The sequence below is a fragment of the Triturus cristatus genome, chromosome 2_1 (assembly GCF_964204655.1).
Source record: "Triturus cristatus chromosome 2_1, aTriCri1.1, whole genome shotgun sequence".
Lineage (NCBI taxonomy): Eukaryota > Metazoa > Chordata > Amphibia > Caudata > Salamandridae > Triturus > Triturus cristatus.
Genome location: NC_140581.1, coordinates 618,687,873 through 618,832,051, shown reverse-complemented (window position 1 = coordinate 618,832,051; position 144,179 = coordinate 618,687,873).

Genomic DNA, 144,179 nt, shown 5'->3' with positions numbered 1-144,179 from the left:
AATACAGAAATATAGTCATGGACACAACAACAGCTCATAGTTTTCACTATTTCACTGCAGTTGACTGATATTCTGAGTGGTATGGGATGTAGTATCCGGGCTGTGCCCGTGTTTTAGAAGTTCTGAAACATTGTTATTGCTCAGAACTGTGCCACGATTGATATGTTTCTATATGGGCCTTTCAGGCCATGCTGTACTACCAATAAAATCTCAATAAAATTTGTTAAAAAAAACAAAAATTTTTGGGGCATTGGGAGGTTAAGTGATTTGCCCCGAATCACAGAATGTTGAGCTGATGTTGAGACTTGAACCTGGTTACCCAGTTCTAAAGTCGACAGGTCTGGCTGTAAATGTCAGAGCGTTAGAGCAGAGCAGAATGGTAGAGCATTTGGTGCCTGCCCTGCTGTTAGAGACCTGCCTTGATGCTTGAAGGAGAGCTGTACCATCTCCATGAACTCAGGACCACCAGACATGAGTCCAAGGGATAGTTGGCTGGCCTTCTTTGTGAGCTGCAGGTGCATAACAAGCTTCAGAAACCTTGAACTCTGCACCTCATTTTTGCTGAAGTGAGCCTTAACCCGCCCCCCCCCCCAAATGGTGCCTCCCAGGTCCTGCACTCTCGAAAGTGGTGTTAGAGGTGCTGCTCTTGCCTAACCCTAAAACATGGGACTTTGAAATAGTTTCACGGAATGTACCCAAAGAATTGGCAGAAAACAAGGGTCTATCTGACAGTTGATTTGCCTAAGGTCTGCCGCGGACGCTGCAGGTAAGAGCTGTGGTGAGGTGGGGCCGGCTGAGGGGGATTTCGAGAGACGACCACAAGGGAAAATTAATTATTTATTTAACTTCACCTCGTGGTCGTCTCTCGAAACCCCTCCCAGCCAGCCCCACCATCCCATCGCTCTTACCTGCAGCGGCCGTGGCTGCCCAACGTGCATTGCCATTTGGTCTGGCTTTGCAGTAGCTCCTGCTATGTTATTCTATGCAGCAGCAAATCCTGTTCACCAGGACATCTCAGTGACAGTTTCTGGCCTCATGGAGCCCTCTTCTGCTACAGCTTGTAACTCTGTCCCACTGGAGGTTCTTGACTTCCAAAAAGTTGTCTAAGTCTGAAGTTAAAAATCTTCACTGGGCTTGATGATGACCAGCTCCCCCTCGATGATGACAAACTCCTCAGCCTGGAAATCATGCTACTTCTGCTCAGAGCTTTTTCCTGCCATTGTCTATGGTTTCACCAAGACTTTGTCCAGCGCTCTCCGGCGATAACAACTCCTCTTTGGATGCAGCATGCCTTTTTCAAAATTTCATCTCAGTCTGAAGGTCAACCAAGACCAGGCCCAATCCACCTTGTGTAGATTTGTGCTCCATCATGGCAAAACGTAACTTTTGACCTTATCCGGGTCTTATGCAATCAGATACGCATGGTTGGCATTTTGGTCTTTTAGGTGTTAGATTTCACTGAAAACATAAAAAAATCTGTTTGTACTGATAGGATTTAATTTGTATTGGTGTTATTTTATTTATTATAATGTATCTTATTTTTCAAAATTGGGATGGTTTTTTCTTGTGTTATGTTTTCACTTTATTACTGTTTGCTGCATAGATTCTTTACACAGTGACTATAAGTTAAGCCAGAAATCTTTTGCGCCAAGCTACCAGAGGGCTAAGCACAGCTTAATTCAGTGACTTTTGTGGTTCACAGTGACAAGGATTGTGGTTGTGATTGAGTAGCATTTCATCCCCTCCACCAATAAGAGAGGATGTGGCCTTACAGCTAGAGCGGTCGACCGCGACACTGGGGAACCGGGTTTGAGTCTTTGCAGGGATGCTCAACATCCTGTGATTCTGGGCAAATCACTTAATCTCCCCATGCCTAACAAAACTGAATGTGTCCTCTGGTAACACAAGAGGTGCTCATGTAAAGCGCTCTGATACCTGAAACCTTCGGGTCAAGTTTGCGCTATATAAAATGCTAGGAAAAAAAATAACCATATTTCTTACAGTGCTGTAACTCAGTATTTTATACATTCTCCTGCTGCTTCTGAAGAAGCAGGTCGATGACCTGTCCATATTCTTACAATAAAATATGTTCATTACAGCTTGAAGACAACATGCTTCTTCCTTACTGTTAGAAATCGGGTTTCTGGTTGGCAGCGGTATGAACCGGTACAAGCAGGAACCACAGTCCCAGTTGGGGTAAGTGTAGTACACACTAAAAGTTTACCTGAGCTCACCCTCTGGTAGCTTGGCACAGAGCAGTCAGGCTAAACTAAAAAGACAATGTGTAAAGTATTTGTGCACATACTGACACACAGTAACACAGCGAATACACCACAAAAGAGCTCCACACCAGTTTACATAAATAGTGAATATAAAACAAGACCGAAACAACAGAAATTCAAGATTCACAAGTCAAGATATACATTTTTCAAGCTGAACTCAAAATGCAGTGCTTAAAAGTCAACAACTCCAACTGGGGCTATCTGGTCACGCTTGAACAGGGCAAATCCTAAAGTTCGGTTTGACCGGGATGAAGCGCAGACCAGAGAGAGGAGTCACATATACCCGCTGACAATCCTTGGATGCATCAATGCTTGGGGATGAAGTGGTGCACAACGGAGAGGATGCATCATGGGTGCAGGTGATGTGTCAGTTCCTGGAGGCGATGCCTGATCTTTGAGGCGTTGGTGCTTGGGGACGATGCGTTGTGCAAAGGAGGTGATGCGTCGGTTATGGAAGCAATGTTTTAGTTTCTGAAGGCGATGCAGCGTTGGTTATGTGTCAATGTCAAGAGCAAGGTGAGTCAATTTTCATGGTGTCATAGTTGAACCGCTGGGCTGAAGGCAATGCATCGGTCAAAAGCCACAAAGGGAAGAGATTGCGCCGAAGTCGGGACGGTGCACAATGGATGTCGGTGATGCGGTGTCCAAGACTCATGCAGCAGTTATTCTTCAGAGGTGCTGTGGAAAAATCAGGTCTTTGTTGAAAGTCAAGGTTGCTGCGTCATGAACTCGGTGAGCGGTGTCCATGGCTTCGGTGCAGGCAGTGGAAATGCACCAGTTTTCCGGGGATGCACAGGTTCCAAAATGACACTTTGGAGTCGATACGTTGGTTTCTTGATTGCAGCACAGAAACTCACTTCCAAGGGCCCAGGACTGGATTTGGCACCATTTGTCAGAGCCTGGTCCACAGCAGAGGGGCCCAGGCAGGGCTGTAGCCATGGGGGGGGGGGGTGCAAGCGGGGCCTGGCCAGGCCATAATGTGCTTTGGTCCCCCAACTGAAAGCCCACACCAATAGCCTGCCCGAGTGATCCCCCTCCACATGGAGAATGGCAAAGCAGTGCCAATAGTCATGTTTTCCCAATCGTGCCTCTAGATCGTTGTGGCTTTCTGTCCCATCAGCCCACGTGACACCTCAGTCTCAAGTAGTGTTAACTCCCACTCCATGTTCAGAAGCACCCTGCGCAGGGCCTTATGGACCCCCACCATATAGTGGCAATGTATTGCCCTCTGATGACCACCTTGTGGGCATCCCACTCCAGAGTTCTAGAGGGGGTGATGTTTGTGTTAAATACAAAATATTGGGTAATATGTGTTGATCTGGCCTCCCTGAAGGGGGGTTCTGTGGTGCCTCAGTGTGAACCGTCCAGGTCCGTAATGCCATCAGCAGTGGGTAGCGATCTGAGCGGGTATGTGCCAAGGACTCCATCATAGTTATCTGCGTGCCTATTAGTTCATTGCAGAGAAGAAGATCAAGCATGGTGTGGAGGTCATGGATCAGGCAATAAAACACAAAGTCACTGGTGGTTGGATGGTGCAAGCGCCACATATTGAACACGCTCTAGTTAACCATTCAGTCCTGAAAGTATTGTAAACCCTGACACACATAGCGCCGTTCAGCGGAGAGGTGGAGCACTCCCAGCCATTATCCAGAACACAATTAAAGTCATTGCCCGATATGCTGAGATTGTGTGGGTCCTGGAAAAGAGCTGGGATGAGGAGGCCTAAAAAAATCAGAGTGATTAGTGTTGGGTCTTAAACAACCACCAATGTGAGGGGGGCATCGTCCTTATGTCCTTCCACCACCACGTACCTACCCTCAGTGTCAACTCTGTGCATGTCTCTCACAAATGGGACCCCCCCCGGCAATCGTTATCATGACCCTTGTGAATTCGCCAATGTTGTAGTTCTGTGTCAAATGCTTCTCTCGCAAAAAAGCTATGTGTGTGCAGCTGCGATTAAGATATGTATGAACTCAGTATCTCTGTGTGGTAGTGGCCATACCCTTAATGTTCGATGTCAGCAAGTTATAGTGTGGTGTAGTGTGGCCCTGTAGGTGAGCCCATAGGGTATGGTGATACGTTTTGCAATTCTCATTCCCCACAACTCCAGTGTGCAGGTCCCCCACATGACCCATCGGCGTTCAAGAGAAGCAGTGCTGTACAAGACCATGACACATAATTATATGTTGGAAACTTCATCTGTGTGTGAAAAGAAAGCACAAGACATATAACCTCCCTCTCATGCCCAGCCATAACCATCCAATGAATGAACATCAGCCAAAGAGAAATGCGTAATAAAATACATGTCCTGTTTGGAGAGGTCAGGGGTCACAGACACAAAGGTCCTTTACAATGATCTGGGCGTTCAACCCTCTTTCATGAGGCCCCAAAGTGTCTTCAATAGTCACCGGTGAGTAGTCCACACCACTTATCACACATCAAAGAACAAACACCACCCCTCATAGCGGATCGTCTGCCAGCCATTGCGTCAACTCCGACCTCCGGGAGTCCTCCCCAGCAGCGGCCATGGAGCCATTAGTATCCGACTGTCAGAGGCACGGTAAGATCGCAATGCCTCAAAAGAGTTCTGACGATATTGCAGCACCACTTCCCCTGTCTGTGCAATGAAGGGGCGGCTCTGGGACCCCCCACTCCTCCTATGCCTCACCTGCGATATCAGCTATTTACCAGTGTTCCAGTCATCTCATGTGGGCTTCGCAATTTCCTTGGCTTGTAACCAGGTTTATGCATCTCCAGGAGTCAAGAAAGAATGGATTCACTCCTCATCCATCACCTTAAGTTTAGCAGGATAGAGAAGAGCATACTTCAGGCCTAGCTCCCGGCAGGGTTGTATTGGGATCAAAAATAGGCCCGTGAACACTAAAACAAAAGTGGGCCACATTTGCGGATTACCCTTTCCCAAAACACTTCTTCGGTGAAGTTTTATGAAAAGGATGGGGGAGTTCTCTGACAGAGGCATGTTTTGATAAATTCCCTTAGATAAAAAAAAAAGGTAAAGATTAGTTTACACCAGTGAACCACACCTGAATACAAGTGAGGCAACTTCAGCTCATGCCCCCTACCCCCGCTCAATCTGCATACACTAATGGGCCAGTCCAGCGAGAAAAAGGGAGTGACACCTCAGCCCGTTGGTAAAAAGGAGGTAATAGAGGCACATTTGCCTCCAGAACATTCACTCAAGCACCCACTGGGCCGCTGGAGGCATCCGAACAGCACGGATACTGCCCAAATCAGCCCCCAGGCTGTCCAAATAAGCGGCCCACATCTGGAACTCAAATACCGGCCCCTCGGCCATCGCCCCGGTGCCCGACTTCCCAATCCGACCCTTGCTCCCGGAGGCATTGCTTGACCAAGCTAAGCAGTGATGCTGCTGCCCTCTAAGTGCCACGGACCTTTCATCCAAAACAACTGCAGAATCAAGTCTCTGTCCCTATAATTAAGTAGTTCCTCAATTGCAGGACTCTGCTGGCCCCCCTCTGGCGGCGGCCTCCCAGGTAGACAATGTGCTCTCTCTGCAGAGTATAATTTGGATACATTACCTTTCGGAACTGTGGTCATCAACTACTGTTCGAGAAAGAGTTCCATACTCAGGCCCTCCAAACACTCAAGAAAGCCCAAGAAGTGGACACTATTACGCCTTGAACAGCCATCTGCGTCCTCCAATGTAGAGAGGTCACCTCTGCCCTCATGTGCTTCAGTTGATTTTGGAGTTCCTGCAATTGTGGGTCGCATTGTGTTTAATGTGGATTCTGCATTGTCCACACAGTTCACCAGTTTCCTGTGATCCGTCCAGAGCAGGTTCACATCCAAGAAGACTGTATCGATCTTGGATGCAATATCTTTTCAAACCGGACAGAGTGACTGTGGAGAGTGACCCAGAGTGCCAACTCCATTATCATGAGGGGCGGAAGGGCCCTCTGCATCCCCAGTGCCTGGGGTGGGGTTCTTAGCAGATTTGGGCTTCACCATCATGTCCACATTGGTATCAACCCAAAGTGGATGATCCAGCATGTTCTTGACAGTGCGCCATTGCCCAAACTCTCCACCAGGTTCAGGCTGCAGGTGACTGCAGTGCAGTGCTGGTGCTGCGTGTGGTGTCCGCCAGGCCTCCTCAAAGGAGCCCAATGTGAAAGCTTTTGGAATGTTATCAAAAATGTGAAAAAATACTATAAACTGCTATCAAATAAAAGGCAACTTTAGTTGATCAATGGCCAAAGGATAACCCATAAAATGAAGGGGATATGAGATATTATAGGAATGTGTGGGCCGTAATATTTGGTATCCCCGTAGTAAAAGATGTTGCAAAACAAAAAATATGGTGCTATTTGGCATAAAAATACCCTGTTCTCCCCGTCAACATAAGACTATGTCAAATTGAATCCTGGTAAGTTCAAACCGGAGAAACATAGGGGATACCAAATGTTATAACCCTTATGGTCCTTTATATTTGGTATCCCCCATAGAAACCGAATGTGAAAGCTAGTGGAATTAAATAAAATGGGAAAAGAGACTGCAATCTGGTGTCAAATAAAAGGCAACTCCAATTGGTCAATGGCAAAAAGGTAGCCCTTGAAAGGTAGGGGTTGCAAGATATTACAGCAACGCATGAGCCGTAATATGTGATATCCACATAGTAAAAGGTGGTGGAAAACTCAAGGAAGGTTCCAGTTGGCAGAAAAATACTGTGCTCACACAGCCAAAATAAGAGTATGCCAATTGAATCCTGGTAAGTTCTAACCTGAGAAACATAGGGGATACTAAATATTATAGCCCGTGTGGGCAATTATAGTTGCCATCCCCCAAAGGAACCAGATGCGAATGTTTGTGGAATGAAATCATAAATGCAGTAAGATTCTGTAATTGGCTATCAAATACAAAGCAATTTCAGTTGATCTGATAGACATCTAGCCACAGATTCCTTTTGATTGAACTTCCAGGCGTCAGGCAGGATCCAGAAGATTTTTCTTAGCAGTACCCCTGTGCGCAGGTAGGTGGTTTTGGTCGACTCCACGTGACATCACCGGCGTCATGTTCATCGTTGTAGTGACGTCCACGTCACCAATATATTCACCAGTCTGGCAGTTCTTTTCTCTCCGCACCAGCCAGCACCGATCCGTGCAGAGAGCTACCGCCTGCCATTTTTGACCGACTTTTTCAACTTTTTGTCGACTTCTTTTAGTGTGTAGGAAATCATGTCGAGTAAGAAGACGTCGTGGTTCAAGCCGTGTGGTACCTGTTACCGCACCATGTCGGTCACGGACCCCCACTTAGTGTGTTTCTGGGGCCTGGAGCAAGACCATGACCCGAAGTTGTGTTCCGACTGCCAGGCTATGGCACCAAAGGCTTTGAGGGAGCAGTCCCTAAAGCTGCTTGCTGTCCGGCGCTCGGCACCGCAGAAGTCACCTAGTCAGTCTCGATCCCAGTCCAAGTATCGGTCGAGAGGAAAGTCCGAGCACCGCTCTGAATTGAAGTCCTCTTCCTCAAAGTCAAGTAAGAGGCACCGCAAGAAACACAAGAAGTTAAAGAGTGCTTCGACATCACCCCGCCCATCTCACGGCGCAGCAGAGGAACCTTGGCATTGAAGGCCCCACTCAGCAGAGTGAATGCCTGAGTTGACTCCACGTTTCCCTGCCTTTCCGAGTCCGGGAGCCACCACTGCCTAGCTTAAGGAGTTTTATGACACCATGTGCGCCATATTCGGGCGGTCTGACCATGCCGGCGCACCTTCTGCCCCGCGGGCTCAGATAATGGAGTCCCATGGGTTCCACGTCTGCGGCTGCGCTGCCACAGCCTCCAATTGGACCCATTCCCGGGTCCGGACCAGTGCTGGTCACACCTCCACAGCGACAGCGCCGAGGTACTCTACGTCACAAGCGCCCACTGGCAGCACCTCCCCAATTCTTATACCCGACAACACGGAGCCAGTCAGGCGTCCTCCTACGCCGAGACCGGCGCTGACAGAGCCGTATTGTGCCATGTCATTCAACCTGCTCAATTCTGAAGTGTTAGGGATGGATGAAGAAGATTGGGAGGTTGAGCAGGATCCCTTAGAAATCTGGGTGATGCCAGTGGTTCAGATACCTCCCCAGACTCTGGCATGCTGTCTCCTCCTACCTTGGCTACGGAGGAGGGAGCATCATACGGTGGTGCATAGGGCTGCAGAGGTCCTGGACCTGCAGCTCCCTACGGTGGAAGTCAAGACTAAATTCTTGACAGAGGTCCTGCAGCATGGGGTCTCCAGCTCAGAACCCTTGCTGCCTTTTAATGAGGCTTTAACGGACATCCTTCTGGGCACCTAGTCCAAACCCAGCACAGAGGATCCTGTGAATAGGACGATTGCCCGCCACCATCACCCTGCACAGTGCGACCCACTTTTCCTCCACACCCACCCCTCCCCACACTTCCTGTGGCAGGTTCCCTTCCGCACCCTGAGCCAGAGAATCCAAGAGACTGGAGAATTATGGAAAGAAAATATTTTCCAGTCTTTTGGGACATTATTCCCATTTTATTTGGGACACGGTTGCACAAGTGCTGCCTAGAACCTCGGAGGAGGACCAAGCTCTGCTCCCCCAAGCTATTTCCGATGGGAGAGATGCAGCAAACTTCACCATCAGATGTGGGTTGAACACAACAGACTTGCTGGGCAGAGCGATTTCCAGAACGGTGACCGTCCATCGCCACGCCACGCCAGCCTGAGAACTTCTGGCTTTTCGGGAGATGTCCAAGCTAACCTCATAGACATGCCCTTTGATGGCTCCTGTCTCTTTGGAGACAAGGGAGATGCCGTCCTTGAGCGCTTCAAGGACTCTCAGGCCACGGCCAAGTCCTTGGCCCTCACCACAACTTCCTGGCTGGCATCTTCTTTTCACTCCTTTCCTGGCTACAGAAGGGGCTACCAACCGCACCAACCCTATTCCAGCCAGAGGGCCCCGCAAGCTCAGCAGCCTCTGTGGGGCAGTGGACACAGTTCACCCAGACCCCAGTCGGGGGGGCCAGAATTTGAGCCATGCCACAAACCCCTGCTCCACTGCAAAACTTTCCTAGTCCGATACCCCACAATCATTTACAGCCATTGGGTGGCAGAGTACGCCATTATCTCCACCACTGGCCGGACATCACGTCGGACAGGTCGGTGTTGCTAATAGTCTGAAGGGGTTATTCCCTTCCCTTCGAGGCTTACCCTCCATCCATGGCTCAAGTATATGATTGGTTGACGGAGGATCACCTCGCCCTACTCCACAAGGAAGTCAAGACTCTCTTGGCAAAGGGCGTGGATCGACCACAAATGCGATGGCTGCTTAGTCTCCGAGCTCCGGGATTGGACAGACCACGAACAGCGGTGGCGACATCTCTAATGCCACAGGGGTGCCACAAATGAGCTCCTGATGTGACAACCTGCCAGCGGACCCAAACATCGTCCATGCCGAGCAAGGGAATTATGTGAAAAGCATCCCCAGAGTGTGCCCTGAGATTGTAACCTACACCAAAGTTGATGACCACGGCTCAGGTCGGGCCCTACATCTGTCCAAATGCCCAGGGGAGTCGGGCGCCTGCTGCTGCCAGTGTCCTGAGGTGGGGCACAGTGCCCTGGCCTCCCAATCCACCCTCCTGACTTGACTTCTGTAGAGCTGTGCCTTGGGGGCCACCGGCTACACCCCTCCCTGCACAATCCTCCACGGGAGAGGAAATGCCCTCCAATGCGACAGAGGCCGCTGACACGGTGCTGGTGACCACGGTGCCTGGGTGACTCAGGGGAGGACACAGGAGCATGCAGCTGTGGCCTAACTGAGACGAACACAGGAGGCATCCTCGGAGGGATGGCCAAGGAGTCACATCCTCTACTTGGAGCAGATGCGGGGCAGGCGACGCAGCGGTGAGTGCCCCTCCCCAGTTGCGATTAATAACAGGGTACAGGGATCCAAACGAGGACCTTGGGCCTAATCTCCATCCTCTCCCCCTCCCACATCGTTTGCCTGCAAACTCAGAAGTGGGCCAAATACACCTACCATGCCAAGGTAGCACCCCAGGGAGCGAGGTGGGAGACAGGGGCCACCTACCACCACACTACATGGCCCAACCTGCAGATAACCCTACCCCTGGTTAACGGACACTCCTGGAGACGGTAATTACCAGGCCCCACTGGCAGAGGCCTAGTGCACAGCGCTGTCCACCTACTCTTCACCAGGGCAGACTTATCCTCATCTGGAATGCTGACCCATGATGCCTCATCTGGTGGTGGCGGCACCACCACGCTGTATCAGAAGGGGAGTGTCAGAGTAGCGCTACAACCCGTGTCCCGTTTACCCCCTTTTACACTGTGGAGGCACGGAACTTACCTCAGCATGGCCACAAGTTTAACTTAAGTTAGGATTTTGTCTTAAGACCAAAACTTAAGATAAAATCCAAACTTTACTACTCCTAAATGCCTTTTGTGAATACCGAAAGTCTTAAAGTTAGGATTTTGTCTCAGGTAACTTTTGTGAATCAGGCCCCTTGTCTCTATATTTTCCAACCAACCAGACCGCTATGAACACAGAACTGTACGATCTCCTCTAACCTACATGTACGTTGCGACTCAGACCATGTATGAGCTAGGGTAACTGCTTATGTGTGCACATTTTAAGACAGCGGGAACAGCGAGAAGGGGGGAATGCCGCATGCATCGCTCCAACACATGCATGTGGTAGCCTAAGCTCCTGCCCAGTTAGGTCATACCTGAGTAGGGTCCCAACTTGCTTGTGCCAATATGCTAGCATGTTACTACAAATACCCAAAGTGAGAAACCGTCTCATCCCTGGGATGAGCTGGGTGCATTTAATCTGCCTTCCATAAAAGACAGGTATTCTTGCCATTGCATGGGATTAATCTGTGGAGGGTTATGAGGTGCCTTCATTGCCTGCACCATATGTTCCACCACCAGCACCTTGCGGAGATCCAACAGACAAGTGCGTATGCTGGGAGCTGCACTCGACTTCCAGGACATAGCTATTCTCCGTTCTGCCAACGCCAAACCTAAATTCAGAAATTCATTAAGCTTTTCCGCGCAGCAGTACACTTGGTGATACCAAGTAAAAAGTGCAGGCCCTGCACAGGTATTGTGGTGGCATTTGCTTCCCTTGTGGCACCGCTATCCCAATATCCTCTTCACTTCCAGAGCTGAATATGCCCTCCAGCACCTTAAGAGAAGGCACTATGTACAGGGGAAAAAGGCTGGCCGCCGTCTGGTGGTGCAGCTATGGCAGAGGGAAGCAGCAATGGTCATTCCCGCCATACAATCCAAGACAGGGGAGATTCTTATCAGGCCCCAAGACATAGTCAATCAGTTTACGTCCTTTTGCATGCATCTGTACACACCAGAGGCACCAGCCCCAGTGTAGTGGATCTCAACGTACCTCGAGGGGATTGCCCTCCCCCTCCTATCTGACAAAGGCAGAGAACTCTTGGAGGGTGACATCAGCCATTGCCAATTTGCCCTATCATAAAGCCCCGGGTGAAGACAGCTTTCTGCTGAGTATTACAAGTGGACGGGGGAGGAAGCACTAGACACCCTACATGCGGCCCTACAGGTAGGCAACAGAACTCCTTTGTTGGGTCCTAACTCCAACAGGGCAGTTATCGCGGTCTTGTCGAAACCGGGGAGGGATCCTCTCCTTTGTGGCAGTTACCTCCCTATTTCACTTCTAAATGGAGACATTAAAATATTGATCAGTGTCGTCGCTGCATGCCTAAAGAAAGTCACCCCTTCTATCATCCTTTATGAGCAAGTTGGTTTTGTTCCAGGACGATCTTCTAAAAAGCATCTCCGCACACTTTCTCATACGCTATGGACAGCAAAAGATCTGCCGGAAGATGCAGTAGTCCTCTCCCTTGACGAGGAAAAGGCGTTCAACCGCATATATTGGAATTACCTTTTAGCCACTATGAAACGCTTCGAGCTCGGTGACAAATTCAGCTCCAAGGTCCACTTACTCTATGACTGCCTGAGGCCCAGGTCAACTGCGGAGGGTTTCTGTTGTTTACTTTTAGGATGCAGATAGGCACATGTCAGGGATGCCCACTCTCTCCCCTACTGTTTCTCCTGGTCATGGAATCCCTGGCCTCTGTCATACATCACTAGTCAAGAGTAACAGGTATCCCATGCCGGCTGGCCTCTCTAAAATATATCTGTACGCAGATGACATACTACTCACCCTCAGAGACCTACCACGCTCCCTCCCTGCACTAATGGAACTCATAGAAGACTTTGCAACCCTGTCAGGCTATAAGGTAAACTGGGATAAAAGCAAGGCCCTCCCGCTCTCCTCAGGAACCATCAAAGCCGCAATACAGGGATACCCTTTCCGGTGGAAGTCCTCTCGGCTTATATACCTCGGAGAGCTAGTTAACAGTGGCCTGGAGGGAATGGTCGTAGATAACCTCACACCCCTAATTGCACGAATAAAAATAGACTTTGATAAGTGGTCCCTACTAGGAGTCTCCATGTGGGGCAGGGTACAGGCTATGTGCATGGTCACGCTTCCATGCTTCACGTATGTCCGAATTATGGTGCCCATGGTGATACCTCTGTCAACTTTACATACTATCGATGCGAGAATACGGGCCTTTGTCTGGGGTACTACCTGCCCCCGTCTGGCTGCACCTAAGCTCATGGCCCGCTGCTCTTGTGGCAGCCTGGGCTTTCCATCAGTAGAGCACTACAGTTTGACCCTACATCTTTCCAAACTCGCCTACCTCCACCCGGCAACACCAGACCCCCTCCAATGGGTGAAAACGGAAAGATCACTTCTCAATCATGGCAAAGGATTGGGTCTCTTATATGGGGATACCATCATGCACAAACCAATTCCACACCTAGTGTTACAGGCCACACACAAGGCATAACACCGCGCACCCTCATAGGCACCAGCCACCATCTACACGCCAAGGCACCGATCAGGGGTAATGATAGCATTAGAATTGCGAAAAAGACACTCCATTGGCCTGTATGGAAAGCCCTGAACATACATTCCCACGATCAGGTGATCCTTAACGGTGATATAAAACCCTTCGCACTACTGCAAGAGGAATTCGGGTTACCCCCACAGCAGGCCTGGAGATACCTGCAGGTGCAACACCAACTACAAAGATGCCTTGGCCACCGACCTTGGGCCCTTCCATACTTGCCGGTGGTGGAATAGCTGTCAACCTGGGGCAGACACAAAGGTGTCATGTCAGGACTCTATGGTATCCTAATCAATCACTTGTTCTCACACACACCCTCCTACACAGTCTCCACGCCAATGGCAGGCACAGCTACAACACACAGTTGCAGCAGAAGATTGACAGATATAGTAGAAGACCTAGACAAGGGAACTCAAGGAGACAGATTAAAATGTTGTCTCTTTAAAACTTTACACGACTGGTATTGGACCCCAGTGAAACCGAACAGGGCCGGCTGCTACCACAATCCAAATGCTGGAGGTGCCCAGGCGTGCAATGTGATCTCCCCATATACTATGCAAGTGTCCCTCTGTCCAATCCTTTTAGTCCTTGGTAGGGACCACCCTGGGAGCGGTGATACCCCTCTGCCTACCTCTCCAACCCCCAGTTATCCTCCTGCATGACACCAGCACCACCCCGGACGTCACACGCCCGCAACGTCGCCTTCTTCATGCAGCACTGTTCACAGCTAAACTCTGCATCTTAAGGAAATGGAGATCGCCTGACCCTCCCTCCCAAGACGAATGGATGGCGGCGATGATCCAAACAGCATCATACGAATGTGTTATATACGGCCTCAGGACCAGACAGAGGTATATACACAGACGTGGGCCTCCATTCTCAGAAAGGCCACGGAAATAAGACCCTGCAGCCCCACCCAGCCCAACTCAATCGGTCAGATCGATAACCATAGCTAGAGGAAGCACCCATTCCCCCGCCATAAATGCCACCTTGCCCTATAGTAACTCACTTCCCTATGTCCTCTACCCTGCCTCTCCCCCTCCTCCTTCTCTTCCTCTCCTCTTGCTATCACTTCTGTTTTGCACACTTCCTTTCCCCCTCCCCCTTCCATAGCCCCTCTACCCCCAGACTTCTTGCTATGCCCTCAGCTACCATCTGGACACGTAGGCGGGCGCCACCTTCACCCCGTGTCCCCCTCCCATCTAGAGCTGATTACCACTATCCCATCCCAGCATGCTGGCATGCAACCATTACATGTGGGACTGCGGTCTACACTGCCCCCTCTTGGTTTTGGACCAACACCCTGCACACCCTGAGACTCAGACACAACCTATCCCCTGCATCCCCCTCCTGCACAACAATATGTGCCCACCCTCTTCTCTTTCCTACAAACGATCATTGTTGATCCCCCTATACCCGAATAGCACCAGGGGTTGCCTAACCTCGTCCACTTATCACCCTCACTCCTACCTGCCTCCAGTACCTGTTCCATAAAGATCATCAACCCCTCCCAACACGAGGATCCCTCTCCCCATTTTCCCTATTTTCTATGTCGTACATGCACCATTGTACCCGTACCACAGGCTCTATTGCATACTATATGCTGGCAAATGCTCCTGCAACATGTAGTCTCCACACCAGATACCTATAACCTACTGACAATCATGAGCCGCTGTATTGTTATTGTTGTTACCACTCTAATATAACCATTGAAGATACTATTGTGTGCACAAATTGACTTACCCCTATCTCCTGACCTCCCCCCACTGCCCCGCTATCCTTCCTTCTCCCTCAACAACTCCACTTATACCCCCTATTCTACAGTGTATAACCCTGTACGCAATGATGTACTCAGTTCTATAGATGATGTTGTATTAATGTGCCATGGTCTTATTGTCTTGTATTAATTACCCTTGTGATGCAAAATAAACAATTACGAAACAAAAAAAACCTCTCTTGGCCAAGGGAGCTATAGAGAGGGTTACCAGGCCAGAAGTAGGCTGTAGTTGTTATTCCTGCTATCGTCTGGTCCCAAAGAAGGACGGAGGCCTACATCCTATCTTGGACCTCAGAGCCCTCAACTACTTTCTCCAAAGGAGAAGTTCAAGATGCTCACCCTAGCTCAGTTCCTGTCTGCCTTGGACCCAGGAGACTGGATGGTAGCGTTGGACTTGCAGGATGCCTATTTTCATATCCCTGTCCTGCCTGCCCATCGTCGTTACCTGCAATTTAGGAGTGCTCCCCTTCAGCCACAACAGTGCCTCTCAGGTGCTCACAAAGGTGATGGCGTGGTTGCAGCCCATCTGCGGAGATCAGGGATTCCAGTCTTTCCCTATCTAGACAACTGGTTGTTGAAGGTGGGCTCATCCCAAACAGTCGTCTCCCACCTCCAGACTATGGCCGACCTCCTGCTATAATACTAATGTTTCAGCCTCTTTCTTGATTTCAGTGAGAATGGCTCGGAGGCTGTTGGGCCTCATGACCTCCTGAATCCTGCTGGTGAACCATGCACGGTAGCAAATGCGGGCTGTGCAGTAGGACCTGAATTCCAATGGGCCCAGCATTGAGGAAATCTCACCGACCTGGTTCAGATTTCGGAGGGCACTGTGAAAGAGCTGCAGAGGTGACTAGCAGACCATGATTGGATCGAGGGCAGACCCCTCTCCCTTCCCCACCCAGGCCTTACAATAGTGATGGATGTGTCTCTTTTGGGATGGCGTGGCCATCTGGAAGAGGTGGAGATCAGAGGACTCTGGTCACCATCAGAAGCAAAGCTCCATATCAATCTGTTGGACCTTCGGGTGATCCTACTGGCACTGAAAGCCTTTTTACGGTCCATAAAGGGAAGGCTGAAACGAGTGTTCACAGACAACACTACCGCCATGTGGTACTGTAACAAACAGGGCGGAGTAGAGTTGTGGATGCTTTGTCAAGAGGCCCTGCGTCTTTGGACTTGGCTAGAACAACAGTGCATTTCCCTGGTGGTTCAGCACCTGGCTGGTTCTCTGAACGCCAGGGCCACGGCACTCAGCCGAAGGTGCCTTGTGGATCACGAGTGGTGTCTCCATCCGGAGGTGGTACAGGGACTCTTTCAGCAGTGGTGAGAGCCTTGGTTAGATCTGTTCACCTCCGAAGAGAACACGCATTGTCAGCAGTTTTGCACTTTGGAATTTCCAAGGTGGTTCGCGCTCGGCGCCGCTTTTCGCCATGATTGGAGCTCAGGCCTCCTATACGCCTTTCCCCCATACCACTCCTGCCCAGAGTGCTCAAGAAGATTAGGAGAGACCAAGCACTAGTAATTCGTGTGGCTCCAGACTGGGCACGGGAAGTTTGGTATCCCGAGCTTCTAGACATGAGTATCGATCCTCCGATCAGGCTGTCCCTTCGGGAGGATCTTCTGTCGCAGTAGGGGAAGGTCCTTTACCTGAACCTATCTACTCTCCGCCTCCTTGTGTGGACACTGAGCGGCAAAAGTTGACAGCTTTTGACCTCCCTCCCGAAGTCTGTGAGGTTACTGTGACAGCCAGTCGTCCCTGAATAAAATTGGTATATGCCTGCCAATGGAACAAATTTTGAAAATATTATAGAAAGGTCCATTGACCCCTTGTCTTCCTCTCTGGCAGATATAATTTTTTTGTACTTTCCTTGGTCCAGCAGGGTCCTGCCTTGAGCACTGTGAAAGGCTATCTTTTGGCCCTCTCAGCTTTTCTTCGGCTACCAGATCAGCCTTCACTTTTAAGTCCTTTCTGCTAAAGAGGTTTTTGAAGGGGTTAACCCACTTGTTTCCCCATTCTCCCTTTCTTATGTCACAATGGGACCATAATTTGGTACTCACCTACTTGATGTACACATCATTGAGCCAATGCACAACTGTCCTCTACGGTTGCTCACAATAGTAACAGCTTTCTTGGTGGCAATTACCTCTGCCTGGAGGGTGAGCTAACTGAAAGCACTGTCATCACAGCCTCCTTACCTGACAGTTTTTCCGGAAAAAGTGGTACTGAGAAATAGGGCATCCTTTTTGCTCAAGGTTGTAACTCTCTTTCTTCTGGGACAGTCAGTTACCCTGCCCACTTTCTAAGCACCTCTGCATCCTTCCAAGGAAGAAGAGCGTCTCCAACTTCTGGACCCAAAAAGGGCATTATCATTTTATCTCGATCGTACTAAATAATTCTGGGTGGAAGACCAACTCTTTGTAGGATACATGGGGCAAAGAAGGGGCGTGTAGTTCAAAAGAGCACCATCTCCTGTTGGGTCATCCTCTGTATAAAAATCTGTTACACCTTGGCTAAGAAGTAGCCTCCTGAGGACCTTATGGCTCATTCCATCACAGCAAAGGCAGCCAACACAGAGCTTCAGAGTGGGGTTCCAATCGATGATATCTGTCAAGCTGCCATGGGGACGTCTCTGCAAACGTTTGCCTGACAGTCCTGCCTAGATTCTCAGGTTCACAGAGAAAGCTTGTTTGGGCACTCTGACCTGTAGGATTTTCTAGTCTAAAACTTTTCCGCAGTCCCTCCTCTGGGGAAGGTCTTGCTTAGATATCTGTTCAAAGGTAAGGAATCTGTGGCTAGATGTCTCTATCAGATGGGCAAGTTACTTACCTTCGGTAACACCTTATCTAGTAGAGACATAATCTAGCTGCAGATTCCTTACCGATCCACCCATCCTCCCCGCTCTGCGGAACTGTTTTTACTGTCAGGGTTTATCCCCTTCAGGGCCCTAGCTTCTTTTTAAACATACCAGGGTCAGTCACTTCATGGCTTCGTGCTTCTGGAGTGGAAAGTCGTGAAAAGTACTTACGTCAGCGCGCCAGAGTGGCTGTTAGATTTATGACGCATATGTGACGACAACTATGAACACGATGCTGACAACGTCACGCAGAGTTTACCGACGCCACCTACCGACGAGCAGGGGTACAGCTAAGAAAAATCTTTCGGATCCAGCCTGATGCCTGGAAGTTCAAGGTTAAGGAATCTGCAGCTAGATCTTGTCTCTACCAGATAAGGTGTTACCAAAGGTAAGTAACTTGTCCGTCAATAGCTAAAGGATAACCCATAAAAAGTTGGGGATGCGTGATATAACAGCCTTGCATAAACCACTATATTTGGTATCCCCATAGTAAGACTTGTTGGAAAACTCGAGCAAGGGTGCCAGTTGGCAGAAAAATACTGTGCTCATAAAGCCAACATCAGACCATGTCCAATTGAATCCTGGTAAGTTGTAACCCTAGAAACCTAGGGGATACCATAAAGTATGGTTCATAAGGCCACTATATTTTGTGTCCCCCAAAGGAACCAGATGTGAAATATTGTGGAATGAAATCAAAACTGCGAAAAGAAACTGCAATCTGGTATCAAATAAAAGGCAACTCCAGTTGGTCATTGGCTAAACGGTAACCCTTGAAAAGAAGGGGATACAAGATATAACAGCAACGTGTGAGCCATAATATATTGTATCCCCATAGTAAAAGGTGTTGGAAAACTCAAGGAAGGGTGTCAGTTGGCAGAACAATATTGTGCTCACCCATCCAACATTAGACAATGTCAAATTAAATTGACCAAATATTATAGTCGGTAGAGGGCATTATATTTGGTATCGCCTAAGGCAACCGGATGTAAACTCTTGTGGAATGATGTAAAAAATGTGTAAATATACTTTAGTATGCAATCAAATAAAAGGTAACTTCAACTGGTAAATGGCTAAATGGTAATACATGAAATGTAGGGGATACGAGATATTAGAGCAATGTGTAAGACATAATATTTAGTATCCACATAGTAAACCATGTTGGAAAGAAAAAGGAAGGGTGCTGTTTGGGATAGAAATATTGTGCTCACCCATCCAGCATAAGACCAAATCTAATTGAATCCTGGTAAGTTCTAATCCGAGAAACACAGGGTGTACCAAACATTATAGGTGGTAAAGGTCATTATATTTGGTATCCCCTAAGGCAACCGTATGTAAAACCTTTAGGAATTATGTAAAAAATATGAAAAGATACTGTAGTCTGCTATCATATAAAAGGCAACTTCAAGTGGTCAATGGCTAAAGGGGTAACCCTTGAAACAGAGGGGATACCAGATATCACAGCAATGCGTGAGCCATAATATCTGGTATCCCAATTGTAAACGATGCTGGAAAGCAGAATGGAGGGTGCTATTTGCCATATAAATACTGTGCTCATCTAGCCAACATAAGTCCATGTCAAATTGAATACTGCTATGTTCTAACCCCCGAAACACAAAGTATACCAAATATTATAGACGGTAAAGGCCATTATATTTGGTATCCACTAAGGGAAACGAATGTAGAATCTAGTGGAATCATGAAAAAATTCTGAAAAGATACTGTAGTTTCCTATAAAATAAAAGACAACTTCAAGTGGACAATGGCTAAGGGGTAACCCATGTAATGTAGGGGATACGAGTTATTACAGCAATGCGTGAGCCATAATATTTGGTATCCCCAGAGTAAACGAAATTGGAAAGCTAAAGGAAGACCGCTATTTGGCATACAAGTACTGTGCTCACCCATCCAACATAGGACTATGTCAAATTGAATCCTGGTAAGTTCTAACCCAAGAAACACAGGGGATACCAAATATTATAGGGGGTATAGGCCATTATATATGGTATCCCCTAAGGGAACTGGGCGTACAATCTTGTGGAATTATGTAAAAAATGTGAAAAGATACTGTAGTCTGCTGTAAAATAAAAGACAACTTAAAGTGGCCAATGGCTAAAGGGTAACCCCTGTAACGTAGGGGATACGAGCTATTACAGCAATGCATAAGCCATAATATTTGGTATCCCAATAGTAAACGAAATTGGAAAGCAAAAGGAAGACCGCTATTTGGCATACAAGTGCTGTGCTCATCCATCTAACATAAGACTATGTCAGATTGAATCCTGGTAAGTTCTAACCCAAGAAACACAGGGGATACCAAATATTATGGCCGGTATAGGCCATTATATATGGTATCCCCTACCGGACGTACAATTTTGTGGTATGATGAAAAAATGTGAAAGGTTACTGTAGTCTGCTATCAAGTAAAACACAACTTCAAGTGGTCAATGGCTAAAGGGTAACCCATGAAACGTACGGGATACGAGATATTACAGCAATGCGTAAACCATAATATTTGGTATCCCCATAGTAAACGATGATGGAAAGCAAAAGGAAGGGTTATATTCAGCATAGAAACACTGTGCTCACCCATCCAACATAAGACCATGTCAAATAGAATCCCGGTAAGTTCTAACCTAAGAAACACAGTGGATACCAATTATCAGAGCCGGTGTAGGCCATTATATATGGTATCCCCTAAGGGAACCGGACGTACAATCTTGTGGAATGATGAAAACATGTGAAAGTTTACTGTAGTCTGCTATCAAGTAAAAGGCAACTTCAAGTGGTCAATAGCTAAAGGGTAACCCATGAAATGTAGGGGATACAAGATATCACAGCAATGTGTGAGCCATAATATTTAGTATCCCCTAAGGGAACTGGATGTAAAATCTTGTGGAATGATGTAAAAAATCTGAAAAGATACTGTATTCTGCTATCAAATAAAAGACAACTTCAAGTGGTCAATGGCTAGAGCGCAACTCATGAAACGTAGGGGATAAGAGATATAACAGCAATGCGCGAGCCATAATATTTGGTATCTCCTTTGTAAGCGATGTTGGAAAGCAAAAGGAAGGGTGCTATTTGCCATGGGAATACTGTGCTCATCCATCCAACATAAAACTATGTGAAATTGAATACTGGTAAATTCTAACCCCAGAAACACAGGGGATACCATATATTATAGCCGGAATAGGCCATTATATATGGTATCCCTTAAGGGTACCGTATGTAAAATCTTGTGGCATTGATGTAAAAAATCTGAAAAGATACTGTAATCTCCTATGTAATAAAAGGTAACTTCAACTGGTGAATGGCTAAAGGGTAACCCATGTAACATAGGGGATACGAGATATTACAGCAATTCGTGAGCCATAATAGTTGGTATCCCCGTAGTAAATGAAATTGGAAAGCAAAAGGAAGACCGCTATTTGGCATACAAGTACTGTGCTCACCCATCCAACATAAGACTATGTCAAATTGAATCCTGTTAAGTTCTAACCCAAGAAGCACAGGGGATACCAAATATTATAGCCGGTATAGGCCATTATATATGGTAGCCCCTAACGGAACTGGACATACATTCTTGTGGAATGATGTAATAAATGTGACAAGATGCTGTAGTCTGCTGTCAAATAAAAGACAACTTCAAGTGGCCAATGGCTAAAGGGTAACCCATGTAACATAGGGGATACAAGATATTACAGCAATTCGTGAGCCATAATATTTGGTATCCCCATAGTAAACGATTATGGAAAGCAAAAGGAAGGCTGCTATTTGTCATAGAAACACTGTGCTCACCCATCCAACATAAGACCATGTCAAATTGAATCCCGATAAGTTCTAACCCAAGAAGCACAGGGGATACCAGATAGTATAGCCGGTATAGTCCATTATATATGGTATCCCCAATGGGAACTAGATGTAAAATCTTGTGGGAATGATGTAAAAAATTTGAAAAGATACTGTAATCTGCTATAAAATAAAAGACAACTTCAAGTGGCCAATAGCTAAAGGGTAACCCATGTAACATAGGGGATATGAGATATTACAGCAAAGCGTGAGCCATAATAGTTGGTATCCCCATAGTAAGCAAAATTGGAAAGCAAAAGGAAGACCGCTATTTGGCATACAAGTACTGTGCTCACCCATCCAACATAAGACTATGTCAAATTGAATCCTGCTAAGTTCTAACCCAAGAAACACAGTGGATACCAAATATCATAGCCGGTATAGGCCATTATATATGGTATCCCCTAAGGGAACTAGACGTTCAATATTGTGGAATGATGAAAAATGTGAAAGTTTACTGTAGTCTGCTATCAAGCAAAAGGCAACTTCAAGTGGTCAATTGCTAATGAGTAATCCATGAAATGTAGGGGATACAATATATCACAGCAATGCATGAGTCATAATATTTGGTATCCCCATAGTAAATGATGTTGGAAAGCAAAAGGAAGACTGCTATTTGGCATAGAAATACTGTGCTCACCCATCAAACATAAAACTGTGTCATTTTGAATACTGGTAAGTTCTAAGCCCAGAAACATGGGTGATACCAGATATTATAGCCGGAATAGGCCATTATATATCTTATCCCCAATGGGAACCAGATGCAAAATCTTGAGGAATTATGTAAAAAATGTGAAAAGTTACTGTAGTCTGCTATCAAGTAAAAGGCAATTTCAAGTGGTCAATAGCTAAAGGGTAACTCATGAAACGTGGAGGATACGAGATATTACAGCAATGCGTGAGTCATAATATTTGGTATCCCCATAGTAAACGATGTTCGAAAGCAAAAGGAAGGTTGCTTTTTTGCATGGAAATACTGTGCTCACCCATCCAACATAAGACCATGTCAAATTGATTCCTGGTAAGTTCCAACTGCAGAAACACGGGGGATACCAGATATTATAGCCAGTATAGTCCATTATATATGGTATTCCCCATGGGTTTCAGATGCAAAATCTTGAGGAATAATGTAAAAAATGTTAAAAGTTACTGTATTCTGCTATCAAGTAAAACACAACTTCAAGTGGTCAATGGCTAAAGGGTAAACCATGAAACGTAGGGGATACATGATATTACAGCAATGTGTGAGCCATAATATTTGGTATCCCCATTGTAAGCGATGTTGGAAAGCAAAAGGAAGGGTGCTATTTTCCATGGGAATACTGTGCTAATCCATTCAACATAAGACTATGTGAAATTGAATACTGGTAAGTTCTAACCCTAGAAACACAGGGGATACCAGATATTATAGCCGGTATAGGCCATTATATAAGCTAACCCCTAAGGGAACCGGACGTACAATCTTGTGGAATGATGTAAAAAATTTGAAAGGTTACTGTAGTCTGCTATCAAGTAAAAGGCGACTTCAAGTGGTCAATGGCTAAAAGGTAACCCATGAAATGTAGGGGATACAAGATATTACAGCAAAGCAAGAGCCATAATATTTGGTATCCCCATAGTAAATGATGTTGGAAAGCAAAAGGGCGGGTGATATTTTGCATAGAAATAAGGTGCTCACCCATCCAACATAAGCCCATGTTGAATTGAATACTGGTATGTTCTAACTCCAAAAACACATGGGATACCAAATATAATAGCTGGTATAGCCCATTATATATGGTATCACCTACGGGAACCGTACGCACAATCTTGTGGAATGAATTACAAAATGTGAAAAGTTACTGTAGTCTGCTATCAAGTAAAAGGCAATTTCAAGTGGTCAATAGCTAAAGGGCAACTCATGAAACGTGGAGGATACAAGATATTACAGCAATGCGTGTGTCATAATATTTGGTATCCCCATAGTAAACGATGTTCGAAAGCAAAAGGAAGGTTGCTTTTTTGCATGGAAATACTGTGCTCACCCATCCAACATAAGACCATGTCAAATTGATTCCTGGTAAGTTCCAACTGCAGAAACACGGGGAATACCAGATATTATAGCCGGTATAGTCCATTATATATGGTATTCCCCATGGGTATCAGATGCAAAATCTTGAGGAATAATGTAAAAAATGTTAAAAGTTACTGTATTCTGCTATCAAGTAAAACACAACTTCAAGTGGTCAATGGCTAAAGGGTAAACCATGAAACGTAGGGGATACATGATATTACAGCAATGTGTGAGCCATAATATTTGGTATCCCCATTGTAAGCGATGTTGGAAAGCAAAAGGAAGGGTGCTATTTTCCATGGGAATACTGTGCTAATCCATTCAACATAAGACTATGTGAAATTGAATACTGGTAAGTTCTAACCCTAGAAACACAGGGGATACCAGATATTATAGCCGGTATAGGCCATTATATAAGCTAACCCCTAAGGGAACCGGACGTACAATCTTGTGGAATGATGTAAAAAATTTGAAAGGTTACTGTAGTCTGCTATCAAGTAAAAGGCGACTTCAAGTGGTCAATGGCTAAAAGGTAACCCATGAAATGTAGGGGATACAAGATATTACAGCAAAGCAAGAGCCATAATATTTGGTATCCCCATAGTAAATGATGTTGGAAAGCAAAAGGGCGGGTGATATTTTGCATAGAAATAAGGTGCTCACCCATCCAACATAAGCCCATGTTGAATTGAATACTGGTATGTTCTAACTCCAAAAACACATGGGATACCAAATATAATAGCTGGTATAGCCCATTATATATGGTATCACCTACGGGAACCGTACGCACAATCTTGTGGAATGAATTACAAAATGTGAAAAGTTACTGTAGTCTGCTATCAAGTAAAAGGCAATTTCAAGTGGTCAATAGCTAAAGGGTAACTCATGAAACGTGGAGGATACAAGATATTACAGCAATGCGTGTGTCATAATATTTGGTATCCCCATAGTAAACGATGTTCGAAAGCAAAAGGAAGGTTGCTTTTTTGCATGGAAATACTGTGCTCACCCATCCAACATAAGACCATGTCAAATTGATTCCTGGTAAGTTCCAACTGCAGAAACACGGGGAATACCAGATATTATAGCCGGTATAGTCCATTATATATGGTATTCCCCATGGGTACCAGATGCAAAATCTTGAGGAATAATGTAAAAAATGTTAAAAGTTACTGTATTCTGCTATCAAGTAAAACACAACTTCAAGTGGTCAATGGCTAAAGGGTAAACCATGAAACGTAGGGAATACATGATATTACAGCAATGTGTGAGCCATAATATTTGGTATCCCCATTGTAAGTGATGTTGGAAAGCAAAAGGAAGGGTGCTATTTTCCATTGGAATACTGTGCTAATCCATTCAACATAAGACTATGTGAAATTGAATACTGGTAAGTTCTAACCCTAGAAACACAGGGGATACCAGATATTATAGCCGGTATAGGCCATTATATAAGCTAACCCCTAAGGGAACCGGACGTACAATCTTGTGGAATGATGTAAAAAATTTGAAAAGTTACTGTAGTCTGCTATCAAGTAAAAGGCGACTTCAAGTGGTCAATGGCTAAAAGGTAACCCATGAAATGTAGGGGATACAAGATATTACAGCAAAGCAAGAGCCATAATATTTGGTATCCCCATAGTAAATGATGTTGGAAAGCAAAAGGGAGGGTGATATTTTGCATAGAAATAAGGTGCTCACCCATCCAACATAAGCCCATGTTGAATTGAATACTGGTATGTTCTAACTCCAAAAACACATGGGATACCAAATATAATAGCTGGTATAGCCCATTATATATGGTATCACCTACGGGAACCGTACGCACAATCTTGTGGAATGATGTACAAAATGTGAAAAGATACTGTATTCTGCTATCAGATAAAAGACAACTTCAAATGGTCGATGGCTAAAGTGTAACCCATGAAACTTAGGGGATAAGAGATATTACAGCAATGCATGAGTCATAATATTTGGTATCCCCATACTAAACGATGTTGGAAAGCAAAAGGAAGGGTGCTTTTTGGCATAGAAATACTGTGCTCACCCATCCAACATATGACCATATCTAATTGAATCCTAGGAAGTTTTAAACCAAGAAACACCGGGGATACCAGATATTATAGCCGTTATAGGCCATTATATTTGGTATCCCTTAAACAAACTGGTTGTAAAATCTCGTGGAATGATGTAAAAAATGCGAAAAGTTACTGTAGTCTGCTATCAAGTAAAACACAACTTCAAGTGGTCAATGGCTAAAGGGTAACCTATGAAACTAGGGGGATACGAGATATTACAGCAATGCGTGAGCCATAATATTTGGTATCCCCGTTGAAAACGATGTTGGAAAGCCAAAGGAAGGATGCTATTTGCCATGGGAATACTGTGCTAAAGTGAAATTCAATACTGGTAAGTATTAACCCCAGAAACACTGAGGATACCAGATATTATAGCCGGTATAGGCCATTATATGGGGTATCTCTTAAGGGTACCGGCTGTAAAACCTTGTGGGATTTATGTACAAAATCTGAAAATATACTGTAATCTGCTATATAATAAAAAGTAACTTCAACTGGTGAATGGCTAAAGGGTAACCTATGAAATATAGGTGATATGAGATATTACAGCAATGTGTGAGACGTACTATTTGGTATCCCCATAGTAAATGATGTTGGAAAGCAAAATGAAGGGTTATAATCAGCATAGAAATTCTGTGCTCAGCCATCCAACATAAGACCATGTCTAATTGAATCCTGGTAAATTCCAAAACACCAGGGATACCAGATATTATAGCCAGTTTAGGCCATTATATTTGGTATCCCTTAAGGGAACCAGATGTAAAATCTTGTTGAATGATGTAAAAAATGTGAAAAGTTTTTGTAGTCTGCTCTCAAATAAAAGGCAACTTCAAGTGGTCAATGGATAAAGGGTAACACATGAAACGTAGGGGATACAAGATATTACAGCAATGCGTGAGCCATATTATTTGGTATCCCCATAGTAAACGAAATTGGAAAGCAAAAGGAAGGGTTATATTCGGCACAGAAACACTGTGCTCACCAATCCAACATAAGACCATGTCAAATAGAATCCCGGTAAGTTCTAACCCAAGAAACACAGTGGATACCAATTATCAAGACCGGTGTAGGCCATTATATATGGTATCCCATAAGGGAACCGGACGTACAATCTTGTGGAATGATGAAAAAATGTGAAAGGTTACTGTAGTCTGCTATCAGGTAAAAGGCAACTTCAAGTGGTCAATAGCTAAAGGGTAACCCATGAAATGTAGGGGATACAAGATATCACAGCAATGTGTGAGCCATAATATTTAGTATCCCCTAAGGGAACTGGATGTAAAATCTTGTGGAATGATGCAAAAAATCTGAAAAGATACTGTATTCTGCTATCAAATAAAAGACTACTTCAATTGGTCAATGGCTAAAGCGCAACTCATGAAACGTAGGGGATAAGAGATATAACAGCAATGCGCGAGCCATAATATTTGGTATCTCCTTTGTAAGCGATGTTGGAAAGCAAAAGGAAGGGTGCTATTTGCCATGGGAATACTGTGCTCATCCATCCAACATAAAACTATGTGAAATTGAATACTGGTAAGTTCTAACCCCAGAAACACAGGGGATACCATATGTTATAGCCGGAATAAGCCATTATATATGGTATCCCTTAAGGGTACCGTATGTAAAATCTTGTGGCATTGATGTAAAAAATCTGAAAAGATACTGTAATCTCCTATATAATAAAAGGTAACTTCAACTGGTGAATGGCTAAAGGGTAACCCATGTAAAGTAGGGGATACGAGATATTACAGCATTCCATGAGCCATAATATTTGGTATCCCCGTAGTAAATGAAATTGGAAAGCAAAAGGAAGACCGCTATTTGGCATACAAGTACTGTGCTCACCCATCCAACATAAGACTATGTGAAATTGAATCCTGGTAAGTTCTAACCCAAGAAGCACAGGGGATACCAAATATTATAGCCGGTATAGGCCATTATATGTGGTATCCCCTAACGGAACTGGACATACATTCTTGTGGAATGATGTAAAAAATGTGACAAGATGCTGTAGTCTGCTGTCAAATAAAAGACAACTTCAAGTGGCCAATGACTAAAGGGTAACCCATATAACGTAGGGGATACGAGATATTATAGCAATTCGTGAGCCATAATAATTGGTATCCCCATAGTAAACGATTATGGAAAGCAAAAGGAAGGCTGCTATTTGTCATAGAAATACTGTGCTCACCCATCCAACATAAGACCATGTCAAATTGAATCCCGATAAGTTCTAACCTAAGAAGCACAGGGGATACCAGATAGTATTGCCGGTATAGTCCATTATATATGGTATCCCCAATGGGAACTAGATGTAAAATCTTGTGGGAATGATGTAAAGAATGTGAAAAGATACTGTAATCTGCTATAAAATAAAAGACAACTTCAAGTGGCCAATAGCTAAAGGGTAACCCATGTAACATAGGGGATATGAGATATTACAGCAAAGCGTGAGCCATAATAGTTGGTATCCCCATAGTAAGCGAAATTGGAAAGCAAAAGGAAGACCGCTCTTTGGCATACAAGTACTGTGCTCACCCATCCAACATAAGACTATGTCAAATTGAATCCTGTTAAGTTCTAACCCAAGAAACACAGTGGATACCAAATATAGGCCATTATATATGGTATCCCCTAAGGGAACCAGACGTTCAATCTTGTGGAATGATGAAAAAATTTGAAAGGTTACTGTAGTCTGCTATCAAGTAAAAGGCAACTTCAAGTGGTCAATTTCTAAAGAGTAATCCATGAAACGTAGGGGATACAAGATATCACAGCAATGCATGAGTCATAATATTTGGTATCCCCATAGTAAATGATGTTGGAAAGCAAAAGGAAGGCTGCTATTTGGCATAGAAATACTGTGCTCACCCATCAAACATAAGACTGTGTCAATTTGAATACTGTAAATCCTAAGCCCAGAAACATGGGTGATACCAGATATTATAGCCGGAATAGGCCATTATATATCCTATCCCCAATGGGAACCAGATGCAAAATCTTGAGGAATTATGTAAAAAATGTGAAAAGTTACTGTAGTCTGCTATCAAGTAAAAGGCAATTTCAAGTGGTCAATGGCTAAAGGGTAACTCATGAAACGTGGAGGATACGAGATATTACAGCAATGCGTGAGCCATAATATTTGGTATCCACATAGTAAACGATGTTCGAAAGCAAAAGGAAGGTTGCTTTTTTGCATGGAAATACTGTGCTCACCCATCAAACATAAGACCATGTCAAATTGATTGCTGGTAAAATTCTAACCGCAGAAACACGGGGGATACCAGATATTATAGCCGGTATAGTCCATTATATATGGCAGTGGTTCCCAAACTCTTGACTCCTGAGGACCCCCACTGAATCACTTCTGGAGTCCGGGGACCCCCAAGCAATTTTTACAATTTAAATTTTAAAAAATTAAAACAATAATTCGCAAAAAATACACAAACAAGTACACACCAAACAAATACTTGCATTACTAAAGCTTTTATTATTTTATCTTGGAAAATATGCAAAAATTAAAACATTTACACGCATTGATTGCATAATGTGCCATGAAGAAGCCATTTTAAAATCAATGCAATAATTTGGAGTGGACTACACTTGCAGCCACACTTTTCATGAAACCAACCCTGACGGCGGGAATAAACCATAATGTCACTGCTACTAGCACACAAGCTGATCACTCGTCACACACGAGAAGAATTATAGAAAGGCTGCTGCTAAATCATAGCTGCCAAGGTTTCAGATTGCGGTGTGTGATATTGTCATAAATACAGTGTAATTATGAGTGACATTTCAGTGACTATGAGTGACACTTGCTCACAAGCAAAATAAAGCAATGAAGATGAGGGAAACAAATACCAGAAAATACACCAATTTGAGCAACAAGACAGGCTAAGTTAACTGCTTCAAAGCATAAGAAACATCATTTATCAGACCACATTAATTCCCAACTTTTTTCTGTCGCGTTTTACTTTTCCAGCCAGAATAGCGTTTTAACCAAATGCATATTCCATTTTCGTGCTAGCAGCTAGTCATTTCACTTATAACACTAAAACACTGAGCTGCCCTGCGCCTGCAGATTTACTGTGTTTGAAATATTCAGATCATGATAATATCACTCTTAACATTCTACAAAAGGAGTGCGCGCATATGCCAACATTAAAGTAAACAGATGAGAGCAGCAGCACAATAGCAGTCTGTACACATTGCACAGACACTGACTGAGGAGCAAGCAGACAAGTCATGAAGTGCAAATAGATACAAGTTACCAGGCACACGCAAATGCTCACCAAACCCAGACTGAGTGATCAGAAGCTAGAAACAGAACCCTCTCAAACAGATCTAATGACAGAGGGCAGAATCCGCCAGCAGCTTGACCTGCAGGAACGTCTGAGAGGCCTTTTTTCCAAATCTGTCCTGAATAAAACCTTATTTGCTACTATCCTCAATCTGAGACGAAATTTAAATCAAGCAAGAAAAATGGGGCACGATAAATAGCATCTGTTTTGAGTGTTTGGAGACTAACATGCAGACGGTGGTACTTTGGTACTATAAATAGCACACTTTTCCCTTGTAAGTTTACGGCAGGTTTGACCGTCCTAAATTTTAAGAAGGGTGCAATATTTAACATACCTGGTAATTACATACGCAGTGAATACCACCCAATCACTGCGCAAACAGGGCTTACCCAGAGGTGGGACAATTCCAACCAAATTGTAATGTATTTAGTAAGTACCAGAGGCGCAACTAGAGCCAAATTTCGTGGGGGGCAGGGGGCTAAGAAAACATTTCGGGGGGGGGTGCTGAATGTTAAGCAAAAGGCAGAGTGGAGCTGCAGGGTCTATTAGAAGGGGTGAAACAACAGTAAGGCCTCATTAACGTGCAAATAGGCTTTTAAAGACCTGTGAAGTGCTCGGGTGCGGTCGCATCCCGGGCTGACACACACACACGACATACGCAGAGTGGAGCTGATTTGGGGGGTGGCTGAATCTAGTTTAAGCAAAAGGCAGAGTGGAGCTGCAGGGGCCGGGTTTAGTGCTGGTGGCGCCCTGTGCGACAATGTTTGTTGACGCCCCCCCAATGACCACCTCCACCACGGATTCTCTCACTAGCACCCTTTAACAGTGACCAAGTCTCCATAACCACACTCTCTCAGATGCATTGAATTAATACCAGTGTAGGCCCGGGTGTCCGAGCACTTTGCATCACACACACATTACACAGAGACAATCAATCGTACGTGTGTAAATCAGTGTATAGGAAATATTACGTCATAAGCCAAAGGACTGAAAGTGTAGGAGTCACATGTCATCCATACTGGTAGGCAGTATAGTTTAAGAGTGCTTGGTGTGGAGAAGCCCAAACTCAGAGTCGAAAAAGAAACAGCATAGTTGGGAGTTTTCTTTAATAATAAGAATCCATTTCTAGCCAAATTAACCCTTTTTGCAACATTAATCAATGCTCTAATATTGTATACTTTGCAGTGTGTATGCAGTGCAGGATGAAAGTTAATAGCTCACTATTCTATATTAGGAATTTAAGTTATAAATTGCAAGTAACAAAAGGATGTCTCTTTTGAAAGCAGTAATATTTGATCTGTTTATCATACCCACGCTGTAATCTACTTGGCACACGTTCTTTGCAGCAGGCATATTAACCCTCTGCACTAACTACACAGAAGTCAAAACCTCAACGATACAAAATGCTGATCTCTCTCCAGGAAGATAATTAATCACACGAGTTATCTTGACATTTATGTGAGGCCTGGTAATTGCCGGCGGAAAGAAACGCTGCAGCAGGTCCTTCTAATCTAAGCATAATAAACTTTCAAACACGGACCCAGGAAGCCAGCGGCCGTTGCGGTGGCACCGGTCGCCCCGCCCTAAAGCCGGCCCTGGAGCTGCGGGGCTCTTAGAAGGGGTGAAACAACAGTAAGGCCTCATTAACGTTCAAATGGGCTTTTAAATAGCTGTGAAGTGCTCGGGTGAAGTCTCGCTGAGGGCCGACACACACAACGTGAGTCCAATGGGTGTTGCGCGACTGGTACACCCGGCCTTAATACACACGGCGTCCCCTGGTTTTGCCAACAGCGGTAAATGTAACATTTTTGAAAATTAATTATTAAGAAATAAACAAACACTCACTCACGTGCTCTAGTGGTGGTCCGAGGTGCCGGAATGCAGGTATTTAGCGAGCCGAAAGCGGAGACAGGGCATTGGGCGGCAAAATGTTCCGGGGCTGGCTGCAGACGCGAGGGAAGACGCACTGCCGTGGGAGCGTGCGCGGCTATAAAATAATAAGCCAATCACCCTTCAGCTTCCCCGGCCTAAGCTGAAATGGTGATTGGCCCGATTTCTTTTGGTCCCGCCGCCCCTGCGCTGTCATTCACAGTGCTTGTATGCTTGTATGCTTAGATGCTTAATATTTAAAAATAGTTGACTCGAAGGAACTCGAGTCCGCGGACCCCCTGGGAATGTGTCACGGACCCCTGGGGGTCCGCGGACCACAGTTTGGGAAACGCTGATATATGGTATTCCCCATGGGTACCAGATGCAAAATCTTGAGGAATAATGTAAACATTTTTACAAGTTACTGTAGTCTGCTATCAAGTAAAACACAACTTCAAGTGGTCAATGGCTAAAGGGTAAACCATGAAACGTAGGGAATACATGATATTACAGCAATGTGTGAGCCATAATATTTGGTATCCCCATTGTAAGCGATGTTGGAAAGCAAAAGGAAGCGTGCTATTTTCCATGGGAATACTGTGCTAATCCATTCAACATAAGACAATGTGAAATTGAATACTGGTAAGTTCTAAACCTAGAAACACAGGGGATACCAGATATTATAGCCGGTATAGGCCATTATATAAGCTAACCCCTAAGGGAACCGGGCGTACAATCTTGTGGAATGAAGTAAAAAATGTGAAAAGTTACTGTAGTCTGCTATCAAGTAAACGGCGACTTCAAGTGGTCAATGGCTAAAAGGTAACCCATGAAATGTAGGGGATACAAGATATTACAGCAAAGCAAGAGCCTTAATAGTTGGTATCCCCATAGTAAATGATGTTGGCAAGCAAAAGGGAGGGTGATATTTGGCATAGAAATACTGTGCTCACCCACCCAACATAAGACCATGTCGAATTGAATACTGGTATGTCCTAACTCAAAAAACACAGGGGATACCAAATATAATAGCTGGTATAGGCCATTATATATGGTATCACCCACGGGAACCGTACGCACAATCTTGTGGAATGATGTACAACATGTGAAAAGATACTGTATTCTGCTATCAAATAAAAGACAACTTCAAGTGGACGATGGCTAAAGTGTAACCCATGAAACTTAGGGGATAAGAGATATTACAGCAATGCATGCGTCATAATATTTGGTATCCCCATACTAAACGATGTTGGAAAGCAAAAGGAAGGGTGCTTTTTGGCATAGAAATACTGTGCTCACCCATCCAACATATGACCATATCTAATTGAATCCTAGGAAGTTCTAAACCAAGAAACACTGGGGATACCAGATATTATAGCCGTTATAGGCCATTATATTTGGTATCCCTTAAAAAACTGGTTGTAAAATCTCGTGGAATGATGTAAAAAATGCGAAAAGTTACAGTAGTCTGCTATCAAGTAAAACACAACTTCAAGTGGTCAATGGCTAAAGGGTAACCCATGAAACTAGGGGGATACGAGATATTACAGCATTGCGTGAGCCATAATATTTGGTATCCCCGTTGAAAACGATGTTGGAAAGCAAAAGGAAGGATGCTATTTGCCATGGGAATACTGTGCTAAAGTGAAATTGAATACTGGTAAGTTCTAACCCCAGAAACACTGGGGATACCAGATATTATAGCTGGTATAGGCCATTATATGGGGTATCTCTTAAGGGTACCGGCTGTAAAACCTTGTGGGATTGATGTACAAAATCTGAAACTATACTGTAATCTGCTATCTAATAAAAAGTAACTTCTACTGGTGAATGGCTAAAGGGTAACCTATGAAATATAGGTGATATGAGATATTACAGCAATGTGTGAGACGTACTATTTGGTATCCCCATAGTAAATGATATTGGAAAGCAAAATGAAGGGTTATAATCAGCATAGAAATTCTGTGCTCAGCCATCCAACATAAGACCATGTCTAATTGAATCCTGGTAAATTCCAAAACACCAGGGATACCAGATATTATAGCCAGTTTAGGCCATTATATTTGGTATCCCTTAAGGGAACCAGATGTAAAATCTTGTTGAATGATGTAAAAAATGTGAAAAGTTTTTGTAGTCTGCTCTCAAATAAAAGGCAACTTCAAGTGGTCAATGGATAAAGGGTAACACATGAAACGTAGGGGATACAAGATATTACAGCAATGCGTGAGCCATATTATTTGGTATCCCTTTGTAAACGATGTTGGAAAGCAAAAGGAAGGGTACTATTTGCCATAGAAATACTGTGCTCATCCATCCAACATAAGACCATATCAAATTGAATACTGGTAAGTTCTAACCCCAGAAACACAGGGATACCAGAGAGTATTGCCGGTCTAGTCCATTATATATGGTATCCCCAATGGGAACTAGATGTAAAATCTTGTGGGATTGGTGTAAGAAATCTGAAAAGATCCTGTAATCTGCTATAAAATAAAAGGTAGTACAAACAAAGCACTGCCAATGAGGCAGTGCTTTGTTTGTACTACCTGAGAGGTATCGACAGCCCCACTCACTCTATGCCTGCAGGGGAGCACACAACATGCAGTAACACAAAAACATAATTTTGCCCAGCAGTTGCTGGGTCACTGGCCAATCATCATCCAATCACTGACTAAGTGGAATTGAGTTAACTGTCAGTGACGGTGCAGTGCAGGTGGTTTCAGTTTTTGAAATACAACAGGGAAGTCGGCGCCCCCTGGATTCATCATCACTCTCAGTCTGAGCAAGCAGGGTAGGAGGGAAGGCAGGGGATATGAGGGTAGTCTCAGGGTGATTACTACTCTCCAGAGTGGATTTAATTGTAAGAGTCTGTTTGACAGACTTAGCCATGGCATGTCACATGGCTGGGTTCCTGAGGCTCAGCTTTATGTTGTACTGCAGCCAGAGCCTGAGGCTGCCCTATGCTGTGTGATGGCAATTTGTGTTCATTATTGGTAGTGAAGAAACTCAACCTTGAAGGTGGCACTGTATAATGCAGGCTCACTGGCAGCACAGTTTCCACACCACTGCCAGCAGGCAGCCCGCTGCTCGCGCTTTTGCAATGGTCTGTTCCTATTTGCAGTTTCTTATGCCTAGTAGTGCCGCTGTGATAGGAGGCCCTACAAATGCATGACTAAGCATTTTATTGTGGTGATGAGGACTTCCGTGCTAAACTGCATTTGTCTAACCATTGATGCATGATACTTGGCAGTGCTGTACCTCCAGCCTGAAAAAAACAAAAAAGTGCTTTAATTCCCACACCCTCTATTGTCCATGTTGCCCCCAAAACCCATTCCTTCCCTCCCTCCTTGTATCCCCTGCCTTCCCTCCTACCCCGCCAGCAATTAAAAAAAAGGGTTACGACCATATCATATCTCTTTTTTAGGTCAAGCCTAGAGTCAGAGTGCATGCGCTGCTCTGCGAGGCAGTATGTATCTACAATATGGGCTTTAACCAAGCCCATCAATTGCCATTCGTTCATTTTTGTGCCTTTCAGAAATGCTGCCTTTTTATTGGTGCATTGCTTGTAATTGTCCCTCCTTTGGGTGCTTGGTTCACGCGGTTCAGGCGATTTCACTAATTGTTCCTTCGGATTGGTTACCACAGGTTCATGGTTCCTCCTGGTTGGCCATCGCAACACGCGCTTCCGCTGCTCTTTTCAACTTGATCAGCACAGCATGCAGTGCTTTATCCATTCATCTGTGTGGCACATCGAGCATCAACTTTAAGCATGGACTCATTAGCAATTTAAACTGCATGATTCAAACAGACGGAAATCATGACCGCTGCGTGTTTCTCTGTGTATGTATGTTTCTGCTCAAGTGAGCGTTATTGCAGTGAGGAGGATCTGCCAATGTGTTCTTATGTTTACACCTGAAAGACCGGTCACCGGAAGCACAAAAAACTCGAGAGACTTAGATTGAGTGCGCTCGGTGCCTCGCTTGCTAGTGAGTATATACTGCTTCTAGAGAAGTGATCCCGTACGTCGTTTCAGAGCTGTAACTATTAATGCACATGATCCCTTGTTTCTCCAAGCTATAGTGCGGAGTTTTGGTAAAATTTGTGAAATCCCACCATATTAGATGCATTGTGTAGTGCACCTTAAAGTGCTGTGCATGCCTCTCTTCCCTTCAAAAATTCTCCAAGGGAAACAGTGGGTACCAGCGAAAGCTAACTAGGGCTGTTGCATGGATTTTTGCCACCCTTGGCAAAGTGACATTTTGCGCCTCTTCACTCCCTGTAGTCTTTGCTAATTTTATGATAATGCTGATGGTCTTCTGCTCCTCTAGACTTAAGGCAGTGGCCTGCTCTTCCCTTGTGTTTTAAACTGACTCTGGAAGATGAGACCTTTTCAACACTGAGCCCCCATTCCATAGCGTGCCCTCCACTACGACTGTCTGCAGTAGTGGTGATGTGGCTCTTGACTCCGTCTGTTGTCAGGCAGGCGTCCCCTCATCACACCTCTTCCAAAATGTGCTTTCTGTTGCCATTGTGACTCACAATCTGTTTTCTGTTGCCCGATAGCCATATGAGCAAAAAAATCCACGCATTTCTTCTGTGTTTGGTTTTGCGAATAGAAGAGGACAGGTGGTATCTAAAGCAGATTACCTGCTAGGTGTATTCATTGGCCTTACCATCAAATAAGAACCTGGTTATTTTTACAGTGCTTGCAAGTGTTTACCGTTTATAGTGCTGTAAATAACAAGTGGTCATCATTGCCCAACTCACTTAGCTGATTTTAGAACTATGAAACAGACAGTTGACCCTACCGCTATCAAACCTGTGACTAGGAGGTTTATAACAATAATGATGATGATAAATCGTTTTTTATAGTATGTAATGCCAGAGGTTTGCAGTTGTAGGTGCTTTAATAACACATGTTACTCAATTTAATGCTACTCATTTTATCTATGTTGGATGGATGCAATGCTGAACTGGCCCTGCTGGAATTCAACCTGGCTGGTTGCACAGTAATAACAGCACGGAGCACATAACCTACCGAGCAGACCAGTTGGCATGGGATCATTGTGCAGGAAAACTAGAATCCTGCTTAAATAAGACTACTTCTTAGGAAGTACAATATTAATAAAATTGCCATCCTTCTGAGCCTTTGCGAAGAAAGTGGGATTCATTGTTTTTGGAAGTTTATCTAAGTCACTAGTGGCAAACGACCATCCCAAACACACCAGCTAAAAACACATGAAGCAATCACATTGGTGTTGAGGCAGGCCAGGCATGGGTCAGCATAATTATAAAAGAAACAAGACTGCCCCAAGCGAGATCCAACCACCATCTCACGTCTCATAAGGTAAGCAAGGCAACAATAGCTCGAAAATGTAGCGAGGAAAAGGTCAGGAATACCAGTATCCCAACTCTGCACTGTCAGAAGCAATGATGCGGGTGTCTTCCCTCTTTTATCTGCCGTAAATGTTTGCTTGTTTTTTTACCTCACTCAATAGCTTTTGGCATTTGATAAGTTTACAGTTTTAAAAGTAACCTGCTCGTTGCCTACTGAGCAGAGAATTCAAAATCCTGTGAACCACATACACATCTATGGGTGCATGGTTTGGAGCACCAGAATCAGAACTCCCCTGACAAATGTGCCAAGCTAAGTTTAGATGAATATGGTGCATGCCCCCCCCCCACAGATGTGCATAGACCTAGCACCATTTGCAACCAAAACAGCGCCCCACATTGTTCAAGCCCCCCCCCCTAAAATTAGGATATTTGGACAAGTCTTTGCACATTACAAGGTTTTGTAAATTTGTGCGCCATGAAAGGCCGCCTTTCTTCGTAATTATGTGTCATCATTTTAAAACTTGGGAACACAATCCACACAAATACACTCCACACCATGCAACATAATCCCAATCAGCATAATTTCACTCAATGCTGCACACCTCCAAGCTACACAATTCAACTCTACCATTTCCTTCTACACCACACAATTCGGCAACAAACCACATATTTCAACTCAACAACACAAGTACAGAACACACCAAATACATCTAAACCACACTATATAATTCCATATCACACCACAAAATTCAACAGCGCATGACATAATTAAAATCTCTATCACACACAAGTACACTCCACATAATTCCAGTACACTTAACTCAATATCACATAATTACTATCCACATATTTAAACTGCACACCATTCCACATAATTCTACTTAACAAATCCACTCCACACCACACATTTCCCCAACTGATAATTCCAATCCAACCCACATAATTCCACTCCACAGCACATATATCCACTTCACATCAATTCAAAACACATGGGTAAAAGACGTTGCCATTTACAGCGCCAATACCTCTAACTCTCATAAATTTGAGACCAATTTGCATTGTAAATGCTTGTTTTACTTTCATTCATGCAGCACTCCAGCCATGCTGATACACAACATTACTTAAAAAAATAGACAAATAACTCTCTAAAAGGCAAAACATATTGCCAATGATTGTTTTAATTGGCACAGAAATATAATGCAGGCTGGTGATATGCCAGTAAGGTGGCAGCCTTATAATTGTATGTATATAATGATGCAATCACTGTTGTTGTACTTACAGTGTCAGTTATATGTTTTGAAAACAGTTTTGTAAATTGTTCATTGTATATAACAGACTAAATCTTTGCTCAGTAACACTGAAACTAGTGACAACAGGATACAGCAGACAGAGTCAGTATCACTACTCCAAGGCAATGGCCCCCATACTTTAACCCGCAGCATTAGATTCAGTGCTAAGAAGTGCATGTTAGCCTAAAATCGTTTTTTGAACATACCCAAAGCAGGTAACAATAACCCCATAGTAGCAAACCAGCTAAAATCTAGCCCATTGTTCATCCCTCACACACCTCAGGCGAATTGAAAGAAACTGGCTCTATATACACTGCACCAAAGTGAATTACAGTGTGTATAGAGTCCAAGGGTCTCCAGAGGTTTGGCAGAGTTGAAAGTTAGATAGAACCTTACTCTCTAAAGTGGTAGCTTGGTCGCGCAGTAAGGCAGTATCAGAGAACAGTGTAAAGCATTTGATGTTCACACTCAGTCAGCAAATGGTCTCACACACTCAAGAATTGAACTCTAGGCCAATTGTTTTGTATATAAAAAAATATACCGTTGTTTTATTTCTAGAACCAAGCAAGCCTGGTACAGGTCAGCATATAAATACTTTGCAGTAGTAATTTACTTGTTTGAACACAGTTCAGAATTGCAGTATAACTTGTACTGGTTTTGGTTACAGGTTTAAGAAAGCAGTTTGCAACACATTGCATGTATAGTACATTCAATTGAATTGCTTTTTAAGTAAAATGCAGTTAATTACTTTTCAGATTACTTTTGTAACCACAGGACTGGATCCCAGATTCAGCCCTGGGACATTTCCTGAAAACAGATGATTAAATGCGTTCTTGTTAAAGGTACGATTTTTAAGGAATATTATTGCATTGACACTTAGAAACTTTTTCACATAGAATCACCAATGTTATCCTATGGGAGGAAATTTACTTAGCAGGTAAGTTAGGTTATTGTTACTTTTTCTTACTCAGTGCTGGATCTTGGATTCAGCACTGGGAGATTTCCTGAAAACAGTTGAGAAAATGCATTTTGGTTAATCGGCTGATTTTTAAGGAATATTTGCAGTTTTCAAAAGTCGAAACTTTTTGGGAGAAAAAGTGTCAATGTTATCCTATGAGGAAAAATGAGCTATCGGTTTCGAGGTAAGTAATCAGTCTTTTGAATTAGAGTTCTGGGGTTAACTCAGGGGCCTCCCAGGGTCAGTGATGCACTGTTGTTGCACCCCCAGTGGCACTAGGGCGGCCGGGTGCAGAGTGTTGAGGCCCAATGTTATCCTATGGAGGATAGGGGGGCTCCGGTTGGTGGCTGCTGGCAAGCAGGCCACAGGGTTGTGTGAGCAAAGCTCCTAGGGTTAAGCTCAGGGCAAGTTGGGGACCAACTTAGAACCAAAGGGGCACCCTCAGCGGCGCAAGGGCAGCCGGGTGCAGGGTGCAGTTTTGAGGTCGGGTGCCCTGTTGAGTTCAATGGATATTCTCCGGGACAAAGAAAAACTGCAGGCTCGGGGACGAGGATCTTCCAGGAGTGACCACCACTTCGAGGGGTAAGTTGGGATGTAGAGGGATGGTTAGGCACCACTGAGTTGGGCACACAAGGCCGTGGGGTGACGGGTGCAGGGGTGCCTTTGGACGTCGGATTTTCTTACCTGCTCTGGTCGCGGTGGGGGGGGGTCTCCTGGATTGAGGCTGCAGGCGTCGTCTGGAGACTTGAGGCAGGTCGGGGGTCGCCAGATCTCGGGTCAGGATCGCTGGGGGGACCTCCTCGTGGTGTTTGTTTCACTCAAACACAGGCCGGGCTCGGCGGGTGCAGAGTGTGCTGGATTCGCGGTTTCTGGCTGGCACCAGAAGCTGTAGTTCAAACACGTCCGGTGTTCACGGGAAAAGCAGCTTGGAAAGTGAAAGCAGGCAGGTTTTTGAGGTTGCTGGCAACTGGACACGCCAGGATTTTGCAGGAGCAGGTTCGAGGGGAGACAGGCCTGTAGGGCTGGGGCCAAGTCAGTGGGCGTCGTCCTCTTGTTAGCTCTGCACGGCTTCTCGTCCTTCTTCTGCTTTTCCAGTGGTTGCTGGATCTGAGGAAGGAAGGTTCAGTGTGCCCCTAAATACTAAATTTAGGGGCGTTACAGGTAGGTAAAGGGCAGGGACCAATTGGTCCCTTCCCTGGGGTGGGTGTACCCTCTATTCTGCCACTCTCCAGTGGGAGGGGGGCAGGAGCCTGTCCCTGGTTGGCTGGGTCCCCCCATCCTCAAGATGGCGGGGACTCGAGGTTGTGCTTCACCTCGCCTCCCCCACCTTAGGGGTGGAGTTGGCAGAGGTGGGCACACCTCTCTTCCTCACTTTGTTTTTCCCACCGGGTCTCCCGCCTAAAGTGGGGGGTAGAACCAGTGGGGACCAGTTGCTGAGTACAGCAAGTGGTCTGGAGAGGCTCACAAAGGCGGTATGCCTTTGAAGCTTCTCCTTCGTGAACCCTGCCCATCCTGTGGGAGGAGGCTTGGCACCTCGTCCCAGTATGTGCATTGTTTGAGGCCCCCGAGAGCAGCAGGCTCTCGACCCAGGGGTCCAGAAACATGTCTGGTGGTGGCAGCCTGCGCAGCCACTCAATCAGGTCACTGGTAGTTGTCCGTTGTTCAGGGGGCATCTCTAAGATGCCCTCTGTGGTGCTTTTTACATTAAATCCCAAACTGGCATCAGAGTGGGTTTAATGTGCTGAGAAGTTTGATACCAAACTTCCCAGTCTTCAGTGCAGCCATTATGGTGCTGTGGAGTTCATAATGACAACCTCCCAGCACCATATACTCTTAATGGCAGCACTGCACTTACAGGGCCCATGAATGTACCTGGGCACTCTAGGGGTACAGGGCTCATGCACCTGTACCCTCACCACTGGCATAGGGCACCCAGCTAGAGGGGTGACTGCTGTATGCCAGGGCAGTGGTTTGTGGGCATGGCACACAGGGATGTGTGCCATGTCGTCTCTTTGTTTTGTTCTGCACTCAGACACTCAGCCTACAAAGGCCGCTTGTGTGTGTCAGGGCACAAGGCCTCTACGGGTTGCACAATAAGTTCTGCAGTCCTTAGGGGCCTTCTCTGGTCACAGTGCCCTGGGTACCTATGGTACCATTTACCAGGGGCTGATATGTGGCCAGAGATGCCAATTGGGTTTAGGCTTCAATGCAGTTTTAGTGAAGGAACACAGGCCCTGGGTACCTGATTGGCAGGAGCCCAGGGCACACTCAGTCAAAGTACATCAGCTATTCAGCAAAAAGTGGGGGCATACCATGCAAGAAAGAGGGTACTTTCTCACATGAATACATCTAATACTCTGCAAAGTGAGGGTTTCTCGGATGCAGCTTCGGCGGTCAGAACTTCAGTAGGTTAGATCACTATACTAGTTCCGATCTATCCTTACAGTGGAAGGAAAGATTATCTGAAGATACCATAAATGGCCACATTCAGGCGGAACTAAATACATCTAGCGTTCAGATCTCCATGACTACAGACAAGCTATAATTTCCACTTCTCTCCTCTCCCCCACGAACTGAGCTAGAATCGCTCAATGCCCAGACGGATGGGATAACAATAGACATGCAAAACGCCATCAGAAACATGAAGACTATTTTACTTATCTCAGAAAGCTATCTCTCTAAAATCATCCAGATTCAAAAATCAGTACACTCACTACACAACAAACTTGACAGGATTAACACAACCCCATTGCCTCTGTCAAACAGGATTCTTCATCCTAGCAAAATCCTTAGTTATCTAACAGACTCCAAAACACAATCCTTAATGCAATCATACGAGTTGTCACCCAGTCCCACCCCTAAGAGAAATGATCAACAAATTTGAGCAGTTCCAATCAATGTAAACAGAATAACATAGGTGAATCCTAGAAAGCTAAATGTTAACAACCTGAAAGAAATAACATTAATACCTTTAAGGCAAGATTAGATTCTAAATACCCCTCTGAAACCGCTTATGTGCTTACTAATGAATTGCTGATCAGCTATGAAACATGCAGCGGACATTGCCGGCCTAATCCTGACCCGGGGTATTGACACAGCTATCCTAACAGAAACGTGGCTCATTAATGCATCATCCCCATGGCTAGACCTATTGGTTCCACCAAACTACAATATTGTGAGACAAGACAGGCTAAACAAAACAGGTGGAGGAGTGGCCTGTATACACAGATCAATCATCTCAATCTCTAAAGCCCACTCCGACCCGCTTGAGTCCTGTGAATACCTGGGGCTCTCTCTACGTCTCTCAGATAACCAACACTTTACACTACACGCTTTCTACCACCCCCAGGTAAAAACGCAATGTTCATAGACCAACTTATGGAAATTATCAGAGCAAATTCTGATCCACACTCCAACAATATCTTTGTAGGGGACTTCAAACTACATTGGAATGACCTCATAGATAATCAGGTCAATATTTAAAAAAACTTCCTAGCAGACCATTCTCTAGTGTAGGCATGTGGTCTTCCAACTCACTCAAAAGGCGCTACATTAGACTGGATCATCTCCAAAGAAAATTAGGTGGATTCAATCGATATTGTACCCTGCGACTGGTCGCATCAACACATCATCACCTTTCAAATAACATCCTTTAAGAAGAAAAGAGCCACACAAGCAGTCAAGCCTAAGCAATGGGTCGGAGATACTAAAGGCCTAAACATGGAGTTGCTAACAGCAAGTTGCGAGAACAAACTTCAACCTCCTCCTGGAGTGGTGGACTTCAGCGAGCTTACGGATCATTACAACAGTACGATGTCTAAAATATTCAATAACATAGCCCCTTTAAAACTCAAAAGAATTCAAGTCGAAGATAAAAACCCTTGGTTCAACGGTTCTCTGAATGAAGAAAGACGGATACTCAATCACAAAAAGGAAATGGAGACAGCTCCCATCATCCCCTCATCTAAATCAGCTAAGAAAGACTAGGAAAGCCTACAATAAGAAGCATACTTCAGTCACAAAAAGACTTTTTGGGGAATGAAACTTGATAATGCTAAGAACAGACTGTGAAAACTCTTCAATCTACTGAAGGATCAGTCGAACAAATTAGCCAAATCCTCTCAACTAACACCTCAATCGGCTCTGAGCTGTGAATACTTTTTAGCATTTTTTCTAACAAAGCTAGTTCTATGAAGAATGAACTCAAGGTTACCGCTGATAATCTCGTGACTCAAAAGAGCACTCAAGTGAAGCAGCCAACCCAGCCTGCACAAACACAGTGCCAAAAAATAAGGCCCATTGGTCAACCTTCAAACTTTATGATCAGGAAGACATTGCTAGAACCTTATTGGCATTAAAACCGAACAACCATTACAATGATCCTCTTTCCGCAAAATGTTGGCCTACGGTCAACCACATGGTCATCCCTAGCTGGACTAAAATAATTAATGCTTCGCTCTCCCAAGGTTCCTTTCCTGACTTTCTAAAGACAGGCCAGGTCATCCCTCTACTGAAAAAACCTACCGAGAATCCATTGGACCCAAACAACTTTAGGCCTGTAACAAACATCCCCTTACTGGCTAAGGTGTTGGAAAAATTTGCTCAACAACAACTGAACCTTCACATCTCTAAATTTAAGCTACTATACGACTGCCAATCAGGGTTTAGACCAGACCACAGCACGGAAACAGCAATTATGCACATAGCTGATGATGGTGTGCTTGCTCTAGACCGTAACAAAACCTGTCTACTAGTCCTCCTCGACCTATCTTCATCATTTGACACCGTAAATCATGGCAAATTATTAGACCGATTGGAGAATAGGATGGGTTTCTCTGGGACAGTCCTAAAATGGTTTCATTCCTTCTTAGAGAAAAAAATCGAAAAGATTCTTGGTGAACCATAATCTATCCCTTTCATCCCCGAGTCAGATTGGAGTCCCTCAAGGCTCAACGCTATCCCCATCCCTATTCAATTTTTACATTGAGCAAACCACGGAAATACTACAGCAGGCTAACATCTCCTTCCACATGTACGCAGACGACACTCAGCTGTATATGAAGATCACATTGCTTGAAGAGATCAAAATAATGAACCTCGTACTACAAAAGACCGTACATTGGTTTTCTATCAATCATCTTAAACTCAACTCACAGAAAACAGAATTCCTTCTGATCTCCCCCCGTAAGTCCTCCACGATGATCAAGGAATGGACCAAATTGATCACAGCGCTAAATGGTACTCTGATTCTAGTTGATTCTACCAAGTCTCTTGGAATCACGCTGGATAAGGATTTAAACATGAGAGCTCACATCAACACTATGGGAAAAAACGCCCCATTCCATTTGAGCTATCTCAGAAAAATGAAACCATTCATTGACGCTGCTGACCCGAAAACGGCTGTCCAAGCTTTGGTTATCTCAGGGAATGAGTATGGTTGCACAACTCTAGCTGGGATTCCTAAGATTTCAACAGCCCCACTAAAAGCCTGCCTCAATGCTGCAGCGACACTCGTAACGGGTACAAGAAAATGTGACCACATCACTCCACATCTGAAAGCGCTCACATGGCTACCGTACGAGGCAAGAATTCAGCTAAAGATGGAGTGTATTACACACAAAGCTTTACACTACAGAACACCACTTTACCTTGCCCAGAAAATTATGATTTCTGGAGGCCTTAGATTATCGAGGGGGGCTGCAGGTTTCCTTCGGAAATCAGCAATTTTCCGTAAGAAGAGAACGTACGATAGAGCATTCTCGGGAGTGGCACCAAGAATTTGGAATGCGCTTCCACTAAATATTAGAGGAATCCCCTCTGTCTCACAATTCAAAAAAGAGGCTAAGTTCTTTCTCATGAATAAATTTCTCCTGTAACTAATTACGGCCCTCTTGCGACTCCTTTGAGACCTTTAATCATCCCCGAATCTACTATTTTCAGATGTGTTAATAGGTGGAGAATAGATAACAGGATGACTGTACTACGAATATCAGAGTAATGGCTCAGAGATAGCACAAGTCATTGTGTTTTCATCTAGTCTCTCCTATGGACCTCAGTCAGACCGGCATGGATACCCAAGTCCATATGCAAGATTCAAGTACGATAGCTAATGAAGATACCTCTATCAAGCCACATGGTTATTGATCTGTACCTGTAACTGTGCATCCAGTTCTGAAACCAGGTTTTCTTTAGAAAGGATATTACATTTTTTATTACTTTTTAAATGCAAGTATGTTGTGACATTTACTACTATAATCCTAGTGGTTGCCTAGTAAAACTGAAGATGTTTATTAGTTGTAAATTTGTAAACTGTGATCGAAACTGTTTGTGGCGGAACTGTAAAGCATTCTGACACCCAGGATTGCGTCATGTTTGCGCTATAGAAAACACAAAAAATAAAATAAATAAATAAAATAAAATTTAATCTGATATATTTTATTTCTCCATTTTCCTATCCTGCTTTTTCCCATTGCCTTTTGTCTACCCCTCACACTTTAATATTTCTCCCATATTGATGGGTTTTAACCTTTTAGGTTTTTTAATCTCTGCCATTGTTTCCCTCAGCTTTGCCAAATACCACGCATCAGGCGTTAGACTAACGCATTTCAGTGTGGTGGTCCGCATCACCGCACTGAAATGGATAGTCATGCATTTGTAGCGCCTCAGTATCAATCCAGAGTGCTATTAGTGCACTGTTAGAAACTATAATCCAGGTTGCAGCGCACGGTCTGCGCTGCTTGCGCAGGCTTGGGGTGGCTGGCTCAGCTCGTGACTGGGGTGTCTTAAGCAGGCTGAGAGCAGAGGCTACAATGTAAGCAGGTTTATTTACTTCCCCTTGACACCGGCAATCCATTCAGGTTAACTGTGTGACTCGTCACCTCACAGTCAGTGTTAAAATTATGGCCCACAGCTTCTATCAAGAGACTCTCTCTCTTTATATATTGGCGAGCCGGCACGGTGCGAGCGGAAAACGCGACAGGCATGGAATAATGTGACAGTCTTTTGACACGCGGCCAGTCCTGTCCTAGTACAGACAGCCGCAGGATTGGTGGTGTCTGACAGGCAGCACTGAGCTCATCTCAGATTGCATGTTGTGGCACAGCCTGCAAATAGTTGTCAACTTGACTCCTGGAGGAGCACGGCTGCAGCCGACTCCGAAGACAGCAGCACCCAGGAGGGAGAGAGTGTGCCTACACCGGCAGCAGGTAAGGGAACCTGCGCTCCCACCTTGAAACTTAATCTCGCTCCACAAGAGCCAGTACTAGCTTCCCCAGTTGGTTTGGTCTTGAATTCCCACAGAGCAGGCCAGAAAAAAAGTTAGGGATTATACTCACGCACTCAGTAGGTAATGGGCGCCACAGGGATGAAGGTGTCTGCACTTAGCACCTAACCCCGCAAAAGGGCATGCTGCACCGCCAGCGCTTCACAGCAGATAAACAGCAGTTATCTGTACCGCCACAAGAAGTAAGGGACCCTGCGTTAGACACCTGCCTACACCTGTAATCTTTCCCACACACCCTCCAAAAACACCAGAGAAACCCATACACTCACCCACTCTCCACCCAGCATCCCAGCATCCCCGCTTCCATACTTCCCTTTCACACAGGACTGCCCGGGCACACCCCTGCCCACGGGACTGCCGCAGGTGAGTGCGGTCTACACATAAACAAGCTAAACTGGAAGCTGAGCCCTAGGGAGCAATCACCAGAATGGATGCAGCCTCCCTAGAGCCTGAGTCTGTTGGCGCTTGCCTAGCGAAGTGAGTCCGGCCCCGGAATCTCATACTTCCACCTGAAGATCAAGGCCCTCTACGACAACTTCAGCGAACCGACGACGGAAAACACCCACCCCCCCCAACGCCACTGCCAAGCCAACCCTCATGGCCTGGGAACCCACCACCACCGAACACATCGCTGCCACTATGAAGAAAACCCACTCAGGAGCCTCAATGGACCCCTGCCCACCACACATATTCCACAGGGCCGCCACCACCATCACTCCCGAAATAGGACTCGCCATCAACGCCTCCTTTAGGTCCGGCATCTTCCCAGACGACTGGAAGCGGGCAGAGGTTAAACTCCTCCTCAAGAAACCCACTGCCGACCCAACTGACCTGAAAAACTACCGACCTGTCTCTCTCCTCCCCTTCGTGGCCAAAGTCACTGAGAGACTCGTGAATGCCCAGCTGACCACCTTCATCGAAGAGAACTCCATCCTAGACGCCTCCCAGTCTGGATTCCGCAGCAACCACAGCACTGAGACCGCCCAAACTCGCCACCACGGACGACATCCACAGGCTACTAGACCAGGGACACACTGCAGCCCCCATCCTTCTAGACCTCTCCGCAGCCTTTGACACCGTTTCACATCGCACTCTTGCAGCCAGACTTCACAACACGGGCCTACAAGGAGCCGCCCTCAACTGGATCCAATCCTTTCTCTCACTCAGAACCCAGAGGATCAGACTCCCTCCCTTGCTCTCCGCACCCACCAACATCAACTGCGGAGTACTCCAGGAATCATCGCTCAGCCCCACGCTCTTCAACATCTACATGGCCCCCCTCGCCTCCATCGTTAGACAGCATGGACTCAGCATTGTATCCTACCCCGACGACACCGAGCTCACTCACGAAGAACCCAGAAGACACCAGACTCTATTTCCAGGAAGGAATGAAGAATCTGGCAGCTAGATGAAGGACAGCTGCTTGAAGCTCAACTCCGAGAAGACCGAGGTCCTCATCCTCGGACTCCACACCTCCGCCTGGGACGACACCTGGTGGCCCCCCGCCCTCGGAAACCCACCCACTCCGACAGACCACGCACGAAACCTCGGCATCATCCTCGACTCCTCCCTCTTCATGAACCGCCAGATCAACGCCGTCGCCTCCACCAGTTTCAACTGCCTGCTCATCCTCCACAAGACCTTCAAGTGGATCCCCCCCGACTGCAGAAAGACCGTCACCCACGCACTCATAACCAGCAGACTGGACTACGGCAACGCCCTATACGCCGAATGAACAGAACTCTCTAACACAGACTCCAAACCATCCAGAACGCCGCAGCCAGACTCATCCTCGGTACACCTCGCCACGAACACATGACCCAACACCTACGAGACCTCCACTGGCTCCCCATCGAGAAAAGGGTCACTTTCAAACTCCTCACCCAAGCCTACAGATCCCTCTACAACCTCAGACCCAAATAACGAGAGTTTCCTTCCACGTACCCAAGAGGAATCTGCGCTCCGCTGACCTTGCCCTGGCTGAGGTCCCCCACATCCGCAGAAACAGAACAGGCGAGAGATCCTTCTCGCACATCGCAGGCAAGACCTGGAACGAGCTACCCATGAACATCAGACGCTCCCCGACCCTGCACAGGTTCAGGAAAGACCTCAAGAGTTGGCTCTTCGACTGATCCGGAGCTGCCTCCCCTCCCCCCTAGCGCCTTGAGACCCTCGCGGGCGAGTAGTGCGCTTTATAAACCCCTGAATGATTGATTGATTGATAGCATCGACAACTTGATACCTGGTTATGGTAATGAGGTGAAGAGGTAATGGTGCCGGTCCAACTTTCAGCATGGCCAGCAGCTGTGTCACTTACGAGCCTGGTGTTTTCGGAAGCTCTGGTACAGCTGCAGCCTGCTGGTGTGATCTGGTGCTGCGGGGTGGGGCAGATAGTGGCATGCCAACCGGGCTGACACCGCTCAGCTGCACTCCTTAGTTATCATTTTTATGCGGATTGATTAAACCGTACTATCTTTGAAACAAACAGCATCCTGGCTGGCTGTAAGGTGTGCGCCTCACTCTCCTGAGCCTTGCCAATGCCCTTGATGCTGTCTGGGGCGGCTTGCGAGTACTAGGTTAGTGTCCTTCCATATCTGGTGCTTTGCAGTAATTTTAAGAATTCTTAGAGTTTCTCTTTGGTGAAATGGGTGTCATTTCTGATATTTAAATGCTTGCCTCATCTTTATCACTTAACTTTGCTTGCGAGAAAGTCACTCACAGTTGTTGAAATGTCACTCATAATTACACTGGAATTATGAGAATGTCACACACAGTATTGAAAACCTTGGCAGCTGTGTTCCCTCTTCTGTCATTCTTTCTCCTCATGTTTTAATTTACAATGTGATTCCAACACTTCAAAAATAAAAATTCCATTCTTTCACTCAGACTCCATGCATATGTTTAATATTTATTTATTTTACGTTTCCTTCTATGTATACTTGCGATTGCTTAAACAATAAAATTCCATTTTCCACTCTACTCCACGAATATGTTTAATTTTTATTTATTTTACGTTTCCTTCTTTGTACTACTTGCGATTTGCTTAAACATTAAAAATTCCATTCCTTCACTCCGAATCGTGCGTGCATTTATTTAATTTTTATTAATTTCACCTTTCTTTGTACTAGTTGCGATTTGCTTGGAAAATAAATTCCATTCTTTCACTCCGACTCTGTATAAGCATATCATTTTCATTTATTTAACCTTTGGTCTTTAAACTACTTGCGACTGCGACTTGCTTCCTGTCTTTTGTGCAGCAGTGGCTCCAGCATTAAAGAAACGTGAGATAATTTATAGCGTGAGCCTGGCTGGTATCCCAAGAAATCGTGTATCCCTGCACTTGCAGCAGTGGCTTCTGTATTAAAGAAACGTCTGGTATCCCATGAAATCGTGTATCCCTGAACTCAGCCCGAGCAGAGATCGACTGCTTCTGTCTGATCCTGTTCGGGCTGAGTTAATTCTCCGAAGACGGCCGAAGAACAGGGGATACCAGATCCCAAGGGGATACCAGATATTACACAACACCGGAAACAAATACTTATTCTGACATCATTGTTTACCCATTTATGTAGCGCTCATCACAAACTGGACCGCCTCTCAGCACTTGCAGCTAATAATCTGATCCGGTGGGTTAATGCATCACCAGCAGAAATGTAGCAAGCCCCTGCGTCTGACTCAGTTTTTGATCCTTCCAATGACAACACTAGAAGGGCACCAGAGAAATAAGACAATACGTTTCCAGCACAGAGAAGCTCCAAATCTGCATTAAGCGCTCGGGGTTCGTGTATCCAATTTCTTGAAAAAATCAGCTCAGTGGCAAGATGGCGTTGAAATATGTGATTGGAACCACTGTTTGTTGTGCACTAAGAACACTGGTGCTGGCACGTTATGAGCACAGTCACGTGCCCCACCCGAAGCCGTGGCTTCCACAAGGAACTTTGGAAACAATCCCGCTCAGTGACTCCAGTGCACGATAGGACACCATAGAGTACCTGGTACACGCTTACTCTGGCGGTGTACGGCAGGACATCATGGAGTAGTACCTGGAACACACGCACCGCGTGATAGTGACTCCGGTGTGAGGCAGGACACCTAGGAGTACATGGAGCAGGCTCACCGCCCGATAGTGTCTTAACCACAGCCCGTTCTCCCCTCAAGGCATGTAATGTACCATTGAGCACTCTGAAGCCGCTCCCTGGGCAAACGCACTGTCTGTTAAAAGACCAAGGACCGGATCTGGTGAGTGCATGTTGGGGGCATTGTAATGTTGATTTTGAAGACGCTCTCTGGGTTTAAAGGGAGCGAGTGGAGCGCAACCCATTATAAACAAGCCGACAGAAAGAGGTTTGTGATTTACTCACGCTATGTTGCAAGCCTCCACACTTTTTCTTTCTTGAAGTAGTGCCCACATAAACCCCTACAGTGCAAGGAAACTGTGGTTGGCCGGTGCTCCCGAGCAAAAACCGGAAGTGATATATCAGGAGCACCAACCAATGAAAAGCCACCTACGCAGGACTGAACCAATGGTAAGTAGCAGGTGGGTTTTTAATCGTAATGGGGATAACAGCAGGTCTTGCAGTCAGTGCATGCGCGCCTCCTAGGCTCGACCTGAAAAGGAAGGTTTTAGGTCCGGTAAAAGGTTTATTTTGCCCCGTCGAATTTGTAGTTTTAGAACCACCCACTCAGTCTGCAGGGGCAGGCCTGAAGGCATACTTTTTTTCTCACTTTGGTGGTGGCACAATAGGTGCTGCAGTCCATGAGTGACATCAGGGCCGTCTTTAGTGCTGGTGGCGCCCTGTGCGACAATGTTTGTTGGCGCCCCCCCCCATGACCACCTCCACCACGGATTCTCTCACTAGCACCCTATAACAGTGACCAAGTCTCCATAACCACTCTCTCTCAGATGCATTGAATTAGTTATATGGCGCAACTCATACCAGTGTAGGGTTTCAGAGCACTTTGCACCACACACATTACACGGAGGCAATCAATCATACGTGTGTAAATCAGCGTATAGGAAATGTTACATAAGCCAAAGGGCTAAAAGTGTAGGTGTCACATGTAATCCATACTGGTAGGCAGTGTAGTAAAAGAGTGCTTGGTGTGGAGAAGCACAAACACAGAGTCCAAAAGGAAACAGCATGGTTGGGAGTTGTCTTTAATAATAAGAATAGATTTCTAGCCAAATTAACCCTTTTTGCAACATTAATCAATGTTCTAATGTATACTTTGCAGTGTGTATGCAGTTCTATGATGAAAGTTAATGGCTCACTGTTCTATATTAGGACTTTAAGTTATGAATTGCAAGTAACCAAAAAATGTCTCTGTTAGAAATGGGGGTCTCTAGTTGGCAAGGGCTGGCCACTGTCCGAGTAGGGACCCTTCTTCCTAAGTCAGAGTAGGAGGGCTACACCCTTTGATAACCCCTGCTCAATCCTGTGGTAACGTAGCACGAGCAGCTAGGCGTATCTCAGAGGCAGTGTGTGAAGCATGTATGACCATACACAGTAACACAGTGAAGAACACTACAAAGGGACACCACACAAGTAGTTATAAAAAAAAATAAGTTTCTTTATATATAGACGTAACACAAGACCAATAACAGTAAAAAGCCACAATACTAGAAAATAGGGTTACCCTTGAAATGCTGCAAAAATAGTTCAAAGTGTGCAAAGAGGAGTTCAGTTCAAAGCAGTGGTCTCTGCGACCCTTTTACTTACAAAGTACCTGGATTTCGTAGCAAAACAACCAAAATGTCGAAAAGTAGCTGTAGCGATGATTTTCCTCACGCGAAACCAGCGATGTGTTGAATCCTTGCCACAAGGGAGGATGATGCGCTGATCTGCAGAAGCGTGTGGGACAAAGCGACAAACTTCTCCACGCTAAGCCAGCGATGCGTTGAAATCCTTGCCGCGAGGAAGGATGATGCGCCGAGCCTGTTGCATGTGCGATCTTGTTGCGATGAAAAGAAATGGCGCTCCGCGAGGGAGCTACGATCCTGATGTGATGCGATGAAAATGGCAGACGCCCGGCGTCTGCGCTGCGATGTCGTGAAGCGATTAACTCGATGCGATGATCTTTGGTTAGCGAGCACTTGGAGGCCCGCAAACATGCGATGCGATAATCTTTGGGTTAGCGAGCAGTTGGCAGCCCGCAACCGTGCTATGCGATGACCTTCGGGTTTGCGAGCCTTTGGCAGCCCGCAAACGTGTGATGCGATGATCTCAGGTAGCGAGCACTCAGCGGCAGCAGCGTGATGATTTTTCGTACGCTCTTCAGCTGCGCCGGCTCGCAAACGGGCGTTAGCGACAATTTTCAGCACTCTCTTCTCTGTAGTAGAACTAGAGGCCCTGGAACTCACAGAAGGCTCACCTGCAGATAGAAATCCTCGCTGGGAGGAATCAGGAGGCTGGCGGTGGAGTCTGATATGCCTGAGACTCCAGAAGGAGGCTAGCTCTCTTCTAGCCCTTGGGTGATTGCTTTAGCAAGTTGAAATAAAAAGTTCTCTCAAAGTCCTTTTTCCTCTTCTTCCAAGTCCAGTGAAAACTACTGCAGGCCAATCCAAGAAACAGCACACAAGCACAAGGACAGTCACCTCCTGCAGATTCCTTCAGTTACACGGACAGAGGTTCTTCTTGACATCCAGGAGCAATTCCAATTGTAGGGGTTTCAGCACAGACATTCATACCCCAAAAGTCTTTGTTCCCAGAAGCTACAAGTCATTGAACCCAGCCAGAACCAGTTCTGCCCAGTCCTGGAGCAGTTTGTTTACCAGGCTGCATCCTTCCTTTCAGAAAGAGGGGGTCTGCCATCAGACGCACAGTAGGAGGTGGAGCCAGCATTCACCTTACTAGGCACAGCCCTATTCAGGTCAAGGAGCTACCCCTGCCCATACTCCAATGCAGACCTCTCTATTAAACCCAGGTCTGACTCAGCCTGCCCTGTCCCTCCAAAACCAGACAGCCAATACACATAACAGCAGAGCACACTATAAGGCTTAGGCAAGAAAATGCCTTCTTTCTAAAAGTGGTATTTTCAAACACAGAATATAAAAATAAACTTCACTAAAAGATGTATTTTAATATTCTGAGCTCAGGCATACTAAATTCGTTTTTCTACCATGTTCTTTGGATCAGTTAGGACTATAGAATGTAATAGTCATACTGCCTATTCTGGCCTATGGAGAACAGGTAGCCTTACAGTAGTAAAAAACAAAATTGGGTGTAATTCACTACCAGGACATGCTACACACATCAGGGCATGTCCTACCTTACTCATACAATGCACCCTACCATAGGCGTGACTCACATGATGCCAAGGGAAGGTTCAGTGGCTGGGAAGTGGGTGCGCTTCACAGCCAAGTTGGCAGTTCTGGACTGCACACAGACTCTGCAGTGGCAGGTCTGAGACACACTTTACAAGCTGCTTCTGTGGGTGGTGCAAACCCGCACAGCAGGCCCACCAGCAGCATTTGGTTTACCAGCCCTGGGCACACACAGGCCACGCTACTAGGGACTAACAGGTAAACCAAAATAAGCCAATCATGGAGATACCAATTCACATGTCATATTTACACAGGGAGCATTCGCATTGTGGCACTGAATGGCAGTGGCACAGCGCCCAGAGCATCTAATACCAGCAAAAACAGAGGAGACAACAGCAAAAAGTGGAAGGAGACCTACGCCAATGGTGCCAGGTCTAACACTCATCCCCTCCAGCTGAAATGTGGGGAGAACTACCCATCCCCTTGGAAGTTCTCATCACTAAGGCGGAAAAATCTGGACAGACCATCAGCATTGGCGTGTTCTGTACCAGGGCGGTGTTCCACCGTGAAGTCCATGCCCTGTAGGGAAATGGACCACCTCAACAACTTGGGATTCTCACCCCTCATCTGCATCAACCATTTGAGGGGCCTGTGGTCTGTCTGAACCGGGAAGTGAGTCCCAAACAGGTATGGTCTCAGCTTCTTCAGTGCCCAGACCACAGCAAATGCCTCACGCTCAATTGCACTCCACCTCGGTTCCCGTGGAAGTAACCTCCTACTGATGAAGGCTACAGGTTGGTCTAGTCCCTCCTCATTCATCTGTGACAGAACAGCCCCCACCTCATGCTCAGAAGCTTCTGTCTGGACAATAAATTCCTTAGTAAAATTGGGCGCCTGGAGTACGGGTGCTGTACACATGGCAGTCTTGAGGGTATCAAAATCTTTCTGACAGGTGTCAGTCCAGTTCACAATATTTGCCCGCTTCTTGGAAGTCAGCTCAGTCAAGGGTGCAACAATGTTGCCATACCCCTTGACAAACCTCCTGTAGTAACCTGTGAGTCCTAAGAAGGCCCTCACCTGGGTCTGGGTCCTTGGGGGCTCCCAAGCCAGGATGGTTTCAATCTTGGGCTGCAGGGGTGCCACCTGGCCACTCCCCACCTAGTGTCCCAAGTACACCACAGAACCCTGCCCAATCTGGCACTTACTGGCCTTGATTGTGAGGCCTGCTCTGCGCAGCACCATCAACACTTCCTAGAGGTGGCGCAAGTGGTCCTCCCAGGAGGAACTAAACACTGCAATGTCATCCAGGTATGTGGCACTGAAATCCTCCAGCCCAACCAACACCTGGTTGACCAACCTCTGAAAGGTGGCAGGGGCATTCTTCATCCTAAAGGGCATCACACGAACTGGTAGTGCCCATCTGGTGTGGAGAATGCTGACCTCTTCTTTGCACCATCAGTTAAGGCGATCTGCCAGTACCCAGACGTTAGATCAAATGTGCTGATGTACCGGGCAGCCCATAACCGATCTATGAGCTCATCAGCTCTGGGGATTGGGTGCACGTCGGTCTTCGTGACTAAATTGAGAACTCGGTAGTCCACACAGAACCTAAGTTCAGGAGTGTAACCAGGTGCTGCAGCTTTTGGTACCAAGACCACGGGGCTGCACCAGGGGCTGCTAGAGGACTCAATCACCCCTAGGGCAAACATTTTGGAGACCTCCTCCTTAATGTAGGCCCTGACCCTGTCAGTCACTCTGTAAGCCTTGTGCTTTACAGGAGGACTGTCCCCGGTGTCCACTTCATGGACGCACCACTCAGTGACACCAGGCACCAGGGAAAACAAATCAGGGAGTTGCCCCAACAGCTGGCGACAATCTCTGCTGCTCCGGGGTCAGTGTGGTGGAGAGGACCACACCCTCCACTGACCCATCCTTCTCTCCTGCCCACAGGAGGTCAGGAAGAAGCTCACTCTCCTCCTCCGCTCCAGCATCTGTGGCAAGAAGCATGCCCACTTCAGACCTCTCAAAGTGGGGCTTCAGGCGGTTCACATGCAGGACCTGCAGGGGGTTCCTGGGAGACTTAAAGTCCACCAAGTAGGTAACTGGACTTTTGCGCTCCACCACCTCAAATGGACATGTCCACTTATCTTGGAGCGCACAAGGCTCCACTGGGGCCAGTATCCAAACATTTTGACCAGGTTGAAACGGGACCAGAGTGGCATTCTGGTTGTGCCAACGTTTCATTTCCTCCTGGCTGGCTTCCAGATTTGCCTCAGCAATCTTTCTGAAATGCCGAGTCTGGTTCCTGAAGGCCAACATGTAGCTAAATACATCTTGGGGAGGTTTCCTGGGAGATTGCTCCCAGCCTTTCCTGACCAGACTCAGAGGCCCTCTTACTGGATGGCCAGAGAGAAGTTCAAAGGGACTGAACCCTAAGGACTTCTGCGGCACCTCACGGTAGGCAAACAACAGGCATGGCAAGAGGATGTCCCACTTACGCCTCAGGGGCTCTTCTAGGCCCATGATCATGCCCTTCAAGGTCCGGTTGAATCTTTCAACCAGACCATTACCTTGGGGGTGGTAAGGAGTGGTGAACTTATAAGTTACCCCACACTCCTTCTACTGAGACTTCATATACTGGGAGATGAAGTTGGTCTCCCTGTCAGACACCACCTCTCTGGGGAACCCCACACGGGAGAAGATCCCCATCATTGCACGTCCCACCACGGGGGCCATCACTGTCCTGAGCGGGATGACTTCTGGGTACCGGGTGGCATGGTCCACGAAAACCATGATGTACCTGTTGCCCATGGCTGTCTTGGGGTCCAGAGGCCCCACAATGTCAATGCCCACTCGCTCGAATGGGGTACTAACAACTGGAAACTTGATCTTCCCCCCACTCTTCCCACTTGCCTGGCAAGTCTCACAGGTACTGCAATACGTATCTGAGCTCTTGCGCATCTGGGGCCAATAGAAGTGGGTTGCCAGCCTCTCAAAGGTCTTGGTCTGCCCCAGATGTCCTGCCAATGGAATATCATGAGCCAACCCCAGTAGGAAGGCTCTGAAGCACTCGGGCTGACCCCGGCTCAGCAGCCTTAGGCTCACTATACAGGAGACTGTTCTCCCAATAAATCAGATGTGAACCAGACATATCACCTGCTGCCTGGGCTGCAGCCTTTCGCCGCATACCCTCAAGAGAAGGGCAAACTCTTTGCAGCTCACAAAACTCCTCCCTGGTGGGCCCCACTGCCTGCTGCCAATGGGTCAGCTCAGGCAGGACCCCAGTTCAGTGATCTGCTCCCCAGTAGACTCCAGGGCATCCCCCTCAGGGTCTGCTCCCTCCTGGGCCGTGGGAACCAAGGGGGCCGGCTTCCCGCGCCCCCTGCCCCTGCTCTCTAAGGCAGGGACCTGGGCCATACTTTCAGGCTCCAAGTCTTTCTCAACACCCTCCTTGGCTGCCATAGACCGAGTGGTAGCACACGCCCACTCAGGCAGACCCAACATCTTCAAGTGAGATCTTCTCTCCACCGTAGCCCACGGGGAGTTCTGTAAATCACTGCCCAACAGACAGTCTACAGGCATGGCGGTCCTCACAGCCACCTGAAGAGTTCCTGAGACCCCCCCCACTCAAAGGGAACCTGAGCCACCTCACATTGGCTCTCTGAGTTGTCTGCGGACACTACTGGGTAGAATGCATGGGGGACAACCTGCTCTTTGGACACCAACCAGGAGCTGACAGCAGTTACACTAGCTCCTGTGTCTCTTAGAGCTTTCACTCTATGGCCATTGATGGTCACCCACTGCCTGTACTTTTTAGTGTTATCAGGCAGTGCAGGTTTAGGGACCATCTCAAAGTCTCCTAATGAGACAAGGGTCAATTCTATGGGATCCTACCCACCTTGGGCACCCATCACCTCCCCTCCAAGGGCTACACTAGCAAGCTGATGGGGTGGTGCACGGGGTGGTGCAGGAGCATCCCTCTGAGGACACTGGGGATCAAAGTATCTGTGGCCCACTTGACCACACTTGTAACAAGTAAGGGGCTCCATCTGAACAGGCCTACCTGTCGGGGGCACTGGCTTCCTATCTTGGGGAGGCTGGGACACCACTGCTTGGTTCCCTTTGGAATTACTTTGGGGCCCTCTGTGGAACTCCCTTGGTTTACCCCTGCCCCCCCACTTCTCTGCTGGGGACCCTGCCCACCTCTGGCGAAGTCTCCCACTGGACCCTTGCTCACCCGGGTGCTCACCCAGCGGTCCGCCTCCTCAGCCAGCTTCCTAGGGTTAGTTAGCTTGCAATCAATCAGGTGCTGGCGTAGCTCAGGAAAACAATTACTAGATAAATGCTCCCATGCAATCAAATCATAAAGCTGCTCAAAAGTTTCTATTTTGCTTCCTTTTACCCAGTGCTCCATTGCTCTGCAACAAAAAGACACATATTCAACCCACGTGGTACCTTCTACCTTTTTGCAGGTCCTAAATCTCTGCCTATACATCTCAGGGGTCAAACCATAGCGGATAATCAAAGCTTCTTTCATGTGGGCATAAATCATCCTACTTTCTGGGGGCAGGTCCAACAAGGTATCCCTCCCCTCACTCACAAAGCATCCCCACAACCCCGCTCCCCAATCCTTCTCAGGGACCCGGTGGGACACCATGGCTAATTCATAAGCTGCAAACCATTGCTCAATATCTTCACTCTTGTGGAAATCCTTAATAACCTCCTTGGATATATACACTCTACTCTCAGTATGCACTACTGGTATGCTGCCACCAGAGGGGGAGATTTCTACACTCTTTGCTTTAATCTCCAACTCCCTCAATATTCTCTCATGCTCAAGTTTCACTTTCATAATTTCTAATTCTATCTTCTTGTTCTCTAGGTCCCTCTGACCATTCATTTTAAGCTTAACCATCTCCATATTATGCCGCCTATCTCTCTCCCTGTCCTCAATCTCTTCTGGAGACAGACCCCTTGAGGACACACTAGTGCCCAGGCTGGAAACTGCTTTATCTCCTACCAAATCTACCACTTCATCCTGCTGCTCTCCTGCATTCTCTTCCCCCTCCACAGGCTCTCCCATATTCCTAGGGGCATCCCTGGCTTCTAACCAGGCCTTCAGTGCCTTATAATACTCTTCCCTCTTAGTGAGACCTGTGATAGGGACTGTGAAGCGTTTGCAAAAATATTTGAGCTGCTTGGCATTGTAGGTTTCTAATTTCTCTTCTTCCAAGGAGAGATCCTCAGAGGCATTGGATCTGGGCTTGCCCATTGAAGAAATAACTGGCAATATCAATCAAAAATAGAATAAAAAAAACTCAAAAACATATGTGGTTACGTTATGGTCTGCACTCACTAGTAGTGTACACTATAATTACTGTATGCGATCATAAATGCAAGTCCAGATCTTCACCGCTGACCACCAATGTTAGAAATGGGGGTCTCTAGTTGGCAATGGCTGGCCACTGTCCAAGTAGGGACCCTTCTTCCTAAGTCAGAGTAAGAGGGCTACACCCTTTGATAACCCCTTCTCAACCCTGTGATAACGTAGCACGAGCAGCTAGGATTATCTCAGAGGCAGTGTGTGAAGCATTTATGACCATACACAGTAACACAGTGAAGAACACTACAAAGGGACACCACACAAGTAGTTATAAAAAAAATAAGTATCTTTATATATAGACTTAACACAAGACCAATAACAGTAAAAAGCCACAATACTAGAAAATAGGGTTACTCTTGAAATGCTGCAAAAATAGTTGTGCGAAGAGTTCAGTTCAAAGCAGTGGTCTCTGCAACCCTTTTACTTACAAAGTACCTGGATTTGGTAGCAAAACAACCAAAATGTCGCAAAGGAGCTGTAGCGATGATTTTCCTCACGCGAGACCAGCGATGCATTGAATCCTTGCCGCAAGGGAGGATGACGTGCTGATCTGAAGAAGCGTGTGGGCCAAACTGACAAACTTCTCCATGCTAAGCCGGTGATGCGTTGAAATCCTTGCCGCGAGGGAGGATGATGCGCCGAGCCTGTTGCGTGTGCGATCTTGTTGCGATGAAAAGAAATGGCGCTCCGCGAGGGAGCGACGATCCTGATGCGTTGCGATGAAAATGGCGGATGCCTGGCGTCTGCGCTGCAATGTCGTGAAGCGATAAACTCGATGCCATGATCTTTGGTTAGTGCGCACTTGGAGGCCCGCAAACATGCGATGCGATAATCTTTGGGTTAGCGAGCAGTTGGCAGCCCGCAACTGTGCGATGCGATGACCTTCGGGTTAGCGAGCCTTTGGCAGCCCGCAAACGTGTGATGCGATGATCTCCGGTAGTGAGCACTCAGCGGCAGCAGCGCGATGATTTTTCGTACACTCTTCAGCTGCGGCGGCTCGCCGCAGCTGAAGAGCTGCACTCTCTTCTCTGTAGTAGAACTAGAGACCCTGGAACTCACAGGAGGCTCACCTGCAGATAGAAATCCTCGCTGGGAGGAATCAGGAGGCTGGCGGTGGAGTCTGATGTGCCTGAGACTCCAGCAGGAGGCTAGCTCTCTTCTAGCCCTTGGGTGATTGCTTTAGCAAGTTGAAATAAAAAGTTCTCTCAAAGTCCTTTTTAGGTCTCGCCTGGCGTAAGACTGCGCAGAAATTTGATGATTTGAGGAGATTTCTCTAGTGGGCTTTAAGCCCCGCCCCTCTTTTCCATTGGCTGGCGTCACCGTTTATGCTAAACGGTGGCCAGCCATTGGAAAAGAGCGTCTAGTGACGTACACTTTTCTCTTTTAGAGCCGTCCCAGTTGGACTGGCTGCCCCGGCTTACTGCTGGCGTAAAAGTTTTTTTATCTTTATGGGGCCAAACACATGGCCCCATAAAGATAAGGAACGAGTCAGGTGAGCCAGTCCAACTGGGACGGCTCTGAAAGAGAAAATAAAGCGGCAGGCGTTGTTGGCGTTGCATCGTGTCTGCATTTATTTTGGTTGCTTGCGCTGCTGATGCTCTGATACATGACTGGCGAAAAAAAAATATACACCGTGCTATCTATAACTGCAGGGAAGCCAAATATCATTCCGGCACTGCTCTATACGAGCAAAGGGCCAGGACGCTGCACTGAGGTGAGCCAACATTCTGCGGAGAGCCTCTGCCCCTCTCGCTACAGAACTCCTGAAATCTCTTTTCATCACATAACGTAATGTAGCGCTCTTAAACTTCCCACCTAAAAAAGGCTCAGCGCTCTTATGGGGAAGAGGCGATAAGTGGGCTTTTTACGACGATAAAGCGGGAGGTTCGATCTTTTTCTAAATAAAAAAGCTGAAGGTGACAAGATGTGCACTCTAATAAAGGAGAACTCAGCAGCTATCTTGGATCGGCCTTTGTCCTCTTCCAACAGCAAGTTACTATCGTTAATCGTGAGCTGCCCAATAAGCCCCGTTGATCGATGGGTTGCCGGCGTATTTGAAACGAAAACGGCCCTTTTCCGTTTTAAAATATGTTTTCGTAGACTCAAGGGAAACCACTGGGCTTCTTTTTCAAGTTAAGAAAAGAGCTTGTTTCGTTTAATACTTTCTGGTTGTGTTGTTGCCAGCACATGAGGGCTGTTATGTTTCCTTCTGAATACATCAGTATGTGTCATTAAAAAACAGAAAATGGCATTTTCTGTTACCCACCACCATTATCATATGTACTTGGGCTAAAGCGTCGATTAGTCCGTTGCCAGCTCGTACACTCCGTGTTTTGCGGGTCCCTTTGTGGGCGGAGCTTTATTTGACCATGGGAGCACGGTTTCTGCGGGTCCGATGGGAGATCTAGTGCGCACTTGGTTGCGTTGGGAGTGAGTTCTGTCTGTGGGGAGGTTGAACCGGCCTGCCGACATTATCCCCACCAGTAACGGAGGGGTCCTTCTAACAAGAGCGAGCTAAGTAGACCCCCTTCCCCGGAGACTGATTAGCTGTACACCTGCCCCCTGTAGTGAGATACCCGTACTTACCCTGGACAACCACCATCTTTTACAAGACCGATGTATCCCCCACTCTGGTTACAACTTCCCCCTAATCATATATATCCCGACTGAACGCCGACCATCTTCAAAAAAACACACACACACACACACCAAAAAATCGAAGATAGCACCTCTACTCAGGATAGCTAACCTAACAAGATCGAAACACATCAACCCTACACGCCTGCATTCCGCACACGCCCCCGCCTGCGTAAGCCATAGTAACCAGCAACCACCGCTTCAATAGACACATTATCCTACAACTCCCCCACAGCCCATCGGGTGCACCACGATTTACGCTGTTCTATGTATATAACCTGGAATTAAAAGTCTCTTGGTGTGATAACTCAGTTCGGTTAAGCTTCTGGGATAGACCCTGTAGTGTCTTTTTATAACCCACAAATATACTAATACGTATTTTTATGAGAATTGCATTGGGAGGTATGCTGAACTGATTGGGTTGAGACCCCAGCTTCCACCCGTAAAGAGCGTTGTTTCCCTTTTTTTAACACTAGAGTATTGTTTTTCTCGAACATGTACTGGCACCAGCAGAGCAATCCAGCAAGGACATCAAGAAAGAAGGGCGTCATGGAGCTAAGTGATGAGCAGCTCGTGCTGATGACCTGGGAGGTGGCAGTGCGAAAGGGGAGGGGATTGGTAGTTGATACCCTACTACGTGGTGCAGTGGAACTTTTCTCCCCTGATGATTCCAAGGGTCAGGGATTCTGGGGTCAGTTTGGGGATTGGTCAGACAATCCAATGGTCAGCCAGGAGTCTGGGGATGAAGAGGAGGAGATGGCTGTAAAGGGCAAATCCTGCCCGAATAGCAAGGAATGGCCTTCATGGCCTGGGCAGTGTCCTCGTTGTAGTGCAACCACTCTCTCTTCTCGAGAGTTGCCCACAGTGCTGAGCGTCCAGGGAAAATACCAGTGAACGGTTTTTAAGTCCATTATATCCGTCGCTATTGCTACAGCTTAGGTCGTCTTTCCTTGCTAGGACCTTTTCTAGTCTTTCCTCTCTCTCTATGCCGCACAGAGCTTGTCTTCCCTCTATGTCGTGCTTAGTTTGTCTTTCTTCTCTGTTGATGCCCGGGCGGGGTCTGTAGCGGCGTAGCGCAAGATGGCGGCTCCCAGTGGCAACCCTGGGGAGGAGCCCAGTGAGGTCCCAATCTGGTGGAAGCGAGGAATCCGAGAGGGTGCGTGCCAGGGGTGAGCACAGGGGATGCGGGCTGGAATAGGTGAAGGGGGGTGGGAGAACTCTAGGCGCTTGTCTTTCTAAGGTGTAACTTTCTAACTCTATAAGGGGTTATTGTTTCTCAGGGATCGGCGGCTCTGGCCGCTATGCTACATTCTCTTTACAACAGCCAATCGCCTCACATATTCCGCTCCTATCTTCTCGCATTTAGATCAGAATGCAGATTCGATATTGTGCACATTCACACCCCCAACCCGGCCTGCCCAGAACATGTTCCAGCCTTTCTTCAAACAGCTTTTAAGCAAGAGCGTTTGATTGGGGGCAGACATCCCTCCTTACAGAGGATAGAGGGACTTGAACTCTAGTAATTAACAGCAAGCATTGAAAATGCAATAGGCCTCGCCTTTTATTAAGTTAAAGCCATTTGCTTTGTTATATAATACCATTAGCAAAGCAAATGGCTTTAACTTAATAAAAGGTGAGGCCCATTGCATTTTCAATGCTTGTTCCTCTTCTTCCAAGTCCAGTGAAAACTACTGCAGGCCAATCCGAGAAACAGCACACAAGCACAAGGACAGTCACCTCCTGCAGATTCCTTCAGTTACACGGACAGAGGTTCTTCTTGACATCCAGGAGCAATACCACTTGTAGGGGTTTTAGCACAGATATTTATACCCCAAAAGTCTTTGTTCTCAGAAGCTACAAGTCACTGAACCCAGCCAGAACCAGTTCTGCCCAGTCCTGGAGCAGTTTGTTTACCAGGCTGCATCCTTCCTTTCAGAAAGAGGGGGTCTGCCATCAGACGCACAGTAGGAGCTGGAGCCAGCATTCACCTTGCCAAGCACAGCCCTATTCGGGTCAAGAAGCTACCCCTCCCCATACTCCAATGCAGATCTCTCTATTCAACCCAGGTCTGACTCAGCCTGCCCTGTCCATCCAAAACCAGACAGCCAATACACATAACAGCAGAGCACACTGGAAGGCTTAGGCAAGAAAATACCTACTTTCTAAAAGTGGTATTTTCAAACACAGAATATAAAAATAAACTTCACTAAAAGATGTATTTTAATATTCTGAGCTCAGGCATACTACATTTGTTTTTCTGCCTTGTTCTTTAGGTCAGTTAGGACTATACAATGTAATAGTCAAACTGCCCATTCTGGCCTATGGAGAACAATTAGCCTTACAGTAGTGAAAAACGAAATTGGGTGTAATTCACTACCATGCTACACACATCAGGGCATGTCCTACCTTACATATACAATGCACCCTACCATAGGCGTGACTCACATGATGCCAAGGGAAGGTTAAGTGGCTGGGAAGTGGGTGCACTTCACAGCCAAGATGGCAGTTCTGGACTGCACACAGACTCTGCAGTGGCAGGTCTGAGACACACTTTACAAGTTGCTTCTGTGGGTGGCGCAAACCCGCGCTGCAGGCCTACCAGCAGCATTTGGTTTACCAGCCCTGGGCACACACAGGCCACACTACTAGAGACTAACAGGTAAACCAAAATAATCCAATCATGGAGATACCAGTTCACATGTCATATTTACACAGGGAGCATTCACGCTGTGGCACTGAATGGCAGTGGCATAGCGCCCAGAGCATCTAATACAAGCAAAAACAGAGGAGACAACAGCGAAAAATGGAAGGGAGACCCACGCCAATGGTGCCAGGTCTAACAGTCTCTTTTAAAAACAGTAAACTGCTGATCTGTTTACATTATTTGGACTCTGTAATCTATTTGGTACAAGTTCTTTGCAGCAGGCATATTAACCCTTTGCACTAACTTCACAGAAGTCAAAACCTCAACTATACAAAACGCTATTCTCTCTCCAGGAAGATAATTAATCACAGGAGTTATCTTGACATTTTTGTGAGGCCTGGTAATTGTCAGAGGAAAGGAATGCTGCAGCAGCTGCTTTATAAACATAATAAACTTGCTAACATGGTGCCCCCAGGAAGCCAGCACCCGGTGCGGTGACACCGGTCACACTGCCCTTGAGCCGACCCTGGGTGACATTCAACTCAAAAGCCCTCAGGTACTCAGGGTACCGTATATTGGAGAATTGCCGGCACCAACATCAACGAAGTCGACACCATCAAGATCATGAACACCATCCACTCCGGATCCCCGAAAGACCCCTGCCAACACCACATCTTCAACAAAGCCAGCTGCACCAGTGCACCCCATCTCCAGAAAACCATCAACATCTCCTTTGAGACAGTGACCTTCCCGGAAAGCTGGAAGCGCGTAGAGATCAACTCCTTACTCAAGAAACCCAAGGCGGACCCCAAGGACCTCAAGAACTTCCGACCGATCTCCCTGCTCCCGTTCCCGGCGAAGATCATCGAAAAGGCTGTCAACAAACAACTGACCAGCTTCCTCGAGGAGAACAGCATCCTGGACCCGTCCCAGTCCGGGTTCAGCAGCAACCACAGCACCAAAACAGCCCACCGATGACATCCGGACCCTGCTAGACAACGGAGAAACCGCAGCCCTCATCCTCCTGGATCTGTCAGCCGCCTTCGACATGGTCTGCCACCGCACACTACAAACACACCTCTACAACGCCGGAATCCAAGAGAAAGTCCTGGACTGGACCACCTCCTTCCTCTCCAGCAGAACACAGAGCGTCCGCCTCCCCCCTTCCTCTCCGAAGCCCCCGAGATCATCTGCGGCGTACCCCAAGGCTCATCCCTCAGCCCAATGTTGTTCAATGTCTACATGGCACCACTCGCCCACATCGCATGACTGCACAACCTCAACATCATCTCCTACACCGATGACACTCAGCTGATCCTCTCCCTCACCAAGGACCCCCACACCGCCAAAACCAACCTCCACAAAGGAATGAAGGCTGTCGCCGACTGGATGAGGAACAGCCGACTGAAGATGAACTCATACAAGACGGAGGTCCTCATCCTCGGATCCACCCCCTCGGCCTGGGACGACTCCTGGTGGCCGACTGCACTAGGAACACCCCAAACACCCACCAACCACGCACGCAACCTAGGGGTCATCCTCGACTCTACCCTCTCCATGACGAAGCAGGTCAACACCGTCTCCTCCTCCTGCTTCAACACCCTCCACATGCTTCGCAGGATCTTCAAATAGATCCCCACCAAAACAAGAAGGACGGTCACCCAGGCCCTCGTCAGCAGTAGACTGGACTACGGAAATGCACTTTACGCAGGAGCCTCGGCCAAACTCCTGAAATGGCTTCAATGCATCTAGAATGCCTCCGCATGCCTGATCCTCGACATCCCTCACCGCAGCTACATCACACTCCACCTGAGAGACCTACACTGGCTCCCTGTCAACAAGAGGATAACCTTCAAACTCCTCACCCACGCACACAAGGCACTCCGCAACACCGGACCAACGTACCTCAACAGCCGACTCAGCCTCTACACCTCCACCTGCCAGCTCCGCTCCACACACCGTGCCCTCGCCACCGTCCCCCGCATCCGAAGAGTGACCGCCGGTGGCAGATCATTCTCCCACCTCGCCGCCAAGACATGGAACACCGTCCCCATCCGCCTGTGGCAGACCGAAGACCTTCGGACCTTCAGAAGACACTCAAGACCTGGCTCTTCGAACAGTAGCAGCTTACGCCCTCCCCCCCAGCGCCTTGAGACTCTCGTGGGTATGTAGTGTGCTTTACAAATGCCATGATTGATTGATTGATTGATTGAAGCTTTATATGCTAATGGAGATTAGCAAATATACACATATTCAGTCAGAGCACATGTATTCGGACCTGGTTAGCAGGGCCCCAGTGCAAAAGAGATGAAAACCAGCATCATCAGTCTAAAAAGGGGGGGGGTGTGGGTGATCAAGAGGACTTTCCTTACATGGCCACCTCAAGTTGAAAGGTGAGGAGCAACTTAACCATTTCCTTGAGAAAGGGCAGTAGGGTATATGTTGCTCCAAATTGTGTTGCTAAATTAAACAGCAAGTATTTTTTTCTCAATGAAAGTGCTCAAAGGATATCGTACAACGACTACCCCACATTGTAGAACAAGTGTTGATCTAGGGTCCACACACATGAAACAAGGAAAGAGTCAATATCCTGAGCAACTATCATGTAATCAAGCCAGAAATCAATCCACGCAGTAGTCTTCGCAATCTCTTCTTTATTCCGTATTTCATTTGCATATATTTGCGCTTCAATCTTCATCAATCACCAATAGCCACAGATTAAGCCAACACGTATTTCGTCTTATGGTTATAACAAAAGACTTCATCAGGGCTAAAACAAATGGATACTGCGGTAACTGCTGTATTTGTAAGTTTGCGTTCCATGGCATACATGATTTTCAATATAATGTCTCAAAAAAATATCAAATTTTGTTCTACTAACTATGTAGTGTATGCTATCCTGTGTAAATGTTCTAAAATCTATATAGGAAGCACCATTAGATGCCTCAAAGATCGGATATCACAGCACTTTAGGGCGCTTAAGAACTTGGACTCCAAATACCCGATTGTGAATCATGCTCTTGAATGTACAATTCGAAGTAAACAGCTCGCGTTCACATTCCTATTGAATCAATACCTATTGATACCAGGGGTGGAACTCGAGAACTTACGGTTAGGCAGTGCGAAGCACCCTGGATTCTAAAACTTTGTGCTGTGGAAGTCGGGATCAACATTGATAATGAGCTACAGTACTTTTTGGGATCATAGTTGGACTAAATTGTTAGGGAACTCATGAAGTCTCTTGAAAAAACTTTCTTGTAAAGAACATTTTTTTGTTAATATTTTCTTTGTAATTGTCACCTATACTGCACAATTATGTTTGGATTATTATGGTATATATAGTCTTTATATGCCGTTTGAGAGAAGAATATGATTATTTATACTACTCGAGTGTGTTCGGATAAAAACATACAAATTCATTTCTTTTCTGATTTGGATAGGACTATATTAGGTGCATTTTGAGAAATATGTATAATTATTCTATAACTAGAGTGTACCCTGGGATTAATCTATGAATGTATTTCTCTCTTGATTGCAGATGTTGTTGGTCTTTTTGCTGCTCTCCCACTCTTTCTATCCTGATCTTGCAGACTCTTTTCCTTTGTTTTTGTTATAACAATAATTCTTAAGGCACTTTTCTTCAATTTACTGGTGGCTGGTTCTTTGATTACGCTTGCTACTACTTTTTCCTATACTGTTAGTGACGAGAGGTAATATGTTGTGATGTCAAGAAACAACTCGATTTTGGTGGTTATTAAAGTTGAATATATGTGTATATCGCCTTTTGATTATAATAACTTTGGATTTGATATGTCCATTTCTCACTGATAAATGTTATCTATAAGCTTGTAAATACAAGGTCCGTAAGTAATAATAGGAAACGCTTAACATGGTGTTCAATACGTAAAAGTCATATTTTACTTTTACATTTTAAAATTGAGGCGGGGTAGATAAAATTTTACTTTCAATCTTTTCAATTACTTTTGCATATACTATGGATTGGGTTTACTTTATTGGAGAAGTTCCACTATTGTTGGCATACACGCCGCGATGTTCTAATATAGCGCTTACTACAGTCGGAGTTTACGTTACTCATACACGGTGGTCTCTTTTTGATGTCTATGGAAGGTTGAAGTATAAGTTGACATTTTAAGATGGCGGCCGTGCAATACGCCAAGGATACCTGCGGAGCACTCTCCATTGAATTGCTGCTGTATTTTAGGTAAATACTCTTACTGTTGATAAAGTTTATTATTAACCGGACCACTTTAAGAATGGTTGTGGCTTGCTCTTCCTTTTAAACCGTTGTGGAACCGGACAGTCTGTTGACAGTAAAAATCGGGTATATATGACAATGAGTCTTGTTGGAAGTAATGGGATTATGTATTATACATGGATGTTTGCACCCTTTACAAAGTAGTCGGATATAAGAGCGATGCTGTGTGTCTTAGACACAGGATAGTTATAATCTGAGCTTTTTTATTACCAACTGTGCTATATTTGTGTTTCGACATGGCCTGAGATTGGATGTGTCTATACTTTTATTATACTTAGGACACATGCTGAATTTTGAGATTCTGACAAAGACGATTTCTGATATAGGATGTTACATTAAGATTCAGTCATATTTCACTGCAGGTGGTGAGTTTTGAGATATATTGTTACTTGTAATATGTGCACGAGGTGTAAAGGTGGCATTTTCCTTTTACTTTGTTCAATATTTACATGAGGTTTTGATTTAAATTAGGTGTTCCCCATTTTGCACTCTGTGGGTGATTTCTTTAATTTTTGTTCAATTTTTTAAATAATTTTCTGTTCTAATAGGTATATGTGATTGATGACTTGAGTTAAGCATCTTCTGTTAAGACTTATGAACTCAAGGTAGCCTACAAATATGTGTACTATTTTCACTTGGTTCCTTTCCTTTGCATATAGTGAAGGACATTGTAAATTGTTTAATGAACATTGCTACCATGGTTTATAACAGAGTTGATGTATCCATTTGTTTTAGCCCTGATGAAGTCTTTCGTTATACCTGTAAGATGAAACACGTGTTGGCTTGATCTGTGGCTATTGGTGATTGATGAAGATTGAAGCACATATATATGCAAATGAAATCCGGAATAAAGAACAAAGAAGAAATTGCGAAGACTGCTGCGTGGATTGATTTCTGGCTTGATTACATGATCGTTGCTCAGGATATTGACTCTTTCATTGTTTCATGTGTGTGGACCTAGGTCAACACTTGTTCTACAAAGTGGGATAGTCGTTGTACGATAACCTTTGAGCACTTTCATTGAGAAAATAATACTTGCTGTTTAATTTAGCAACACAATTCTGCGCAACATATACCCTACTGCTCTTTCTCAAGGAAATGGTTAAGTTGCTCCTCACCTTTCAACTTGAGGTGGCCGTGTAAGGAAAGTCCTCTTGATCACCCCCACACCCCCCTTTTTGGACTGAGGCTGCTGGTTTTCAAATCTTTTGCACTGGGGCTCTGCTAACCAGGTCCCAATGCATGTGCTCTGACTGAATATGTGTATAATTTGCTAATCTCCATTAGCATATAAAGCTTGCCGGTAAGTCTCTAGTATACGGTACCCTGAGTACCTGTGGGCTTGTGAGTTAAATGTCATGAAATACTGAATAAAGCATAAAGAAGAAATTGCAAAGACTAATGGGTGGATTGATTTCTGCCTGATGACATGATCGTTGCTCAGGATATTGACTCTTTCATTTAACCATTTCCTTGCCAGTTCTCTTTATCTAAGTGAAAGAGCCTTGAAAGACATTCTGCACTGGCATTGTCAGTCCCAGATCTGTATTCCACTGTAAGGGTGATTCCCTGTAGGGAAATGGAACACCTCAATAGTGTGGGGTTTCCCCTCTCATCTGCATTGGCCATCTGAGAGGCCTATTGTTGTTCAGAACCCTGAAATGAGTCTCAAAACATGTAGGCTATCATCGTCTTCAGTGATCAAACCACAGCAAAGGTTTCCATCATAATGGCACTCCAACACTATTCTCTGGGGAGGAGCTGCGTACTAATAAAGTCAACTGGTTGATCGTAGCCCTCACCCTCTAAGTGTGACAACACTGTTCCAATCCCATGTTCATGGGATGAATGCTGGGTTTGGTAGGGACTCATTACTGTTTTTAACTGGACCCACCCCACATGAACCCCTGGTCTCAGCCATTACACCACTACGGGCTGCTTAAAACCAGAGAGGTCAGTCTCATGCAAAACACACTTTGATGCCCAAATGCACTGCTAACTGTCCAATTCATGTTAGCAGAGTACCTTAGGGTACTAGTACCACAGAATTGCTTTATTCCACTACACCCTTGCCTTTCACTCCCTACTCCCGACCTCATCACAGTACAGTTCCAGGCATCTCTAGCAGATGTATAGACTCAAACCCATGATCAATTCAGAGGAGGCAAAGGGCTCACATAGCATACTCAACCAGGCCAACCCATTACCATTCTGTGCATGAGAATAGGGTAGCCAGGCTGTGTGAAATACACACCTTTGTAAGGCTATGGCAGCTTTGGTTTATATGATATGTTCCTGGTAGATGTGTTTACAGATGAGGCACTGAGAGAAATTGGGTTACTGGATAGGGGGTGAAACCCTACTCATGCAGGAACCAAAATCCTTGTCAGGGTGAAATCACAAGGAAACCCCAAATTAACCTGTGCTCGACTCTCAGGTAGCTTGGCACAGAGCAGTCAGGCTTAACTTAGAGGCAATGTGTAAAGCATTTGTGCAACACTTCAAACAGTAACAAAATGATAACACAATACAAAAAAGATACCATACTAGATTAGAAAATAGAGTAGATTTTAATGAAAATAGTGCTAAAAACAATCACAAAGCACCAACTGTGGGTGTCCTCATCATGCCAGAGGGGAACAAAGTTTCAAGTTTAGGCTGACCATGATGGAGAACAGGCTCGCTATAGTGACCCACTTGGACTTGCTGAACAAGAATACCTTAAATCCTGGTTGCGGAGAGTTGTGTGGTCCTGCTTCAAAGATAAGTTACACACCAGAGGCGTCACAAGGTCCAGTTTGGAGATGTGTTGCAAAACGCTGGTTCTGGGGAGCAGCAATGCTGCGATGCGAGGTCCTGCATCGGCTCGAGGAGGCTGTTGAAGAGGGAAGCTTATGATGTGAGGTCTTGCGTAGAGGATGAATTGTGCACCCGCTGGTTCCGAAGACACTGTGAGGCTTGCAATGGGAAGTCCTGCCTGGCAATTGAGGAAGCTGCTGATGAGAGTTTTGCAATGCGAGGCCGCGCATCGGGGATATGTTGCTCAGTGGTGGTTCCCATGAGGCTGCAAGATGTATACATAATCCTTGTGCTGGAAGAATCCTCGCTGCAGAGGTGATATGTTGGTTCTGCTTGTGGTTACACCGTGCAGCAGAGGAGATGCCTTGGTTCTGCTGGATCCACAGATAGGCTGGCAGAGCACCTTCAGGCCTACTTCCAAGGGTTCAGATGGGGTGGCACCACTTGGCATGGCAGAACTCCCAGTCACAGGGTCCAGGTTCTTGTTATAAGAGACTACCCCTTAGAGTCACTCTAGTGGTCACGGGTACAGGGTGAAGGTCAAGTCCTTCTCACCCAAGCAAGAGGGCAGCAGGCAGCATATCAGCACAGCAGGCAGCAGTCCATCTGGGCAGCAGTCCAGCAGAGTGACAGTCCTTTCAGCAGCACAACAGTCCTTCTTCTTTGCAGAGTCTACCACCAGTCCAGGAGAGTATGGAGAGCTGTTGCCTGAGGTCCAATATTTAAACCTTGTGCCTTTCTTTGAAGTGGGAGAAACTTCTAGAGGATTCCCTTTGAAGTGCTTATGTTTCCTGCCTAATCTGGCTCTGGTCTAACTACTGCAGGTATGCAATCTTTTGTGTGAAGGCAGGACACAGCCTCTTCAGATGTAAGTGGGGTTGTGCCTAACTCCACCCTCCTATCTTGCCAGTGATAGCCCATCCAGGCACACCTAAGCTCTCTATTTTGTGTGGCTGTCTAGGAGAAATACACAAAGACCGACTACCAAATACACCCAGTCATGTGACCCAGAGACAGGCTGCAGACAGTAAATGGCTAATGCAGGAAAATGCCAACTTTCTAAAAGTAGTCGAAATTAAAAGGAGGCTGTTGTAGGGCATTGCTCATTTAATAATGGTCATTTTTATGTATTAGGAAACACCAAGCACAGTCTGCATGTTTTCAACTGAGATGTACTCTTTTTGCAAAACAGTATTAGGTCTGTTTATTGCGTTCTGTATAACTTGTCTCCTTTGTCATCCTATTTTCAGTTCAATTTGCCATTGTGCTTATATAATATTAGGTATTCTTACATTGTCCACGAGAACCATTGTTTTATAAAATATATTGTATGCCCTGGTTCCTTGTGAGTAGGGTCACTGTTTTTCTGATACTGCAACTTTCTTAAAGTGGCATTTTTTTAATTTTAAAAAATCTGACCACCATAAAAAATAATTTGTTATTACAATTTCAAAGACACCAAACATGAACTGTTTGCCTGTTCTCCTTTGAAACTTCTAGCTTATTAAATGTAATAAGGTAACTCCAATGTAGGCCTACCTGTAATGAAAAATGAATTTAAGTGTTTTTCACTACCATGACATGTAAAACTTAAAGCTAGATTTCCAACTCTCTAAATACACTGCAGTCTGCCCTCTGGTTTGTTCAGAGCCTACCATCGTGGTGCATTATATGTATTAAAAAAGAAGGTTTGGGCCAGGAAAAAGGTTTATTTTACCAGTTTGAAATGACAGTTTAAAACAGCATACACAGGCTGTACTGGCAGGCGTGATACATGTTTAAAGGCTACTTAAGTAGCGGCACAATCAGTACTGCAGGCTCACTAGTAACATTTAGGTGCCGATCACAATCCTGTAAAAACCGGGTACGAACCGTCGGACGGAGCATATTCTCCGTCCGACGCGTACCCGGTCGTGTAAATATACAAACATGGAATTACGATTCGTACGGAAACACCTTTTCCGTACGAATCGTACAAAACACCGACCGACTAAAATAAACGTACAAATGCGATCCGGGAAAGCACCGACGTGACGTCGGGACGCACGCAGCCTGCCATTCACGACCCAGGAATCACGATTCGCACCGACGTCATCCCGCACGGTGAATATTTTCCGGCTGCCAAAAACTGCCGGGAAATCAGGACGACGCGAACAAGGAGAACCCGTACGCGACGGACAGACAGGACGACGCGAACAAGGAGGACCTGTACGCGACGGACAGACATGGACCCGAACCTACGTGTCATCCCGGCCCTCATAGCAGTCGACCTCCTCTACAGGTTCCGACGCAGACGCCGCAGAAGGTCAGAACAACACCCATGGGCAAAGGAGGGGGGCAGGGGCAGGACACATAACCCCCACCCAAGTCACACAGCACACATGCCCTGGACATACCTGACCCTCAGGCCCTGGTCACTACGAGGGGGTGGGGGCGTGTCCAGCCAAGCCAGCGACCGCCGCAACGGAAGTCCTTCACGACGCGAACCGGCAACACAACCATACAGGTACGTCCCGTACCCACGCCTTAAGAGCGTGGGTACGAGTCTACCACGCCCACACCTACGTCACCCCAACAATGGCTGGACAGCTGTACCCACGTGGCAAAGGCCCGGGCACGGCCCGCACAAGCAGTCCATAGCGTGGGTACGGATATGTACGGACCGTACCCCCACCCGCGCATGCATGGAGCGTACCCCCCATGCCAACAGAGTAAGTACGACACGTACCCCCACCTCGAATGCATGGAGCGTACCCCCCACCCCAACAGTGTAAGTACGACACATACCCCCACCCGCGTATGCATGGAGCGTACCCCCCATGCCAACAGAGTAAGTACGACACGTACCCCCACCTCAAATGCATGGAGCGTACCCCCCACCCCAACAGTGTAAGTACGACACGTACCCCCACCCGCGTACGTATGGAGCGTACCCCCCATGCCAACAGTGTAAGTACGACACGTACCCCCACCCGCGTACGTATGGAGCGTACCCCCATGCCAACAGTGTAAGTACGACACGTACCCCCACCTCGAATGCATGGAGCGTACCCCCCACCCCAACAGTGCAAGTACGACACATACCCTCACCCGCGTATGCATGGAGCGAACCCACATCCGTGTATGTGATGAGCGTACATATTGTGAAATAGGAGAGGTGGGTGCAGAGTCCTCCCAGCACTGCCCAGAGACAGGAGGGGTGGGTGCCTAACACTCCCAGCAGTGCCCAGAGACAGGAGGGGTGGGTGCAGAGTCCTCCCAGCAGTGCCCAGACATGAGAGGGGTGGGTGCAGAGTCCTCCCAGCAGTGCCCAGAGACAGGAGGGGTGGGTGCCTAACACTCCCAGCAGTGCCCAGAGACAGGAGGGGTGGGTGCAGAGTCCTCCCAGCAGTGCCCAGAGACAGGAGGGGTGGGTGCAGAGTCCTCCCAGCAGTGCCCAGAGACAGGAGGGGTGGGTGCCTAACACTCCCAGCAGTGCCCAGAGACAGGAGGGGTGGGTGCAGAGTCCTCCCATCAGTGCCCAGACATGAGAGGGGTGGGTGCAGAGTCCTCCCAGCAGTGCCCAGAGACAGGAGGGGTGGGTGCCTAACACTCCCAGCAGTGCCCAGACATGAGAGGGATGGGTGCAGAGTCCTCCCAGCAGTGCCCAGAGACAGGAGGGGTGGGTGCCTAACACTCCCAGCAGTGCCCAGAGACAGGAGGGGTGGGTGCAGAGTCCTCCCAGCAGTGCCCAGAGACAGGAGGGGTGGGTGCAGAGTCCTCCCAGCAGTGCCCAGAGACAGGAGGGGTGGGTGCCTAACACTCCCAGCAGTGCCCAGAGACAGGAGGGGTGGGTGCAGAGTCCTCCCAGTAGTGCCCAGACATGAGAGGGGTGGGTGCAGAGTCCTCCCAGCAGTGCCCAGAGACAGGAGGGGTGGGTGCAGAGTCCTCCCAGCAGTGCCCAGAGACAGGAGGGGTGGGTGCCTAACACTCCCAGCAGTGCCCAGAGACAGGAGGGGTGGGTGCAGAGTCCTCCCAGCAGTGCCCAGACATGAGAGGGGTGGGTGCAGAGTCCTCCCAGCAGTGCCCAGAGACAGGAGGGGTGGGTGCCTAACACTCCCAGCAGTGCCCAGAGACAGGAGGGGTGGGTGCAGAGTCCTCCCAGCAGTGCCCAGAGACAGGAGGGGTGGGTGCAGAGTCCTCCCAGCAGTGCCCAAAGACAGGAGGGGTGGGTGCCTAACACTCCCAGCAGTGCCCAGAGACAGGAGGGGTGGGTGCAGAGTCCTCCCAGCAGTGCCCAGAGACAGGAGGGGTGGGTGCCTATCACTCCCAGCAGTGCCCAGAGACAGGAGGGGTGGGTGCAGAGTCCTCCCAGCAGTGCCCAGAGACAGGAGGGGTGGGTGTGATGCACAGTGTGAGCCTGGATCATTGATTGTGTAGTTGCCCTCATTCCACCTGTGTCCTTTCAATGGCACGTACTGCTTTTGGCCTTCCCCAGAGGATCATGTCCCTATGACAAAGGTGCAATGCGTTGGATGCATACTATGCCTTGTTGTAAACAGCAAATGTGTTCTAATCTGTGTCTCTGTGACGTGTGCCAGGTGTATTGATATAGTGTCACTTGTTCATCCTCACAGGTAGACGCCTCTGCCAAGGAGCAGATATGGCTGGACGCCGTCAGCGCCGTGAGGAGTGCGGATGGTCGGAAGCGGCGGCTGTCCCAGGTGAGGAAACGCTGGCAGGATATCCGGTGCTGGACGCGGAGGATCGCACGGGTCCTGCTGGGGGACTCACCTGAGAGCCATAAGAACCGCGGGCGCCGCCGTCTCTCCCACATCCAGAAACGTGTGCTGGCGGTGGTCTTTCCAGACTTGGACAGGCGCCTACAGGAGATGCAGCAGCCGGAAGGGGGTAGGTACATGTGTGTTTGTTGTGTTTCACCAGCATTTGTAAGTGCACTGTTCCATGGATACACTGCCAGGGTTTATGGTGCTGTGCAGATCCTGTTACCCACAGTATTGCAGTGCTCTCCTGCCTCCCTTCCCCTCCTTGCAATGTGTTCCCTGGTCTGTGTGTAGTCACTCCATCACAAGGTTATTTAGCCTGACACCTTCTCCAAGTGTACTATGCCTGCAGCATCATGTGTGGGGGTGGTGTGTAACAGGTTTTGTGACCTTGCCTGTGCCCTGTCCAGTTCTGGACTTGTGGGTTCCATGTCAGTTGGCACTAATGCTGAGTCCAGACATGGGAGTTAATCTCTCAAGTGCGAGGCCTTCCAGCAGGCATGTCCCATGTGGTGGCCTGTGACATGATGTGCATGAGTGTGCATTACGCATAGTGCAGGGATGTTAGCGTGTGTTGCAGTCATTCCCATTCAGGAGCATGGAGTTGTGTGGCCACTACTGTCCCCAGGGGCATCTTTTCCTAGGTATCATGTGTGTAATCCGAGAATGTCGACAATCTCTGTGTCTACAGCATAGGTTGTGCTCTGTGCCATTGTCCCCTGGCACCATGTATATTGACGTGAGATGTATTACAAGTGTCCACTGTCCAGCCTGACCTGATTTTCCAAGTACATACTCATGGTGGCCTTTGCCTGTGTGTCTTGTTACAATCATCTGATGATGCCCATTTGTACATGATTATTTGGACAGGCGCACCTTGGGTATTTTGTGTGCACTATTGAAATTTTGCATCCCATGTGTATTTCACCCAGACTAAGAGATGTAAGTGCCTTCTGTGTCTCCACAGATTTGTCTCATGTAGGGGGTGGGTGGTGCGGGCATGGCCTACATGTCAAGACCTGTAATCTCCTTGCTAGGACTGGCCAGTGTGTGATGTTTGTCTGGACATACACTCAAGGTGCAGTGTGCCAGTCAGGGTGGGCATGTTATCAGTATTACCTATGCTGCATGTGCCTCTAGTTCCTGGATGTGGTCCCTGCTCATCCCTATTGCCTGCCACGCTGTGTGGTGCAGATGCAGTACTGGATTGTCCCCAGGGCCTTGCTCCTCAGTCAAAATTCCATGTCATCTCATTTGCTATTGTGTCATGCTCTCCATAGTTTTTCCATGGCATGGTGGGTCACACAACTGTGTCTTGCAGGGCCTACATATGTACCTTGTTTTGTAGTTGTAACTCTTCCTTTGTTTCAGGCTATGCACTGTAACCTAAGTAGATTGGACTCATGTGACATATGTATACAGGTGTATGATTAATTTCTGTCTCTTCACCCTGCCCACAGCATCGTCGGGGGACACGGAGGGAGACATGGACACAGACGGCGCGGAGGGACCGAGCACCAGTGCCAGCGGTGACATCGTGACTGGCACATCGAGTGGGACTGAGGCGGAGGAGAGTGAACCCGGGGACCTGTCGACTGGCACAACAGAGTATGAAGCTGACGGGTCCGAGGATGATCTCTCCGAGTGGGCGGTGGCTGCACCACCATCTGACAGCAGCCCTACATCTCGCACCGCCCCCTCCATTGGCATCAGCCGCCTCCCACGTGCTCGTTTCCCTTCCCAACGTGCCCGGTCACCACATGTCTCCTTCCTGCCAGGCACCGCACCCCCTGCCCCTGTCTCCACTGCTGCCGCCAATGCTGAGTCTGTGGACATCCAGCGGCAGTTGCAGATTGGTCAGACTGCGATCCTTAATGTCCTCCATGCCCACAGCCAGGTCCTCAACAACATGGAGGCATACTTGGAGGGCATTCATTCATCGCAGGCTGACCAACGCAACTTGCTGAGGTCCATAGACTCCACACTGACTGCAGCAGTGGGTCTCCTGCAGCGCTACGTCCCACCCCCTACCCCTGCCCCTTCCACACTTCCCACTCCCATGCCTGTCCCACATACACCCAGACGTCAGCATGCACCCACCACAACAGACACAGGCACCACACCAGCAGGGAAGGTCCGCCGCACACCTCCTGACACGCACACACAGGGTGAAGTAGGCACACCCACTGGGTCGGGGGGCAAACGTGTAACACGCAGCCAGAGTGGGAGTCCGCATTCCACCCAATCCACTCCCTCCAAATCCCCTCCCCTCAGCTCTCCTGGCCACATCTCCCCCAAAGACTCCTTCATGGCCGCTCTGTCCCTGAGCCCCACAGTGACACCACCCCGCAAGCGGTCAAGGAAGTCCACGGTCAGGGTGCTTGAGTCCCCCCCCTGTCCACACCCTCCCCCAGTGGCGCTGCGACCCATCCCTCTGACCCCCCCCCCTCCTTGGGGCCTGTGGTTCCTTCGGGTGCAGGGGAGTCCCTGGAGGACCTTGCTGAGGTGTGCAGCGTGCTCCTAGAATCCACCTTTGGCCCTGCCCCACCCCCTGCGGTGGAGTCCTCCATCCCTGCACCCACGTCGCCTACCCTTCGCCCTCCTGTCCCTGCGGTGCCTGTTACTTCCCCCCCACATGATGCCCTCACCCCCGTGGAAGACAACGGAATGTAACTGTGCAGGCAAGCTAGGGGACACGCATCCCACTGTGTCCCCCATCCAGCTGTGACTCCTGGACTGCCCTATGGGCTTTGTAAATATTGAACTTACTACATACCAGTTTTTGGATCATGCTGAATAAAGCAATTTATTTTTTTCCCTTGGAACACTACTGCTTTGCTGGTATTGCTGTTGGTGGGGCTGCTACATGGTTGTGGGTGGTGTTCATGTGTTGGGTGTGTGGGAAATGTAGTAGTGTGCTGGTCATCGGGGGGACCCTGGAATCTGTGTGCCATCACACGGTGTTAGCTAGCTTTCTCCATTCATGTAAGCAGTTGCTGCATGGTGCAATTGTCCCAAGGTGTATTCCTTCCTCTGTGTACCCTGACTTCTTCCCTGCAGGGTGTCCCCAGACTTTAGCGCAGGGCTGTGTGTACATTAGCTGGGTGTGTCCTTCAACTTTGCACATGCATGCTGAGCCATTCTCCACCTGCATCATTCGTGGCATCCTTGGTAGTCATTGTACTTGTGTATGTGGACTTTTGACATGACTTCATGTGGACATGTTTTCTTTTTGGCCCTATGCATGCGTATACTCCCAGCCTCGCACACATGTGGTACATGTACTGCAGGGTCTTTGTGCACCTGACTGACATTTGTGGGCATGGTATCTGTGGATACTCCACACTTTGCGTTTCATGGGCACTGCTGGGAGTGTTAGGCACCCACCCCTCCTGTCTCTGGGCACTGCTGGGAGGACTCTGCACCCACCCCTCTCATGTCTGGGCACTGCTGGGAGGACTCTGCACCCACCCCTCCTGTCTCTGGGCACTGCTGGGAGGACTCTGCACCCACCCCTCTCATGTCTGGGCACTGCTGGGAGGACTCTGCACCCACCCCTCCTGTCTCTGGGCACTGCTGGGAGTGTTAGGCACCCACCCCTCCTGTCTCTGGGCACTGCTGGGAGGACTCTGCACCCACCCCTCCTGTCTCTGGGCACTGCTGGGAGGACTCTGCACCCACCCCTCTCATGTCTGGGCACTGCTGGGAGGACTCTGCACCCACCCCTCCTGTCTCTGGGCACTGCTGGGAGTGTTAGGCACCCACCCCTCCTGTGTCTGGGCACTGCTGGGAGGACTCTGCACCCACCCCTCCTGTCTCTGGGCACTGCTGGGAGGACTCTGCACCCACCCCTCTGGTCTCTGGGCACTGCTGGGAGTGTTAGGCACCCACCCCTCCTGTCTCTGGGCACTGCTGGGAGGACTCTGCACCCACCCCTCTCATGTCTGGGCACTGCTGGGAGGACTCTGCACCCACCCCTCCTGTTTCTGGGCACTGCTGGGAGTGATAGGCACCCACCCCTCCTGTCTCTGGGCACTGCTGGGAGGACTCTGCACCCACCCTTCCTGTCTCTGGGCACTGCTGGGAGTGATAGGCACCCACCCCTCCTGTCTCTGGGCACTGCTGGGAGTGATAGGCACCCACCCCTCCTGTCTCTGGGCACTGCTGGGAGGACTCTGCACCCACCCCTCCTCTCTCTGGGCACTGCTGGGAGGACTCTGCACCCACCCCTCCTGTCTCTGGGCACTGCTGGGAGTGATAGGCACCCACCCCTCCTGTCTCTGGGCACTGCTGGGAGAGATAGGCACCCACCCTCCTGTCTCTGGGCACTGCTGGGAGTGATAGGCACCCACCCCTCCTGTCTCTGGGCACTGCTGGGAGACATCAGGCATTCCCCCCCCTGAGACTCCCCCTACAGTACATAGCATGTGTGTCACACCTGGACACAATGGCAGAAGTCACAGTCACAAAAAAGGGACACAGTCTGTGCCAGTGGACACTGCACTCACCTGATAACCTGGTCGCCCATACAGCATGGGGTACCGTGGGAGGATCACATCCACCAAAGCCATGTTCTCCTCCAGGGTGAATGGCTGTGACCTCTCCACAGCCCTTGACATGGTTCCATGGAATCAGTAGCAGCAGTTGGGTCATGGAATACAGAGATGTGCAGGCAAGTGCTCCCTCATGGGACCTGGCTGCCTTATATCTGCCTTGCTGGCCCATCTCATGCACAGGAGTACAGAGTGATTGGTCACTCACATTTGCATCCTATGTTTCCTCCAATCCCTTCAAACCTAGCAGTCTGTGGGTTCTTAATCTGTTTTTTTCTCCTGCATGATGTCAGCCCCACAAACACATTGCAACAAAGTAGATTCATTCCAACTGACTTCTGCTGTGCACCTTCCAGAACAAATTCAAAATTTGAACTTGGTCTCCATGACAACCAGCATGCATGTAGGCCTTAATACTTGTCCCTCATGTGTCCCCTATGTAATTTGGAGCTTCACACACAGGTACGGTGCGTTCCGGGGCCCTAGGGCACCCCAAATGCATAGCAACAGCCCGTACACGCGTGCCTACGTTCACTATCACTATGGGTGTCCTCGCGTATGCGTACTCGTAGTGGTACGGGCCGTACACACGCCTGTACGCTCCCTATCACTATGGGTGTCCTCGCGTATGCGTACACGTAGTGGTACGGGCCGTACACGCGCCTGTACGCTCCCTATCACTATGGGTGTCCTCGCGTATGCGTACTCGTAGTGGTACGGGCCGTACACACGCCTGTACGCTCCCTATCACTATGGGTGTCCTCGCGTATGCGTACACGTAGTGGTACGGGCCGTACACGCGCCTGTACGCTCCCTATCACTATGGGTGTCCTCGCGTATGCGTACAGGTAGTGGTAGTGAGCGTACCACTACGTGTACGCATACGCGAGGACACCCATAGTGATAGGGAGCGTACAGGCGCGTGTACGGCCCGTACCACTACGTGTACGCATACGCGAGGACACCCATAGTGATAGGGAGCGTACAGGCGCGTGTACGGCCCGTACCACTACGTGTACGCATACGCGAGGACACTCATAGTGATAGGGAGCGTACAGGCGCGTGTACGGCCCGTACCACTACGTGTACGCATACGCGAGGACACCCATAGTGATAGGGAGCGTACAGGCGCATGTACGGCCCGTACCACTATGGGTGTTCTTGCATATGCGTACTCGTAGTGGTACAGACCGTACACATGCCTGTACGCTCACCATCACGATGGGTACACATACGGCAGCACTCCCATAGTGATATGGGAACGTACACAGGCCCTCTTAGCAGCAGTACGGCGGTTTTCACACATCACAGTGGTGACAGGCAGCACACAGGAAGGAATAGGGCGGACATACTTGTCCATGGATGGACATCAAGGCATTGTCTGTGCAGTACTACATGTGAGGGGCACAGGTGTGACAGGCTGTGATGTAGAACATTACTCCTAAGTCGAGAAGGCACCAGATGTATGATGAGATGTGTACAGATGTAATGTGTGACGGTGCAATGTGTGCCAGGCATGCCCTTGACTCCTTGGACATGTGTGCATGTCGTACTGCACACTTGGGATGACCGACACTGGCATGGCACGGACACCAACACACAGAAGTGTCCCCTGATGCCCGGTACAGGGGTTACCACACCTGACTTGTCACTACCCACGGTGCACGATGTGACTATGTCATGTATGTGTGGGGGGTTCCCATTAGGTTGATGTTGGAGCACCCTCAAAAGCTGCAGCTGTTGCAGCAACCAACATGTGTCTGTGTGTAGATAGACATTGCACACTGTTCCGCACACCATGCCACATGTGGTATCGGATGTGAGGTGCGTATGTATGCATGTGACACGGAGTAGCGTAACAAGGACATGTCTGCATCCTCTCAATGAATGTGTGGTGAGTCATGACATGTGCACCTTCATGGCAAGGTGTGTGGGCTGTCCTAGTGTAATGTCATGTGACCTGTGGCTCTAGTGTTCCGCTACCAGTCTCTGCAATCGGCATCCTACTTCTGCTGATGTGTGGGTGTATGTCACTCCTGTCTTGCGTCTGGCTGTTCACTTGCACTGGGTCACAGCTAATCCCATGGCATGGCATGTGGAGGTTCTCAATCTCCGTGTGTAGCTGGCTCTTGGTAGGAGTGTCACCTGGCAGCCATACGTGTCCAGGGCATGTGGCACATACCTGACTCCGTATGTAGCATATGTGTATAGACAGATTAACATGTGCTCAGTCCAAATTATTTGTTGTTGTGGTGCACTCACTCTTCCTTGTCACTTCCAAATTACTGCAGAGCGCCGCCTCTTCCCCGACCAATTCCGGACTTGGCTGCCATGCGGGAGAATGATCGTATCCGGTGCTACCGCTTCCCCCAACGGTTGATTCTGGAGTTGACGGCGAGACTGGCACCACACCTGCAACCGCTGCACAGGTATCCTACGGCACTGACACCCAAGCTGAAGGTAATGGCAACCCTACATTTTCTAGCCACGGGTACCTTTCAAAATACCATAGCTCATGTTGGTGGCATGTCCCAGAGCATGTTCTGCCGTGTGCTGCATGATTTCTTAGAGGCCATGTTGATTCACCTGGATGACTTCATCAAGTTCCCAACCCCTGAAATGTTGACTGGTGTCAAGCGTGGATTCTATGCCCTGGGAGGTGTGGTAAATAATTTAATTACCGGTACTTAATTTGATGCGGAAAATTAATAAGAATAGCTCAGTAAAATAAGAGGCAGAATCCGTGGTATTAGAGGTTCGGAACGGGCTTTATTCCAATAACAATTCGAATTGTGGGCTTCATATTCCATCACCACGGAGGTTCAGGAAGTGAAGGAACCCTACATTATTGACAGGTAATCATTTTTATAGAAGAGGCATTACAGTGAAACAGATGCAGGAGGCGTAACAGTTGATAACAGAGATAAAGATATACATGCGTAACTAAAATGGGTGTAACTAGGCGTAACTAAAGAACGTCATTAGGTATGATGTCACAAATGGGTGGTTCCATGAAAGAATTTCGCAATGTCAGCAAAAAATACTTGGCAGAGATGCGCGCGCGGCAGCATGACGTGTGATTTGACGTGCAACTGGGGGGAGAATGGGACTTGACATTTAGCTCTACATGTGGAGACAGAAGTCTGGGGTTATGTCAACCTAATCCCAAATCATATCTAATATCCTATGTTTAAAGAACTGTGTTATCCAAAAAGAGAGGTCTCTTAGGATAGAATCTTATTCTATACTGACTATACTGACTGTTAGTGCATGTACAAGCGTCTAAGTGTCTACACTAGATGCGGGGGGGTAGGAATATTCCATGGTAACAGGGCTATGAATTACTTGCATGAGGACAGCGAGGCCTGGCCCCTTTGCACGGTAGCTGGAGGAATGTTTACCTAAATTGCTAGACAGGAATGCATCGGATGAGGGGCGGAGGAGATAATCTTGAAGGTGAAATACAGTTTTCTGGCAGGCTACGGGCTGGATCAGGCACCGTTAGCCGCGCAGGGAGTAAGACAAAGTTCATGGTCACAGATGCAGGCTCAGACTGGAGCTTTCAGAGGCAGAAGGCAGGAAAAGGCTTGGTGGCAGAATCAGGGCCTACTCGCCTGGACTGTAAAATGGGATAAATGAACCATATAAAGCCGGTGGCCTTTCATACTTAGGAATAGAATATCCGGCCCATTCATGGCGGATCTGAAAGAGGACATGTTGACGGTGGACGCACATGTGTTTGCGTCTTCATAACTGGAACTGGAGGGAACATACATGTACGTATAGCATGTACATGGAGCCGTTGGGGTCTACGATAGGGGACATAACTGATCACAAAATTCATATTTCCTCATTCCCTCCTTGTCCCCTTCGGACCCTTAGGAGATATCGATCTTCATCAATCCATCAATCTGTTCATATAACATCATTTGTTCTTCTTTCTTCTTCCGGGATCTCGAACGAAAACTTGGATGTGGGATACACGAGGTGGCACACAGACCACAAATCGCTGGCCCACATTGTAGACATAAGCAGCAACTGAATAGTATGAGAAAGCCAATACCTAGGAAGGAGAGCATTCTCCATCCCCAGGCTGACAACACGCCCCAGAACCAACCGGACCAAGTCCAGGTGCCTGGACTCTGGTGTATCTGGCTTACAATCTTATGAAGGCGGGTTATGGCTTTATATACTGACGGCGAATTTTCTGGTATGAAAATGCAACAACTCGATCCGATGACCCTACAAGCTCCGCCCCTATCGGCCAGGATGACGTCAAGGACAAGACGATTTTGAAGCACAACAATCCGCATAGCAGACTGCTCTTCTGTTAAATTGCCTAAGGCGGAAATAGTTTCGTTCACTACTGCTTCAAGGGTTCTGGTTAATCTACGTATCAGCTTACTATTAGTGACTGTACCTATATAAGGAAAGAAACCTTTATTGAAATCTGTGTATTTTTCCCATGCTGTTTCAGTGTAATCGACGATTGGGAGATCTCTCCGCTCTCTATTGTGTACTAAATGAGTATTTCTGTGATAATCAGGAGGGGCTAGGAAAACAGGTGGCAAAAGGAATCCGATGTAGCAGGTACCATCCCAATCCAGAGGCAAACGTATATATGCAGTCTGACCACATACGAAGTAGGAATGGCGAGAAGCTCTAAAAGTAGACTTGCCTTGATCACTGAATTCTATTACAGTGGTGCATCTACTATGGCCCATATGTATGGAGCCATTCTTTCTTATACATAGTTCCCCTTTTACTGGGAATACGGACATGGCGGGCAAGATTGGTGTAGCTTCAGATTCAACGTTCAGGATCATGAGGTTAAGTGTAAAATTACCTAATCCGTATACTTCATTTTCTAGATCAGTTCCTATTCTTTTGGGAAGTCCCTCCTTGTTAGGGTAACAAACTTTAAGCAAAACTAAGTTCAGGTTTCCCCATACCCAGTTGTCTTGATAAACTGCGGAATTCGAATCTAGGGAATTAATTAAACTAAACCATGCTCCACAGGAGCCATTGTGTGTGAACGGATATGGAAAGAGAGGCAGAATTCCCTTATAGTTCTGATAGGGAGGGAGTCGGCCACATATCCAACAATTTGTGGCATTGCTGGTTTGATGGGAATGATGTAGCATACTAATGAAAGTGTTATTGCGCAGCGCAAATCTATAGGACAACTCATGCGGGGGTAATTCACTAAAAGAATGTTCAGCAGTAACATTGTAAACATATTTAGAAATAGGATAATATATGTGCAACAATATACTTGCAGCGATTATTAAAAGACTTAAGAAAAACAAAATTAATAACGTCACTGTGCAATGACTACGCAGTGATTTACAGTACGCATGCTTTTTCAACTGCATCTTCCGGTTTCTTTCTCTATTCAGGTCTAGGGGATACATGTCAGAGATAAATTCGACCGATTCACCTTGGAGAGGACTTAAACAATCAAATTGTCTGACTTATTAGACCGTAATTTTAGTTTGTATAGTTCCTTATCGCTTTGTTCAACCAAAGGAAGCTTTGAGTCAATCGGTGAAGACACGCGAGGTGTAACGTTTACATCAGACGGTAGTCCATGAAATTTCTTGATATGACTTGAATGTAACCATCCTTTGCGACCTTCGATCTTCACGGCTGTCCTCGTGGTGAGTAGTACAAGTTGAGGCGATTTCCACCTAGGATCCAGCTGAGTCTTCCGGTCAAAATTCCGCACTAACACCAGGTCCCCGGGAACTACGTCATGGGGTTTCACCTCGGTGTTGTCGGGAAAGGCTGCAGCTACCTGTGAACGACAAGATTGTAGTGCAGACATCAAGGAAGCCAGGTAATCTGTCAGCATATTACAGTCAACATCAGTTATTTTGCGTGGTATAGGCGTCCCCCACATATTTGGTGGTCTGCCAAAGATCACCTCATAAGGGGATAGCCCTGTTCGAGAGTGCGCTACCATTCTCATGTAAAAGAGTGCAACTGGTAAGGCTACTACCCAATCGACACCTTTCTCCCTACATATTTTGGACAATCTAATTTTCAGAGTTTGATTATGTCGTTCCACGAGACCTGCTGCCTCGGGGTGTCGGACACAGTGAAATTTCCATTGATAGCCTAACAAAAGTGAAACGTGTTTCATTAGTTCGGATGAGAACGGCTGGCCGTTATCTGAGTAGACAACACGTGGTAAACCGTACCGTGGGAAGAATTCTCGAACCAACTGTTTGGCAGTAGTCGGGGCAGTGTAATCTGAGACCGGGTAGGCTTCTGTCCAACGGGAAAGAGCACAGACAACTACAAGAACATATTTGAATCCTCGACATCGTTCCATCTGGATATAATCCATCTGGAGGACTTCAAAAGGGTGATCAGGAGGCTGAAATCCACCCTGTTCTACGGGAATGCTTTTACCTGGGTTAAACTGACAACAGATCATACAGGTACGAACTTTTTGTTTAGCTGCTGCTCGTAAATGTTTGTTGAACCAAATGTGTTGAATGCTGTCTAGCATAGCTTTTTCTCCTAGGTGCGCTGGACTATGTATTGTATTAATGATAACTTGAACCATAGAGTCAGGAAGGAACCATACAGATTTTTCCTTCGTCATCCATCCTTGATCCGTTTGGATCCCTCCTAATTCAGTCCATTTCTTTATTTCATCTGGTGTAGCATGTGTCTGTATGTCAATTACGTCAAGAGCGGGATCCTTAACCGTCATGCAATGTGTCGGTGTCGGAACTATTGTCTTTATCATGTCAGATGTGTGAGTTTGAGCGGTCTGTTTAGCTGTTCTGTCAGCTAGATCATTGCCTTGGGAAATGATATCAGTAACTTTCGTATGAGCTTTACATTTCATAATTGATATTGCAGTGGGTAGATGGATTGCATCTAATAAGGCATGAATGAGGGGTCCGTGCTGAATGTGGGCACCGTGAGAAGTTAAATAACCTCTCTCTCGCCACAGCACGCCGAAGTCATGTACAACTCCGAATGCATAACGTGAATCAGTGTATATGTTGACTTTCTTATTTGTGGCTTGAATACAGGCTTGTGTCAGAGCGATGAGCTCTGCTGCTTGAGCTGACAAGATATTTATGCAATTTGTTTCAATGACTTCAGTGTCTGTTGTGACTGCGTAAGCGGCCACTAACTCTCCTGTACTTGTTCTCATGCATGAACCATCTACATACAATGTCAAGTCTGGATCTGTCAAAGGGATGTCTGTCAAGTCTTGTCTGGGTTTCGTCGTGACAGTAATGACTTCGACACAATCATGTGCCAATGGATCTGTTCCGCCTACTGGTAACAGTGTGGCAGGATTTAACGTATTACAACGTCTGATTTCTATGTGTGGCTGAAACAATGTTAATTCGTAACCGGTGAGTCTTGCTATAGTTAAGTGTTGTGTTTGTGTGCGGTTCAAGAGAACCTCTACTGCATGTGGTACTTGTACTGTCAATGGATGTCCTAACACTATGGCATCGCTTTGTCTGATTGCTAAAGCTGTTGCTGCCACTGATTTTAGGCACGCAGGCAGAGCCTGAGCTACGGGATCTAATGTACTAGAAAAATAAGCACATGGTTTGTGTGATCCTGCTTGTTCCTGTGTGAGTACTGACAAGGCAGTACCTTCGCGTTCTGTAACAAAGAGCGTAAAATGTTTATTATAACATGGTGTTGCTAAAACAGGTGCTTGACATAAAGCTTTCTTTAGGCTTTCAAAAGCTTGTGTATGTTCCTGAGTCCAAGGGAGGACAGTCGATGTGGCTGCCTCCTGTGTTGTCAACTGAATGAGTGGTTTTGCTAGAAATGCATACTGAGGGATCCACTGCCTACAATATGAAGTGAGGCCTATAAAAGCCCGTACCTCCTTTTGTGTCTTGGGTATTGGCATGTTAGCAATTAACTGGATGCGATCTGACGTAAGCTGCCTTCCCTCCTTGGACAGCGAGTGCCCAAGGTAAACAACTCGCTGGACACAGAATTGCAGCTTAGAAGGGGACACCTTGTGCCCCTTTTCGGCCAAAAATTGTAAAACCGTCAGTGAGGCTTTTTCACAATCAGGTTCGCTTCTAGCGGTGATCAGCAGATCATCGACATATTGAAGCAGGGCAGTGTTGACTGGCATGTGGATACTGTCAAGTTCTCGTTTCAGTGCTTGGCTATAGATGCTGGGGCTTTCTGTGAATCCTTGAGGTGCGCGTGTGAATTTAAAGCTTCGTCCATTTAAACTAAATCCGAACAAGTATTGGCTTTCCGGATCTATTGGGACGCTGAAAAAGGCATTCTTGAGATCAATTACAGTAAAGAATGTTGCTTCGGAATCAATGGCTGTCAGTAATGAAGAAATGTCTGGGACTACGGGGTATTGTGGTACAATACATTTATTTAATTCGCGCAGATCAATAACCAATCGATATACTGGCGGGGCTTTTGGATCAGTTCGTTTAAGAATCGGAATTATCGGGGAATTACATACATTGGAGTCGGTTTCCACAACCACTCCTTGGGTAATAAGCTCGTCAATGATTTGCAGTAAAGCCACTACAGCATCTGGGGGTAACTTGTATTGTCGCATTCGTGGTAGTACCACTCCTGTCTTTAGTGTGACTCGATATGGTGTAATGTTCATGCAACCAACATCTGTAGGGCCTTGTGCCCATAAATGTGTGGGTAAAGTCTGCAGTCGGTGATCCATGTCTCGGGACACATAGTGCCCTTTGAAATCACGTAAAAACAATCTTACTCCTTCCGGAGAACAACATATTATAGCTCCTAGAGCTTTCAATGTTTTTATACCTAACAGGTTTTCTGGACATGATTTAGTAAGCAATAAATCTGTAGTTCGTGTCAAGGGACCAATCGTAAGTGGAAGAGGCTGTGATACTTCGTTAATGATAGGTTTTCCTGAAAAACCAAGGGAAATATTCTGCGAGCCTGAGAGGGGTGCCCCTGGAACTTCACTACGTTTTATGGTTGTTCGGCTTGCCCCTATATCAAGTAAAATTTTTCTATCTTGGCCTAATAGTTCACTGTGTACATAAGGTCCTTCTTGATCTACAGGGACCTCGATAAGGGGTAAGCCAACTTCCCTCTCTAGGCTGTTTCATGAGTATCGTTGATAATCAGGATAGTCATACTGTGCGGTCTGGTACATCTGTTGTGTCGTTGTTTGTGTGGCAGCAAGAGGCTGCGGTGGTGGAGCTGGCATAGACTGTTGCGGAGCTGGCATGGACCGTGCATGCTGCGGGGCTCCTTGTTGGTTATGATCCTGTCTAAGTGGCCGTGGTCTTTCTTTTGTATTACCTATGGCGATATTATGTTTTAACACTGGACAATCGTGTACATAATGACCTGGCTGTTTACAATAGTTGCATGTCCCTTTTACAGAACCTGCTGAAACACTGGACTGTGTCATACCCTTTTTATGACCGTCAGCTGGAACTGTCTGGGAAACTAGCATTTTCATTTTCGTGTCTTTCATGCGTCTTTGTTCATGTTCTTGTTCCTCTCTAATTCTATTGTGATGGTACTGTAGCATTTGTAACATTTGTGACGGAGTGTTACCTTGCCAGGTACTCTCGAATTTCAATACTCTATTCTTAACTTGGGGCAAGGCATTTTCAACTAATTTTGTCACAAACAGATGTGGATACGATTCGCTACTTGCTTTTATTCCACTATTTATACCAAAACATTTTTCGAATCGGGCATAAAAATCACTAGTGTCTTCATCTTGCTTTTGTTTACAGGCTGAGATTGCACCCCAGTCTTCCTTTTTCGTAGTTAATAAACGTGGCAGTACCTGTACTAATAAACCTGGTAGTATTCTGGTCTTTTCCCCGAGCCCTAAACCTGGACCTCGAGCTGTTTCTTCGTTTTCTAATGCTGTCCAGTCTATCTTTTGGTCTCCCACCTCCCAATCCTTTTCTTTGAGTTTTTCGTAAATGCCCGCAGGCATTAATACCTTTAATATTTTCATAATGTCGGGATAGGTATACTCTCCCATGAGCAACATGTCTTTAATTTCACGGTGGAAACCCGCTGGGTCTTTGTCATGACTGGGTACCACTTTCTTCATTTCTAATAGTTCCATTTTAGATATGGGTGTGTATACAAACACACGTTTAAACTGATTGTCATCACCTTTTATCGGGTGTACTTCGCGTAAGGGATTCTGTCTATCCATATAATACGTCGTTCTTTCCTTGATGGGCAGTGAGACATGTTCGGGGCATACAAAAAGAATGTACTGCTTTCTGGATTCTAGTATTTCTCTAATTAACTCAGTACCTGAACCTCTCCATTTATTCGTGAGTAATTCAGTCAATATATCAGGTAAGGGACCAGGATCGGAGTGTTGGCTGTTATATAATATAAGGAGTTGTTGAATCATGTAGATACCAGCTAAACGCTGTTCATCTGGGGTGAGGTTCAAAAACGTGTGCGCTAGTGTATCATCACTATATTTTCCGGGACTGTCAACCCAGTGAACGGCTGACCTGGCTAATTCTTGTTCGTCCATAGAATCGAGTATATGATAACCCCTTCGTTCTCGGAGTAATTTGTCAGCGGCTTGGAACGAATGTTCGGGGGACCTTATATTTATTATAGGGGTTTGGAAATTTCTGTTATTATCTGGACGTATCGGACGTATCGGATCAGTAAAGCATCTAGTATTATTACAAGATCTTCCTCTACCTACATAGGCCATGGTTTCTGACTGTCCTGTGGGCAGTTCTAATTCTTCCTCCTCCTCGTTTTGTTCCGGCTGGTCTACCGCTACTCTTTCTTCGTGTATTCGTTCTATTTCTTTGCGGATCTTTCGGCACATAGCTACTATACTTAATAGTTTATCATGTCTCCCCTCTGATATATTCCGACTCCATGTGGTAAGAATTCGCATTTCTTCCGGATTTACCCCTGGTCGGTCTTGATTTCTGATCACACAATTTATGAGGAAACGTAACAGTTCCCCCTGTATCTCCACTTTCTGGTACTCCATGGCTCTATTAATACTCTCAGAATCTCGCCCTGACTGGACAAAGTGATATATATTTTCTAAATGTGTAGTCATTCCTGGTAGCCTCCCTAAATATATTGCAGCTCGTCGGATACGTAATGATGCCAGCAGCATTTCGTCCTCTTTACCGGGCACAGGGTCATATCTACAATCTACTAGAAGTTCCTTAAGCATGTCGGGAGTTACTAGTTTGGGCGTACGTTGGTGGGCTAATTCTTGAAAGGAAAGTTTATTTACTCTGGGTGGCGTGGAAAAAATGTTTGTTGTACCTCCTGTAGCACCGCCTGGGGTGCTGGACGTGAAAGGATTCGTTGAACGTGATATAGCAACCATAGGTGTGGGTACAGCTGTAGAAACAGATGTGCTTGCCGGAACTTGTGTCGGAGTTTGTTGTTGCGGAGGTACAGACGGAGGGTCTTGGCGTTGAACCCCCTCGGCAGGCGGTCTATGTGGTGCAGTATTAGCATACTCGGGAGCTGCGTCGTCTAAATAAGAGGAAAGGAAAACATCTTCTGCGGTTCTGGGATGCCCTTTGGGATGTGCTTTTATCGGAAACAATGGAGGTGGCAAGTCTTTTGGTATCTCCGGAGTAGCCTTAGGTAACCCTTCGGCCAGAAGAGGATACATGCCATTCATAAGGGCATTTCTTTGTCTGTCTACTTGTTCTGATTTTGCTCGGGTACCTTCTTCAATTAATAGATTTTCTCGGACTTTATTTGAATTCTCCTTACTTTTCTCTTCCTGTCTGAGTGCTTTTTCTGTACGTCTATATGATTCTTTACGCCATAATTCAATGGCATCTTTCTGTGATTGTCTAGCTTTCTTTTTCCATAATTCTTCCTCTACTTTCATGATGCAATCTGCATCCCAGGTCCCAGCTGCGGGCCACCTCTGACTTTCTGGTAATTCCTTGGTGTAGTCTACCCATAAATCAAGAAATAATATGGCGTCTAGGCCATGTTTATGGTACATGAAGTACCCTGGAGTGTCCCTAGGAGGAATGGGAACAGCTTCTTCGAGTACCCCTTTTCTCGTTTTGATCTGTCTTAATTTCGAAAAGAGCGGCATATTGAGAACTGATCTGATACCTAATTTTGAACACGTTTAATACAACAAAACACAATAATGAACAGTCATTCACACCACAACATGCAGAACGTATTTAAAATATTTAACATTTAACATTTAATGAACAACAATGATGGCCATTTAGGGAACTAGTCACTAAGCATAATACTCGGCACTAACTAGGTAATTCTGAATTATATACTAGACATACTTGATATACTGCTAAACAGTACAGATACACTGCTGAAACAGTGCAGACCGGATTTGTGTACCCAAACCCGTCTTGACCGGCACAACCTATGTGCACGTCAGAACGCCTCCCCGGCAATGGTACTCACCGGGTAGCTCGGAACGGAAGGCCTCGGAACTGAACTGAACTGGACTTGGACCGGACTGGACTCGACTCGAAACTTCGGAACTTCGGAACCTGGTGGGCCTCTGCATACCTCGGATCTTGCTCTCTCAGCTAGGCTCTGGTCGGGATACTTCGCACTTCTCACCGCCTCGTCTGGGTGTTGATCGCAGCCTCAGTTACCCCCGCTCGGCAGGAGGGAGATACAGGAAATCCTGTGTGTACGCGTTGTTGTCCATCCAGCTGTGGCAGGAGACCGGGCCTGCAACGCACCTCCGGCGCGTGAGATGAGAAAGTGTCCCTGTTCGGGCGCCATCTATGTGGTAAATAATTTAATTACCGGTACTTAATTTGATGCGGAAAATTAATAAGAATAGCTCAGTAAAATAAGAGGCAGAATCCGTGGTATTAGAGGTTCGGAACGGGCTTTATTCCAATAACAATTCGAATTGTGGGCTTCATATTCCATCACCACGGAGGTTCAGGAAGTGAAGGAACCCTACATTATTGACAGGTAATCATTTTTATAGAAGAGGCATTACAGTGAAACAGATGCAGGAGGCGTAACAGTTGATAACAGAGATAAAGATATACATGCGTAACTAAAATGGGTGTAACTAGGCGTAACTAAAGAACATCATTAGGTATGATGTCACAAATGGGTGGTTCCATGAAAGAATTTCGCAATGTCAGCAAAAAATACTTGGCAGAGATGCGCGCGCGGCAGCATGACGTGTGATTTGACGTGCAACTGGGGGGAGAATGGGACTTGACATTTAGCTCTACATGTGGAGACAGAAGTCTGGGGTTATGTCAACCTAATCCCAAATCATATCTAATATCCTATGTTTAAAGAACTGTGTTATCCAAAAAGAGAGGTCTCTTAGGATAGAATCTTATTCTATACTGACTATACTGACTGTTAGTGCATGTACAAGCGTCTAAGTGTCTACACTAGATGCGGGGGGGTAGGAATATTCCATGGTAACAGGGCTATGAATTACTTGCATGAGGACAGCGAGGCCTGGCCCCTTTGCACGGTAGCTGGAGGAATGTTTACCTAAACTGCTAGACAGGAATGCATCGGATGAGGGGCGGAGGAGATAATCTTGAAGGTGAAATACAGTTTTCTGGCAGGCTACGGGCTGGATCAGGCACCGTTAGCCGCGCAGGGAGTAAGACAAAGTTCATGGTCACAGATGCAGGCTCAGACTGGAGCTTTCAGAGGCAGAAGGCAGGAAAAGGCTTGGTGGCAGAATCAGGGCCTACTCGCCTGGACTGTAAAATGGGATAAATGAACCATATAAAGCCGGTGGCCTTTCATACTTAGGAATAGAATATCCGGCCCATTCATGGCGGATCTGAAAGAGGACATGTTGACGGTGGACGCACATGTGTTTGCGTCTTCATAACTGGAACTGGAGGGAACATACATGTACGTATAGCATGTACATGGAGCCGTTGGGGTCTACGATAGGGGACATAACTGATCACAAAATTCATATTTCCTCAGAGGGATGCCCCATGTCATTGGGTCCATAGATGGGACACATGTTGCTTTGGTACCACCACACGCACAGGAGGTAGCGTACCGCAATCGGAAGCACTACCACTCCATCAATGCCCTTGTGGTGTGTCTGTCCAACATGGTGATTTCACATGTCTGTGCTCGTTTTCCAGGATCAGCACACGATGCCTACATCATGAGGCGTAGCAGGGTGCCTGAAATGATGACGCAGCTGCGCAACGAACGAGCATGTGTTGTTGGTGGGTACAGTCTGTCTGTCCTGTATTTTGCGTAGACTACCGGCACGACCGCTTCTCCAGTTCTAACGATGTCCATGTGCTTCCCATGTAGGGGACGCTGGCTATCCCAACATGCCATGGCTGATCACACCTCTCCGCAACCCCATCACGCCGGCCCAGCTCCGCTACAACACCGCCCATGGCCGGACAAGGCGAGTGATAGAGAGGACGTTTGGCCTGCTGAAGAGCCGATTCAGGTGCCTACACAAGACCGGCGGCGCGCTCCCATATGCCCCTGTGAAGGTCTGCAAAATCTTCATGGTCTTCTGCATGCTGCACAACATGGCAGTTGAGAAAGCTGTGCCACTCATCCTGGATCAAGATGACCAGGACCATCCACCCGTGGAGGACGAAGGGCTTGGCAATAGGGCTAGTGATGTGGAGGATGTGGAGCCACAGGAGGACATCCGGACTCGGCTCATACGCGACTTCTTTGCTTAGTGGTGAGTACCAGTGTCTGAGTGTGCACACATTGCTCCCCGTGTGGCATGTGTTGTGATGTGTGTCTCCACCTGCATGTATGGCACGTGAGTCAGAGGTGTGTGTGGGTGTGTCACTGGAGTGATGGTGGCAGTGATGGTTGTATTTCCCCAGTCATAATTGTGACCTAGCATGTTGTCATCCATACATGTGTCGAGTACATGCACATGCAAGTGGCTGTGCTTTTTGTGGCTGAATTCTTGTGTGTCTCTCTTCCCCAGGTACTTGCGCATGCCGTCTGCTGCTTGCATTGTTGTGGCACTGCTATTCCTCATGGACACGTCATCGTGTGCTGACTCAGCGTTACACGCACGGACAAGTCTGGAAGTCTCCTTAGGGTAAGGGATGCATCAGGGGTGTATTGGGTGTGGCAGTTGTTCACGATGTATGCACACTGCCCCTGTCGATGTTTGGTTCCTCTGCAGCCATGTAGCATCACCATGGGACACGACATGCAGCTGTGTACACCTGAATAGATGGTCTGACTTGTTGACAGTCATCAGTGATGGGATAGTGGATTGTGATGATGGCATCAATGTGTGTAACACTGCCCTCGGTCACATACGGTTCGCATTGGCTTGACATGGTGTGGGACTTCTACATCAGCGGATCAATGGTGTATGGCAGTCTCTCCGTGAGCAGCTGTGGGTGTTTAGCTGTTAGCCGACAGTTGTGTGCCAGTTCCATGGCTATCACGCATTTGTGCTGCAGAAGGGGGGTGCCAGTGTTGGACCCACATGTTACTCCACATGAAGTGTTCATGTGTACTTCAAGTTGCCTCTGCAATCCCGAAAACATGACTAATAAAGGTGTCCCTATGCCTCCAAGGTGCCTCTTCTCAGTCAATGCTGGTGTGTTGCCACGGTGCATCCAGCATGTCTGGCATGGTTTTCCCTGATAGTGGCTATATGTCTATGTGTCGAGTAGCAAGATGCAAGCTGTGTGTGTGGGATGAGACTGTATTGTGCATGATGTCCATGACTGTGTGGGTATTGTGACATGTGCCATCCCCATGCATCCAACGTTGGCCAGGCCCCCATTCTCTGCATCCACCGGACTCAAGCTTGCAGGACATGGTTCTGCCACCTGTCTACACATACCTGGGTGCCCCCCAGGACACTGGACTGGATCCCTGACCTCTGCGCATGACTGTTGCTGTACTCAATGTGTCTGTCAGCACGGTTGTGTGGCCACCCCCTCAGCTGGTTGGGCCCATCACGGGTGTGTATGGTGCTCCATGTCTGTCTTGCCTAATACACTGTGACCCGTATGTCCTGTGCCAGACTCAGGCCCCAGGGTGTGGATGGTTGAAGTCAAAAGAGAACTCAGGCATGTTTAGACTTTACAAGACACATGTAAGGTAATAATGCAACCAGCAGGCATCTTCTCTTCATGGTGTGATTTTTTATTTTTGTGGGGGGGTGGGGGGGGTATGACGTTAGGGGCTTTCCGGGAGTTTGGAATCCAAAGTTCAGTAGGGGAGTTGGTGTCCTTGCCATTGGAAATCCTCAGAGTCCATGCCACAGTCTTTGTCAACATTGGTCAGACAGTGACCAGCAAGGCCATGTGGCAGAGAATGTCTCTTGATGCTGTGATGCTGTTGCTCCAGTGGGCCAGGTGCAGGCCAGGTGTCCTGGGAGATGGTGATGTAGCGCCGACCCTCACGGTCCTTTCCGTGGACGACCCGGCCTCCTGCGGGGACCCTCAGAAGCAGGCTGTGACGATGTTTGGGATGCTCCATCGGATGTTTCCTCCTCCTCCTGATCCCTCCCTGTGGGTGGTGATGTTCTACGCCTTCTGGCACAGGGAGGGTTGCCCATGTTGTCGGCCATCCGACGGAGTGTATTGTGAATCCCCTGGAACACCGTCACGAGCTCAGCCTGTCTGTCCTCCATCCTCCGTTGGTGTTGCAGTAGACAGGCATGTTGCTGGGCCTGCTGGGTCTTTATCTCATCGAGGGTCCCCTTCATCTCATTGAGGGTGGACACAACCTGGGCCATGCCCGTGGTGTCCTGCCGGTATATGTCCAGGATATTACGGTCATGGGAATATACCGGTTCCCCAGCCAACTGGTCAGGCTGGCGCCTCCGCCGTCCTCCACTCCCACCACCCCTGCCCAGTTGCACCTGGCCTGCCCTTGTGGGCACATCGGGTCTCCGGGACCCCTGAGGGGTGGCATTGGCGTTGTCGCCTGCCTCCTCCTGGGTGCCCGGGACACCGTGTCCCTCCTGGCCAGCCTGGCTGCTTTGTGGTGGTGGGGCAGGGATCCTGGGTGTCTCCTGGGATGTGGCAGGAGTGGGGGTGGTGGTTGGCCTCGTTGTACCTGACGCAGGTGCTGCAGGTTGTTGGACACCAGAGGGGCCAGGTTGGTTGGGGTCGTCCACAGAGTGGTGAGAGTCGTCGCTGCCGGTGGGATCGGCCTCCCGCAGAACCGGGTCCTGTGAGTCTTCCCCCCCAGTGTTGGGGGGTGAACCACGAGGTTGACCTGTGTGTGAGAGAGACAATGTTAATTTTGGTCCATGCAACATCCATGTTTCATCAGTTTCAAAGTTGGAACATTTCCTCTTGGAATTAGGATCTGTCTTGCATTCCACTTACAGTGCACTTGTGCATGGGTGTGTCCCTTGGGCACCACTTTGGCGCCTTTAACTATGTGTGGCACAGTCTTACTTGCTGCGTCAAGTGTGACAGCAGTCAGCAGTGGAGTGGGCAGGTGTGGTGAGCCATGCATTGGCGCCTTCCGTGTAGCACTGTACATGTGCATATGGAGTGGATCCACACACTTATATAATGCAGGTAGCTGTCGTTGTGCTCGTGCACAGGTTGTGACATGGCCCTGTGTTTTGCCATGGAGAAGAGGGGGGGTTCTGGCACTGGCCACCCTTGTCTACATGCACGCAGTCCACCTGCTGACGAGCAGACATTCCCACACACCACAAGGCTGATTTGCTCTCCCTGTGTCTCCCTCCCTCTCTGTCCCCCTCTCCCTCCCTCTCTGTCCCCCTTTCCCTCCCTCTGTGTGTCAGCCTCCTCCCTCTGTCCGTCTTCCCGTGTCTCCCTCCCTCTCTGTCCCCCTGTCCCTCCCTCTGTGTGTCAGCCTCCTCCCTCTGTCCATCTCCCTGTGTCTCCCTCCCACTGTGTCCCCCTGTCCCTCCCTCTGTGTGTCAGCCTCCTCCCTCTGTCCGTCTCCCTGTGTCTCCCTCCCTTTGTGTCTGTTGGACAGGCCACACGAAGGGCTTGCTCCCTCCCCGCATGACAGGGCCCAAGCCCCGGCCCCCCAGGCGCGACCCACGAGAATCACCCGCACCCCGTCTCCCGACGGAACTCCTGCCCTCGGACCTCCATGTATCACGGGCCCAAGCCACCACCGGCTCCCTCGGCCGGGTCAAGCCGCCATCTTGGGCCCTGCGCCACGAGGCCGCGTGGCCTCCCCCCGACCCTAACCCTGGGCCTGGCCGGCCCCGACATCCCGGCACCACCATCCACCCAGGAGGTGAGCGGACCACTTGGCAGGTCAATGGGAGAACGAAGCGCCAAGGACTCTCCCCCGCCAGGTGACGATCGCCTCCAGCTCCCCCAGGCACCGGCTCCACCCCCCGCTGGGTGTCTGGACACCTTCATCCCGGACCCTCCGACCTCCAAGTGCGAGGGTCCGGACATCAAAGGGCACCTGCCCTATAACTGGAGCAGCTCCGGAGCAGGAAGGCAGTTGTATCCTGGAGTCGAGAGACACCGAGAGAACTCAGCCTTGACGGACTACTGGCGCTGCCGTAGCCCTATCTTGTGAACTATCGACCTGCCTGCTGGCGCTGCCGCGGCCTTCTGCAACATCCATCCTCGTCGGGACCTGCTGGCGCTGCCGCGGCCCGTTGTAACGACCATCTTCACCGGGACCTGCTGGCGCTGCCGCGGACCGTACATCGACCATCTTCACTGGGACCTGCTGGCGCTGCCGCGGACCGCGTATCGACCATCTTCACTGGGACCTGCTGGCGCTGCCGCGGCCCGTACCAGCTAGACCACCAAGCTCGAGGATTGTGAGCTACCCACCATACCACCTCAACTACCAGACTGGTAACCAGACTATCCCGCTACCCCCTTTTCCCATCTTGAGAGACTTGAATCGAGGGGACCCCTGAGTCCAGACCTCCTTGTACCTTTTCATCGTACCTTAAGAAGTGCTTATAAAGAACGCTAACTCATCTCCTGGTGTGGTATCTGTCTGTGGGGGGGAAGTTATTGGTCTGTACGATCGCTGGAGACGGCTCTCCCCGGAGACCTCTCCCCTTGTCCTCGGCCGACCCTCCCGGTCCGTCTAACATTGGTGGCCAGCGGCGCGATCCGAATCAACGCGTAATCGTACAGAGAGTAGCTCACCCCACGACAAAACCACGATGTCAGCCAAAGATAGCAGTTCCAATGAAAAGTTCCAAATGGATAAGTTGGAAGAATATAGCCACCGCGAACTTAAACAATTCTGCATGGAACTAGGCATTGCTACCACCGGCCTGAGTACCAAAGATAATTTGAAGCGCGCCCTTGAGTCGTGGGCAGAAACTGGGATCACCGGATCCTCCGACCAAAACAGTGTCGCACCAGAGGGGAACGCCACGGCTCCCGAGGAGCGGGGAACGGGCCTCTCGCAGGAGGAGATCCAGGAAAGAGAAAGGACCAGATTACACGAGTTGGAAATGGCACGACTCAAGATGGACGGTGAACTAAAGTTAGCCGAGCAGAAACTAAATCTAGAGCATCTGCGGCTCCGAGAGGAGCGAGAAGAAAAACAGAGACAGAGAGAGCTTGAGGAAAAAAGAATAACACTCGAACACGAGCGCAAACTGGCGGAAATAGAACTTCGGAAACAGAATAAAGAACCGGGGGTGCCTGAGCGACCGCACACCCCAGGGGCAACCGAGAAAAAAGTCCACATCCCCAAGGATGTTGTCCGAGAGTATGTCCGAGAAGACGACATACAGCAGTGGTTCAAAGCCTACGAGATCGCCATGACCTCCCACCGGATCGACCGGAGTGATTGGGGAGCTGGACTATGGGGGAGGTTCGTCAACGAAGGTCGCGATGCCCTGTTGCAGCTCCCAGATCACCAAATGTCGTCCTACGACCACATGAAGGCTGCCCTCCTCACCCGCTACGGCCTCACACCCGAGATGTACCGCCAGAGGTTCAGAGATTGCACCCGGATCCCGGGTACAACTTGGGTGGAGTACGTAAACTATTTCAGCCGAGCCTTCGAGGGTTGGATCAAGGGGAGCCATGTAACGACCTACGAACAACTCTTTAACCTTATGGTATGGGAACACCTGTCGAACAACTGCTTCGTCGAGCTCAGGCAGCACCTCCTCGACAGTAAATTGACCGACCCCCGGCAGCTCGCCGCTGAAGCTGACCGATGGGAGAGCACCCGAGTGGGCCGGAGAGGACCGCACGAGCAGAACCGAAGCAACCAAGGCCAGCACCGTCCTCGGGGTGGAGGAGGAGGCCTGGGGCGAGGGAGAGACACCCTCCCGGCAACACCCGTGGCCAGCACCCCGCCCCCAGCCGGCCGGGGAAACCCCCCGATGCGTCCAGGGTTCCGAGCCAATGTCACGTGCCACCGATGCCAGCGAGTCGGCCATTACGCCAATGACCGGAGCTGCCCGCAGAACCAAACACCCAAGCCCCGCCAGGTAGCTGCCGCCGCCCTGGGGGAAGAACGACTATCAGAGGAACAGGAAGAGTATGAGCCGGCCCAGCAAGAGTGGGAACCGGCCGCCATGGTTCTAGCGTGCCTAGGGGGAAAAGACATAGTCCCGCGGGCTCCCCTACCCGCCAACACCAGGAAATACGGTCAGTGGGTGACCATTAATGGGCATCGGGCCGAGGCCTTACGTGACACAGGCGCCAGTGTGACGGCCGTCCGCTGTCACCTGGTGAAACCCGAGCAGATCCTGCCGAACATTCTCTGCCCCGTCCGCTCAGCCGACAATTCCGAAAGTCTGTGTCAAATGGCCTGCGTCCCCTTCGAATGGGGACGGGTCTCCGGCCTGTTGAAAGTGACGGTCCGGGATGATGCCCCCATGGACTGCCTCCTGGGGAATGACCTTGAGAGTTCCCCGTGGGCCACCGTCGAGAGAAGAGAGCACCTGGGGATGCTGGGCCTCCCGGACTGGGCCTGCGTAACCACCCGGTCCATGGCCGCCCGTGCCGTTCCCCGACCAGAAGAACCGGAATGGCCAGCACCTCCGCCCCCGGTCGCCCCAGTAGAAGACAACGACGAGGCCAACCCCCCGGAGCCAACGACCGAAGGGGACGCGCAACCCCAGGACGTCCCCGGCCTGGCTCAGTGGCGTCAAGAAGGGGGGCCCACCCAAGAACAGTTCCGCCAGGAGCAAAAGACCTGCCCCTCCCTCGAGGGACTCCGCCAACAAGCCAGCGCCCAGAGCGCAGGGGACTCCACCGGAACTCACTGGGTCTACTGGGAGAACGACCTGCTATACAGCGAACAGAGAATCGCAGAGCTAGGGGCCGGTCGAGTACTGGTGGTACCTCTCCGCTTCAGAGACTTCCTGCTCAACCTGGCCCACGATGTCCCCCTGGCTGGACACCTGGGCCAAGACAAAACTTACAGTCGCCTAGTGACCCACTTTTTCTGGCCGAAGATGCGGAACGACGTCCTGAACCACTGCCGGTCCTGCCCCACGTGCCAGGCCAGCGGGAAGAGTGGCCGTAAGCTGAAGGCCCCTCTACAACCCTTCCCGGTGGTCACCACCCCGTTCGAGAGGGTAGGAATAGACATTGTGGGGCCCCTGGACCCCCGCACGGCACAAGGACATAGGTTCATCCTGGTACTGGTAAATCACGCCACCCGCTACCCCGAGGCGGTGCCTCTACGAACTGTAACAGCTCCGGTGGTTGGCCGGGCCCTAATGGGGATCTTCTCCCGGGTGGGCTTCCCCCGAGAAGTCGTCAGCGACCGAGGCACGAACTTCATCTCCAAATACATGAAGTCCCTCTGGCAACAGTGCGGGGTCACCTACCGATTCACGACCCCCTATCACCCCCAAGGGAACGGACTAGTGGAGCGATTCAACCGCACTCTCAAGGGGATGATTGGGGGATTGGAAGAGCCCCTCCGTCGCCAGTGGGATGTACTACTCCCGTGCCTCCTCTTCGCCTACCGAGAAGTTCCCCAGAAGTCCCTCGGTTTTAGCCCTTTCGAACTCCTGTACGGGCACCCTGTGCGAGGGCCCCTCAGCCTAGTCAAAGAAGGTTGGGAGATGGCCCCCCTAAAGACCCCTCCAGACGTCTTCAAGTACCTCCTGGCCCTACGTAATCAGACCCGGCGCTTCAGGGAGATGGCCAAGGCGAACCTCGAGGCCAGCCAGGAAGACATGAAGAGATGGTATGATCACAATGCCTCCTCCGTCGAGTTCGAACCTGGACAACAAGTGTGGGTGATGTCCCCCACCGAACCATGTGCCTTGCAAGATAAGTGGACGGGGCCCTTCAAGGTGGTCGAGCGCAAAAGCCCCGTCACTTACCTCATCGACATGGGGACCCCCCGGAACCCCCTTCGGGTCCTCCACGCCAACAGGCTCAAACCACACTTTGTGCGCTCAGAACTCAGCCTCCTGATGGCTACAGACAGTGGAGCAGAGGAGGACTCCGAACCCCTCCCGGATCTCCTGAAGACTCAGGAGAACGACGGTTCCGTGGACGGGGTCCGGCTCTCCGATACCCTCACCCCAGAGCAACGCCAGGGCTGCCGGGACCTCCTGCTGCGGTTCGCTTCACTGTTCTCCCTCACTCCCGGGGTCACCCCTTGGTGCTTGCACGACGTGGACACCGGGGACAGTCCCCCTATCCGACACCGGGCCTACCGCGTACCAGATCGGGTACGGGCCTGCATACAAGAGGAAGTGGCCAAAATGCTCACGATCGGGGTCATCGAGCCCTCGGACAGTCCCTGGGCCAGCCCGGTTGTATTGGTCCCCAAAGCCGCTGCCCCCGGCACCACACCTGAACTGAGATTCTGCGTCGACTACCGGGGCTTGAACGCTGTCACCCGAACCGACGCTCATCCTATCCCCAGAGCGGATGAATTGATCGACCGGCTGGGGGCCGCCCGCTACCTCAGTATCTTCGACCTAACAGCGGGCTACTGGCAGATCGGTCTCACACCCCGGGCTCAAGAACGATCCGCCTTCTCTACCCCCGATGGCCACTACCACTTCAAGGTCATGCCCTTTAGCATGAAGAACGCCCCCGCTACATTTCAACGTCTTGTGAACCAGGTCTTGGCGGGGCTCGAAGAGTTCAGCGCTGCCTACCTGGACGATATCGCTGTATACAGCCGCCACTGGTCCGACCACCTCCTCCACCTCCAGGAGGTCCTACAGGCCCTCCAGCGGGCCGGCCTCACGATTAAGGCCGGCAAATGCCAAATTGGTCAAGGGTCCGTGACCTACCTGGGGCACCAGGTGGGGAGCGGGCTGGTGGCCCCGCTGCAACTTAAGATTGCTGCCATCCAGTCCTGGCAGCCCCCCGTCACCCAGACCGAAGTCCGAGCCTTCTTGGGGCTCACCGGCTACTACCGGTGGTTCGTGAGGAACTACGGCAGCATTGTGGGGCCCCTCACGGGTCTCACGTCCAAGAACCAACCGAAGCGGATTAACTGGACCCCCGATTGTCAAGCGGCCTTCAAAAAGCTGAAGGCCGCCCTGTGCACCGCCCCTGTGCTCCAGGCCCCCGATTACAGTCGGGAATTCGTAGTACAGAAAGACGCCTCCGACCACGGCATCGGAGCAGTTCTTTCCCAAGTGAACCCCGAGGGTCATGACCAGCCGGTGGCCTTCATCAGCCGACGTCTCCTGGCCCGAGAACAGCGCTGGAGCACCATCGAGAGGGAGGCCTTCGCAGTGGTGTGGGCCCTCAAAAAGCTCCGGCCCTATCTCTTCGGTACCCACTTCCGGGTACAAACCGACCATAGACCCCTGCAGTGGCTGATGCAGATGTGGGGGGAAAACCCAAAACTATTGCGCTGGTCCATCTCCCTGCAGGGAATGGACTTCACCGTGGAGCACCGACTGGGCCAAGACCACGCCAACGCAGATGGCCTGTCCCGCTTCTTCCGCCTCGACGAGGAGAGTCCCCAAGGAGATGGGTGACTCTCCCCGCCTTCAGCTGGGGGGGACGCATGTTGGACAGGCCACACGAAGGGCTTGCTCCCTCCCCGCATGACAGGGCCCAAGCCCCGGCCCCCCAGACGCGACCCACGAGAATCACCCGCACCCCGTCTCCCGACGGAACTCCTGCCCTCGGACCTCCATGTATCACGGGCCCAAGCCACCACCGGCTCCCTCGGCCGGGTCAAGCCGCCATCTTGGGCCCTGCGCCACGAGGCCGCGTGACCTCCCCCCGACCCTAACCCTGGGCCTGGCCGGCCCCGACATCCCGGCACCACCATCCACCCAGGAGGTGAGCGGACCACTTGGCAGGTCAATGGGAGAACGAAGCGCCAAGGACTCTCCCCCGCCAGGTGACGATCGCCTCCAGCTCCCCCAGGCACCGGCTCCACCCCCCGCTGGGTGTCTGGACACCTTTATCCCGGACCCTCCGACCTCCAAGTGCGAGGGTCCGGACATCAAAGGGCACCTGCCCTATAACTGGAGCAGCTCCGGAGCAGGAAGGCAGTTGTATCCTGGAGTCGAGAGACACCGAGAGAACTCAGCCTTGACGGACTACTGGCGCTGCCGTAGCCCTATCTTGTGAACTATCGACCTGCCTGCTGGCGCTGCCGCGGCCTTCTGCAACATCCATCCTCGTCGGGACCTGCTGGCGCTGCCACGGCCCGTTGTAACGACCATCTTCACCGGGACCTGCTGGCGCTGCCGCGGACCGTACATCGACCATCTTCACTGGGACCTGCTGGCGCTGCCGCGGACCGCGTATCGACCATCTTCACTGGGACCTGCTGGCGCTGCCGCGGCCCGTACCAGCTAGACCACCAAGCTCGAGGATTGTGAGCTACCCACCATACCACCTCAACTACCAGACTGGTAACCAGACTATCCCGCTACCCCCTTTTCCCATCTTGAGAGACTTGAATCGAGGGGACCCCTGAGTCCAGACCTCCTTGTACCTTTTCATCGTACCTTAAGAAGTGCTTATAAAGAACGCTAACTCATCTCCTGGTGTGGTATCTGTCTGTGGGGGGGAAGTAATTGGTCTGTACGATCGCTGGAGACGGCTCTCCCCGGAGACCTCTCCCCTTGTCCTCGGCCGACCCTCCCGGTCCGTCTAACAGTGTCCCCCTGTCCCTCCCTCTGTGTGTCAGCCTCCTCCCTCTGTCCGTCTCCCTGTGTCTCCCTCCCTCTGTGTCCCCCTGTCCCTCCCTCTGTGTGTCACCCTCTGTCACCTAAGGCCAGCTTCCTGGGCACAGACTGTTAGCAGATCTTTGAATGGCCCTTGGCTTGTTGCTGTGAGTTTGTTTCTGATCTCCAGGCACCCATTGGGTGTAGTGTGTGTGTCTGCACTGCTGCAGTGGTGGTGTGTGCTGCCACTCTTTCACAGTGTTGGCTGTTCATTAGCTGCTGTCATGTGCAAAAGCGTGCCTTCACCCCCATGTGTTAATGCAAGGCGTCCGCCATTTGCTGGCGAGTCTTTCCTGTGTGGGGACACAGTGTTAGTCTGGCTGTGACCTAGGCCATATGGGCAGAGGGCATTGTTGTCTGCTTCTGAGTTGCACTATGTGATTTTTGGGGCCCACCCTCCCGCCATCCGGCTTATCGTGTCATGTGTTGGTGTCTTCTGTGGCCTGTGACTTGACATTGTCCAGCTGGGTGCATGGGGCATGGTGGCGCCAGTGGCATGTGCGTGTTCATGGAGTGTGGTTGAGTCATGCGATAGATTGGGGTGGTTGCGTGCCTGTTTGTGGGTTTGGTTGTGGATGACGTTCCCCCCATGTGAGGTGCGTTGTTTGTGTACTCACCCGGGTCTCGGAGTCCTCCTAATCCTTCGACTGCCTCCACCGGCAGTATGGCCATCACCTCCCAGGGATGGTAGTGTACGGGTCTGCGGGACGGCCCTCCTCCAGTGACGTTGGCCTGGTTGTGTTCGTCCATCATCTTGGCTCGGACCCTCCTCCGCAGATCGTACCACCTGGCTTGGCATTCCTGCTTGTTCCTTCTGGTGTCCGCAACAGCATTCACAGCATCGACGATGGTCTGCCACATGGCTGTTTTTTCTGAAATGCTGGTCTGTCTGACCAATGTTCCACAGAGGTGTGGCTCGACTCCGAGGATTTCATCGACAAGGACCTCCAACTCTCGGTTACTGAACTTTGGATTCTTGTTAGTGGGCATGGTGAGGGGTGTGGGTGTGGATGGTGGGGGGTGTGTGTGGATGGTTGTGGGTGTGTGGGTGTGGTTGTGCAGGTGTGTGTGTGTGAATGTGATGAGGGGGTGTTTGTGAAGGTGGTTGTGTGAAGGTGTGCAAGTGTAAGGTGTGGTGAAGCTTGTAGTATGGTGCTGTAGGTTGTATGTGGGGTCTGGCAGCAATGAGTCTGTTGCAAAGGCTCATGGTTTGTGTGTGTGGGCCCTTTTTATTGGTCCATTGGTGGGTGTGGCTGTGTTTGAAGTTTGGGTGGGTGTGTTATAAGGAGTGGTGGTGTTTTGGGCCTCTGTTTGTTTTTGGCAGTTGCAGGTCAGTGAATGTGTTGTTTTAGTGGTTGTTGGACATGTTTAGTGGCTTTGTGCCATTCAAATGGTGTATTCTTGTGTTGTTTTGTTTTGTCCTGGTTGTGTACGTGCGTTTTTAGCGTGTGTACGGTGTGTACATGGGCCATTTGGTTTTACAGTGCTGTCCTTGTGTGTGGCTTGGTACGACTCGTACATACGGTTGTGATGTTGGGGCCTGGGGTGCGCTCCGTACTTAGGAGGTTGTGGTGGGGGTGCGACTCTGACGTACACGGGTGTACATACACGGGGGGGTACGGCACGTACACGGGTGTACATACACGGGGGGGTACGACACGTACAGGGGTGTACATACACGGGGGTAGGACACGTACACGGGTGGGGGTACGACTCAAACATACAGGGGTGTACATACACGGTGGTACGACACGTACAGGGGTGGGGGTACGACTCGAACGTACATGGGTGTACATACACGGGGGTACGACACGTACAGGGGTGTACATACACGGGGGTAGGACACGTACACGGGTGGGGGTATGAGTCGAACATACAGGGGTGTACATACACGGTGGTATGACACGTACAGGGGTGGGGGTATGACTCTAACGTACAGGGGTGTACATACACGGTGGTACAACACGTACAGGGGTGGGGGTACGACTCGAACGTACAGGGGTGTACATACACGGGGGTACGACACGTACAGGGGTGTACATACATGGGGTTAGGACACATACACGGGTGGGGGTACGAGTCGAACATACAGGGGTGTACATACACGGTGGTACGACACGTACAGGAGTGGGGGTACGACTCGAACGTACAGGGGTGTACATACACGGTGGTACGACACGTACAGGGGTGGGGGTACGACTCGAACGTACAGGGATGTACATACACGGTGGTACGACACGTACACGGGTGGGGGTACGACTCGAACTTACAGGGGTGTACATACACGGGTGGGGGTGTACATACATGGGGGGTACGTCTCGGACGTACGGGGGCTGGGGGGAGTGTTGGGCGCGTATGCCGGCACAAGTCTCCATGGTTGCTATGGGAGTTCGGTGCGGACGGTGTTTTTTCCATACGGTTGTAACATCGGACGCACGGGATGGATCGTGATTCCTCGGTCGGATTTCACTTTTCACATTTGTACGGTAAATCGTCCGAGGACGTGTCGGACACATTTTCCGACCCGAGGACGTGTGGGGAATCATTCCCAATGCGGTTCGTATGGACTTTTTACCATGCGAATCGTGATTGCCAGTTTGTACGGCACTTGTACGATTCGTACGGTAAAAAGACCGGATACGAGTCGTACGGGGAACATTTTTACCGGATCGTGATCGGCACCAGAATGCACACGACCTGGGCACATGTAGTGCCAATTTTCTAGGGACGTGCAAGTTAATGAAATATGCCAATGGGGTGTAAGCACAAGAACCTTAGCACTGGTTAGCAGTGGTTGAGTGCACAGAGTCCTAAAGCCAACACCACGAAATTCTGAAAATAAAGGGGAGGCTAAAGGCAAAGGCAGAGAGGGCCAGGACCAACATCAGCCTACAGCTGGGCCTCAGCTACTGTCCCATTACCCAATTTCAATCCTGATCTCCCAATCCAACCCTGACCAGGGGTTGAGCAGAAGTACACTGAGACTTGTGTTATGACCGAACCAAGGTGAGTTTATGAAGTTAGTAATTGACCCATTTCCAGATGATTAACGCTACTACTGACAGGAAGTCATATAGAAGAATGAATGTGAGGTCCAATTTAGAGGTGCGCGACAACAGAAAATGTGCAGTTTGCGAATCACCCCATTTGTGTTTTTCTGCTTCATCTATTCATGAAAATGTCAGTTTTTCCAGCGGTGGAGGCTCAGTCACCACTGCAGTCGAGAGAATTAAGACTGCTGCGGATCCAATAGTGAGAATGACGCCTCAAGGGACCGCCCTACTTATTCCCAGTTATGGTTTTTCCTCTTTAGGCCCAGCCTTCATTGCATCATGGCATTGTGATTCTGGGCCAGAAAAGCAATCAATGTGCCCCACATTATCAAAGAATGCTCCCAGTTGATCAGCCACATTGTTTTGGGGTTTTCTGAAAGAACAAAGAAAATGAAATCCTTCTTTGGGGGTTTGTTTTTGATTGGCATGGAACCTTGACATGGCTGCCGGACTGATTTGAGCTGTTTAGTCAAAAGTGCTCCCGCAGTGTAGGGGGAAACACATTTTGCAAGCTTTTCTTGCCTATCTAGATTTAGTGGTTGGGCTGTGACTGGAGCGTCGTAAACTCATCAGTCTCTAAAGCAAAGCTATTCAAAAGAGCTGGAGAAAAATACTCCATTGGTTCCAGTGACTGTTTCTAAAACTGTATTGAAATGCGTGTTTAATTATTATCATCATCATTAATCATCTTTATTCTGCCAAATCAATGGCCATAAAAGCACAGAAAAATACAATCTTCACAATCACAACAGAGATAAACACATTTAATTCAATAAAAAATCCTATAAAACAGCATAATTAAGATAACAATGTATGATTTAAGACACATCATTTTTGCTTAGCTTTATGGCAGTAGTAATATAGTTATTTACAGAAAAGCAAATTTCCGGTGAAGATAAAGATTGCAGGTATCCCAGTCCTTCTTTATGTTATGTACAGTGCTTGTGCAAGAGAATTGGATGTAAAAACGAGACTCTTAGCATACAGTACAAGGTGCAAAAATAGCATAAAGTGCAGAGTAGATTGAGAGGAGATAGCATCAAATGTGCAGCAAGAAAGGAAAGCAACCCAGGAGCCAGCTAAAGGAAAGGCAACTAAATATTGGAGCATATTTAGTCTTAACCTTGTGAAATAAAATATGTGCTGGGGATTATTAAGCCAGGTTAAATAAGATTTAATGCCTGGGCCATTAAAGATTTGCATATAATTAATAACTGCGCCCATGCTATGGGACCTCTCAATTCTGTTCTCCTCTTTGTATGAAGCAAAGATCTTTTTGACTGTATGTTTTGTTTGAGGTCCAATACATTCAAGAGGATTAAAAAGGGTACTCCAACGTACATTGTGAACATTGTTTTCAACATAAGGCAACCATGGAATTGCAGTCATGTTATCGAGATTTAGGCAATCCTTCAATATTTCCTAGGGAAACCCGCCTTAGGAGTGCTCCATAACTTCAACCATAATAGTATAGGATCTATGCCAACAAAGTCCTCCAGAAAACCCCTTCCTAATTCCAAGTGTCAGTTAAAACTTAGAATAGTTTGGGGCATCGCTAGGAGTCTGCACAAAAAATTGTTTTCAGCTGCCTGTAACTTCCCAACTACTGCCCATATATGCCAGATGAGAAGCACTTGCTCCTAGAAAGCTGAGTCATCTCCTTATTTAGTTTGTGGCCTAACCTTTTAGCACATTTACAGATCATTTCACAGGCTGCCCTCATCTTTTGCGGTCCTGATTGATTAACCTCTACCGTGACCCATTAGCATCAAGTAGAAGGCCTTTTTTTTATAGGTGGCCCCCCAATATTAAAACAATTGGATTTCTTGCGTTTGGGACCCCAAGTCATTATAAATTATTTTTTGTGATCCACCTTAAGATTTAGGTGATGATTACGATGGTGGATGGACTCGAGTCTGTCCACCATCGTTATGGGAAATGGGACCGCCCGGCCATATGGCAGCGGTCCCTCACTACATATTACACTGTGGTGGTCGCATTGTGCATGTTTAACATTGCGTTGGGTGGTGCAGGGAACTGTAGGGGGGCACCATAGGATCCCCCCAAGTACACATATAATGAGCCACTGCACAAGGGGGGCCCACAACGGACCCCCAAATACAATCCCCGCAATCCTGTGAATGGCAGTTGACCCGCCATGCACAGGATGGTGGGAATGCAGCATCGTAATTTGGTGCCAACACCATTTTGGAGATGCTTGGTGGGTCTGCCAGCCAATCGTAGCGATTGCCTGAGGTGGACCCATTGCAGATGGACTTTGTTTCTACCAGCACACCGCACGCCATCATAATATGTTGAGCGGAGAAGTGCTTTACGATGGCAGTGAATCTGCTACCGGCAGACTGCCTGTGGTGAGTTCACCGCCATCGTAATGACCCCCTTAGTTTTGTTATAAAATCATTAAAACCATTTAAAAGGTTCTGAAGGACGTTTGCTGTTAATGCTAAAAGAACTGCATCACCTGCATATAAAAGTACTGGAACTGCATGGGTGCCAATTGGTAGGAAGTCTTTACTGCATGACCCAAAAAAGGCATCTAGGGAGTTGATATAAAATAAAAATAGGAAAGTAGCTAATATATATATCCCTGCCTAAATCCTCAAGTAACCCTTATTGGATTTATGCAGTCCCCAGATTGTGTATAACACACTTTTGTGGTTGTGGTTTATAATGCAGGCCCCTGACAAGATCTAGCAAAAGATGGCCAACACTCGTCAGTTCCATTAGTTACCACAATTTCCCTCTATCTACTAAGTCAAAGGCACAGGAGAGGTCCATAAATGCAATGTGAAGCGCACTACTCCTGACCTTGAAGTACTTCCCCTCAATTAGAGTTAAGTTGAGAGCCTGCTCTACGGTCCTTAAACTGGGTCAGAACCATGTTGGAATGGTGAGTAGACATAGATGGCCTCTGCCTAATCCTCCAAATTGCCCAAGTTGGCCCACCCAAGTATCTTTGCTGTAGAATCTATTAATGAAATTGAGCGGTAGCATGCTGGTAGATTCCGATCACCTTTTGTTATAAATTGGTACTATGATGGCCTCTCCACAGGAGTCAATTCAATTACCCCTTGCTGCTGCCCTTAAGACATTAGTTAAAAGTGGGGTCCAGAAAGTCTACGCTATGTTTAAATAAATCTATTGTTACCCCCTCAGGGCCTGAGGTCGTACCACTGGCAGAGCTCTGGATGGCTTTTTTGACAGATGCTAAGTCTTTAAGGTCTACCAGCAAAGTCCTCATTTAATGGTAAGGAGTCAGACCTAAAGCCGTTTCCATGATCATCTCCCTCATAATCCAAATTAAATAATGAGAGTGAAATTATCAATCTTGTTCAGAGATATGGTACTCAATGTCAGTGGCTAGGCTATCCTTGAAAAAAGGCTGATTTACTGTTTCTTTCAAACAAGCAGCTTTTTCTAAATCTTCCCAAGCCTTAATTCTGATTTGTTGTCTAATATTCTCTAGGACTTGCTTATAATTATTTCTAGCTACCCTGATGTCAACTATATTACGTGGGGTCTTATTCCTAGTCATTTTTGGTGCCTTGAGTGCTGCTGAACATTTGGGGCTCATTTGTTGGTTTGTTAAAAAACGTATTTGGTTCAACATTGCCCCAATTCATTTGCACCCCTTTATTTTCAGAGTAGCTAACAGGCAGCTTGTTTGTGTCTGATGTCCCTGGGTGAAGATTGATTGGGATGCATAAGAGGTTTCATGCAAGATCTGTTGTCAGAAGTATGAAATCTATAATGAAATGAAATAAAATGCAAATAAGATTTGTAAAGCGCAACGTCTGCCTGAGGGCATCTTGGTGCCAGCCAGTACAGCAGAAGGGAAAGGAGAGATGAGAAGAACTAATCTAAAAATTAAACAGCCAAGTCTTAAGATTTTTCCTAAAAGAAGAGAGGAAAATACATTTCTTCAATTGTAAAGGCAGGGCATTTGGCAGTACCAAAAACAAAGCTTCTGTCACCCCAATGGGGTCTTCTAAATTTAGGGACAACCAAATTTGCACGCTGACGCAGAAGACAAGGCTCTTGATCGAGCATACCAGCTGAATTTCTTTCTTAGATATTTGCGTCCGATGCCATTCAGGACCCTAAAAGCAACCCATAATGCCTTAAGATCTGTGCGCTTATGCACCGTTTGCCTGGGGAGTTAGACTAACGCCTGGGAGGCAGATTGATGCTGGGAATACCTGCCAGTAATCGTGCTGCAAATTTCTTCAGAATCTGTAACTTATTGAGTAGCCTCTTCTGCAAGTAAATATACAGCACATTGCAGGAGTCCAATTTTGAGAGGATGAGGGCAGTGACCACTAATTTCCTAAGTTACAAAGGAATAAAAGGAAATCCTTTCTAAGAATCTTTAGGGTGAAGAAAGATGAAGATGCCACTGCGTTATTCTGCTTATCAAATGACAGATGATCACCAAACTATTATCCACAAGTTTTTCACTTTGGATATTGGAACAGGTGGTTTCTCATATCTGCTGGACACCAGTCTGGAGACAAAGGGCCATATGTAGGTAAATTATTTTTACCGATTCATAAATACCGAATTTTACCGAATCGGTATTTAAGAATCGGTAAGTTATATGTAGGTCAACATTCGGTAAACTTTATCGAATCGGTAAAATTCGGTAAACATGAATCGGAATTTACCGAATAGGTAAATACCGAAGCGGTATTTTCCGATTCGGTAAATACCGAAGCGGTATTTTCCGAATCGGTAAATACCGAATCGGTAAATACCGAATCGGCAGTTCAACAACACATGACTTCAAGCAGCCAATCCTGTGCAACCTCAACCCCACCCAACCAGGGAGTGGCCACACCCAGGCAGGTGCACACAATTAGCAGACTCTGGAGAGGCTGGGAGTGCTGAGGAGAGGAAGAGAGCAACTGCCAGATTCAGACCTGGAGACTGCAAGAATGGCCAGCCAGGACACAGAGAGGGAAGGAGGGGAGAGGAAGCGAAAGCTCAAATTCAGCCCAAAGGAGCTGCAAGTTCTGGTGGAGGAGGTCGTGAAGCAGCACCAGAAACTGTTTGGGAAACTGTCACAGCAAGTGCCTGAGTCAGAAAAAAGAAAGATCTGGCTTGGAATCCAGGCACAGGTGAATGCCATAGGAGTGACCCCCCGGGACATCGATGTCCTGAAGAAGCGGTGGTATGACATCCGCATTATCACCAAGAGGAAGGTGGCAGATTTAAAAAAAGAGGCCAGCCAGACAGGAGGTGGACGCAACAGAGTACCAGCCCTGACAGAACTGGAGGAGCTAGTGGAGACAACGATCGAGCCAGAAAGCATCGTGGGGATTGGGGACGCTGACAGCTCCGCCAGAGGCACCTCCAAACAAGGTAAGACGCTTGCACAGCAATGTGCCCCCCCCACCCCTATCCCAACTCCCAAAATGTGCCATGAGAATCCAACTCCAGTACAGGTATTAGTGCATGCCGGCAATGCATCATGGGAGATGTAGTCCCTGAAAGGCCAAACATGATACGAGGACATTGAGATACTGTCTAGAAATTGTATTGTCATGTCAGCAAGACCAAGCTTCAGGTACACTTAGCTGCTGTTGCTTTTCTGTCCACAGGCACTACTGCGAACAGAACTGGCCATGAGAAGGGAGAGAGAGCACACCACACACCCAACACAGAGAAGGCCACCACCAGTTCCGGCCAGGGAACGGCACCACAGGCACTTACACCACCCCAGCCAGCATCGCCGCTCCAGCCAGCATCCCCAGTGCTGCAGGTTTCACCACCATCTTCACCACCTGCACAGCACAGGTTGAGTAGGCGTCCTGCAGCTAGGTTGGATGTGACCGACTCATCATCCGATGAGTCAAGGGGCCCGGAAACGTCCACTGTACCCCAGGATGTAACCCATGCCAGTGTGCCGTCCGAGTCTGAGGGAGAACACACTGTTGGCAGACGGCGCCGCAGGGCTCGGCCGCAGAGTCCACCTCCCCTTGGGCAGGGCCATGGAGTGTTCTCAGGTCTTGAGGGCACCATGGTGAAAATACAACGCGTACAGGCAAGGGCAATGGTGTCCGTACAGCGACAGATGCGTGGCCTACACAACACCTTTGGAAACATTGAAAAGGGCATCACCACCATGGCAGGGGGCATTGCGGATATGGCAGCGGGCATGCGGGACATGTCCCAATCCATCATGGAGCTGTGCTCAAAGTTCGATGAGGACAGGGCCACACGGCGCAGGGGACAGCAGAGGAAGGATCCGACCTCGAGGGCAGTGAACCGGCTGGCGACTGCCACATCGCTGATCTGCAGGCGCTCTGTTGCGATGCAGGAGGGCCTTGCACAGTGCAGCACAGATGTGTCCAGGGGGATGGTTAGGGTCACAAGTGCACTGGAAGTGCTGCTCACCAGCCAGTCTGCAGCAGCTGGCGCTTTGGATGCTGGCGACACAGAAGACACGACCAGCAGGAGCAGCATAACCCCCCCCCCCGTCCCAGACACTCGTCGGAGCAACAGGCGTCAACGTGGTGCCACTGGTACCCCAGCCAGTGAGGACGCCCCCTCAATTCCATCCCGCACTGCTGCGCGTGGGCGCAAACATTAATGCCCCATGCGAAACTATGACACATTTGGGTGAAGTAACCCTTAACTCACAAAATTTAATTTTTCATTGTTGTTGCAATACAGTTTCCTTTGTGTTGTGGCGTAGTGCTGCCTGATTAAACTACGTCATGGCATCCAACTACAGGCTGTGTCCCCTTACTCATTCAGAAATAGTTGGATGTGATCTCTGCCCGTCTCACTCTTCCATCTGTTGCTGCTTGTACTCCTGCTGCGTTGGCCTCTGCATGCGCAGTCTCATCATCATTGTCCTCAATATATGTCATTTCGACCTCTGTGCCTCTCTTTGTGGCAAGGTTGTGCAGCATTGCACAAGTGGCAATAATCTTGCAGCAGAGGATGGGTGTGTACTGGCGTGCACCTCCACTCTTATGGAGGCAGCGAAACCTGCTCTTCAGTAGTCCAAACGTGCGCTCCACCACATTGCGAGTTGATTTGTGTGCCACATTATATCGTCTCTCACTCTGGGTTGATGGGTGTAGGTAGGGAGTGAGGATGAATGACCGCACGGCATATGCACTGTCCCCTAGGTGAGTAAAAGGGAGTCATCAGTCACATGCCTCAATACACTATGATTTGCACTGAGTACTATGTAGCGTCACTGTTACTTACCTAGCAGGTATCCTTCTCCGAATTCTCCCGCAAGCAGTCGTGTGTAGATCCCACTGTTCTGGAAGATGTAGGAGTCATGGGTGCTCCCAGGGAATTTGGCAACGATATCAGTGATGATGTTCCCTGCATCGCAGATTACTTGCACATTGATGGAGTGGGTGGACTTTCTGTTTCTGTAGATGTGCTCAGTGGCAGCTGGTGGGCAGATTGGGATGTGTGTGCCATCTATACAGCCAATGACATGGGGGAACTGTGCCATATGATAAAAGTCAGTTTTAGTTTTCTGCAGTTCAGCCTGTGTGTTTGGAAAGCTGATGTAGTGGTGCATTCTCTGCATCATGGCATCCAGGAACTTCCTGAAGAAACAGGACATGCAACTCTGGGAAACACCGCCCACCGCAGCTATCACCCCCTGGTAACTGCCAGATGCAAGTAGGTGTAGGCTGCAGAGCACCTGCACATGTGGTGGTATGGCATGGGCCCTTCTTGTTGGCTGGTCCAGGAGTGGGTGCAGGTCCCTTATCAGGTCCAAGATGGTTTGGGGGTGTAGCCTGTACCTTTCATGTATCTCTGCGTCAGTCAGTTGGAAGAGTGTGATGCGCTGTCTGTAGATGCGTTCCTCCCGTCTCCATATCCTCAGTCCTGCAGCCTGTAGACGTAGCCGCCTTGCAATGACATACAGAGCAGCCATGTTGTCCATGCTGTTGCATTTTGGGATTGCTTAAATGCACTTTTGAAAATTACCACCTGCTTTCTATCAGTGTTAATTACAGACTCTTATTTACCGATTTTTAAGGATTTCTTAATTACCGAATTTACATACATATCATTTTTCCGTATTACCACTTCATATTTACCACTTCATATTTACCGATTCGGAAAATGTGTATTCGGTAAATTTGAAGCGGTATTTTTGAAGTCGGTAAATTTGAATCGGTATTTACCGATTCATATTTACCGAATATGTGTTTTTGGCCTCCTACATCTCAACTATCTAAATACCGGTCGGTAACGTGTGTTTTACCGAATTTCGGCCGTTACCGACCGGTATTTGGCTACCTACATATGGCCCTAAAGGAGGTATTTGTACCTAAAAACAATAACTCAGTTTTGCCGGAGTTTAACTTCAAACAGATATTAGTCATCCAGTGACTAATCTGTTGCATACAGCTGCAAAAATTGGCAGCTGATTCCTGCTGGTTTCCTGTCAAAGAGGCAACGATCTGTGTGCCATCTACATAGTTGTTCACATAAAAGCTAAAAGATTTCATAAGGTTATCTAGGGGCATGGCATGTCGGTTAAAAAGGGATGGCTCAATGAAGAGCCCTGGGGCCCACCACATGGGAGAGAGAAAGAGCTGGAAGAGTAGCTAGCCACAGCTACAAATTGCTTTCTCTCCAATAGTAAAAATTTGAACAGTGCGAGAGCCAAGTCTCTGATACCTAGAGAATCGATTTGATAAATCAAAACCTTGTGATTGAATGTATCTAAAGTGGCAGAGAGGTCTAGCATAATCAGTGTAGCAAAATTAGCCCTATCGAGAATAGCTCTCAGCTCTTCGGATGAAGTTATTAGAGCAGACTCAGTGCTGTGTGGGCTCCTGAAGCCATATTGTGTAGGATCCAACAATTTATTAGACGCCAAAAGGCAATCTTGGATGGAAAAGGAAGGCAAGAGATGGGCCGATAATTATTTTGGTCCAAAGGGTTAAGATGTGTTTTTTTTAAGATTGGTAAAACTGAAGTAATTTTCCAAATATTTGGTAAATAACCTTCCCTAAACATCTTGTTAAAAATATTGGCTAGGTGTCTGGCTATAGTCATGGCAACAGGATTCAGGATTTGTGATAGACACGGGTCCAAAGGTGACCCACATCCAGTGTCTAAGGTTAAATCCTGAACTAAAGGAACTGTAAGCGTAGTGAAAGAGGAAAGAGACGGTGGGTGACATTGTGATGTGGCATACAGGGGTTTGAGGGAGCAGGAGACCAGATGCTTGTGCTTCAACCTCCAAGGACATAGAGGGGGTATGCACCTGATTATTTGTGAAGATGTTATAGATGTCGAGAACTTTCATCTGAAAGTCGGCCGTGATATTGTCGCAAAATGATTGACTACAATTGGTCCTATCCAAATCATCAACTTTGGCTACTTGTTTAACAGTGCCATAAAGTACCTTAGAGGAACTCTTCGCTGATAGCATTGTTTGAGAAAAATACACTGCTTTTTGTGAAAAAATCAGCACTTGATTTTATATTCTGAGATTTTTCGTCTACAAAGCTGTTTCAATTGTCTCAAGAAAACCATGGTTGGGAAGGAGTTAGGCTCCTTTTGCTGACCGATTTGATGGGGGTCAGCTGATTGAAGGCTCAGATAAGCCAAGAAAGATACTCCTGAATGTCATAACCAAGATGATTAGTAACTAGGGAAGATTTGCTTAGCTTAGTCTCAGACTTTAAATGAAACATAATGGCAGCATGATTTGACATGCTCATGGCAGAATCATTGAAAAGGATAAAAAAATATTGTCCGAGAAAATGCCTTCAGGCGTGTGGCCCACAGAATGAGATGGGACGGTAACTAACTGAGTCATGTTCAGGCTGTTCATTGAGTGTAACAGACCTTCAGAGTCCTTTTTTTCAATGTTCTCCAGTGGGAAATTAAAATCACTGAGAAAGGTGAAATCTGCAGTCTCGGCCTTGGATTCCAGCAACTGACAAAAGCTGTGAAAAAGTTAGACCTTGGACCTGGTGGTCTATGAATTAGCAGACTGCTGAAAGAGGTGTGGTTGTTCAGTATAAACTTTAAATTCAAGGCCTCATATTGTGTGGAAGTAGGTATCGCTGAGAAGCTTCCTGACAAATAGTTGCTAATACACCACCTCTCTCACCGGAGAGGTCAAGTCTGAACCTCAAGTACTTCTCTGGGATGGCCAGTACTAAATCCTGGTGCAAGCATTCGTCGGCCCATGTTTCCATAACGAAGGCCAAATCTAGGCTATGAGCTCCAAAGAATTCAAAGACTCCCAACTTGTTTTTATTAAGTGATCTTGCATTGATTAAGGTGCTGTGAAGAAGTTGGTAAGTGGGCTTAATTTTAAATGGAGTTTGTTTATCTCTAGTAACTGTGCTGATTTTGGAGTTGAGGAATGTTAGAGAGCAACTAGGGCAAGTCTGCAAATTGACCACTGTTGAGGGATCGAACAAGGAGCAACATTCCTACTGTGGGGATGCAGTGTGAGCAGGTCGTTCCTGGCATATCAAGCAGGCTGCCTATGTTCTGGCAGCAAACCGACAGAGTGGCTTGTGCTGAGTGCCGTCTGAGGACAGATAGGCACAGACGTTCTTGCCTTTGGCGCACCAGCAGGGCTCCCGCTGCACGCATTCGAAGTGCGGATGCGCAGTTTGGCTATTTTTCAAGCCTAACATCCAAGGTGGCTAGAGCGGGGCGTGTCTAAAGCACTCCTCGAAGCAAAACTGTGTGGGCAAAAGAAAAACAAAAAGGGGGTCCAGCAACCCCTTTTATGTAAGAGAAAACTCTCTTGCCTTAGAGAGGTACTGGTAAATCAAACATGAATTAACCGAAAGCGGAGAAATTGCTAAGACCCATAAAAGAAAACAAAGAAGGCTCCCCTTGCCTCTTCCTGTTAAGGATGGAGGATTTGCAGTATCCTGGGCATGAAAATCTAAGGAGAAGGTCAAATTGGGTGTTAGAATTGTCTGAGTTAGAGCTTCTCCATAATTTGAATATATAAAATGGCTAGTGTCGGCCCCTTTAACATTAAACAACCCGCAAATCAGATCCCCAGTATCAGAGCATTTATTGAGATTAAAATCACCCACCTATATAATTGAGATGTTATTATTTCATTGCCTGTACACAGATTCCAAGACTGTCTTCCCAAATTCTTCGACAATCTCTACGGGTTGTGGGTAAACAAATTAAAATAAACATTTATTAAGATAAAATTTTGCAGATTTGGTAATTGCAAGGCTTGCTTGGTGCCCCTCTTTGGGATTTTAACCAAGGATGAAACTGATCTTCTATTTTTCCCAGACGGATCAGTATAGGGTTCAAAGCATCTGATAGAAGATTCGCAATGCAAGAATAAAATGCCTCAAATGGGGGACAAGACCCTACCTTTCGCCAGTAGGACTGACCGGAATATTTTCATCCTGCCCAGGACTTTGCAGACGTTTTTGGAGGGCAAGGCATTGTTTTTTTTAGATTTCATGCCAACTTCTGCTATTTTCCTTTTTCCTCCCTGAGCTTTGGTATTTCATCATTGCCCGCGTTCTGATCAGAAAGTTGTGAACAATTAGCGAGATAATCAAGCACAACTATGGGAGAGAGAGGGACTATTGAAATGGGCGTCAGCCATTCCTCTATGACTCGGGTTGCTGGCTCCTGAACCACAGCCATATGGGGAGGAGGCATGGTTGGATAGGGATTCAAAATCGGCCCGGGCACGCTCAAAAAAAGTGGCCCACATTTGCCTATTGCCTTTCCGCAAAACACTGCTTTGGCAACGTTTTATAAACACCTGAAAACAAGTGAGGCCACTTCTGCTCAGCCCCATCATACCCCTCAGTATGCACACATTAATTGGCCAGCCCAGCAAGAGAAAGGGAGTGACACCTCTGCCCATTGATAAAAGGGAGGTAATGGACGCCCATCTGCCTCCCGAAAGGCCACTCAGGGCCCCACTGGGCCGCTGGCGACATCTGAACACACCAGACACAGCCCAAATCGCCCCCCCAGGCTGCCAAAAAAGCAGACTACAGCTGGAACTTCGATACCGGCCCCTCAGCTATTGCCTGAGTGCCTGCCTTACCAATCCGACACTGGGAGGAGGTGATGAAGACGGGGACAGTCTTTGCTCTGCCAGTTCAGTTTTTTTGTTTATGACACCCACGGCCTGCTGTTAAAAAACTGGCAAAAGTAGTACCAGTGCTGTAGGGGTTACTTTGTGTTTTCCCATAACTATCACTTCACAGAGATCAAGGCCCAGCAATCAGGCACAGGTGGTTAACCGGGATGGAGAGAGTAGAAGGTTTTATGACCTTTGGATGAGAATATCTAAAAAGAACACCACCAGAGATTACACAATATCTTAAAGGGTCCTCAAATAGAGGGTCCAAGAGGGGTGTCCCAGCCCACCCTCGTCCGGCCACAGACAGGCCGTCCCCTAGCCCAGGCTTTGCCCGGAAGAGGCCCGGGTGCTTCCCGTGCCAAGGGGAGAGGCAGCGCTATATGTGCGATGGCCAAGCCTCTCCCCGTAGCAGCTGCGGTGGTCCTGGCAGTCGGTGCACCCTGGGACAGGGAGTCCTCCCCAGGGTGTGTGTGTGGGCAAAGCAGGCAAAACAGAGCTGGCCCCCTGACCAGACAGCGTCCCCTGCCTCAAGAGGAGAGGCAGCGCTCTATGCGTGAAGACCACCCCCCGTAGTAACTGTGGCCAGCCAGGCAGACGGTGCACCCCGGGACAGGGAGTCCCACCAGGGTGTGTGTGGGTAAAGCAGGCAAAACAGAGCTGGTCCCCCGACCAGGAGAGGGTGTTTATTTTGCAATGTGCTGTACTAATGCTTTCTGTATAGCACTCATGCTTCAATGATCCTGGCAGACACAAAACACAGCTTTAAAAAAATTCAATGTAAACAATCGATAGGAGCCTTGATCATTTCATTTTTATTATAAAGCATGTTTTTATTAGTCCGTAAATTCTATAACGGGCCAGTAAATGTTTGGCTTGTCTCAAAGCAAAGGGCGAGACGGGGCATAACTAAAGCATAACAGACATTAGTGTTAAATATGAAGAAACATCTGCCTCTATTCAAATATAAAATAAATCCACTGCACAATAAATTACAAGCTGGAGGAGTTGGAAAGAAACGCTTTTTTATGTATGACAGACCTTGAGGCCATTCTAGATGGCAGTTTAATATTCAAAGCTCTCCTATTTATCCTATTTAAGTGTTATCTTTACCAGCAGAATTGATTCACCTATGACAGCGTCAATAAAACACACGACAATCACAGAAAGGGCTGGAATACAAATGCGCACTAGGTGAAAACAAGCATCAAAGACGCCGAATACTCGCAGTCTTCTAAAGAATGGTGTGTTACTATATGGAACATAAGATTTAATAAAGATTTACGAAATCTTGCATCTAAAAGAAATTGTTTTGTACCTTCTACGGAGAGCCAAAGCCTGGTAAAATGAATCATGACGTAGGAGAAAAAAGCCAGTATTCGTTGTGAACGGGAAGATGAGCAGTATATTGAAATCGATAGTGTTGAGGTCAATATAGATGGTAGAAACAGCCACATGGTAATGAAAGGAAAAAAGTGAGAAGGCGCTTTACGTTCTTGTAAAGTCTGAGGGACTTATTTATGAGCCCTTGCGTCATTTTTGCGCCGACGGTGTGTCACTTTTTGTGATGCACCAGCGGCGTAAAAAATTTGTCTTGTTGCATCATATTTACAAAGTGACACATCTACCTAGATGCGTCACTTTGTAAACCCCTGCATCACATTATACCTGCGCCAAGTATAATGTATGCAGGGGGGGCATTCCGACGCAAGAAAGGGTCGTAGAAGTGACGCCACTTCTAGGATGCAAATGCGTCAATATCTTACGCCTGCCTCATGGCAGGCGTAAGACTGACGCAGGCACATTTCACATGGGACTTGCCCATGTGTAATGAGCCATTGCTGGAGTTGCGTCACTTTTGTGACACACTCCAGCAATGCATCATATTGGCGCCTACAGATACGTCAGAAATACTGACGTATCTGTAACTCCTTGCAACATGATGCGTCATACTGTAAATATGACGCATGATTGGTGTCGCAAGGAGGGCGTAATGAAAAGTGACGCATAGCTGTTTTCTCGCAGCGATGCACCACTTTTCATAAATGGGGCCCATAATATTTTTTTAAGATGGGGGCAGCAGTCCCTTTTGTGCCAAAATACAGAAAATCAATTTTTTTCTTAATACGCAGACCATCTATCTTTACACATTTGGTAGCTAAAATATAACTTTCTTTGACGAACCAAATGAGCAAGGGTAACTACTATGGGCGAAGGAACCCAAAACTATTGTGAACCTCCAAAGAGGAGCATCTCTGGCCCGATGATATAATGCTTCTAATATTCCATTTTGGTTAGTGCAAGTATTGGCAGATGTGTTCATTGTGATGCTTATAGGTTTCAAGATGTTTAATAGAGGAACCCAAAATGTGCGGTGTAGATACATTCAACTTCCTACCAATCAATGCACTGTCTGTTTAAGACTAGTTAGAGACAGCCTAGACTAGTTCAAGGCAGTCTTACCTGTCTTGTGGAGCTAATGGTAATACAATAAAGGATATACAGAAACTTAGAGCCATCCCATTTGTTCATGAGCTGCTTTACAGCAGCTCAGTATTCGATTGCCCAATAGTTTTCAAGTGTTGCCATTGCATTACATGCATGAATAGTGATGCGTCAACAGGGCCGGACTGGGAACCAAAACCAGCCCTGGCAAAGTGCTTGGCTGGCCCCCCGGGCTTGGGGGTGCCGCCGAGCTCTTTGCCAGGGCCGGTTTTCGACTGGTTTTGTTACAGGGCCGATTTTGCAGCTATGTTGCAAACACAGCCTTGTAACAAAAACGGCCCCCAGGGGCCCAAAACCGCCCCCCGGTGCGCAGCACATGTGGGGGCTGGTTTTGGGCCCCTGGGGGCCGTTTTTGTTACAAGGCCGTGTTTGCAACATAGCTGCAAAATGCCCGGTGCCCGCTACGGCCAGTCCGGCCCTGCGCGTCAAAGTATTGCAATGGGGATGTTGTGAGACCAGATGTCCCTCTTCCTCACACAATGGAAAAGTTTAGTACTTTACACTGGCTGCGAGGTTCTGGTTGCATAGCTCCTTCTGTGGCACAAAAACTGTCAGTATAATATTAGAATATTGAGAGCTCCATTGAAGACAATGGAGTAATTCCAGGGTTAAAACAGTTTGTATACGCCTGGAGCCCCAAGGTTCAAATGGTTGTCTTCATGTTTCTCCTTTTTTAATTTAGAATATTCTACTGTTAGACCTGGCATCTTTGGCGTGGTTACCCCTGAATTTTTGCCTCTACCTCCTGTATTTTTGATGCTATGCTGGATTTCGTTTTTGCTGGTTTAGATGCTTTGGGCACTTTGCCGCTGCTGATCAGTGTCAAAGTGCAAGTGCTTCCTAGGTAAATTGTTATATTGATTGGTTATCCATGATTGGTATATTTGTTTCACCTGTTAGCCCCTAGTAAAGTGCACTGAGCGTACCAGGGCTGGTGATTCAAATGCTACTAGTGGGCTGCAGTACTGATTGTGCCACCCACAGGAGTAGCGCTAAAATGATGTCTTAGGCCTGCTTGCAGTGCCTATGTGCAGTCCGGGACTGCCATGTCGACCTGGCCAGTGTAACCACTGACCAGGCCTTATCCTTCCCTTTCTGTACATGTCAGGCATCCCTATGGTGGCCCTAGGTACCCCCCTGGGCTGGGTGCAGTGTATCTGAAAGGAAGGGCATGTACTGAGGTGTGTAACATGCCCCGGTAGTGAATTACAGCCATTTTCGTTTTTCACTGCTGAGAGGCTATCTTGCCCATAGGATAGAATGGGGGAGGCTGTTTACATGCCTATCTTCCCATAAGGGCAAGATAGAAAATCCAAGTTTGGTATCTTTGTGTTCAGAATTTAATTATACATCTTTTTAGCAAGATGGTTTTTAAATTTACTGTGAGAGAATAGCACTTTTTAGAAAGTAGCTATTCTCCTGTTTAACCCTCCTGTGTGCCTGTGTGCTGGTTGGCTGACTGGTGTCATGTGATGGGCTAGGTGGCTCCAGGAGTCTGGATGAGTCAGCAGCAGGGTGAATAGGGAGATCTGCTTTAGATGGGTGGGAGGAGTAGCCCCTGGGTTTGAGTAGGGCTGCCTCTGCCAGCACAATGCTGGCTCCACCCCCTGCTGGCCAGGCTGAGGACTCTGCCTCTGCCAGCACAAAGAAGGCTCCACCTCCTGCTGAGCGTCTAACGACCCTGCCCCTCACTCTGAAAGGAACCAGGTGCTCCAGGGCAGAGCACACCCAGGAACCGGTTTGAGAAGGGGAATCCCCCCACTGAAACAAAGAGAGACGAAGACTTGGAGGGGTATAAGAAGAGGACCCCAGACACCTAAACTTTAGATCACTTTGGAACTAAGGAGGAACCTCTGCCAAGGAGAAAGCTGAAAAGAACTGAAGAGGAGAAGACTGCCTGCTTGCTGTTTTGCTTTGCTGCCAAGGAGAGGGGAAGGACTTTGCTGTGTCCCCTTCTTTTGATTCTGATCTCCAAGGGCCTGAGAAGAGCTGGCTCCCTGTTAAGAAGTCCCAGGAACAAAAGGACTTCACCACCAGCTCCCCTGGAACTCTGCTGAAGGAGTTCTGACCTGCCTTGGAGTGCTTGCCCAGTCTTGGGGCCTCAGGAGGTCGTTTTGCTGTGTTTGGGAGCTGGGAAGCAGAAGCGTGAAAAAGAGTAACTGATACCCAACGCATCATCCGATTGCGTGTCGCAAGAACGAGAGTGCGAGGAGAATTTCATCACGGCGTCATCGCAGCACCCGGAGTCCCCGCATCGCCGAGTGCGTCGAGCATCGTCCCCGTGTGAGAAGATTCCTGACGCTGCGAGGGTCATCGCAGAACCAGTTTGCGGGCCGCACCACTGCCGGTGCGTGAAAGTATCCAGTCGCTGCGTGTGTCGACGCAGAGTCCCGTCCCATGACGCATCGAGGGTTGCGGCGCCAGAAGTCAATGCCGCGCCGCGCACCGCGACGCATCGAAGGTTGCAGCGCCAGATGTCCGCTCTGTGCCGCGCATCGCGCCGCACCGAAGATCGTCGCATCGTACCTGTGCGTGAAGCTTCCCCCTAAGAAACCTATGCAACGAAAGCCAAAGTCATCGCATCCTCCCCCTACAGATCGGAGCCGGCGCATCCACCTCTGCTGCGTGAAGCAGGGCTGCTGCAAAGCCTCCCCAAGATCTCAGGAGTATCGCATCGCCTTTGCCATCTTCCTTGTTATAGCTTTTGGGACCCTTATCGCAACTACAGGTACAGTTGGGCACGTGAGTGTCGCATTTTGTGCATTAAGAGTCGCATTGTGCAGGACACTGACTTTTACATCCTGGAGTACTTTCTGCAAACTCTTGAACTATCTTTGAAGTAATCTTTTTAATTGTATGTTGGTTTTTCTGTAGTATTTGGTCTTGTGAAGTTTTTAGTAAAGATACCTTATTTTTCTAAAACTGGTGTGGAGTAAATCTGTGGTGTTTTCACTGTGTTACTGTGAGTGTTGGTACAAATACTTTACACATTGCCTTTGATAGCCTAGACTGCTCAGGCCAAGCTACCTAGAGGGTGAGCAGGGGTTATCTTAACAGTGTATCCCCCTTTCCCTGACTAGAAGCAAGGGTCCCTACTTGGACAGTGGTACCTACCCTGCCAACTAGAGACCCCCAGATCTAACATTGGTGGCAGCGATGGGATTGAACTTGTTTTTGTACTTGACCCACAGTAATTGGTGTACATCACTAGTTTAAGTGCAGACCAATATGCAACCACATACTGTATTTTTTTATTCTATTTTTGAGTAACTCTTCAAGAGCATCATGTCTCAGGTGGCAACAAGTGAGAGGGCAGAATTGGAGTTTTCCATTGAGGATCTGTATTCGTACAAGGTTGAGGAGCTCAAGCAATTCTGCAAAGACCTTGGTTGCCCTGTGAAAAGCGGAGCTAGAAAGGATGTGCTACAAAGAGTCTTGAAGGCCTGGTGGGAGGCCCAAGAGGAAGGTGGTGCAAATGAAGAGGATGGTTTTGTTCCCCAAGATCTGCCCGTGGGCAGAACAGTCTCAAGGGCTGGCAGCTCCCATTCCAGTAGGGGGCTCACTCCAGAGGAATTGGAGGAGAATCAAAGGGTGAGAGACCATGAATTGGAAATAATGAAAATGAAAATGAAGCAATTGGAAGTAGAGAAGGAAAAGGCGGTGGAGGAGAGCAAGAATGCCCGTGCCTTGGAAGAGAAGAAATTTCTTATGGCTCATGAAGTGAGCATGAGAGAACTGGACATCAAGGCCAAGCAGGCGGAGTCCGGTTCCAATGGTGGCAGCGCACAGCCAGTGCAGGGGGGTAAAGTATATATCCCCAAAGATTTAGTACAGAATTACAATAGGAGTGAGGATATCTATGCCTGGTTTACCTCGTATGAAATTGCATTGAGAATGAATGGTGTGCCTGAACAGCATTGGGGGGCGGGCCTGTGGAAACATTTTGAGGCTTCTGGGAGGAGTGCTCTAGAGCCCTTAGAATTAGCAGGTGCCATGACCTATCCCAATATGAAGGAGGCCCTATGTCTCAGGTATGGACTTACTCCAGAACAGTATAGACTGCAGTTTAGGAACTCCAAGAAGAAAGAGTCTGAGACTTGGATGGAGTGTGTGAATCTGTACTCGCGGGCACTGGAAGGCTGGATGAAGGGCAGCAAGGTAACTGATTATAAGGGGTTGTTACATTTAATTAGTTGGGAGCACTTGAGTAGTCTATGTGTTCCAGAGCTGCGCCAGCATCTTTTAGACAGCAAGCTGACGGACCCCATTAAGCTTGCTAAGGAGGCGGACCGCTGGACCAGTACCAGGGTCCACAGAGGAATTGTGGGTACCATAGCCAAAGGTGGGCAGGGTCCCCAGCAGAAGAGTGGGGGGGGACAAGGGTAAACAAAAGGAGTTCTCACAAGGGCCCCAAAACAGTTCCCAGGGTAACCAGTCCCAGCCCCCCAAGTCAAAACCCAAACCAACCTGGCCCCCTAAGGGCAGGTCGGATAACAAGGGTCCCATTAAGTGTTATCACTGTCAGGAATTGGGTCACAAATCTCCTGTGTGTCCCAAGAAATCCCAGGCACCCTCTGGTGCTCCAACACCAGGTATAGCTAGTGTAGCTTTTGGTGGGGATTTAATTTCTAGTGATTTGGAGGGATTAGCAGTTATGTCCCTTGTCTCTTTAGGAGACACAGAGATGGTCCAGGAAACCCCTGTCCCTGATAACACTAAGAAGTACTGGCAGTGGGTGACCATCAATGGGAAGGGGGTGGAGGCTCTCAGGGACACTGGAGCCAGTGTGACCACGGTCAGGTATCAGTGGGTCCCTGAGGAGCTGATCAATCCTGATGTACTTCACCCTGTAGTGTCAGCTGACAACTCTGTGCGCCTTTGCAAGGTAGCACATGTTCCCTTTGAGTGGGGGGGGGTCTCAGGTCCTCTCAGAGTTGTTGTGAGTCCATCCATGCCAGTAGACTGTCTGCTAGGTAATGACCTGGAGAGTTCCCCATGGAAGGAGGTGGAACGCCAGGCTCATTTGGAGATGTTGGGTTTGCCTGAGTGGGTCTGTGTGACCACCCGGTCCATGGCAGCCAGACAGGGTTGTGAAGCAGACCTGGAGCCTGAAACAGTGGCCCAGGTCCGTGCCAGAAAGAGGAAGGGCAAGGGGCGTGGTGCGTCCACCCCTGCTGTTCCCACGGTCCAGGAAGGAGCAGACCCTGCGGGGGATGACCTGGAGCCTACAGGTAAACATGTAGCTGAGCGGGGAGACATACCTGAGCTGACCCATTGGCAGCAAGAGGGTGGTCCCTCCAGAGAGGAGTTCTGCCGAGCGCCGAAGGCATGCCCTACTCTTGAAGGTCTGCGGCACCAGGCTGCAGACCAGGCAGCAGGTGCTGATCCGAAGAACTTCTTTCTCTACTGGGAGAATGACTTATTGTACAGTGAGCCTAGGTTTGCTGAGCCCAGTGGATCACGTACCCTGATGGTACCCGCAGGGTTCAGAGACTTCCTACTGGGTCTGGCTCACGACGTGCCTCTTGCAGGACATCTCGGGCAGACAAAGACCCGACAAAGGCTTGCCACCCACTTTTACTGGCCCGGGATGAAGACGGACGTCGCTTCCTTTTGTAAATCATGCCAGACTTGCCAGGCAAGTGGCAAGGCTGGAGGAAAATGCAAAGGCCCTCTCCAGCCTTTTCCGGTAGTGAGCACCCCTTTCGAGCGGGTGGGGATAGATATTGCGGGGCCACTGGACCCCAGGACTGCCTTAGGCAACAGGTTCATCCTGGTCCTGGTGGATCATGCCACCCGGTACCCGGAGGCTATCCCTCTCAGGACAACCACAGCCCCGGCGGTGGGCCGTGCATTGATGGGGATCTTTTCCCGTGTGGGGTTCCCCAGAGAGGTGGTATCTGATCGGGATACCAACTTCATCTCCAGGTATATGAAGTCTCTGTGGGAGGAGTGTGGGGAAAACTTATAAGTTCACCACTCCTTACCACCCTCAAGGAAATGGGTTGGTTGAAAGGTTCAACCGGACCCTGAAGGGCATGATCATGGGGCTGACAGAGCCCATGAGACGGAAGTGGGACGTCTTTTTGCCATGCCTATTATTTGCCTACAGCGAGGTACCACAAAAGTCTCTAGGGTTCAGTCCCTTTGAGCTTTCGTACGGGCACCCTGTTAGAGGACCTCTCAGTCTGGTGAAGGAGGGTTGGGAGAAATCCCCTGGGAAAACACCCCAGGATGTGTTCAGCTATGTGCTGGCCATCCGCAACCAGACGCAGCGCTTCCGGGCCCTCGCTCAGGCGAACCTGGAAGCCAGCCAGGATGAGATGAAGAGGTGGTATGACCAGCATACCACTCTGGTGGAATTTCAACCTGGGCAGATGATGTGGGTGATAGCGCCAGTGGAGCCTTGCACGCTCCAAGACAAGTGGACTGGGCCATATGAGGTGGTGGAGCGCAAGAGTGAAGTGACCTAAACTTGCGGTCTCCCAGGAACCCCATGAGGGTCCTACATGTGAACCGCCTCAAACCCCATTTTGAGAGGTCTGAAATAACAATGCTACTTGCTACAGATGCAGGGATGGAGGAGGATAGCGATCCTCTTCCTGATCTCCTGGAAGCTAAGGAGCAAGATGGGTCAGTGGATGGAGTGGTCCTCTCGCCCACCCTGACCCCAGAACAGCAGAGGGACTGTCGCCATGTGCTGGGTCAGTTTGCATCTCTGTTCTCCCTGACCCCCGGTATCACCAACTGGTGTGTCCATGATGTGGACACGGGAGATAGCATGCCTGTGAAACAGAAGTTTTACCGGGTGGCTGACAAGGTCAGGGCCAGCATCAAGAAGGAGGTTTCTAAGATGTTGGAACTAGGGGTGATTGAGCCCTCCAGCAGCCCCTGGGCTAGCCCAGTGGTACTTGTACCAAAAGCTGCTGCGCCAGGTGCCACTCCAGAACTTAGGTTTTGTGTGGACTACCGTGGGCTCAATGCGGTCACGAAGACTGACGCACACCCCATCCCCAGAGCTGATGAGCTTGTGGATCGGTTGGGAGCTGCCAATTACCTCAGTACGTTTGATTTAACTTCTGTGTACTGGCAGATTGCCTTAACTGATGGGGCCAAGGAGAGGTCTGCGTTTTCAACGCCAGAGGGGCACTTCCAGTTCCGTGTCATGCCCTTTGGGTTGAAGAACGCCCCTGCCACATTCCAGAGACTGGTCAACCAGGTACTGTCCGGGCTGGAGCAATTCAGTGCCGCATATCTGGATGACATTGCTGTGTTCAGCTCCACTTGGGAAGAACACTTACAACACCTCTGCGCAGTGTTGAAGGCTCTGCACAGTGCAGGCCTCACTATCAAGGCCAGTAAGTGCCAGATAGGGCAGGGTTCGGTGGTGTATTTGGGACCCCAGGTAGGAAGCGGCCAGGTGGCGCCCCTACAAGCCAAGATAGATACCATCCAGGCTTGGGAACCCCCCCAAGACCCAGACAGCGGTGAGAGCCTTCTTAGGACTCACCGGGTACTATCGCCATTTTGTCAAGGGGTATGGCACCATTGTTGCTCCCTTGACAGAACTAACTTCCAAGAAGTTACCGAAGAGAGTGATTTGGACCAGTGCCTGCCAAGAAGCTTTTGATGCCCTGAAGGAGGCCATGTGTACAGCACCTGTACTCAAGGCGCCTGACTTCTCCAAGGAATTCATAGTGCAGACAGACGCTTCTGAGCATGGAGTGGGAGCGGTGCTCTCACAACTAAATGATGAGGACTTGGACCAACCTGTAGCTTTCATTAGTAGGAGGCTACTTCCCAGGGAACAGATGTGGAGTGCGATTGAAAGGGAAGCTTTTGCTGTGGTCTGGGCTCTGAAGAAGCTGAGACCCTACTTGTTTGGGACTCACTTCCGGGTTCAGACGGACCACAGGCCCCTTAGATGGTTGATGCAGATGAGGGGTGAGAATCCTAAGCTATTGTGGTGGTCCATTTCCCTACAGGGGATGGACTTTACGGTGGAACACCGCCCCGGTACAGAACACGCCAACGCTGATGGTCTGTCCAGGTTTTTCCGCCTTAGCGATGAGAACTCCCAAGAGGGTGGGTAGTTCTCCCCACTTTCAGCTGGAGGGAACACATGTTAGACCTGGCATCTTTGGCGTGGTTACCCCTGACTTTTTGCCTCTACCTCCTGTATTTTTGATGCTATGCTGGATTTCGTTTTTGCTGGTTTAGATGCTTTGGGCACTTTGCCACTGCTGATCAGTGTCAAAGTGCAAGTGCTCCCTAGGTAAATTGTTATATTGATTGGTTATCCATGATTGGTATATTTGTTTCACCTGTTAGCCCCTAGTAAAGTGCACTGAGCGTGCCAGGGCTGGTTATTCAAATGCTACTAGTGGGCTGCAGCACTGATTGTGCCACCCACAGGAGTAGCGCTAAAATGATGTCTTAAGCCTGCTTGCAGTGCCTATGTGCAGTCCAGGACTGCCATGTCGACCTGGCCAGTGTAACCACTGACCAGGCCTTATCCTTCTCTTTCTGTACATGTCAGGCATCCCTATGGTGGCCCTAGGTACCCTCCTGGGCTGGGTGCAGTGTATCTGAAAGGTAGGGCATGCACTGAGGTGTGTAACATGCCCCGGTAGTGAATTACAGCCAATTTCGTTTTTCACTGCTGAGAGGCTATCTTGTCCATAGGATAGAATGAGGGAGGCTGTTTACATGCCTATCTTCCCATAAGGGCAAGATAGAAGATCCAAGTTTGGTATCTTTGTGTTCAGAATTTAATTATACATCTTTTTAGCAAGATGGTTTTTAAATTCACTGTGTGAGAATAGCACTTTTTAGAAAGTAGCTATTCTCCTGTTAAACCCTCCTGTGTGCCTGTGTGCTGGTTGGCTAACTGGTGTCATGTGATGGGCTAGGTGGCTCCAGGAGTCTGGATGAGTCAGCAGCAGGGTGAATAGGGAGATCTGCTTTAGATGGGTGGGAGGAGTAGCCCCTGGGTTTGAGTAGGGCTGCCTCTGCCAGCACAATGCTGGCTTCACCCCCTGCTGGCCAGGCTGAGGACTCTGCCTCTGCCAGCACAAAGAAGGCTCAACCTCCTGCTGAGCATCTAACAACCCTGCCCCTCACTCTGAAAGGAACCAGGTGCTCCAGGGCAGAGCTCACCCAGGAACCGGTTTGAGCAGGGGAATCCCCCCACTGAAACAAAGAGAGACAAAGACTTGGAGGGGTATAAGAAGAGGACCCCAGACACCTAAACTTTAGATCACTTTGGAACTAAGGAGGAACCTCTGCCAAGGAGAAAGCTGAAAAGAACTGAAGAGGAGAAGACTGCCTGCTTGCTGTTTTGCTTTGCTGCCAAGGAGAGGGGAAGGACTTTGCTGTGTCCCCTTCTTTTGATTCTGATCTCCAAGGGCCTGAGAAGAGCTGGCTCCCTGTTAAGAAGTCCCAGGAACAAAAGGACTTCACCACCAGCTCCCCTGGAACTCTGCTGAAGGAGTTCTGACCTGCCTTGGAGTGCTTGCCCAGTCTTGGGGCCTCAGGAGGTCGTTTTGCTGTGTTTGGGAGCTGGGAAGCAGAAGCGTGAAAAAGAGTAACTGGTACCCAACGCATCATCCGATTGCGTGTCGCAAGAACGAGAGTGCGAGGAGAAGTTCATCGCGGCGCCATCGCAGCACCCGGAGTCCCCGCATCGCCGAGTGCGTTGAGCATCGTCCCGGTGCGAGAAGATTCCTGACGCTGCGAGGGTCGACGCAGAACCAGTTTGCGGGCCGCACCACTGCCGGTGCGTGAAAGTATCCAGTCGCTGCGTGTGTCGATGCAGAGTCCCGTCCCGTGACGCATCGAGGGTTGCGGCGCCAGAAGTCAACGCCGTGCCGCGCAACGCGACGCATCGAATCTTGCAGCGCCAGAAGTCCGCGCCGCGCATCGCTCCGCACCGAAGATCGTCGCATCGTACCTGTGCATGAAGCTTCCCCCTAAGAAACCTACGCAACGAAAGCCAAAGTCATCGCATCCTCCCCCTACAGATCGGAGCCGGCGCATCCACCTCTGCTGCGTGAAGCAGGGCTGCTGCAAAGCCTCCCCAAGATCTTAGGAGTATCGCATCGCCTTTGCCATCTTCCTTGTTATAGCATTTGGGAACCTTATCGCAACTACAGGTACTGTTGGGCACGCGAGTGTCGCATTTTGTGCATTAAGAGTCGCATTGTGCAGGACACTGACTTTTACATCCTGGAGTACTTTCTGCAAACTCTTGAACTATCTTTGAAGTAATCTTTTTAATTGTATGTTGGTTTTTCTGTAGTATTTGGTCTTGTGAAGTTTTTAGTAAAGATACCTTATTTTTCTAAAACTGGTGTGGAGTAAATCTGTGGTGTTTTCACTGTGTTACTGTGAGTGTTGGTACAAATACTTTACACATTGCCTTTGATAGCCTAGACTGCTCAGGCCAAGCTACCTACAGGGTGAGCAGGGGTTATCTTAACAGTGTATCCCCCTTTCCCTGACTAGAAGTAAGGGTCCCTACTTGGACAGTGGTACCTACCCTGCCAACTAGAGACCCCCAGATCTAACATCTACCCTCAGTGGGTGAAATGTTCTAATGGCCTTATGGTCCTCCTGCCTCTGGGTATACCAGTTGTTAAAAGCCTTGTCCGCTGTTATAGGCCCTCACCTGCGGCTTGGGCTTATAAATCAGGTTTAGGGCTTTTAACAACTCGTATAGACCTCTGCAGTGGGCTATAAGGCTTTAATGTTTGCTGATTTTCAGAAGCGCTGACTTTAGATCTCTTCCTTCCTTGTTTTATAACATATTTAGTCATGTACACTAGTATTCAGAGGGATTTTTTACTGCAGACTCATCTGTCTCAAAAAGGGGTAATGTTAGCCAAGTGTGCTCAACTGCAGAGCAATTTCTCCACAGCACATTCTGTCTCCCACAAATAGTAACTCAAGCCACGTGAAGTGGTTTGAAGAGGGGCCAGCATCTGCAGTCTTTTCCTTGCCACAAGTAGAGTCAGTCTTGCATTGTGTAGTGTCACGTGGCCGATGGGGACATTGTTGACATCACTAAATTAGCATCAGCCCTGCAGCCATGATGCAGCTTTTGCGCACGTTACTACATGGCTTTATTTTTGCAAAACTCTGTTTATGCCTTCCACATGAGAACTGCCTGCTGTGTTCGTTCTCTGTCTGTTCCTGGAGTTTAGTCTGAACATTGTGAGCAAGGTCAATAAACAATGCCCCTTGTTATTCTGTTCTGGTCAGGCCCTAGCACTTAGACAAAACATACTAATGCAGCTGTTGCTGGATACTCACACTTTGATATTATGGGGATGCATGTTTATGTGACACACACTTGGAGAGGGATTTTTCCAGGGAGAAGAGCAACACGCACCTATGATGTAGCAATACCATCTATAGTCTAAGGTATGGGGTTTGCTGACAAAGCCCAGAGATCTTATATTATTAATAATACTTCTTCTTACCAACGGGTGGAGGTTAGGCACTATAGTCCTTTCTCCATTGTCTTTGTATGATGACATCTCCCTTTATGATATATGGCCTAGCTGCAATGCTAACTATATTCATTTTATGCATTTTTCTGCTTGTTGCTGCATATATACTGCATGTTAGAGCACAATTGTTAAAATAAACATTTTGAACTATATTCGTGTCTCGGTCAGATCTTATTGTGGACAGGTACGAGAGTGTGAGCGAAAAGGTGTATTTTGTTACCACGATTCCTGAGAGATCTGGGAGTGTTGTGTTCTGGGGTGTCTAATCATTTACTAATCCGTGAGTAAGTAGGAGAGCAAGTGAGACACTGTAGTGAGTCGGTCCTGGGCTCATGGCACTATGGTCGTAGGTAAGCCTAGTTTCTATACACCGAGGTCCCATAATCCTGCGCATAGTTCTGTGTATGTGCAAAATCCCGGCAACAGTAGTAGTCTGCATGGGAGCTAATTGCTTTATGCAGTAAGTAGTGCATTGCACTATGCATGTCTTTTGTCAGGTCTGTATTTCTGTATGCAGGTCAGCGGTGTGTGAGCACATGGACTGTATACCTCCTTGGTGCACTGTAGCATATAGTAATGGCTTCTATCACATAGTATGGAGTTAAAAAATATTGCAATACCAAATTTTTGCAGAGGAGGGTGCCATGCACCCCCTCCCCTTTATTAAAAAGAGTGGCCATGGGGAATGGGGTCCCCAGGGTAGGGGAGAGAGGCCAAGCAGGCCCCTCCCATTTATTTAAATAAGTGTCCCTGGGAAATGGGGTTCCCGAGGCAGATGAAAAGGTAACCTATCCTGAACATGGTGTTAAATCTGTATTCAACTGTTCAGGGAAAGCCACGTTCCTCCAGATACTCAAGCCCTGTTAATTAACTAATGCCCTACTACGGGCACTCATTATCTGTATCAAACCCCTGACAGTCACTGAACCTACAATAGGAAATTAAGTGGATATGAGTAGAAAAGTGAATACTGATAACAGTGTTTACTCTATGGAGAGAGTTTACTCTGCATTACACTATTTGCAGACAGTGAAGGTCTCATGAGAAATACACCACAGAGTATGAAAAAGTATCTACTAAACACAGTTTTCACTGTATGCAAAACTTGACCAAAGAGTACTATTCACATAAAATAACCAAGGTCTGAATTTGCAAAAGATCATACTGAATGCAGCCTTCATACGGTGGTGAAAACTTTACAGATATCCCATATTCTGAAGCAAAACAAGCACATGTATAGAGGTTGGTACTTGGTGCACATAGTTTTCCAACTTAAGTAGAAATTGTCAACCTGGGATGATTATGTCTAATAATTCAAGCTTGCTTACAATACTTAGGTGCCGATTACGATCCGGTTAAAAAAATTCCCGTACGACTCGTATCCGGTCTTTTTACCGTACGAATCGTACAAGTGCCGTACAAACTGGCAATCACGATTCGCATGGTAAAAAGCCCATACGAGTCGCATTGGGAACAATTCCCCACACGTCCTCGGGTCGGAAAAAGTGTCCGACACGTCCTCAGACGATTTACCGTACAAACGTGAAAAGCGAAGTCCGACCGTGCAAGTACGATCCGTCCCGGGCGTCCGATTTTACAACCATATGGTTAAAAGACCGTCCGCACCGAACTCCTATAGCAAACAATGGAGACGTCCAAACAGGTGCCCGGTACGCGCCGAACCCCCCCCCCAGCCCCCATATGTACGTGCCGAACCCCCCCCAGCCCCCGTACGTTCGAGTCGACCCCCCCAGCCCCTGTACGTTCGAGTCGACCCCCCCAGCCCCCGTACGTTCGAGTCGACCCCCCGTGTATGTACACCCGAGTACGTGCCGAACTGTACGTGTCGTACCCCCCGTGTATGTACACCCGAGTACGTTCGTGTCGTACCCCCACCCGTGTATGTACGGTGCGTACCCCCAGTGCGTAGCACTGGGGGTACGCACCGTACATACACGGGTGGGGGTACGACTCGAACGTACTCGGGTGTACATACACGGGGGGTACGACACGTACAGTTCGACATGTACTCGGGTGTACATACACGGGGGGTTCGACACGTACAGTTCGACACGTACTCGGGTGTACATACACGGGGGGGTTCGACACGTACAGTTCGACACGTACTCGGGTGTACATACACGGGGGGGTCGACTCGAATGTACGGGGGCTGGGGGGGTCGACTCAAACGTACGGGGGCTGGGGGGGGTCGACTCGAACATACGGGGGCTGGGGTACGGCGCTTACCGGGCCACCTACTCTGGTCGTTTCGCGCCGTACTTCGCTTTCCGGCACTTTTTGGGTGCCGTGAAAATATTGCCGTCCGGACTGCTGTCGGTTCGAATCGTACTTCCTGGGTCGTGAAACGCTGCCTGGAAGCGTCCCGACGTCACGTCGCAGCATTCCCGGATCACATTCGTATGCATGTTATCGTCGGTCGGTGTTTTTTACGATTCGTACGGAAATGGTGTTTCCGTGCGAATCGTAATTCCATGTTTGTAATGTTTTACAACCGGGTACGAGTCGGACGGAGAATACGCTCTGACCGACGGTTCGTACCCGGTTTTTACCGGATCGTAATCGGCACCAAAGTATGTAGAATCGTTGCCTTGTTGGACACTTTGTTTGCAGTACCAAAAACCTTGTTTGGAACATGCTGTCACCTGCACCTAGAGTTCCTCTACAATACAAGGATTTATACCATGGGCAATGTCTCTACACACCTATAATGCATTAGGAGCATATGTGTTTTGTAAACACTTACACCCATTAGCTGGACACAGGCTGTACATAATTAGGTAGAAAAGTAATATGTTAGTTACCCGCCACTATGAAAACTATAAAACAAACTAACACTCTCATTGGATAACGTAATTAGTGGTATCATCAATGATGTTCTTTGAGATGTTGTCACCGATGTCAATAATGATTTCATAGAACATGTCATGAGTGATGTCATATCTGAGGTCTTAAGCAGTGTATGGCAAGGTTGCAAGGTATAGTTAGTGCTGCGAACTATAAATTGTGAATTTCTGTAGTTTAAAATTTTAATCTTGTCTTGATGCTACTTTAACCTTTGGAGTTTTCAGTGAATTACAGCTACATGTGAACACAATAAAAAAAGAAATCAAGACTTTAAAAAAATAAAAGAATTGCAATTCTTACAAGTACATTAGTTAAAAAATGACTAATAAATACAATCATTTAAAAATACCGTTCATACAAATGTATTATTGAAATAAATAAATATTAAAATGATGCAATATGCATATTAAATAATTAAGAATACATTTTAAACATGATTACTAAAATCCATATTACTCCCAAAAAATGTTAACATAAAACGATCCCACCATTAGACTCTTTGATACTCTACAACAAACTCAGCCCACTCAAACAGCGTCAAAACAAGTATGGGAAAAAATATACAAAACAAATTTGGGAGGACCGTAAAACGCAACTGGATGTATTCTGGACACAGCTTCTTTTTAACGTGAAGCAAACAAACACTAGAACCTTTTGTGTAACCTGGAATGGTATTGCAAGAGCCTCATGAGTAATATGACTACTCAATTGCATCTGAGGAAGCTTCAACTGTTCATTTAACCAAGACATTTACCAAAGATACATCTCCAGATAATCCGGAGAGGGGCAAAAGCAATAAGACAGCAGATAACAACATAATAGCCATTTCAACCCTCAAATTAACGGATACAAGTAACTCCTGCATTGGGCAGGACTGTTCACCTGGGCAGGCTAACCAGTATTACTCAACAGAGAGGGGTGTAAAAGTTAGAAAGGCAGGGCGAAGGAATGGTACACCAGGGCCAAATGGCATTCCACAGGCCATATTTAAATCTGATCCAGAATTCTGGGCAAGCCCTCTGACGGCAATATACAACAAGGTGAGAATAATATATTGAATCTCCAGAATCGGGATAGGGCCAACAATAAATCCGGTCTTTAAGTGTGGTGGCCAATCTGGCCTAGTTAATTACAGGCTAATAGCTCTTATAGACTCTGAAGCTAAATATGAATCATCGCTAATACTGGATGAGCTAGTTGAAGGGTCAAACAACAACAATCTAATCTCATTCAACCAGATAGTGCTCCACAGAGGGTTTGGAACAACCACGAACATCCTAGCAATCACATTAATAGCAGGCAAGTGTAAGCGTTTGCGGAAACAATTACATCTATGCTTCATAGATTTTAAAGCAGCCTTTGATCAAGTAGACCACAGAAAAATAAGGATGTTGGGCCTTCCAGACAGAATACTTTGAGACATTATGCAGCTTTACACGCATTAGTGGATACAAGTTAAACTAGCTGACGGATCAAGACTATCAGGGAGAATAACCACTGAAGTAGGCCTCAACCAAGCCTGTGTTTTTGCTCCGCACCTGTTCAATCCGTTTATGTTGAATCTCTCCCCAAGACTTAATCCGATAAATTTCCACCCTCCACGATTGGGCACAATATGCAATGCACATCTTTCCTATGCAGATGATATAGTCTTACTCAGCCAAACAAAGTGGACCTTCAAAGAGTTGTTAGTGAGCCAGCAGATTGCATTATGATTAACAACACAAACTAAAACAATATCAATTAGGAAACGACCAGGCCCACAACTCACAACCAAGCTTGATGACAAAATCTTAGAGGAGGTCCACAGTTACAAGTATTTGGGTCTGTATGTAGACAACAGATTGAACTTTCAAAGGCACAAACAATTTATGTTGAAGAAAGAAAATGGCTTGATCTGTGCATTCTGTTCACTGGCAAAAAAACTGGATGGCCCTTCTTTTAAACCCCTATTGGTGGTCATAGTTGCTAAACTACTGTCAACAGAGGCATATGCAAGTGTGACCTTCCATGGTAAAGAAGCATCACTTTTGGACAGACTACAAACCAATGCATATAAAACAGTATTTAGCCTTCCACAGAATGCTTTTCCAGCACAAGGTCATTTGAAATTTGGTCTTATACAACTAGCCCTAGGGAGAAGATACTCTAGAATAAAAACATAATTCATACTCCGGTCAAACCAAGCCAGTCGACTAAATAATGCCATATGGCAGACCCAGGAAGCAGACCCTCACTCCACCCACAGTGAATATCTGCGATCATCCCTGGAAGCAACAAGTACAACAGAACTCTAGAATCAGAACCCCCCCTTCTCACTATTTTGCCAGTTGATAAATACATTTGCCATGATGCACTCACTGTTGGAAGATAGATGCAGACTAACTAGTCACGCTCACACCTGGATGGTCCTTCAAACATATCCTGCACTGAAAACTAATGGCAACTTGATTTGGCACTTTGCCATCCTTGAAAATGCAATGGCCCAAAGACCATATCTATGTGGTGTAGTGAAGAAGGACTTTATCCATCTGCTTTGTACATGCCCCTTTTTAAAAATTGCCCGTGTTTTACTTTTGAAAAATGATTTTAACACCAGGGGCATTCGATCCTGCAGAACATCCATAATAAAAGGTCTCGATCCAACTGACCCTCAGCTCAACTGCAAAATGAAGACATTTCCGATTTTATACGAAAAATTAACTAAGCCTGTACTTCCAAGTGGGCCATAAGATCTAACACTGATTATAGACTGTAGGTCCCTATGGTGAAGGTCAACCGAAGAGATGATTCTTTGTTCACTGAATTAACCAATGCTGTACAGAGTTTAAGAGTGTTACGGAACTTATTTATGGCATAATGATGGTTTTCTTCAAACTAACTCATCTGGTAACATGGTGGTTTATCGTAAGATGCAATTATTAATGTTCTTTTATCATTAATCCAATTATTATAGGCTAGATTTAATGGCACCTCAGCACTTTATGGAAGCCATGCTGGCAGTTTTAACCCTGGAACAGAATACTCAAAATGTGATTAACACAATGCCTCAATAAAGGTGACAGCCATGAGATTTTATTATACAAATAACCAGTTCCACTGCTCTGCTGTTGATGACATTTTTATTATTAATTCAACTTCCATTGGCTAAATCCGATTAGCGGTATAGCACTTTATGGGTGACACTATGGCGGTACATCATGAATAGAAAGACTATTCATAATGTCCTATTAATAACTGATTAGGTGCAATTGATGCCATGCTTCATAGACCATAACAACTATGATGTTTTACACAAAATGCTGCACCTTTGGCTTAACTGTAATATTGTTATTGTTTTTAATAACTGAAACAATAGAGTATTGAATTGAAGAGAGTGAGGGATAGGGGTGGTAGAGAGAAAGCAATAAGAAAGGATGAAGAGAGAGAGAGGGGAGAGAGTGAGAGCAAAAGCATGGATGGAAAGGGAGAGGTTGCATGAGGAGATAAAGGGAGTGGGCTGGTTTTAGCATTGCTTTGAGGGCTGCTTTTGGTTCCCCAGCCGGGTCCTGCCCTGCATGGGTGAGGAAGAGGGAGAAAAGGACATAGGGAATGCTTTAAATGTGTGTCTTGCTATCTGTGCACTTTTCAGAACTCCAAAGTGTAGCTTGACGCTCCTTCAGGGAAGAGGCACACACAAATGTGCATACAAATATAACGAATTTTTTTTTTTTAGAAATTAAATAACTAAGAAAATACTAATAATTTATATAACACATGCTTGGGCACACGACATTGCGTTGTAACACACTGACAGGGGAGTGAAGCATATGTGAAATGTACTTTACTCATGTCAAGAAATGGGCAATTGATCTCAGGTTCTCAACTATGGGCATACCACACCACAAAGATCTCCCTAGATCAAACTTATTTTACTTTCTGGCTGGCTAGCAGAACGATTTCGAAACTTAACATTGTGCAATAACTACTAACCGCATGCAAATAAAACGCTACAAAGTAACGATATTGTCAAACAATTGTTCCTACAATTAAGCTAATGACCCACCAAAATGTACACAAATGGGCATCCATAAAGAGATTGTGCTACAATGCCATACAAATTGCAGTAGAAATGAAATATGCTTTCTGCTCTTATAATGGCGACGTACTATTGCATACAGCTTGTATTATAACAACAATTCATGAAGAAATCATGACTGGCAAACACCGCGAAGAGCAGTTTCTTTCGCCCCAACAGCTGCCCAGAGGCTGTCTACCCCTTTGCACAGATTACTCTCGAGTGCCTTATTATCATACTGCAGTTGATGCCTGTCGTCCCGCTGATATGTACACACAGCCAAGCCACAAATGCTCAGCTGTCTGTGCTGATATTTTTCCTTCTGCAACTTTGATTTTTTAACAGTTCGTACTGCGCTATGAGCAGAAGTACAGTTTGTGGACCTGACTCACAAAGGGCCTCCGCCGTCCTGGCAGAGGCCTCGCAGTCGAAGCCTCCGCACTTGGGGCGGAATCCCCACTACGAGAATTCTCATTGCTGAGATTCCCCCACCAATGAGAGGCCTCCGCTAGGCGTGCAGAGGCCATTTGTGATTCAGACCCTTTGTGTCGACTCTGCCTTATCACTAGACTAGAAATAAATATAATGGGGTTACCCTGTGTCCCTCAGAACCTGGGTGTATATATGAAAAGGCTACAATGGTTCTGTGGGGGGGGGGGGGGGGGGTGGAAAGGCTACAATGGTTCTGTGGGGGGGGGGGGTGGAAAGGCTACAATGGTTCTGTGGGGGGAGGGAACATTGACCATTGTAGACTTTTCACTTATCACTAGACTATGCATGCCACAACCTGGGCCGTTGTCTGATTTGCTGCTAGTCCATGCATGATCCTGCCTACCTACCCAGCTGTCTCTGTCCAAAGCATTAGCAAGCATTATTCCTTTATTAAACACTGTTGGTGCTTGGCATGCTTGGTGTGCCTGCTGCAGACTTAAAGCAGACCCCCATAGATTATACTCGCTAGGAGTCCATGGCCTTGCATGAGAGACAGGTGCCTGTTTAATACAGGCTGTTACTGTGGAGCCATGCTACTGTGCAGTCAAACATGTGTTATTGACACCAATGCAAGAAAGCGGTATATAGAAGGTTCAGTCATGCCCCCAAAATCATCTGTCTTTCCAATGCATGAGGATGCAGGTGGAATTCACATGTTTAGCTCTCCAGAGTGAGCGCCTTCGCATCAAGGATGGAGATTCCTCTGTGTGTCTTTGCAGGTGGGGCCTAGCTCAGTGCCCCAGGCTTCAGGGCTGGCTGTAGCCCTTTTAGATACTGATATACACAGCCTCACTTGTACCTCGAGAATTGGGGGCTCTCACCATTCTAAGTAATTGACAAGGTCGAAACGTCGTTGTGGCATTTTAACCTTATACCCAGCAAAAATATTCTGATCTCAGTCATTTGCATGTTGACGGTCATTGTTCCATTTCATGGTGTGACCACTGGGGACTCTGAGCACCTTCCCTCACTTTGTGATCATTGCATATCCTGTAAGGATATACAGTGTCAGTGAAGGGGCTAGTTTTCTAGTTCATGATCTATACTGCCTGTGCTGGGCAAGGAATGTGTCTCAGAAACGCTAGATTTTGCAAAATGAGGCCACAGGGGACCACTGTTTTTACTCGTACACTCACCCATTTTTCTAGCTGGCATATAGGGCTGATCTTGATTCTTGTAAGACAACGCTTCCCAGGGAGCACACTGCATGGAAAGCACTGTAGAAGAAAGCGCACGAGGAAGTCCTGAGAAGGGAGAGCT